General features: G+C 43.1%; 3 protein-coding genes, 8 non-coding genes and 1 pseudogene across 11 annotated transcripts; 7 read left to right on the top strand and 5 right to left on the bottom strand.

Annotated features, from left to right (window-relative positions):
* Positions 1 to 12,973: 12,973 nt before the first annotated feature.
* Positions 12,974 to 44,340, top strand: Osbp (oxysterol binding protein). Its single transcript, XM_057778856.1, has 14 exons — positions 12,974 to 13,520; positions 18,166 to 18,374; positions 21,535 to 21,785; positions 25,704 to 25,902; positions 26,147 to 26,249; positions 26,512 to 26,566; positions 26,754 to 26,885; positions 32,729 to 32,974; positions 33,202 to 33,322; positions 38,510 to 38,613; positions 39,482 to 39,577; positions 40,745 to 40,926; positions 41,769 to 41,989; positions 42,073 to 44,340. Exons 1-14 carry the CDS (start codon positions 13,165 to 13,167, stop codon positions 42,213 to 42,215), a joined length of 2,418 nt encoding a protein of 805 aa, XP_057634839.1. The 5' UTR covers positions 12,974 to 13,164; the 3' UTR covers positions 42,216 to 44,340.
* A 10,208-nt stretch (positions 44,341 to 54,548) lies between these two features.
* Trnaf-gaa (transfer RNA phenylalanine (anticodon GAA)) lies at positions 54,549 to 54,621 on the top strand. Its single transcript has one exon. It is a non-coding gene; the product is annotated as a tRNA-Phe (tRNA).
* A 4,152-nt stretch (positions 54,622 to 58,773) lies between these two features.
* On the top strand, positions 58,774 to 58,846 carry Trnak-uuu (transfer RNA lysine (anticodon UUU)). The gene has a single exon. It is a non-coding gene; the product is annotated as a tRNA-Lys (tRNA).
* A 3,031-nt stretch (positions 58,847 to 61,877) lies between these two features.
* Positions 61,878 to 61,950, top strand: Trnaf-gaa (transfer RNA phenylalanine (anticodon GAA)). The gene has a single exon. It is a non-coding gene; the product is annotated as a tRNA-Phe (tRNA).
* Positions 61,951 to 63,132: 1,182 nt separating this feature from the next.
* On the bottom strand, positions 63,133 to 63,205 carry Trnak-uuu (transfer RNA lysine (anticodon UUU)). Its single transcript has one exon. It is a non-coding gene; the product is annotated as a tRNA-Lys (tRNA).
* Positions 63,206 to 64,657: 1,452 nt separating this feature from the next.
* Positions 64,658 to 64,740, bottom strand: Trnal-uaa (transfer RNA leucine (anticodon UAA)). The gene has a single exon. It is a non-coding gene; the product is annotated as a tRNA-Leu (tRNA).
* A 394-nt stretch (positions 64,741 to 65,134) lies between these two features.
* On the bottom strand, positions 65,135 to 65,221 carry Trnar-ucu (transfer RNA arginine (anticodon UCU)). The gene is given in 2 exon segments: positions 65,135 to 65,170; positions 65,185 to 65,221. It is a non-coding gene; the product is annotated as a tRNA-Arg (tRNA).
* A 228-nt stretch (positions 65,222 to 65,449) lies between these two features.
* Positions 65,450 to 65,522, top strand: Trnav-uac (transfer RNA valine (anticodon UAC)). Its single transcript has one exon. It is a non-coding gene; the product is annotated as a tRNA-Val (tRNA).
* Positions 65,523 to 65,794: 272 nt separating this feature from the next.
* On the top strand, positions 65,795 to 65,867 carry Trnav-uac (transfer RNA valine (anticodon UAC)). The gene has a single exon. It is a non-coding gene; the product is annotated as a tRNA-Val (tRNA).
* A 14,933-nt stretch (positions 65,868 to 80,800) lies between these two features.
* LOC130880148 (olfactory receptor 4D9) lies at positions 80,801 to 81,718 on the bottom strand. The gene has a single exon (XM_057779030.1). The coding sequence runs from the start codon at positions 81,716 to 81,718 to the stop codon at positions 80,801 to 80,803; it is 918 nt and encodes a 305-aa protein (XP_057635013.1).
* A 10,550-nt stretch (positions 81,719 to 92,268) lies between these two features.
* Positions 92,269 to 93,201, bottom strand: LOC130880161 (olfactory receptor 4D11). Its single transcript, XM_057779082.1, has one exon. It carries the CDS (start codon positions 93,199 to 93,201, stop codon positions 92,269 to 92,271), a length of 933 nt encoding a protein of 310 aa, XP_057635065.1.
* Positions 93,202 to 94,798: 1,597 nt separating this feature from the next.
* LOC130879844 (ubiquitin-conjugating enzyme E2 A-like) lies at positions 94,799 to 106,842 on the top strand (annotated as a pseudogene).
* Positions 106,843 to 114,269: the final 7,427 nt, after the last annotated feature.

Raw genomic sequence — 114,269 nt, 5'->3', positions numbered from 1 at the left:
ACTTGCTGTTCTTCCAGAGGAACCAACTTCCATTCTCATCATCCACATTGGCAGTTCACAGCCATCCATAACTTCAATTCCTGGGGATCTGCCCTCTTCTCATTTCTGTGGACACAAAGGCATGGTGTCAAGGTACATACACAGACAAAGCACCCATACAAACTTATTTTAAAGGAAGGACTGTGGGAAGGGAAGTCAGATCCAAGAGCAGAGTGTTACTGCTGCTAGGAGTAGAATGTGATTGGGAGAGATGTATTTTCTTGTGTTTATTCTTTAGACAGGGTTTCTCTGTGTATCCCTGGCTGTCCTGGAAGTCCCTCTGACAAGGCTGGCCTTGAACTCTCAGCAATCTGTCTGCCTCTGCCTCCTGAGTGCTGGGATTAAGGATATGTGCCACCACTTCTGGGAGATTTTTTTTCATTTTCATTTTATATCCAAACAGCTTCCCCTTCTTCCTCTCCTCTTAACCCCTCCCCCCACCTCTCTTTTGCCCCTCTTCCCCCGCCCCCATCTATTCCTCCACCATTTTTGTTCAGAAAAGAACAGGCCTCTTATGGATATTAACAAAACATGTTCTATCAAGTTGTAAGACTAAGCACCTTGCCTTGTATTAAGGCTGGGCAAGGCACCCAGTATGAGGAGTAGAGTCCCAAAAGCCAGCCAAAGAGTCAGAGACAACCCCCACTTCCACTGTTAGGAGGCCCACAAGAGGACAAAGCTACACAACTGTCACATATATGCAGAGGGCCTAGGTCAGTTTCATGCAGCCTCTCTGGTTGTTGGTTCAGTCTCTGAACGCCTATAAGCTCAGGTTAGTTGATTCTGTGGGTTTTCTTGTGATGTCTTGATCCTTCTGGCTTCTGTAACCCTTCCCCCGCCTGTCTTCAGCAGGATTCCCCAAGCTTAGTCCAATGTTTGGCTGTGGGTCTCTGCATCTGTATCCACCAGTTGCTGAATGAAGTAAGAGATGTGTTCTTAACTTCTTAAATCCTGTTGTTAGGTGGCTGCCCTTGGGGAAGATCCACAAGGCTAGATTCAAAGTGTCCAGCAGGACACTATGCAATACTTCACAACTTAAGAGACCTGAAAACTGAGGCTCTAGGAGAAGCCAGAACTCACCTGAGGCCTTGGGTTGACTAATGGTAAAAACCCAGAGACTGTTCTAGTTTCTTTAAAAGTATTTTTTAAGTGTAGGAATAATGAATGTAGTCAATAGTTATATATTAGATGATAATTTGTGGTGTAACAACTGGCATCGAACTATGAGTTTTGTCTGCAAATGTATGTGCAACTATATTTGGGCTGGTTCTTGGAGAAGTCAGAAAAGGGTGCTAAATACCCTAAAAGTAGTTAAAGATGATTGGGAGCCACCGTGTTGGATGCTGGGAACTGAACCCAAGTCCTCCGAAGAGCAAGTGCTGTTAGCCTCTGAGACATCTCTTCAGCCCCAGAAAAAATTGCTACAGGGGAAAATACAGTAAAAGGTTAGAGCATACCAGCTGAACAATCGAAGACCCATTTTTTTGTTTTGTTTTGGTTTTGTTCTATTGTTTTTGTTTTTTTGTTTTTCGAGACAAGGTTTTTTTGTAGCTTTGGAGCCTGTCCTGGAACTAGCTCTGTAGACCAGGCTGGTCTCGAACTCACAGAGATCCTCCTGCCTCTGCCTCCCGAGTGCTGGGATTAAAGGCATGCGCCACCACCGCCTGACTTAAAGACACATTTTAATAAGTCCAAGCTGGAGGTTCCTAGTAAGCTCCCTTATTTATCCTAAATTGCATTTTATCCAAAACTATAACTATTGAATCACTGAAGTAGCCTTCTTTAACATTAGGAAGACAAGACATAGCTTCTGAATTTTTATTTTGGGAGGACAGTGAGGTCTACTGTGTGTAAAGGCCAAAATGGTCTTATGCTTTCCCTCTTCTAGCTATGCTTGAGTAGCTTGGTTGGCGTTGTGATCTCTGAGAAGTGAGTATGTTGGATTTCTGCAAGCAAGGCTTTAGTCTGACAACTCAGCATCTTAAAATGATCCAATGGTGTTGTTTTGACTTCCCTTCCTCTTGCATTAGAGATACAGTTATGAATAGCTTGCAGGTCTCATGACAGCCTCTGCCTTACTTTTTAGTTTGCAAATGTTACATGGAAGGCTGTTCAGAGGAGCTTGCTCATTATTCAACGTGACTCTCCAAGCTCCCAGTTTAGCTGAACTCACTCTCCAAAGTGATACTAACCAAAATTGGACTTGAGCTCTCCAAACTATGTAGAAGAAAACTAAGTGATGAGCAATGTGTGTTGTTTGGGGTTTTTTGTTTGTTTGTTTGTTTGTTTTTGCCAGTTGTGAACTTAACATCCTTAAGATTACTTAGATTGTATCAGTTTGAAGAACAAGAAATGCAGGTGATACTGCTAACCTAGCATATACAAATCCCTGGGTTTGATCTCTAGTACTGCATGAAATTGGGTACTCCCAGCACTTGGGAAGATGGAGCAAGAAGATCAGGAGTTCAGTGTCATCCTCAGCGGCAGAATGAATTCATGGGCAGCCTGGGATACATGACAGTAGAGGGAAAATGTGATACTTGATTTAAAAAAAACAAAAAGGTTATAGGTTATTAAATGAAAATCCCAGTGCCATGGGTGGACTACCTCATGAGATGTTGGTGAGGGACTTCCTTGATGCCCCAGAACAATCGATCACCACCAGAACTAGGTATTAAGACCGTACTTCTGAAGGTGCTTCGGTCTCAGGACATAAATCAAGCTGGAAGTTTCCTACGTGTTAGCTAGATCTCATAGTGCTGGAAGATGCTATGCAAGCTGCTGAGAACTGTCGTCAGTAATGGATCGTCGCTACAACAGTACACAGCAGCTAGCCAAGCTGAGCCCACTGGTACAATAGTGGCAAGTGTGTTATGGGGGTAAACAACCACTTTCTGCATGGCACTGATGCTGGCACCACAGGAGAATATTTTCATCTGATACCCAGTCAAAAGCCCATGACCAAGGAGGTCATAAACCCAAGACAGGAAACAGCTGCTGTGTTGTCTTGCTAATTGTTATGATGTATCCATCAAGTTGCCTTCTAAATAGCTATGTGCATATGCCTGTAAATGAGTGCTGCTGTCAGTGTTGGTCAGAGAAACTTCTTTCTAGCAAGTCAAAGAACTGAGAGTAAATAACTGTTAAATGTTCAAAAATAGGGAATCTATATCACTCTCTAGAAATCTCAGGGCACTATGCGAAGGGGTGGAAAGAATGTAAAAAGACAGAGGCAGTAGGAGAAACAAGGTAGCATACTGACTTCCAGGTAGGATATGACTATCACAATCTTGAACTCACAGCGTCTGTGATCATCTGTGCAAGGTTAGACAGATAAACCCCCTGTTATGGAAGGGGAAAGGGCCCATGGGGTCCCACCCTCCCTGAGGTTTTATGTGTAGTTAATGGTTGATGGGGGATGGATGGAGAGACTTTTATTTCAGTGGTGTAGTTACTGGTGAAGTGTCCATGCCTCTGTAAACAAACCCCACGTACATTCCTATAAGGAACCCTAATGAGACAGTCACACACGCACATACATGAGAGCAAAAGGGGAACAGGTTGGGAAGAGGAGGGCATTAGTGAGAAGGAGAAGGAGGCAGAGAGTAATGGAGGGGTGAGTGTGATCCAAAGAGATAATGCGCATGTATAAAAATGCAACCAATTTTTGTGTGGAATATATGCCAATAAAAAACATCTTGAACCAAGTGCAGTGCACACCTTTAATCCCAGCACTCAGAAGTCAGAGGCAGGATGACCTCTGTAAGTTCAAGATCACCCTGGTCTACATAGTGTGTTTCAAAACATCCAGGGCTATGCAGAGGGCCTGTCCAAAAATGAAAAAGAAAGAAAGAGAGAGAGAGAGAGAGAGAGAGAGAGAGAGAGAGAGAGAGAGAGAGAGAGAGAGAGAGAGAGAAAGAAAGAAAAAAAGAAAAGAAAGAAAAAAACATGAAAACATTCTGGAAAAAAATCCAAAATTCTACTCTCCAGGAAAAAACAAGAGTTAGTATAGTGCCCTTGAAGTGATTTCAGCATAAATATGCACACAAAGATATAAATGAGAGACATTTTGCATCTACCTTTAATATACCATGGCCATCTTTTTTTAAAAAATATTTAATTATTTATTTATTATGTATACAATATTCTGTCTACATGTATGCCTGCAGGCCAGAAGAGGGCACCAGACCTCATTACAGATGGTTGTGAGCCACCATGTGGTTGCTGGGAATTGAACTCAGGACCTTTGGAAGGGCAGGCAATGCTCTTAACCACTGAGCCATCTCTCCAGCCCCCATGGCCATCTTTTTACATCAGTACAGAGAGCCACCCTGTTTATGGTTCTGTGCCCTACTGTGTAAAAATTTAACTGTTTCAGTTGATAGGTTTCAGTCTTCAAATATCTCACCATTTCTCATGAAGAATAAACAAAGATAAACCATGTTTCTATAGCTATTTTATAATCTAGAAAGAATACACCTTTTTGGGGGGAGTTTTCGAGATAGGGTTTCTCTTTATATTTTTGAAGCCTGTCCTGGAACTTGCTCTGTGGAGCGGGCTTGCCTTAAACTCACAGAGATCCACCTGCCTCTGCCTCCCCAAGTGCTGGGATTAAAGGTGTGTGCCACCACCACCCAACTATACTTTTAAAAAAAGATTTGTATACATATGATTGTTTTGCCTGTGTGTGTGCCGTGAGCCATATCTATGTCCCCAAACAAATCTTTTCTATTTTGATCCCCTAGCCTTTTGAAAGAGAATAGCCAACTCTGATTGTACTGCCAAAACGACTTTCTAGACCAGCTGTTCTCAATTTATGGGTCAACCCCTTTGGGGTTGAATATCAGATATCCTGCATATCAGACATTTACATTATGATTCAGAGCAGTAGTATTACAGTTACAAAGTAATATTCCGGTTGGGAGTCACAACATGAGGAACTGTGTTAAAGGGTCACAGTATTAGGAAGGTTGAGAACCACTGAATTCTAGATCATCCAGCTGGTAAGGGCTAAAACTGGGATTTGAGTCCTAGCTGGAAGATACTTCCTGATCCTAGATCTGAGCTTTGTGTAGAAGCAGCTGGGAAGCTGCACAGCTTGAAGGCAACATCTGCAGCCTTCCTGATTGGGTTTTAATGACTTCACTTTCAGCAGGCAGATTAAGCAGTTGCCTCTTGGGAATGTCCAAAAGGGGAATTGGGTTTGTGGTAAAGATTTGAATCACAGGGATGGGTGTAGTGATGTGGATCTGGATCCTGGGAAGGAAATGCAAATGGCGTTCCTTACTTCCATTCTGTCGGTGTTGTGGAAAACTCAGGTCATAAGTGGGTTGTTTCTTCTGGGATTTACTGCATTCACGTTTGAGCTGGGCAAATGCAGAACAAATGCAGAAACTGTCTTGTTCACCACAGAACCCAGCATAGGGCTGACACGTAGCAGGCAACCAAAAATCATCTGACTGTGAAATGACAAGACTATGATGAGACCGAGCTTAAAGGTGATATTCTAAGAACCCCTTTAAACAGACGTGAAAAGTGAAGTCTGTTTCCAGAGGCCTGTTTCTAAACACACTGTCACACATTTTATCAGCAAGTCGGGAACAATTTGATAGTATCAGCCAAACCCTATTGTTCTGGTACAGCTCCGCTCCTAGTGGGATAGTTGCAGCAGTGTGTTCTAGAAAGAAGCAGCTAGGGCGACAGCTTTGAGTAGGGCTTGTACATCACAGGATGGGGGTGGGGCTTTTTAAGTGGGTGCTTTTCAAGCAAACATGAATAAAAAGAGAACAGCTACCCAAAAGAAGCCTGTGAGAACTTCAGGAAGTGGTGGTGCAAGCCTGTAACCCCTGTGCCTGGGATGCCGAAACAAGAGGACCCCTGTCTGAATTCAAGACTAGCCTGGGCTGTTGTCAGAGATTTCTGTCCCGCCCAATCCTGCAGCTGTTCAGTCCCAAAGAAACACACAGAGGCCTACATTAATCATAAACTGGTTGGCCTATTAGTTCATGCTTCTTATTAACTCTTACATCGTACATTAACCCATAATTCTTGTGTCAGCCACATGGCTTGGTACCTTTTATCAGTGAGACATTCTTATCTTGCTACCTCTGTGTCTGGGTGACTGCACACTGACTCTTTCCTCTTCCCAGAATTCTCCTGTTCTGGTTGCCTCACCTATACTTCCTGCCTGGCTACTGGCCAATCAGCATTTTATTAAAGCAATACAAGTGACAAATCGTTACAGAGTAGAAGACCATTGTCCCACCGCACTGGGCTACCGAACGAGAGCCTGTATTTATTTTAAAAAGTTGAAGAAATGGGGCTGGAGAGATGGCTCAGCGGTTAAGAGCACTTGCTGTAGAAGGATGACTGGGTGGTTAAGAACACTGATTGCTCTTGAAGAGGCCCAGGGTTTAGTTCCTAGCACCCACATACAAGCTTAAAACCACCCATAACTCCAGTTCCTGGGGATCCAGTGACCTCTTCTGACCTCTGCAGACACCAGGCACACAAGTGGTGTACATACATAAGTGTGGGTTAAGCAATCATACACATAACATGAAATAAGTAAATCTAGAAGCAAGACAGGAAACCACTGAAAGTGAACAGAATAGACCACAAAAGCTGGAGAGGGATCTAGTCTCACTGCATTAGAAAGACAGCACTTCTTTTTTTTTTTTTTTTTTTTTTTTTTTTTTTTTTTTGGTTTTTCGAGACAGGGTTTCTCTGTGGTTTTGGAGCCTGTCCTGGAACTAGCTCTGTAGACCAGGCTGGTCTCGAACTCACAGAGATCCGCCTGCCTCTGCCTCCCAAGTGCTGGGATTAAAGGCGTGCGCCACCACCGCCCGGCTAAAGACAGCACTTCTAAGAGCAAAATGAAAATAAAAAGTGCCTGATATCTACCATTATTAATCACCATGGCACAGAAATAGAAATAGACCTAAGTGTTATTGCTATTGCTGTAACAATAGCTGAAGTAGTTAACAAAAAGAGATGTATTTTGGTCCATTTTGTTGAAAGTCCAAGCGCGTGGCTCCAAAATTTGCTCATCTTCTGCCAAGGGCCATGTGCTGCCCCATGAGTGATGGAAAGACTAGGGGAAGTGAGTGTGCAGAACTGAGGAACAGAGCAACTGACCCACTGCACAAGCCCTCCTGATAACTAACCCACTTTTATAGCACTTTATTAATTCTTTCATGCGAGTGGAGACCCTCTAACCTAGTTACGTCTTAAAGGTCCCATAACCTCTTAATCATCTCACATGGGCAACCGAACTTCAACATAAATTTTACTGGCAAGTCACACCCGCAACATAGCAGGTTCCCTAACAAAACCTTACACTGTTTTCCATCTTCTGCAAGATGCAGACTCTGCACCTTTAAAAGGCAAGGTGACTAGTAGTCAGTTGTGAAGATGCTTCCCTATAATCTCAGTACTTGAAAGGTAGAGGCAAGAGGCCAGGAGTTCAAGGCCAGCCTAACTACATGAGACCCTCTCTCAAAACAAAACTAAACAAACAAAAAACATGAAATCATTGAGGAAATAACTTTTTAAAAGTATTTACTGTGTGTGTGTGTACATATGTGCGTGTGTGCATGTGTACACGTGTCTATGTGAGTGCTGGTACCCATGGCAGCCAGAAGAACTGGAGTTATAGGTGGTTGTGAGCTGACCAAGTGGATGCTAAGAACTGAATGTGGGTCCTCCAGACGCACAACTGCAAATGCTTTTAACCACTGAGTTCCAAGGGAATAATTTTTATTTTCGAGATTACAATTTAATCACAACATCTCTTGCTTCCCTTTCCTCCCTCCAAACCCTCCTCTATGCACTTCCCCACTCTCCTTCAAATTCATGGCCTTTCCCTTTTTCACTAATTGGTATTGTGTCCATATATGTATTTTTATACAAGAATATATAACCTGTTGAGTCCATACAATGTTACTGGTATGTTTGCATTCAGGGCTGACCATTTACTGCTAGACAATTGATTGATGTACTCTTTCCTGGGGTGGACCACCTCTCCCACTACCAGCTTTCCTCAATAGCCTATAGCTCTTTTTTAAAAATATTTTTTATGGTTTATTTAACTTTATTTTATGTGCATTGGTGTGAAAGTGTCAGATCCCCTGGAACTACATCTTCAGTTGTGAGCTGCCATGTGGGTGCTGGGAATTGAACCCTGGTCCTCTGGAAGAGCAGTCAGTGCTCTTAACCACAGAGCCATCTATCCAGCCCTAGCCTATAGTTCTTTGTGTAGGATTGATTCCTCATAGATTTTTCCCCATCTAGTTTGGCATGTTCATTGGTGCCATTCTTGTTCAGCTCATGTTTGAGCATTCATGTGGGTGAGACTTTACAGGTATAGCGCCTGATGTTACTATAAGATGCAATCTCGCAGCAAACTCCCTAATCTTCTGGATTTTGTACTCTTTCTGCCCCCTCTTCAGCAATAATCGCTGAGCCTTAGGTTTGGGAGTGTTTTGTAAATGTTTCTGTTGGAACTGGTCTCCACAAGTCTGTACTTGGATTGGTTATGTCTTCCTGTAGTCGTCTCCATCTGTTGCAGAGAAGTTCCTTGATGAGTGGTGAAGACTACACTTACTTGTGAAGATATGAGCAAATGCTTTTCGATTGTTGTTAGGGATGATGCCAGGTTAGTAAATTAGTAGCTATAGGTTCTCCTCTAATAACCATGACTTCACTAGCACTGACTAGTCCGCTAGGTTTCCAGTACCAGGTATAGTATCCCTCTTGTTGAGCAGGTTTTAAGTCAGGTTAGAGAGCTGTTGGTTACCACTGAGGTGTGTGTGCCACTACTGCACCCATAAAGTTATAATGCCATGCTGGTTTTGATGTGGTTCCTAGACATCATAGCTGGGTAGGACTGTTGCTTGCCTCCCTCCTTTGGAAGCTTACATGGAGCCTATGGTACCATAAAAGTCCTCTGAGAAGGGGATTTCAGGTCAGTTCCAGCTCAGGTGCCTCTGGCCCTGTGTTTAAAGTGTATGATATCTTCAGAAACAGGGACTTATCTTCCACCTCTGGGGGATAACCAAGGGCAATGTCAATAGTTTGTAATGTTTTTGGAGTCTCTTGGACAGTCGTAGTCAACAACTCAAAAGAAGGCTTCTCATGTCTGGCACTGAAGTTTTTGTTAGGTGATCTTTGGTTCTTGGGAGAAGCACCATCAGCCCAAATGAGAAAAGTTTCTTAAAACTGTATATGAATATCCACACCCAGAATTACATGTATTGTAGGTACTTTTAAGGTAAATAGTATTATAATCCTTGTGGCCTTGTCAGATTACCATACTCTTATTTTACCCATCTCCCCACTGGTGTGCACCACCACAACCGGCAAGTCTTTTTCTTTTATGGTTTTTTTTGAGACAGTTTCTCTGCATATCTCTGGCTGTCCTGGAACTGGCTCAGTAGACCAGACTGGCTTCGAACTCAGAGATTGTCTTGCCTCTGCCTGCCAAGTGCTAAGAAAAAGCCATGTTTCAGCACATGCAGCTGTTTGAAAATCTTTTTGAACAAAAATAAAAACTGTAGCACAACGGACAGTGATATATTTCACATGTGAGAAAACCAACCAACGATGCAAGACCCACTCCATTTTTGCTATATTTGCTTTGTACGTAAGCACATAGATTTGTACATTGACATGTATGCAGATTTTAGAGTGCACTTCCCTGTGATGATTTACATACATGGAGTGCCTGCTGAATGGCTCCTTTCTTGAAGGCTTGGTTCCCCCATGTGGTGGATTCAAACACTGGGAGGTGATTGATTCATAAGGACTTTGAACTAATCAATAGACGAATTTATTTTTAAAATATTTATGAACACTTGTATGTGCCTGAGAATATGTATGTGCACTATACACATAGTGTGTACAGGGGCCTAAGGAGGTCAAAAGAAGCACCAACTCCCCTAGAACTGGAGTTACAGACAGGTGGAAATTATGGGTGCTGGACACTGAGCCTCAGTCCTTTATAGGTATAGTAAGGTGGGGCGGTGGTGGCACACGCCTTTAATCCCAGCGCTTGGGAAGCAGAGGCAGGAAGATCTCTGTGAGTTTCAGGCCAACCTGGACTACAAAGTGAGTTCCAAGACAGCCTGGACTGTTACATACAGAGATCTTGTCTCAATAAACTAGAGAGAAAGAGAGAGAAATGAGACAGAGAGAGCAACAAACACTCTTACTGCAGAATCATCTCTCTAAGATTTGGAGGAAGGTAGACCGCTGGGACCTGCCCTTGTTTGCTGTGGGCTAACAAGTAAGGTGCTTTGCTGTGCTGTACACTCGGTTGCGCTGCACACTCAGCTGCGCTACACGCTCCCCATGTTCTGTCTCATCACACAGGCCCAGAATCAATGGAGCAAAGAGATCCCAACCATAAGGCAAAACAAATTCTTCCTACTCTAAGTCATTTCTCAGATGCTCTGTCTCACTGATGACAATTAACCCTGAGTGACTGTCTTCCTTTTTCTGTATTTTGTGCTGAATCATTTCAAGGTAAATTACAGATAGTGTAACATTCACCTCTATATACTTGGGCATAGTTTTCCAAATCTTTTTTGTTTGTTTGTTTGTTTGGTTGGTTGGTTTTTCTAGATAAGGTTTCTCTGTGTAGCCCTAGCTGTCCTGGAGCTCACTTTGTAGAACAGGCTGGTCTCGAACTCAGAGATCTGCCTGCATCTGCTTCCTGAGCAAGAGAAGAAAACATCACAACCCCTGAGCCATCTCTCAGGACCCCACATCCTTGATTTGTCTGTCTCCCTAGACTATGACTGAACGGCTTTCTCTAGCCCCTAGAAACAGGAGTCCAGATCTAGAGGCTTTATTTGATTCCATTTCAATTATTTTGGCAAGAAATAATCAATGACATTTATACTTTGTGCTGCAAGATCACAGGGACCTGGTTTAAAATGCTATCCCTGGAATAGTGGCATTAGATTACTGGGTTGAAATGGAGACAGCCAGATCTCCTGGCTTTAAAGGTGCGTGTTTCCCTTTGGGACCCCACACTGACCGGAGGGATACGTGGCAGCACTGCTCACATTTTTTTTTTTTTACATCCGTTTGTGATTTGTCAAAATTCAAACAAACTTTATTACAACTGCACTATTGTAAGGTCCTTCCTTTCTGCTATCACCTGTAAATGTTTTAACCGAAGCAAGAAGTCAGGCTTTTCAAACAAAACAGGTTAGATTACTTTCTCTGTTTAGTTTTTTGTAGCCCTGGCCATCCTGCCAGCCACTGCTTCTTGAGTGCTGTTTTAAAGGCACTCCCTCCAGGTGAGAGCTATGTCAGTGTCCTTTTTTATTTTTTCCGAGACAAGGTTTCTCTGTGTAGCCCATACTGAAACCTACATTGTAGACCAGGATGGCCTTGAACTCGCGGATCTTCCTGCCTCTGGCTTTCAAGTGCTCAATTAAAGGCATGAACCACCACTGCCTGGCTTAGATTACTTTCTTGACATCGATGAGGAAAATAGTCTCCACAGGCTCTAAAAGCGACTCCTGGGGCTAGAGAGATGGTTAAAGAGGCAAGTTCTGTTCCCATTATCCCTACGGGTTGGCTACCCATCCACTTTAACTCCAGCTCCTGGGGACTGGGGATCATATGTCCTCTACCGGCATCCACAAGTACCTGCACACAAGTGTCAACACACACAGAGACACATACCCTCACACATAATTAGAAGCAATGAATAAAAAAAGTTAGATCCTATTCCTACTGCCAGTTCAAACTCTAACAGCTATTAGGTTCCCCGAATTACAGATTTTGCCTGTTTTTATAATGGTTTACAACAGCTTAATGGTGCACTAGTAACTGAATTTGTGACCCCCCCAACACAAGCTGTAATTAAAATCATTAAACCGAATGACTCAACACTCAGCACAAAACAAAACAACAACAAAACCAAACAACAAACAAGAGAATTATTTGTGTTTTTACCACACTAAACCTAGTAAGGGTCTTTAGATCTGGAAAAGAAATATAAGGACAGCTAGGTCCTTGCCCATCTATCCTTCCCGGAAACTAAGTCGGCAAATTGATGGTCAGAACCAGTAGAAGTTTATAATCGTCTAGAATGAAGAGACAGAGGGTAAATCAGGAAAGAGAATGAGGTGGGGGTGGGAGGAGGCGTCATGGGTCCAGGAGGAAGCTGAGGAAGCTCTTTCTGGGTTCTTCAGGAAACAGGGCCCGAGAAGAGAACCCCTAGGAGGACCCAGAACCCATCCATCTCTCTCTCCGAAGGCCACCTGCAAATCTTAATTTCAGAAGGAGGGAACTCCACATCACGCCCACACCAGAGAGCGCTTATACAAGTCCACCACTTCCTTAAAGCTGCGACCAGAAGGGCGCGGCCCACTCGCGCGTCCAGGAATTTATTTGACGTCTCGCCCCCCCCCCCCCCCCGCCCCGCAGCTTTCACTGACAATTTCCAAGGCCAATCATCTCCAGCCATAGCCCAGCCTCTCCATCGACGTGTGAAAGACAGAGGTGTCAGCCAATAAAAAATAAGAGTGAGGATGTGAAGGCCGGGCTCTGCCCCTTCTACCTCAACGCGCTCAGTAATTGGTAGGAAGGCTTGAGCAGCTGATACCAACCACCAATCCCTAAGGGCGGAAGAGGATGAAGGGCAGAGCGATGGGCGGGGGTGACGTGGCAGTGACAGAAGCATAAACTGAAATGACTGAGGGAAATACTAGCCAATCGGAGGCCAAACCGGCCGGGCACTCTGCATTCTCCCGTCCTCGGACTTCAGAAAAGCACCAATGGCTTTGTAGACCCGCTTGATTGGCTTCTCTTTGAACCAATCGAAAGCAGGCCTGGAGGACGCGTCGCGCCCCGGCTTCTCACTGGGCGGAGTAGCATGACAGGCCCGAGAGAAATGCCAATGTCCGCGGGGTCTTCCGCAAGTGACATTTGGCGGCACCAATCGCCGCCCTCCTTCCCGGCGGCCGAGCCCTCCTTCCCGCGGCGGGGCTGGCGGGGCGGGGACGCTGCGCGGCGGCGGCTGAAGCGCTAGCCGTGTTGGGCGCTCCGGGCGGCGGTGGCGGCGCTCGTAGGCGGTTCCGGTCGTGTCTCTCCGGGCGGCGGCGGCTTATGGCGGCGACCGAGCTGAGAGGAGTAGTGGGGCCAGGCCCGGCCGCCATCGCGGCTCCGGGTGGCGGCGGCGCGGGTCCACCCGCGGTGGGAGGCGGCGGCGGACGCGGGGACGCGGGGCCCGGCTCCGGGGTGGCGTCCGCGACGGCGACAGCGGCGGGCGGCCCGGGACCCACGGCCGGGGGAGTGGCGGCGGGCGGCCCGGGCTCTGCACCGCCAGCCGCGAGCTCGGGCGGTTCGGGCGCCGGGGGCTCGGGCTCTGCTAGAGAGGGTTGGCTCTTCAAATGGACCAATTACATCAAAGGCTACCAGCGGCGATGGTTCGTGTTGAGCAACGGGCTGCTGAGCTACTACAGGTAACTGCTTCCGGGGCGCCGCGCTCACCTGGCCTCCCCCCCAAGTGCAGCCCACGGACCCGCGCTGTCACTCTTGGCCGGCCGGCTTCGCTGCCAAGGTCGCCCTGGGTCCCTGGCTGTCACCTGTATAGGTTGACAGCTTGCAAAAGTCAGACCCTCCCGATTTGACACGCCGCTCCTGTCCCCGCCATCACCCGTCTCTGGTGCCTAGTCTGCCTCCATCCCCGGGTCTTTCCTGTCAGCAATTGTTTGGAGAGCATCTGCTCTGCCATTGTATTTCCGCTACCACGTGGGTGCAATCACCAATTCTGCAAGTGAGGCACTGTTATGAGGCTGGAGAGGCATAGACCCAGCCCGGGCACTGCCCCTCGGGAACTTACAGTGAAAGTTCTAACTCTTAACTTTTTGTGTCCAGTCTCTAAAATTAAAGGTTCCTGATACACTCTCTATAGAGCTGCCCTTGCTTATTCACTCCACACATTCAGACAGCAAAGCACCACGGACGGGGAGACTTAGGGATTCCGTCCACCATATGTCTTACCTCTCCAAGCTTGCGCTTGCTTTCTCGACCTTGCCCCACCTCCTCCCACAGGAATGATTGTCTTATCCAGCAGTTCCGTGCTCTTTATAGCTTTACTTAAGATTGAGTTTTATTAAAGAAAGAATGCATGTATTTGAGATGATTATTAAAGTTTTCCAGTGCTTATTTTGGTATGGTTAATGTATACTTACCGTGACTCATAACGTGGTCATAACATGTCACACTATGGGGCTTATATTACTAGACAGAGGAGACAGAAGTGTTGAGAGGTGATTTGGGGGTAAGTCGTAAGCATTCCCACTGGCTGGGCACTGTGGCTGGATGCCTTGCATGCTACATTTCATTCAGTATTCATAGCTCTAACTCCCTGGGAGTTAGGACATGTTCTCAGGTTCCTGACAAGGAAGCAGGCTTAGCATTGGTAGCTCTCCCAAGGTCTGGAAAAATCAGGTTCGAAACTACAGTTTATACCAATATAACCTAAAACCAAGGTCACTGCCACATGAACCAATTAGATACAGAGATAATTACCTAAAACAGTTTATGGATTATGGTTCTAATGTGTTTCATGCAAAAAGTACAGAAGTATACTGTAAGAGGAATTTGCTTAGTATGATTCCGTTTCTCATTGACATCCCTTCGTAAAGGCCATCCAGTTTGGGAACCCAAGCCTCTGATGTAGAGCAGGAGCTCAGCCTGTATTTCTTTGTAGTGTCACCAGTAGTCACTGCTACCAAAAGGCTCAGGGCCAAGTAACTTTCTCCTCAACAGCATTGTCTTTTAGAGACCTTTAAGGAGAGTTTGAATTGGAGGTTGTTGTGGGGCCATTTTTATCTCTTCTCTTTCTCTCTCTCTCTCTCTTTTTTTTTTTTTTTTTTTTTTTTTTTTTTTTTTTTGGATTTTCGAGACAGGGTTTCTCTGCTCTTCTCAGCCACAGAAGATGCCTTAAGATAGTTCCTCCTCTGTTTATGCAGCGTTAGTTGTGAGTAGGTGTATTTGCATTGCTGTATTCTGAATTAGTTTTAATACAGCCCTTTTCTTCTGCTCTTCTAGAACTCGGTTTAGGGTTATAAGATACATCTAAAGCTTTAGTTTGACCCACAGTTTTTTCCCATCTATTCAAACTCATATCTTGTTTTAATTGACTATTATCCTAATGTTCAGTTGATTCATATCCTAACTTGGTTCATAAATCACTGATCCCCCCATTTTCAAAAATTCTTCATTAAGGGTTGGGCATGGCGACAACAAGACTGTAATCCCAGCAGAAAGCAGAGGCGGTGGAGCTCTATGGGTTTGAGGTGTCCTGGTCTCCATAGCAAGTTCCAGGACAGCCAGAACAACATACTCAAAAAAATGTGCATTATCAAGGATTTGAATATTGTATGGTCTTGGCAGGAGAGAGAGCTCAATAGTTAAGAGCAATTAACTGCCTGTACATAAAAGCAGGCAAAAGACATAAAATAAGCCCGGTGGTGACAGTGAATGCCTATAATCCAGCACTTAGGAGGCAGAGTCAGGCAGATCTTTGTGAGTTCAAGGCCAGCCTGGTCTTCCAGGGCAGCCAAGGCTACACAGAGAAACCCTGTCTCTAAAAACCCACAACAAATAAAAACCAAACCCAAACAAGTAAACAAAAAGCTCCACATAAAATAATTCAAAGAAAAATTAAAAATATTTTATGACCTTTGTAATCCAGTCAAGTTTTCTGCTTTGCAAGCTACTTCATTGTTTAGACTCCATCTTGATCAGTGTTGACCTTGGACATTAATAACTTACCTGTTGCTGTCCCCTTCATATCTGTTGCTACTTTTACCTTCTTTCTCACAGTAGCTGACTCTGCGAAAACTCCTTCCAAAACATACTAAAGTATGCCATCACCCTGTCCTTGCTAACTAGGATGGTCCCCCTCACAAGCAACCAATCAGCAGTGTCCGGTTTATCCCCACACCTCCAGAGTTTCTATGAAGTACCGCCTTCCTACAGCATTGGCAGTTTATTCTTCCTAGTAGGATGCCTGTGATCCCATCTCTTTCCTGGAATGACTTAACTATGTTATTCTTCCTCTTGTCAGACGTCCAAAAGCTACAGTCTCTTAAGTATACCATTTTAAAATACCTTTCTCCTTCATAGACCCCATCCTCTGACAGGAGAACAGACATGAGCAAGCCTTCCTTTTCGTCTTTCTTTTGCTTCTTTACTAAGATGCCCCATTACTCTCTTACACAGGATCTCAGCTCTCCCCAAAACACCCCAGGCTACAGTATTAGTTTTCCTTTTAGCTTCTAGAGATTAAATTACTATTTCATCTGGCCTTTTCAGGCAAGGACCTTCTAGCCAGAAACTAACCATGTGATATTGTAATGATGGAAGAACTTTGACTGCAGGCTCAGAATCTTTCCTGCATCTGTTCTAAACATTAATAGCCATAGGTATGTTTGCCCAATCCTGAGCGCTGTGGTCAAGCCTGCCTCTCTCCCAGTGTTACTTAGTGTCTGTTAAACAGCTATGGACTTTATATTATCCAAGAATCTTTGGTGCATGAAGACAGTGGAGGCAGAAGAGATCCTAGGAGGCTGTTAGTGAAAGTGCCAATAAGGAGGAGTGTGATAAAAGGCCCAGGTAGTAAGTGTAAACTGGCCTTCAGCTGTGGCTCTCTAATTCAGCCTGCATTATTCATAGTGTAATTGAAGCTTGGGGCTGGGAGGTAAGAATAGAAAAAGCAGGGATTCACGTTACAGTGGCAGGTGCAGGGCATGGAAAATGGCCAGTCCTTTGAGACCCCCACCCCCACCCCGTGATCCCTTATTGCTCATTAGTACATTTGAAGAAGAAAGGTTAGACGAGATGAAATGAACAACAGCGGATCTGTATTCAAGGGCAGTAAACAGACCACTCAAACATCCTAAATCTTGGTGTCTGGGGAAGGGTGTGTGCCCTTCTGGCATGTAGGAATTCTGGATGTGCCAGGTGTGTTTCACTGTTTGGCTCTACTGCTTTGTACTGTGGCAGAGGACTTTGACCTCTTTATGTTCTGAGTTGGACAAGGAGAAGTGCAGTTTGAACCTGAAGGTCCCTGGGCATAGCCAGCGGTAGTGAAGACATGAGCAGTTTTTTCTGCATGCATGTCGTGCTGAGATTTTGATGTTTAAGGCGAATCTTGATATTTATATGTCAAGTGCTTTGTAATTTGTTGTCACCAAGTAATGTTGTAAAGTTCAAAAGTTAGACTATTAATAGAACTGTCAGTAGAGATCGGGGGAAAGTTTTACACCCAGTCCTCTTGAGTGCAGACCTGCTGAGTCTTTCCTGGCTATTAATAGGATGGCTTAGGAGTTCCCACCAATAAAAGTCTGGAACTTAGGAAACTGCATTTTCCAGAAAGAGTGAAATGCCTGGTGATTCTTTTATGCTTATTCTTTTTTTATTGTCTCAGACTGGTAGTTATTCTTATTTCTTATCATTTGAGTCATGACCAATATTTAAGTCTAATCACTTAAGATTTGCCTTTTATACACTTCTGCAATATAATCCTAAGTGTTGCATGACAGTTCTCATTTGGGCTGATTTACAGTGTGGGGGTGGCTCAGTGTATAAAAATGGAGCTATTCTTAGAGAATGAGAGTGTCAAAAATTTTTGTTGCACAAGGTTATAAAGTGTTTTATAACTTGCTAAGTAAAAAGTAGTTTCTGTCTGCAGTGGGCACGAGGGAACTTTGTCAGGTGAGGGAAATATTCTTCACTAGATTGTGGTTGTGGTTTCACAATTGTACCCACTTGTCAAAACTCATTCGTTTGTACTTATTAACTGCTGAATTAATATTTCATGCAATTCTAGCTCAGTAAAGACTGTGTTTTTCAAACTAACGGGAGGAGGAATAGTGGGGCAATAAAATCCAACTCACATAATGCTTATAAGCTTGGGAAGCTTTCCCACTACCTCCTACTGTTTAAATTTCCAAGGTTGAGAGAACTATAACAGACTTCGTTAATTCCTAACACTACTTAATTTTCAAACTGCCCAGAGTTATGAAAGAAACTAGAAGAGGAGCAGGACGAATGTCTGTTACCTTTCTGTTTAGCCTTTTTGTCTTGCTATGGCAGGTCCAAGGCAGAAATGAGACACACCTGCCGTGGTACCATCAACCTCGCCACAGCCAACATCACTGTGGAAGACTCTTGCAACTTTATCATTTCCAATGGCGGTGCTCAGACCTACCACTTGAAGGCCAGCTCAGAAGTAGAGCGGCAGCGCTGGGTGACAGCCCTGGAACTGGCCAAGGCCAAGGCTGTGAAGATGCTGGCAGAGTCAGGTATGGAGCAAAGGAACACTGGACCTGAGTAGCACAGGTTTTTAACCTTGACTGCAGTGTATCTTTTGATTGTGTCTCATACCTTAGATATCCCAAGCTTCTCATTGATTGTTATTTCTCTTGAGTAGTGGTTCTAAACTGAGTTCAGTCCTGCTTATATACACACATGCCATTTGGTAATGTCTGGAGACATTTTTGGTTGAAATAATGCAAGCTGGGGGGCTGGAGAGATGGCTCAGCGGTTAAGAGCATTGCCTGCTCTTCCAAAGGTCCTGAGTTCAATTCCCAGCAACCACATGGTGGCTCACAACCATCTGTAATGAGACCTGGTGCCCTCTTCCGGCCTTCAGGCATACAAACAGAAAGAATATTGTATACATAATAAATAAATAAATAAATAAATAAATAAATATTTAAAAAAAAATAATGCAAGCTGGGGGTGTGACTAGCACACAGAGACTAGAAGCCAAAGAAACTGCTCAGTGCCGTATGAGGCACAGAACAGCATACCTGCTCTCCAAGAAAGAATCAAATACCCAAAGTTGAAAAACTTTGGTACTAAAGTGCTTATGCTTAATTTTTTTTAAAAAAAAAATTGATTCAGGGTCTTACTAGTCGCCTTGGATGACCCGGAACCCCATCCTCCAGCCTCTGCCTCCTGAGTGCTAGGACTAAAGACATGCTTCACTATGCCTGGCCTGTGTTTTGTTTTTCATGTTAGTTGAGACATAATTATTTTATTACTAGCTCAGTACTAGGAATCCACCCCCCCCCCCCCAACGAGACAGGGTTTCTTTGTGTAACGGTCCTAGCTGTTCTGGAAATCACTCTTGTAAACCAGGCTGGCCTCAAACTTAGAGAGCTCCACTTGCTCTGCCTCCCGAGTGCTGGGGTTAAAGGTGTGCAGCCACCACTGCCTGGCTTCAGTATTAGTAGTCTTACAGCTCATAATTTGGACCTTTGTATATTTTTCTTCTCTAGGTTGTTTTTTGTTATTGTTTTGTTTGTTTGTTTTCTTTTTTTTTCTGGCAGTCTCACGTCCTAGGCTGACCCGAAACTCACTTGTAGTTTAAGATGACCTTGAACTCCTGCTCCCTCTGTCTCTACCTCTCAAGTGCTGGAATTTTAGGCCAGTTTCTGATAGCTTCTCATTTGTTAAAGTTGTAACAGAATCGACAGATACCTAATAAACAATCTTTTCTGGGCTGGAGAGATTGCTCAGTAGTTAGGGTACATCCTGTTCTTACAAAGGATGGGATTTCAGTTCTCAGCACTCATGACAGGAAGCTCACAGCCATTTGTGGCTCCAGCTCCAGGAGGATCTGCCACACACAAGCACAGTTTATAGTAGTAAAAATCGTTTAAAAATTAGCTTTGTTTTTCTAAAGAAAATGATAGATTTGCCCTCAAGATATTGATAGTCATGCTGAGCTTGCTCAGTGGCAGAGAACTGAGACGTTTACCAGTTCCCATACTGTGCCTAATGTCTATTAAATCATGAGAGGAAACTCCGTTGCTTTATCAGTTTTGTAGGTATGGGTTACATTTTGACCTTGAGCCCTGCCTCAGTTTAGCAGGAAGGACAGGTCCTTTCTTGTCCCTTTTGTTTAATCTGAAGGCTGACGTCAGCTCCACAAAGGAGTGACACTGCTGGAGAAACAGTTTGCAGTGACAAACTGATAAGTGCACAGCTGATGGAGAGAGGTGCGGTACAGTTCCTACTTGATTTTGATCTGAGAGCTCTCTTGTTTTGCTTTTGGAGTGGCTTTGGGTCAGATAAGTTCATCATGAAGTTCAGCCCTCCCTTGGAGAAAAATAATAAATAGAGCTTTTAGCGGCATAAACTATCTCAAGAAGCTGCTCTGCAAAACAAACACACAAACAGAAAAAGAAGCTGCTCTGTGGCTCTCAACCCATTTTGCAGAAGGCCTGCATGCCTCCCTAAAGACAGTGGTGGCTTTGTGGTAATAATTATTTTGGATTACATTGAACTCTTCAAGCTGATGTTTAAAAGTTTGTTGTTGGGGGAGATGGCTCAGAGGTTAAGAGCATTGCCTGCTCTTCCAAAGGTCCTGAGTTCAATTCCCAGCAACCACATGGTGGCTCACAACCATCTGTAATGGGGTCTAGTGCCCTCTTCTGGCCTGCATGTATTACACACAGACAGAATATTGTATACATAATAAATAAATATTTAAAAAAAAAAAAGTTTGTTGTTGGGCTGGGCGGTGGTGGCGCACGCCTTTAATCCCAGCACTCGGGAGGCAGAGGCAGGCGGATCTCTGGGAGTTCGAGGCCAGCCTGGTCTACAAGAGCTAGTTCCAAGACAGGCACCAAAGCTACAGAGAAACCCTGTCTCAAAAAAACAAAAAATAAAAAATAAAAGTTTGTGTTGGGTATGTAGTTCAGTTGGTAAGAGTGCTTACCTACTATGCCTGAAGCCTTTGATTCACTAGAATAGCTGAAGCTAGATGTGGTCACACCTTTCAGGAGTTGGGAGCAAGGTCATCTTGGCTGCACAGGGAGTTCAAAGCTAACCTGAGCTACATGAGATGCTGTCTCAACAAAGAGTTGGAAGGTTTAGTTATATGTTCCTAATTCGAAGAGCTATCCAGTTTTCCATACTATCCTTCCTGTCAGTGGATCTTAAACTTCAGTATACATTAGGACTACTTTGGTCACAGTTAGAAACACAGATTCTGGGCCAGTGAGATGGATTAGCCAGCGAGGGCACTTGCTAACAAGCCTGACGACTGAATTCCGCTTCTGAGCCCTGCATAGTGAGGGAGAGAACTGACCCCCCCCCCATGTTGTTCTCTGACCTCTCCATATATGCATATAACACATGTACCCTACCCTGGTACATTATTAGAAATGCGTGTAATTTTAAAAGAGAAATGCAGGTCCAGGCCTTGCCTCTTACCATCTGAATCTAAGTATCTAGGATTGCAACCTGAGACTGTGCACCTTTATAAAGTGCCTCGAGTCTGTATGCTGTAGGCGAGGGGCCACACTGTAGAGGAATCCTCTGGAATTGCCAGCCCTCAGTTGCTGAGAATGCACGTAGTGAAGCATGGTGGTTTACTTGGAGCAGAGTAGGTAGGGCTCCGACTCTCGGTCCTGATCCTAGAGGCAGAACTTAACCTTGGCATCCCTGCAGATGAATCTGGGGATGAAGAGTCTGTCTCACAAACTGACAAGACTGAGCTTCAGAACACGCTCCGAACACTCTCCAGCAAAGTGGAGGACCTGAGCACGTGCAACGACTTGATAGCTAAGCATGGCACTGCCCTGCAGCGTTCCCTCAGTGAGCTGGAGTCCCTGAAGCTGCCTGCTGAGAGCAACGAGAAAATCAAACAAGTCAATGAACGAGCCACACTCTTTAGGATAACATCCAATGCCATGATCAATGTGAGTAAAGACGGTGTACCTCTAATTTTTTGACACTTCCCCTCTGAAATGTCATGTTTTCACAATGCTTGGAACTGGTAGAGCAGTGGCTGCTTCGAAGTCTTGCTTCGAAGATCAGGTGCTTTAGGTTTCCTTATCTGTTGCATGAAACAGGATTGACTGCCCAGGTGAAGATGCCTCTTGAATGCTTTACTCTGTTGTTTTGCTTCCTTCTTCCTTGGAGTCTGCATGGTAAGGCATCCTGCATGTGGAATGCCGAGCAGGGCCTGGCTCAAGCACTCTGAGAACTTGTAATACTAGTTAGTTCAGTGTTAGCCTTTGACTCCAGAAAACTCCACTTAGGCATTAGAAGACTGTGGGTAAATACAAAGCATCTTTGGCCTTACTGATGTATTGCTAGGTATGAAAGAATACCAGGTTTTACGATGCTATTTTCCTCTCCTGGTAACTGATTCTCACCTGACAGGTTGTTTTAGCTCCTGTGCACATAAAAACGCTCAAGGACATTTCATAAGTGAGACGAGTATTCTGTGAGAAACAGTTTTGCAGAGCTTCTCTCCCCATCTACTTAAATGGGTAAAGTTACCTCACGAGTGCCAGATTTCCCTTGTTTAGGGAATGATCGTGAGAAGACCTAGTTTAATTCCTGTGGTGCCTGAAGATCAAAGACCTTTTCCTGTGAGGAAGGGGAAATTCCATTCTCTCTCTCTCTCTCTCTCTCTCTCTCTCTCTCTCTCTCTCTCTCTTTTGTTACTTTATGACAGTTGTGTTAGCTTTTATTTTAAATGTTGAACACCTTCATGGCTCTGATTTACCCCAGCCAGAAAGAAGACAAGTTAGGTTTTCCTTTTAGGAATTTCAGGAAGGTTAGCCACCTCCTAGGAACATTCAGCAGGTCAGTGTTGATGCAGGTGTTGAGTGACCAGGAAGCCTGGTAATCGCACAAGCAGATCCATGGTAAATCTGTAGACTTAAATTTTGTGTTTATGGGTGTTTGCCCTGCATGTATGTCTGTATACCTCTTGTGTGCCTGTGGGGCTAGAAGAGGGCATTAGACTCCTGGGATTGGAGTTACTGGTGACCACAAGCCACCATGTGCTGCGAAACTAACCCAGGCCCTCTGCTTCCCAGTCCCAAATATGTATCCTTTAAAAAAAAAAAGCTGCTCCAAACATCACAGTCACCTAAGAAGGATGGCTAATTGTTATCAACGTCAGGTAAATACTCAACTATTTGACAGTCTTCTCTTTTTTTTCTTATTCTAATATGATTTTTTTCCCCTAAATAAAGCACCCCTGCTTTATAAAACCAAAACCTTGCCTTAGCCTTTTCTCTTATAAATTGTTCTTATGTATTCTTTGGGGACTTATTCATCCTCAAGTTCTAGGTTATGTTGGGAATGATCTTAGAAATCAGAACTAAGCTTTCAGGAGGGGAATGTAGCTTTGTGGGAGAATACTTGCTCGCATGCTCCAGGCCATGGGTTCAGTTCTCAGGACAACACTGAGTCAGCCAACAGCTTGGTGGAAGAAAGCTGTTCTTTCCCTGTTTGCTTTCCTGTCCACTGCCTGTGTCCCTGTTATCATCTAGTGGTTATCTAAAATTCACTTTTTATCCTGTGCTGTTATCTGTTTATCTTTCAGATGATAATAGCAAGGCTCTAAATACAATACAGTGCGTGTGGTGACACGTGCCTGTTAATCTCAGTACTCTGGAGGCTTAGGCAGGAGGAACAGAGTGCAAAGGCAGTCTGAGCAGCTATGTGCTGTGACAGAGCAGACATCATAGGCAGCACATTGGAGGTGTTCCGCCTGTACTTGGAAAGTTAAGAAGCTAGCACAGCATCCAAATGCTGAGGGAGAATGAAATCTTCCTAAAAAGAAGGCAATTTTATTTTAATTTTTGAGACAGGGTCTCTCTGTGTAGCTCTAGCTGTCCTGGAACTTATGATGTAGACCAGGCTGGCCTCAAAATCACAGAAATCTGTTTGCCTCTGCCTCCCTAGTGCTGAAATTAAAGGCAGGTACCACCATGCCTGGTGGTTCTTGCTAAATTTTAGTTATTATCCGTAAGTATTATAAGAAGAGAATGGGGGAAGAATCGGTGGAGGCAGTGATGTGGTGTGTGTGGACCCGTTCTCCTCAGTCTGGGAACTGCTGGTGACTATCAGGTGAGGAAGTAGCTAGAGGTGAAGCTTGAGTGGAGGTTAGGACAGTGCAGGTGCGGATGAGCGGGCTGCGGGTAGCCCACTAGAAGAGGCTGAGGCCAGTCTTGAGGCAGGCAAGTTGGTTACTGCCTTACTGATGCTTCCTGTGAGCCCACTGTGGTCCTAAGTGCTATATGTGAACAGTGACAACTCTGAGGTGGTCTTTGTGTTAGTCTGTTTATAGACAATGGCTATGAGGCACAGAGGACTTCTGTAACTAATCAGATGACAGGAAAGACCTGTGACTCGAGGCTAGCCAGCCCAATTCTAGATCTGTGCTCCACTACTTCTGCTGTGGAGTGCTGGAAAGAGATTACAGACTCCAGAATATTAAAGGAGAGTCACTAGGACTTAGTATTTGGATGTAAAGAAGGAAGCAACTCTGAAAGAGAGACACCCATAGGCTTGGACAGCTTGAAGGCTTTGGAACTGCTTTGTGGTGGAGAAATTCAAAGGAGGAAACAGGCAGCAAGAGAATGTGGTGAATCGAGCGTGAGAGCCACTGATTTTGAAGTACTTTGAACCGCTGAATAGGCACTTGGATATTCTGGTCTGAATCTCAGAGAGTCCAATTTGGAATCACTGATTTAGTAGCCATTGGTGGACCTGTAGGCAATTGTTGAAACCATGGGAGCAGACATTCTAATAGAACCTTTTAGTTTCTCTGTAACAGGGAATACACTTCCAAGCTTACATTGGTTCCTTCCTTCATTTATTAAGCAAACTTTATATGGCTCCTGCTGTGAGTTAGGAGCTGAAGACCTGTAGATGAATAAGCTGTAAAATGTACTCTAAAGTTGCTGGTGATCCCTCTGGAGAGATAGAAACCCAGTCATGATACAGCTGTGTGTGTGATAGGCAGAAGTATGCTGAAACTGGTAAGGATATAGAAGAAGCAACTGGCTGCTTAGGAGTGGGGGTGTCACAGGAATTCCATTTCTCTTATAGGTCCTCTCCTTTCTTAAAGAAGGTGGCAAGGAAAGAGAGATGCAGGCACAGTGTGTAGCATATACCTAAGTAGTTAGGACTGGAAGGAGCTGTGTGTCCAAGAAATGGTGAGTTCAGTGTGGCTGTGTTGTAGAGTACAAGGGTAACAGCGGCTGGGAGAGTAGTGTGAGGGCTGTTTGTAGTGTAACCGTAATTAGGAGTCAGTAAAGGTATGGAGATAATCAGATTGAGGAGGGGGTTTGTTTTTTTTTTCTCTACCTCCCATCTTTGATTCACCAAGTAGTATTCTAATTTTTAAGTTCAGTTGTTTCTGAAGTGACTGAAATAAAAGCAAGGCCAAGTTACCCTATCTCTAGTGTGAGTCAGTGCGGATCTGTTCTCTGTTTCAGTCCTCAGCTTTGGGTTTTGTGAGTGTAACTGATTTATTGAAAGCAGTTTTCATACACTTATCTTTTATGTAGTAGATCTTGAGTGCAGTTCACATGCCCGCCCTTTATGCTGCTGCCACTAATGCTTTGTCTGGCTTTGCTGCTCACTTGGTATTTGCTTGGTCCTCGTGACCAGGAAAATAGGAGAACTATGACAATGGTGTTCGCTCTTTCCCCAGTCTGACCTTGATTGCAGCACAGAGCTGGCTGTCCCCGATACTGTGAAATAGCAGGAAGTATTTAATTGTCATATGCCTTCTCATGTTCCCAGAATAAGGTTACTTGGTGGAGACTCTGTCTAGTTGAGGTGACATAACCAGCACTTTCTCTGTACAGGCTTGCAGAGATTTCCTCATGCTAGCCCAGACTCATAGTAAAAAGTGGCAGAAGTCTCTACAGTATGAAAGAGACCAGCGTATCCGACTGGAAGAGACTCTTGAGCAGCTGGCAAAGCAGCACAATCACCTGGAGAGAGCCTTCCGGGGAGCCACGGTGCTGCCGGCAAACACTCCGGGCAGTGCTGGCTCTGGTAAAGGTGAGAAACCGAGCTCTTACATAGCTGGTCTGATACAATCTGGGCGGTTTCTGCACTTGACGGAAGAAATTCTCCACAATTGGTGGCTCATGTGAGATGCATTTAGAGCTATTGATTTCTTTTGGCTTTCCCACTGCTTTCAACCATTGTTGCCATGTTTGTTATTAGTATTTAAAAGAACCCACTGTGCCAGGCATTGGTAAATGTAACCACAGAAAACAAATGAGGCTTTTTTTCTTTGCAGACCAGTGCTGTTCTGGCAAAGGGGACATGAGTGATGAGGATGATGAGAATGAATTTTTTGATGCACCAGAGATTATCACCATGCCTGAAAATTTGGGCCACAAGTAAGTTGTCCTTGACTGTTTAAGAAAATGAATGTGTATTTTTATGATAAGACTGTTTCCCGTGAGAATCTGAGCTGGTGACAGTTGCTAAGATGTGGGAAAACTGTCAGCAATTACACACTGAATTCTCCAGAGACCCCCAAATTCATACCCATTCTAAGTGTGTGCAGTATATTTGGCATTGTGCTTCATAAAGAACTGATGAGGACCAAACTTAAATTCTGGCCTTTGTTCTAACTCTCCTCTGTTTTCGCCCATGAAGACGTACTGGTAGCAATATCAGTGGAGCCAGCAGTGACATCAGCCTCGATGAACAGGTAACTCTTATTTGGAAGTTGTCAGTGCTGAGGGACTTTACTTTTGATTCCCAAGAACTTGTCTGTGAAGTGCTAAGATAAATAGAAACTTCTGTTATTGCTTGTTAAGCATGGGGGAAGGGAAGGTTATAGATAGCAGATTTTTTGTTCTTTGTGGCTGATTGAATGGCTTTGTTTTTGCTTCTAGTACAAGCATCAGCTGGAGGAGACCAAGAAGGAAAAGAGAACCAGAATACCATATAAGCCAAACTACAGCCTCAACCTGTGGAGCATCATGAAGAACTGCATTGGAAAAGAGCTCTCTAAGATCCCAATGCCGGTGAGGTCCTCGAATACTCAGACTGGTGTCTTTTCTCCTCAGTGGCACTCTGGTTACACTGTAGCAGCTCTAAGCATGGTCTTTATTTCCTTGCTGGTCATAAACCATCCTTTTAAGTCAGATTGTATAGTACTGGCTAAGGATCTAGTATCTTTCCAGATCATCTAGAATTAGTTGCTTATTTTTGATAACATTTATGAGCAATTCCATGGTAGGCAGGCAGGCAGGTGTGAGGCATGCACAGATAACACAGCACTGATACTGTCTTCAAGAAGCAGATAGTGAGGCCGGGCAGTGGTGGCGCACGCCTTTAATCCCAGCACTTGGGAGGCAGAGGCAGGCGGATCTCTGTGAGTTCGAGACCAGCCTGGTCTACAAGAGCTAGTTCCAGGACAGGCTCCAAAGCCACAGAGAAACCCTGTCTCGAAAAACAAAAAAAAAAAAAAAAAAAAAAAAAACAAAAAAAAAAAAACCAAAAAGAACATAAAAAGTCGGGCATGGTGATATTGGTGTCTGTCTTGGTATGCACATGCACTCATTACATACATACACACACAACTGTCCTGTTCCCCCCCCCCCCCCCCGGGTTAAAATAACAGAATAGTGGCTGGGTGTGGCAATTCATGCCTGTTAATACCAGCACTGGGAGGAATGACAAGAGTTTGAGACTAGCTTAGGCTACATAGTTCCCTGCCAACCTGGGTTAAAGAGTGAGACCTTATCTCACTCCTATAGACATGCACAGAGAAACAAAATACACATAGATTAAAAGAGATAGTCAAGGAAATAGGTGGATGGTATTTTTCCTCTTTTAGTGCTATGGGAAGCCCTATACAAAGGAAACAAAGAAATAAAAGTAGTTAATTAAACCTAGAAGATAAGGACCATCTCCATGATGAAGATAGATATTGGGACTGGGCATAGTAGTACTCTCCTATGATCCCAACACTTGGGACATAGAGGCAGGAAGATCAGGAGTTGAGGGTCAGCTTTCACTACAGATGGAGTTCAGTGCCAGCCTGAGCTACTTGAGACCTTGTCTCAAAAATAAGCAAAGAGCCGGGCGATGGTGGCGCACGCCTTTAATCCCAGCACTCGGGAGGCAGAGGCAGGCGGATCGCTGTGAGTTCGAGACCAGCCTGGTCTACAGAGCTAGTTCCAGGACAGGCTCCAAAACCACAGAGAAACCCTGTCTCGAAAAACCAAAAAAAAAAAAAAAAAAAAAAAAAAAAAAAAAAAAAAAAAAAAAAAAAATAAGCAAAGAGATGGGATTTGAACTGACCTCCCTTCCTCTAATTACACTTCTCCTGTCTATCCATGTCTTGTCAAAGGGAAAACTGGAAGTGTGGTCATGTCAGTTCTCAACTTACTGTCCTTTAGCGGGTCATCGCTGCCTTGACTATAATCTGGTTCCTTAGTGGGCTGTGTGCTTCTCCTGATGGACAGATCTCTGTCATGAAGATTAGAGTCAGGGTAAACCTCTTCCCTTCAGGCATTTACACACGCTGCTCTTTATGCTTATGTTTATTTGTCCACCAGCCTATGGCACTTTGCTGTGACTACAGCTCTTTGTTGAAGATTTTGCTGTAGTGTCTCTTTAATAAACCTCTAGAGTATCTATCAGGGTAAAATATTGATCCCCTGTGCTCCAGGAAGCTCCATAGTTTGTGTTTGGCAGTGTTCTGCTTGCTTATTCATTCTACAAGTATTTTCTGAGTATCTCTAATTTGCCCTATGCAGTGTGAATGTGTGTCTTAGGCAGATGTTTGGCTTATAGAAAGAAATCCCAAGCTACGTTAATTTAAATCAGGAGTCAGCAAACTAAGGCCCTGGGGCCAAATTTGGCTGCCATCTAAACAGCCATAAACCAAGAATTATTTTTATTTTTTTATTAAGTGGTTGGGGAAGAAATCTAAAAGAATGTAATAATTCATGAGGTTACTGTCCACAAATCAAGCTTTGTGGGACAGAGATTCTCATTCATTCCTTTCTGTTGTAGCTGCTGTCTTGCTGTAGCAGCAGTGTTGAGTGATGTGACAGTGACCACGTGGTCCTGAAGACTTAAATGTTTCCTGCGTAGCTCTTTACAGAGGAAACAAAAACAAAGCAAACAGAAAACAGGCACCTGCCTTAAACAAATGTTAGCTTAACATTCTTATTTTAATAGAAACCCAAAAGTAGGTTGTCCAGAGCTGATACCGCCAGTGTCAGTACCAAGTTTCTTTCTGTTTTGTGGCTCTCTACTTACGATCAAGTGCTGTAATTCATAGATCTGTAATGGCTCCTTGAGCCATCGGAGGATACTTTGCAGTCAGCTAGAGGATGGAAAAGTAAGAGCAGGCTGTGCCTTTTAAAGGTACTTCCTGGAAATTGCACAATCCATTAATCTCTTGAATCTCTGTGGCCACAACTTACTTATCTGACCATAGCTACCTAGAGAAAAGTCTAGAAATAAAGACTTAGGGTGTGGGAGCTGCATGTTCTATCCATAACCTGGTATTCGGAAGCAGAAATAAAATACTTCCTCAGCCTCTTGGTACATAGGCACCATGTCTTCATAGATTGTTTGTTTCTCATAACTAGGAACTGTGTTGTTGCTATGTATGTCCTTGATGCTCAGCATACTGCCTGACATTGACATTCAGCAAATACTAAAGTAATTAATTAATTGAGCCTCAAAAAACAAATAGGTTTTTATACACGTGTGTAAGGTTTAGTCTTTAAAAGACTAAATCTGAGGGTGAGAATGTAGCTCAGTGATAAGATTGCTTGCCTAGGATGTTTAAGGCCCTACATTCCATCTCTAGTACTAAAATAATAATATTGATGATGATGGGATAGTGATAGTGGTAGTAATAGTCAAGCAGTGGTGGCGCAGCCTTTAATCCCAGCATTCAGGAGGCAGAGGCAGGCAGATCTCTGTGAGTTTGAGGGCAGCCTGGTCTACAAAGGAAGTTCCAAGATAGCCAGAGCTGTTACACAGAGAAACTCTGTCTCAAAAAAAAAAAAAAAAAAAAGAAGGAAAAAAAAGAAAAAAGAAAGAAAGAGGAAAGGAAAGGAAAAAAATAGTGGTAGTAAAATAAAATGAAGATTGACTTACAAGAAAAGGATTTTATTTGTTTATTTTTTCTGAGACAGGGTTTCCCTGCAGCTTTGGAGCCTATCCTGGAACTAGCTCTTGTAGACCAGGCTGGCCTCGAACTCACAGAGATCCACCTACCTCTGCCTCCCGAGTGCTGGGATTAAAGGCGTGCATCACCGCCACCACCACCCAGCTAAGAAAAGGATCTTAATGAGCTTATAGTAGAGAAACCTCCAAAACACTGGTGTTTGTGAAACCTAAATAAAGGAGGACCACTTGCTTGAGCATTGAGCACCTTATAGGAATTAGTAGGCAGGTGGACTGGAAAGGCAGGCCATCATTCTCAGGATGTAGATTCTATTTATAAAGAGCTTCTGGGCTAGGTGACCTGTATCTTCTTTCCTTATTGATATCGCCATTAGGAATGTGCAATCCTGTACCCTCCAGACAAGTCATCTTTTCAGACAGCATTCTGTCACAGGAGAGCTGGGGCCAACCGGTTCTGTTCCTATTGGCATCTGGCTGGGCACTGCCAGTATAAGTCAGCAGTAGGAGGTCATGGCTCCCTCTTAGGCATTTTTCTGACAACATCTATGTGACTCTAGGTTTCACTAAACAGTCTTCCCTGAGCTCCTCAAGGTGCTAAGCTTCTGCCATATCCCCTCACCCTCTGAGGTACAGTGATGTCCCTTCTTCATGTACCCAGCTCATGGCTGACTGGTGTTGCTAATCTCTGGTTGTCTTTTGTGGCTAACTCTCATTAGCAGTGAGTAATGTCCTTGCTTCCTTCTCCTTAAAATACTCAAACTTATTTGTTTGCGTTTGGCCTCTGAGTGTGACCAGGGTTCTTGGAACATTTATTAGAAGGTGGGTTATATGTAGATGAAAAGTAGTGACAGAGTAGTGATGTGTGGACTCTCTCTGGTCCAGGTTCACTTCTATGTCTGGTAGCCCAGGACACAGCTTTTCATGATTTTCCTCTGAATATGTGAAAAATTTTCTCCATTCTGCCTGAATTGTTGTCACTAAGAGATTCTGCTGCATTAAGGATTCGGGCCTTACTGTTACCAGTTGGACACTGTGCCACATTCAAGCATTTTCTGTAGTGTGGGCTTATTACATATGTGTGTGGGTATGTGTATGTCAGTTCAAGTGGCTGGAGGACAGAGTCATCTGATTGCCTGGAGCGGGGTTAAAGGTGCTTGTGAGCCAGCTGATATGAATGCTACTAATGGAAGTCCAGTCCTCTGGAGGAGCCGCAAGTGCTGTTAATCACTGAGCCTTTGCTGGGTGGTGGTCATGCACTCGGGAGGCAGAGGCAGGTGGATCCCTGAGTTGGAGGCCAGCCTGGTCTACAGAGTTCCAGGACAGGCTCCATAGCTACTGGGAAACCCTGTCTCGAAAAACCAAAAAAGAAAAAAAAAAAGAAAGAAATCACTGAGCCATCTTTCTATTCCCTTCTCTCTCTCTCTCTCTCTAAATTATTTATATTTTGTGTGGGCTGTGCATGGGGAGCAGAAGAGAACCTCACCTTGCAATATCATACTGAGATGGTCTCTAACTGGGCTTGAAGCTCCCCATTTCAGCTAGACTGAACAGCCACTGAACTCTTGGGAAGTACCAGTCTCTACATGTGGGCTTCCCCTACCCCCAGTGCTGGGGTTACAAGTTCATGCAGCCATGATGCCTGGCTTTTTTTTTTTTTTTAATGTAGTTAGTAGAGATTTGAACTCAGGTCCTCATGCTGGCAGAGTAAGAGCTCCTACCCGCTAAGCTCAGCCCCTAAAGCAAATTATACTTGTTTGTTTTTGTTTTTTGATACATGGGTCTGTGTTATGTAGTTCTGGCTGTTCTGGAACTCTTTATGTAGGCCAGGCTGGCCTCAGGCTCACAGAGATCCACCTGCTGTCTTTTCTTTCATGCACATGGCTGCGTAAAAGGCATGTGCCATTATGCCCGGTCTTTCAACAAATTTTAAATTAGCAAAATTATTTAAAATTTCAAAGTTACCTTAGAAATTAACTTATTTTCTTGAGGGAGAAGCAGTGTGAGCAGTGTGTGTTGTTCACTTTTTCACCATGCGGGAAGCACAGGCTTTGGCACACATGGCACTTGGATAATATTGTCCAATGGATAGGCGCACATTTCCCCTAGCTGAAATCATCATCTAGCGACTGACTGCTATAAGTTGGCTGTCAGATTTGAAGAGAGAGCATGTCCTACTTCCTCTCCACTCCAGCAGCAACAGTCCATGTCTAGAGCACTGTCCAGCCTTAGAAGTTAGTTCCTGACCAAGCCTCAGTCAGCGTCTAGTCCAGGGGAGAAGCTGATTTTGGCAGTGCAATCATTTCTGTGGTCAGGGCACTCCTGTACTTTTATAATCTTATCTCCCCTTTGCTTCTCCCCGAGATTGTTCCATATCTAACTTACTCTCTGGGTACACTTCTGAAATTTTTGTTCCTTTAATCACCCAATTCCCTCATTTACTGTCTGATGGGGTCTCCTGTGGTTAGTAATTTATGGCTGTTGTCAAGTCTGCAGTGCTGCCTAGAAGCAGCATGGTTTCCATCTCAGAGGGCAGTGACTCCTGCCACTCCCTGACATAGATGTTAACAGAGGAGAGTGGGTCACCTGGAGTCTAATCGGAGAGCTACAACTTCTTTTGTCTTCCTGTTGCTTTATCACCACAGCATCTCAGCATCTCTAGCTGTCTCCTGTGAATGGCAGGGAAAAGGCTTTAAATCTGTTCTCTTCCTTACAGGTAAACTTTAATGAGCCCTTGTCCATGCTTCAGCGCCTTACTGAAGATCTGGAATACCATGAACTATTAGACCGAGCTGCAAAATGTGAGAACTCTCTAGAACAACTCTGCTATGTTGCAGCCTTCACCGTTTCCTCCTATTCCACTACTGTCTTCCGAACCAGCAAGCCATTCAACCCTCTCCTTGGGGAGACCTTCGAACTGGACCGACTAGAGGAGAATGGTTATCGATCCCTCTGTGAGCAGGTACAGAGCCCAGATCTGTAACACTTTTCCTTTCTTATGACTGGGTAGGTTTTGGGAAGCCAGTCTCAGTCAGCCCATTCTGTCTTCTTTTTCATTAGGATTCAACACACTAGGCCTGTCATGAATGTAAAAATATAAAGGGAGACTCTTGAGTGTTTATTGCCAATTAATGAGCCATGTCTTTCTCTTCTCCAGTCTTTTCTTAATTCAAACCTGATTTCTTCAAGGTGAGTCATCATCCCCCTGCTGCTGCACACCATGCTGAATCCAAAAATGGCTGGACATTGCGTCAGGAAATCAAAATCACCAGCAAGTTTCGAGGCAAATACCTCTCCATTATGCCCCTCGGTAAGGCCACCATATTTGTTCCGTTGAAAGGTGTTCTGGCATGATGGAGGAGGCTATTGTTTCAGGCATCAAGAGATGGGAACTCTGATTCAGGCACCAGAATCACTAGCTAGTTACCATTTAACTTCCCAGCTTTCAAATGAGTAAGGAGGCCAGGTACTCTTTTAAGACCCATCCTGCCATATCTTTGCCTCTTTAGTTTATTTACTTTTTGTCTCTAAGTACTACTTTAGAATATGGATTCTAGCATGCCTTTAAGACATCATTTCAATGGTGTTTTCCCATTACTCTAGTTCTGTCTATACATAGAACAGTTAGGATTATGAGATTAGGTTTCTTGGCTACTCTCTCTCTCATAGTCTTTACTCCTCTGCTTGATAGATTAGGTGTCATTTATGTAATGATTGAATCCTGGATAAAATGAAATTTTATTTTATTGGATTACAAGCTGTTTTTTGTGTTGGGATCAAAAAGATGAAGCCTGGGAGTAGGAGTCCTGACCTGTAGAGTTGGAAGTGCACCAGAACTTTACAGCTGCTGCCATTCCTCATTCCACACTGATTCTCTTGCGTGTGTGTGTGTGTGTGTGTGTGTGTGAGAGAGAGAGAGAGAGAGAGAGAGAGAGAGGAGAGAGAGAGAGAGAGAGAGAGAGAGAGAGAGAGAGAGAGAGAGAGTCTTTTAAGGTTTATTTTTTTTCTGGGCAGGTGGTATGTGCTTTTAATCCCAAAAGGAGGCAGAACCAGTTGAATCTCTCTGAGTTCAAGGCCAGTTTGGTCTACAAAGCAAGTTCTAGGTAAACCAGGGCTATTACACAGAGAAACCCTGTTAAGATTTATTTTTGCTAGTTTTAATGTGTGTGTGTGTATGTGAATGTGAGTTTGCATGTGAGTGTGTACATCTGTGTTCAGTGTAGTTCCTACAGAAGCCAGAGTCATCAGATGTCCTGGAACCGGTGTTACAGTTGTGTACCTACCACCAGATGTTTGTACCTTGGCTCCTCTGCAAGAACATTTAACCACAGAGCCATTTCTCCACCCCCTGCAAAGTGTACTTTTATACTTCATAATCTCATCACATTTTATTTTATTTACTTATACAGATATTTTATAAGGAAAAGATATATACTATCTTTAATATATAGCTGGATTTACTGGTCTTAGTTTTTTTTTTTGTTTGTTTTGCTTTTTTTTTTTTTCGAGACAGGGTTTCTCCGTATCTTTTTTTTTGGTTCCCGCCCTGGAACTAGCTCTTGTAGACCAGGGTGGCCTCAAACTCACAGAGATCCGCCTGCCTCTGCCTCCCAAGTGCTGGGATTAAAGGCATGCGCCACCACCGCCCGGCCTTGCTTTCTATTCTTTTGAGTATATAGCAGTAGTGGAATTGCTGGATCACATGGTAATTCTTTTTAATGTTTTGAGAAATTCCACAGTTTCCACCATTTTATGTGACTCTACCCTTGTACATCCCTCCAGACAGTGTACCAAGGCTGTAGTTACCTCGCGTCCTTGTTGTTGATTCATTCATTCCTCACGTGCTTTTTAATGATTTGTGTGTTTACTTTAGAGTAGTTATGTAAGTCCTTTCCCAGTTGTTTTTAGGATTTTTGTTGTTGATTGAGATTTTGTAGCTGTGGCTGTCTGAATCTCAAAATGTCAGCTGGGCTGGCCTTGAACTTACTGAGATGCACTGCCTCTGGAGTGCTGGGATCAGTGGTGTGCACCACCCTACCTGGGCCTTTTTGGCAGTTTTTGTTATTTTGTTTTTTGAGACAAGGTCTTATTGGTATGGAACTCAGAGACCTCCCTGCCTCTGTCTTCTAAGTGCTGGAATTAAAATTGTGTGCCACCACACTCCTTGCCAGATTTTAAATTGAGTTTTGTTGAGTGTTAGAAGTTTTATATGTAGTCTGGATATCATTCCCTTATCAAAAGAAAAAAAAATTGGATTTACAAACCAGGCAGTGGTGGCACATACTTTTAATCCCAGCACTCAGAAGGTGCATGCAGATTTCTGAATTCAAGACCATCCTGTTCTACACAAAGAAACCCTGTATCAAAAAAAGAAAAAACAAACAAACAAACAAAAAAATACGATCTACAAATGTTTTCTTCCATTTGTAAGTTGCCTTTTTACTCCTTTGTATTGCCCTTTGATGTACAAAATTTTTAATTTTCAAAAAAAGACCATTTTCTCTATTTTCTTTTTGTGTTTGTTTTTGTTGTTGCTTCTACTCTTGGTGCCACATCCCAAATGTCATTACTGCTGGGTGACGGTGGCACTTACCTTTGGTTCCAGCACGAGGGAGGCAGAGGCGGAAGTTCTGAGTTCCAAGACAGCCAGGTCTACACAGAGAAACTCCGTCTTGAAAAACCAAAGAAGAAGAAAAAAAAATCATTACTAAACTAACGTCTTTAAACTTTTGCCTTCGATTTCTAGTGTCCCTATTTCCCCACTCCAGCCTACCCCACTCACCACCCAAGACAGGTTTTTTTTTTTCTGTGTAGTCCCGACTGTCTTGGAATTTACTCTATAGACCAGGCTGGCCTTTAACTCAGAGATTTACCTGCCTCTGCCTCCTGACTGCTGGGATTAAAGGCTTGGGCCACCACTGCTTGACCTCTTTTGAGTTTTATATAGTTTGAGGTGTAATATTTGACATTTGGAAAAAAAAAATTGATGTTTGGGATTAATGTTTGTGTATACTATTTTGCAAAGGTCCAGCTTCATTTTGCATGTAAATAAAAGACTGTCCTTTTCCTATTTAATGATCTTGGCACCCTTGTCAGAAATTATTTGAGAGCGTATGTAAGGTCTTATCTGTGGGCTTTTTTTTTTTTTTTTTTAAAGACTTTATTTATTTATTGTGTATACATACATGCCAGAAGAGGGCACCAAATCTCATTATAGATGGTTGTGAGCCACCATGTGGTTGCTGGGAATTGAACTCAGGACCTTTGGAAGAGCAGGCAATGCTCTTAACCTCTGAGCCATCTCTCCAGCCCCATCTGTGGGCTTTTTGATCATAACTCGTTTGTCTTTATGCCAGTACTACATTGTTTTGGTTAGTATGCATTTGATTGTTTGTGATTTTTTTTTTGTTTTGTTTTGTTTTTTATTTTGGTTTGGTTTGGTTTTTTGAGACAGGGAGTCTCTATGTAACAGTCCTGGCTGTCCTGGAACTCACTCTGTAGACCAGGCCGGTCTTGAACTCTGAGATCCACCTGCCTCTGCCTCCTGAGTGCTGTGATTAAAGGCATGCGCCACCGCTGCCCGGTTTACTATAGTTTTGTAATAAGCTTGAAATCAGAAAGTGTGAATCTTCCAGTTTTGTTCATTTTCAAAATTGTTTTAGCTGATTAAATTCCCTTGTAATTCAATGTAAAATCTTGTTTCTTTAAAATATCTTTTTATTTTGTGTATATATGTATATCTGTGTATGTGTATGCCTCGAGTGTTCAGATGCCTCTGGAGACCAGAAGGCAGTTGTGAGAACCTGACCTGAGTGCTGGGAACAGACTCAGATCCTTTGCAAGAACAGCAAGTGCTTTTAACTACACACAAACACACACACATACACACACACACATTTTGAGTTCTCAGATACCTCTGCTCCTGCTACGGATTTTAATTTAGTATCATTTGGGAAGCTATACCTGCTAAGTACTTGTTACATTACAAGCACCTTGGTGAGCAAATAAAATGTTTACTGCTGACCAGATGTGGTTTCCCAAGTCTGTAGATGATAAAACCGGCCAAAAGAAGTTAAAATATGTATTATAAGTGCAGTTCTGACATTTAACTACCCACAGTATTTACAGACTCGGTACATTAAGAACACAGTCCCCAAGATGTACTTGCTTCTGATATAAGCCACAAATTTTGGTGTGCAAAGTTTTCCATACTTTGGACCAACAGGCTATAAATTTATGGCATACCCAAGTTCCCTCAGGTTTGACAACTGAAAAAAAAATTTCTAGATTTATTTATTTTGTGTGTGTGTGTGTTGCCTGCATATGTGTTTGTGTACTATGTCTGTGCCTGGTGCCCTCATGTCAGTCAGATCCTCTAGAATTAGAGTTATGGATGGTTGTAAGTCATTATGTAGCTTGTGGGAACCAAACTGTGTCCTCTGCAAAGGCAGAAGTGCTCTTAACCACTGAGCCATCTCTCCAGCGTCATTAGTTTTGAAAACTTACTGGAATGACTTGTGGAACTCAGGAAAGTGGTGTACATATAGTGATGTCATTCTGTCTACAAATCAGGGTTAGTTGAATGAAAGAGACTTGGAAGCTGAAGCAAGGAGGGTTCTGCATACAGCACTTCCATGAACTTCCCCAAAGGAATCAGGATGTGTTATTCTTGAATTTTGGACTCCAGAGGGTGTTTTGGTTTTGGGCGGGGTTCATAATGTGAACTTAACTAATTGAAATCTGTAAGATTTAATTCAACATCTGTCTTTCCTTCTTGAAGGTTAGTAAGTATGATGATAATGGGCTACTCAAAACCCCAACTTGGGCCACCACACGGTTGACTTTCTGACCTGTCTTGCTCTCATCCTGAATTATTTCATTAACATTAGCTGTCAGTGATCCACCGAGTTACCTCAGCAGCATAAAGTATCAAACCCACCTAAGATAATCTCTCTTGGAAATTACAGCAGTCAAAAGATTCTCCGAGTACCAGAGCAAACCTAGACAAATTATTATGTACCATAGGGTTGCATAGCTAGTGAGTGAAAAATCAGGACCAAGTCCGGTTCCAATTCTGAAGCTCTCTATTTCTCCACTCTTAATATTAAGACCCATAGATAAGTGGTTTGCTTAAGGTCCCCCAACTGATTACTAATCATGACTGCCCATACTTGTTCCTTTCACAGTGTTTGTTTTTTCCCCCATGATGGGACACATTTGCCTTTTTTCTGTAAATTTTGAAATTTGTATTAAACAACTCCCTAGCTAAAGTGCATCAATTGTTATCTGACATCACCTAATCATTTTATTCCTATACTTAAAATCAAATAAACAAAAGTAAACCAGTACAACATTTAAGAAAGTTATACTTTTCTTTCTTTATTTATTTACTTGCTGTTTTCTTTTTAAAGTAAGAAATGTTAAAAGGAAATTAATCTTATTTCTAGTGTGCATGGTGCTGTTTTTCTGATACTTGGCTGTACACTTTTGCTTCTAGGTACCATCCATTGTATTTTCCATGCAACTGGGCACCATTACACCTGGAAAAAAGTTACCACAACAGTACACAACATTATTGTGGGCAAGTTGTGGATAGATCAGGTGAGCAAAGGTACCCAAAGTGTCTCAGAACTTCAGAGTACCTCTTCAGGTAATCTTTGTTATATTTAGGATCCAGTAGCTAGTCCCAGACTGTTTTTACTGGATCTCCTAAAGGATATTCTCTCAGGCAGTAGTCCTACCTCTGCAAAATTCTATCTACAAATTATTATTTATGAATGACCAAATTATACGTTCCATCAGTGACTCCTAGGACTCCGTTGGGCAATATAAAGGAATGCAAGACAGAGTTACATAGCCCCGGCTCTTAATGCATTTGCAGTGTCCTAGGCACTAGAGTTACAAAGTCAGAGAAGGTCCTGCAGGAATTAGTGTGTCGTTGAAGAAATACGGTGTGTATAGGCTGCAAGTAGAATAGAATTGCCTGATACAGGAGACATGCTAAGAGTCTGTCTAGTTAAGTGTTAGCTTTGGGGTAAGACTGTTCTAGCTTGGCCAGAAAAGAGGCTATATTGTCTTCTGAGGAGGGGTTTATGGTTGATGTGGAATTAAGCTGAGTATCTGAGGGCTAGAAAGGAGTGAAAAAATCAAATAAATTGAGTCTATAGGAAGATCTGTAGAATTTTGGAAATTGTAATTTATGTTAAGCAAAGGAATTCTAGAAGAGTCCTAGTGAGGGACTTATTAAGAAGGGTAGATTACTACTTGTGCATTTCAAAATGTGTACTGAAGGCCAAGTCATGTTACCAACATGTGACACACATAAACAGTTTGACCTTAATTTCAACCTGAAATACAATGATTACAGAGGGTTTCCACAGTGCCCCAGGTCTTTAAACAAGGAAGCGCTCACATGTAAAATTTACGTCAGTCTTCATAAAACTAACCCATGATTCTTTTCTCTTTATAGTCTGGTGAGATTGACATTGTAAATCACAAGACAGGAGACAAGTGTAATCTTAAATTTGTTCCTTATAGCTACTTCTCTCGGGATGTAGCAAGAAAGGTAAGAGAGGTTGAAATGTAAATATTTTTCATTTAGTGTGTATCCCTTAGAAGGGCTGGTGAGTGTGCATTTGTAGTGAGGTAGGTAGGTAGAAAGACATGTATCCTATATATGGATGTCAGAAAAGTAGACATAAAGAAGATGTAAAGAAGTTAGGTGGTGGCGCACACCTTTAATCCCAGCACTCGGAATGCAGAGACAGGCGGGTCTCTGTGAGTTCAAGGCCAGCCTGATCTACAAGCGCTAGTTCCAGGATGGGCTCCGAAAACTACAGAGAAACCATGTCTTGAATCCCCCCTCCCCCAAAGATCAAAAGGGACAAATGCATTATTGAACCACTTTTTTTCTGAACAACAAAGATAAAGTAAAAAAAACAAGTTCAGGGTCTGGAGAGAGAGGTGCTCAGTAGTTAGGAGCACTTACTGTTTTTCCAGAGGACTTGAGTTGAATTCCCAGCACCCGTATCAGGTAGTTCACAAATGCGTATAATTTCAGCTCCAGGGGATCTGACACCTTTGGATCTCAAAATGCACCTATATACATGTGGCTTTCTCTCTCTCTCTCTCTCTCTCTCTCTCTCTCTCTCTCTCTCTCTCTCTCTCTCTCCCTCTCCCTCTCTCTCTCTCTCACACACACACACACACACACACACACACACACATACACACCTAAATAAAAATAAGCTTATTTTAAAAATAAAGACAAGCAAAAACAAAAGACAAGACAGCACAGTCATAGAGTGGTTGTGGAGCGTGGAGGAAAGTAAGATGGTGCAGTGCAGACAGAACCACTGTGACTCGCAGAGGAGAGGTGTCTGTTACTACCGCAGGAGGGTCCTGCCACAGATCCAGGGTGTCATGTGGGAATGAAGACTAACCAGGAGGTGGTGCATGCCTTTAATCCCAGCACTTGGGAAGCAGAAGACAGCCTGGTCTACAGAGTGAGTTCCAGGACAGCCACGATTACACAAAGAAACTTTAAAAAATGGGGGAAAATGAAGACTAGTTGAGGATTCAGGTTTGTGGATCTGTTAATTTCTAGAGTAACTTTGTCGGGTACTTTTCCTTCTTACATCCTTACATCAGAAACTCCTGTGTGATAAGAATTCGTGATTGTGTTATAATAATTGGATCTAGCTAGGACTTACCCTAAGACTTTTTCTTGTAGGTGACAGGAGAAGTGACAGACCCGTCAGGAAAAGTTCACTTTGCCCTCCTGGGGACATGGGATGAGAAAATGGATTGTTTCAAAGTTCAGCCAGCCTCTGGGGAAAATGGGGGTGATGGTCGACAGAGAGGCCATGAAGCAGAAGAAAGTAGGGTTATGCTGTGGAAAAGGAATCCTTTACCGTGAGTATCGCATGCAAGCCTCCTGGGGGCTTTGCCTATAACTCTGGGGCAGTATAAAGGTGCTCTGCCTGCTTTCTTTGTGGTTGTCTGTGGAACTGTCCAGGGAGATCAGAACCTGTGCAGAGATTACTAGAGATTGTACACATATAGGAGTTGAAGCATGATTTCTTCCAAGAATCTACCTCACCAAACATATACCAAATTGTAGTTCTTCTTTCTTAAGGTTCACTCAAAACAATCTCTTTATAATTTAGTGTTCTGTTTTTGAGACAATGTCTCATGTAGTCCAGGCTGGTCTCACTGTATAGCTCAGGCTCTTTGAAGTCCTGATCTGGTCCTCTACCTCCCAAGAGCTGGGTTACAGGCTTTCGCCACCATGCCCTGCATTCTCACAGCAATTCAGAGCAGCCAGGGAAGAAGGGTGCTTTCCGCCTGCTAACAGTTTCCCCACGGACCCCAAGAGCTAACACACAGAGCTTTGGAGACAAATGCAGGCCATTTGTCTCTTGTTACCATCATATATTATGTCTACAGAAATAGCCAGGTCATCCCAGAAAGAGGTCTGAAGGGAAGCAAAGGAAATAGAAATGAGGCAATTTTGAAGATTTTATTCTTCCTGATAAATATAGATAATTCTGAGTGCAGATGCTGCTATTGGATGAAGTAATGCTTGGGAAGGGTGGTAGCGGTATAGTTTGGATCTCTTATTTGGAGTTACCTGATAAGAGTTTGGAGTTTTTCCGTGTGTGGTACACTTAGATACAGGCAGTGTTCCAAGCTGTTGATCCTTGGATTGAATTGAGGCTCTAGAGCTGCCTTTCCTTTTTCTTGTTTGTTCTTAGGAAGAATGCAGAAAACATGTACTACTTCTCAGAGCTCGCCCTCACTCTGAATGCCTGGGAAGGTGGCACTGCGCCCACAGACAGCCGGTTGAGGCCTGACCAGAGACTGATGGAAAATGGGCGCTGGGATGAAGCAAATGCTGAGAAACAGCGCCTAGAGGAAAAACAGAGACTCTCCAGGAAAAAGAGAGAAGCAGAAGCTGTGAAAGCCACGGAAGATGGTAACAACCCTGTCCCCTGCTCTGATTTCTTGTGCATGGCAAGTGCCAGCTCTAAACTTGCTTTTCATTTTCTTCCCTTTTAGGCACACCATATGACCCCTATAAGGCACTGTGGTTTGAGCGGAAGAAGGACCCTGTCACCAAGGAGCTAACTCATATTTATAGGGGTGAATACTGGGAATGTAAGGAAAAGCAGGACTGGGGTTCTTGCCCAGACATTTTCTGAAGTGGCTGTAACTGAAAGGAAGAGGGTCGATCGGAGAAGACGGAGGAGGATGTGCAGGAGGGCTGGCCGTTGGGACTCTTACCAAGTGCTTTCCTCAAATTTGTCTGTCTTAACCAATCACTTTTTCCAAATCAATCACCAGAAGCAGACACCCATGGTGGTGATTGGCTGGTTGCCTTAGCTGATTGACGCTGAAATCGACGTAGTAGATACTCATGTTTGTAGGGAGCGGTTTGGTGGCTGAAAGGTAGTGCTATTCTACATCTGTAAAGGCAAGTGAGTGTCCGTGGTCTTCTCCCTCTGACCCAATGTAAGATGACGTCATGTACCCTTCCCTTGTAGTGTCCTGCTCAGCCAAGATCTGCAGAAGATTGTGATTCATGAGCATTTTGGTGCTGTTCAGAGCAAGAACTGATTTTAAAGTTCTGTAAAAAGAAACACATTAAGACTTAATTAGTAGAGGCATCTTGCACAGGTCTCATGTTAGGAAGTGTGTTCACACATGGGCTTGGTTTAATGTAGCGGCGTGTGTAAATAACTAAGGTTTGGGAGCATCTGCAGGAGAGATTGTTCTCCAGGGCTGGAATATTGAGTTACGTTCTTGGAGATTTTGTCTTCACTTGCATATACAACACCCCTCTGCTGTTTTCTTCTACTTTGACAACAACCAGAGGCCTCTTTTGGTAGTTGATAAGAGGGCCACACTATTTTTATGAAGGGGTTTTATGGTCTTCCTCAGGTGGAGAACCTCTGAGAACACAGGCAGGGTGGAAGAAGACTTGTAGCCATTTGTACCTTCCCAGCCCTCCTCATCCCGTCTTTCATTGCCTTTCTGGCTTTTCTCCTGGCACAGTACCAGTTTGGGTTTGTGCCACACTCTGGAGCTAAACATTGCCTGACCCATTCTGTACACTTCAGAATTTGAGAGAAGTTTCTCTGCAACAAACGTTTTCATCATCTTGAAAGTCCCATGGAATGGAACCACCTCTGGAATAATGTGTTAAATCATCTGTATATTATATATATATGTGTGTGTGTGTGTGTGTGTGTAGAGAAAAATCTAATTTTTTTGTTTGTTTTCCTCTTTCCCATGAAGAATCTTGTTTTTTGTTTTTTGTTTATATATATATATATATACCACCTGTCTCCCTGGGACTCTCTTGGACTTGTATTAATATGGGCTGATGCTCCTCTGCTTTCCACCTTTGAGGGGCACTGCAACCCCAAACATGTGGCGCTTACTGAACAGGGATGAGGAGGAGGGTTCGTGCCATGATGATCCACTGCTGCCTCAGCTCTGCTTCCCTGACCACCTGGCTCTTGGAAAGGAAGTCCTAGTCTTTTTCCTGCCTCAGTTTCCTTCCTTAGGAGTATGGGTAGAAAGTCAGGAAGGTGATTTCCACCTTCCTTATGTCCCAGCCAGCTCAGGCTAAATCCCAAAAGAGTTTTCTTCCAAGAATGTGAGCTAAGAGCCCTTGTGCCCTTTGGGAACTGCCTGCCGGGCCCTGGCTTGCTTCCTTTAATTTTTTCTCTATTAATTTTAGTTTCCTGTTCAGAAACATAACCCTTGTGCAACCCACCCTTGGTTGAGGGTCATAAATTGAGGTGCCTTCCTTATGTACTTTTTGTTAATATTTTTGTTTTTGTTCCTTAACTATTGAGCCTCAGCCATTGTGGGTCCGTGGGGAAAATACCATTCCAGAGGAAGCTATCCCTTCAGGAAATTGGATTTTACTGGGTAAATTAGTATTTTTTAGTCATCCCCTGCATCCATGCTCTCCCTCCCTAGGTCAAATATGATCAAAGATTGAGCACTGGGGAATTTCCTCCTAAAAAGGCTTTTCCCAGCACAAGGGGTTGGAGGTCCATAAAATGGACACTATCTCTGGAGCCTTCGAATAAAATGGAAATTTCCCAAGGAACCTTGTTGCTTTAGCCCCCTTCCCTCTATATCTGCACTACATTTCTAGCTTGATTCCCAGATCCCTGCTAACGGAAGAAGCCTAGAAGTCCTGAAGATGGAATAAAGTCACATGAAAGCAAAACAAGAAAATATATTTTCAGTTTTTTTGCCTTATTGCTTTTTTTCAAAAAAAAAAACCTACTAAATTAAATAATTTTTAAAAAGCTATATTGTCTGATTTGCTTCTACTCCTACTAGGTAGGAAATAGTGGTGAAGAGAGGGAGACCTGGCCAGTGGTGACGTGTTCTGCTTGGAAATGGTATGTGGATGAGTGAGTGTGTGTGTGTGTGTGTGTGTGTGTGTGTGTGTTTGTGATATGTGCATTTCTGGTGACCACAGAAGCCAGAAGAATGTGTGGAAAGGTTGTGGACCACCATGTCGGGTGTGGCAACCAAACTGAGGGCCTCTTGCAAGGAGCCATCTCTCAAGTTCCTAGATTTCAATTCTTCAGTATCAGTCTAGGCTCATGAGCAGAATAGCCTTAACACCTTGCAGTGTGACCTTTGCTACTGTCTTAGCATAGGGAAACATAACTAATATTTTTGATTATGGGTCTTCTCCCCTCAGAAATGTAGGGATGAGCTATAGCTTAGTGGGAGAGGGCTTACCTAGCATGGTCCTGCCTGGCCTGAATGTAATCCCAGCCCTGTCTGGGGGCAGGAGGATCTAGTAAAAGTTGAATTCTCAAAATTCTTAGCTTTTTGCTGTATGGGTTCAAATCCAGCCTTTGGGACCATAAGCAGTTGTACTATGTTTTAAAGACCTTCAAAATGAAGGGGCACACCTGTCTTCCAGCAGTCAGGAGGCTGGGGCTGATTTCCTGAGCCCAGGAACTCAAGTTTCAAACAAAAGGCCAGGAATGCTGGTGTAGGCAATCACATGGGAGACAGGAAGATTGCAAACTCCAGACCAACCAGAGACATAGGTCCTGCCTCAAAAGCAAAAAGACCTTTTACAAGCAATGACAACATTTTACTTTTTCCTTGGCAAAATCCAGGCTCTGGAAGAGGACAGGCATAGTAGGATATGGGCCTAGAAAGCCATGTCAGAGAATGCAGCAAAGCATCCGGGCCATGAGGAACCCCGAGTCTAGAGTACTGAGAGCTGAGAGGAACTCATTCCTTGGTCAGTTAGGATTGTTCTGACGGTGGGAAAAAAAAAAAAAAGACACCCCCCCCCCAGTACTAAATTTGTCCAGGCACACAGAGCTGATTGGTTAGTTAGGGTTGGAATTCAAAGCTGGGTGTGGCTATGACCTCTTAACTACCCTTTGCCAAGGGGGATAACTGGCTTGGAAATGGTTCGACTCTCCTTGCGACCTCTTCTGCCTGTGTCACAGGCTGCTGCTGAAGTGCTCCGCTGTCTGTGCAGGCTCATAGGGCTACTGCCATTTCTTTTAAGGCCCTGCCCCAAGGAACATCTTAGAAATTCAGCCTCCAGGATTCTGGATTTTTCAGATTCATGTCAACAAAACTAGCTGTGTTGTCAGCAATTGTTTTTGTAACAGGTTCTTAGAGAAACCACTTAACCTGTTCAATTTGCCTGATTATTATTACAAGACTGAAGGTTAAATTGCTGTAAAGTTTTGTTATTTTGTTTTCTGGCAAGGTGAAAACCGCTGCAGTAGTTACGAAGTATAACAATCCTGTGCTGAGATCAAGAGCACCGTTACATAATTTAATTCCAACATTAGGGGCAATCAAACAGCCACAGCGTGTAACGATCCCTCTTTGATCTACTAATGTGATGGGATAAGGATCTGAGGGTCATAGTCTATCCAACATGATTCAACATTATGGCTCAGCAAAAATTAAAACCATTGCACTCACGGACCTTTAAAGTCCCCTAAATTTAGGGGAATACAGACTTTCATTACAGAGATGGTTCACCATGCTGTTTTAGGTAAGTAAGAATGACTTCGGCGTTTATCATATTCGTCTTCCCCAGCCTTCATTTCTACACAGTTAAAAAGCAGCAGAAGAAATCCATCGTGTGGGAAGAGAAGAGATGACACTGAGGAGAAAGACAACCACTGTTCCCCACATTAAAGGAATTAGGAGCGAGTGCTGGAGGACTCTCAAGCTCTGGAACTGCTGTGTAGCGATAATGAGAGGACCAGAGAACAACTTACACCAGAACACTGCTGAACTTTACTCCAGTATCCTGGAGTTCTCCCACGAGGACCAAGTACTGTGCCAAGGTCAAGGTCCTCACTCCCTTATTAACCAGATCTCAAAAGGAGGCTCATTCCTACAGCCAGTAGTAAACAGCCTTAACATGATGACCTAGGCGCTTCTCTTCCCTTGTTTATAAAAAGTCATTGCATTCACATACTCACACAAAGTCCCACAAACTTGTTCAACCCATACGCATCAAGAATTTCCTCTACAGAGTCAGTAAAATAAATTCTTTTTTTTTGGGGGGGGGGAGGTTTTCGAGACAGGGTTTCTCTGTGGTTTTGGAGCCTGTCCTGGAACTAGCTCTTGTAGACCAGGCTGGCCTCGAACTCACAGAGATCCGCCTGCCTCTGCCTCCCGAGTGCTGGGATCAAAGGCGTGCGCCACCACCGCCCGGCAGTAAAATAAATTCTTAAGAAGAGATACAGAAAATCTTTGGATTTTGTTAATTAAAGATGTATACTTCAACCAGTTGGTGGTGGTGCACGCTTTTAATCCCAGTACTCGGGAGGCAGAGGCAGGCGGATCTCTGTGAGTTTGTGACCAGCCTGGTCTACAAGAGCTAGTTCCAGGACAGGCTCCAAAGCTATAGAGAAACCCTGTCTCGAAAAACCAAAAGAAAAAGTACATTTTATGAACATCTAAATTCCTAAATTCAGAACTTTCAGGTATGGTGGTGCACACCTGTGAATCCTAGCCCTTGGACATGGAGGGAGGAGGATAGCTCAACAACATGAGAGCCCGTCAAATAAGTAAATAATGAAGCACACAACTCATCCTCACTCTTCTTCACCCAATGGAACCGTATGGAGCTTTGTGTGGTTTCGGGTGCACTTATCATAACCGTAGTCCCACTACCCTTTCAAACTGCTCTGGTTCCTTGTTCCTTCAGGAAAGGAGCTGAGTGGCCAAACAAGGGGCCTTTAAAGCAGAGAACCTAAAGAGCTCGAGGGCTACGGGTGTCATTCTAGAGTGCAACTGAGTCTATCAAGATCTGGGGTTTGATCCCCGCGCCATGGTCAATTACTCAGAATCTCCCATAGATAACCTGTAGAGGTCATGGCCTCTGAGCTTGACCAGGTGATTTTAGAGGTTACTAAAAAACAAGTTCATTTTAGGAGATTGGCTAGGAATGTTCTCAGCCATTCATTCACTCACCCTCATTCTCTGTATGTTTACCCCAGTCTGTTATCTAACCGATTGGGAATACAAATAGCAAAAAAGAGATTAGGTAAACAGCCAATTGCAATCAAGTTTGGCCAGTGGTACGAGGCACTGTAGCCTGTAGGGAGTTGGGAGAAAGTGAATCGAGGCCTGTCAGAGAAGGCTTCTAGAACTAGAAGAACTTGAGCCGTGAGTTGCAAAGTTAAGTAGGCATTAGGGAAAGGGTTGTGTAAATGTGTTGCATAGACAAAGAGGAAGAGCAAGAGCAAGGTCCAAACAAGCATGCTGGCATTGACTATATGCCTTGTTAGTTTACGGTCAAGAAATATATTAGCCTTGGGGGCTACTTTGCTCAGCTCACTAGTTTCCATTCCCGGGAATTTTTTTTTTTCCTTTTCTAATAAGCTGTCTCTATTTCTATACTTTATCTGGCTTTTGTTTTGCTTTTGTTTGTTTTTTCCAGACAAAGTTTCATTGTTTAACAGCCCTAGCTGTCCCGGAACTCCACTTGGTAGACCGGGCTGGCCTCAAACTCATTGTGATCTACCTGCCTCTGCCTTCTGAGTGCTGGAATTAAAGACGTGCTATCATCTCCTGTTTGTTTGCTTTTTGAGAAAGGGTTTCCTTGGGTAGCCCTGGCTATCCTGGAGCTCTCTATGTGACTTCAAACTCACAGATATCCTTCTGCTTCTGCCTCCTGAGTGCTGGGACTAAATGCGTGTGCTACCATACCCTGCCTTCCAGGACTAATTTTTCCCTTTACCTCACCTAAATTGTACTGTTTTTCTCTTAAACTCTAGTGAAATTGTCCTCAAGTTTTTTTTTTTTTTTTTGTTTTTTTTTTTTTTTTTGAGACAGGGTTTCTCTGTGGCTTTGGAGCCCGTCCTGGAACTAGCTCTGTAGACCAGGCTGGTCTCGAACTCACAGAGATCCGCCTGCCTCTGCCTCCCGAGTGCTGGGATTAAAGGCGTGCGTCATCATCGCCCGGCTGTCCTCAAGTTTAAAAAAAGAAAAGAAAAAAAAAGAAAAAAGAATAAAGAAGGCGCTGGAGAAGGTTATGCTCTCCTGGCCCACTGGCCCAAAATGCTTCATGTGCTGTTAGAAGAAGCCTTGGCTTTTTTTTTTTTTTTTTTTTTTTTTGGTTGTTTTCAAGACAGGGTTTCTCTGTACCTTTGGAATCTGTCCTCTCTTGTAGACCAGACTGGTCTCGAACTCACAGAGTTCTGCCTGCCTCCCGAGTGCTGGGATTAAAGGCGTGCGCCACCACCGCCCGGCATCAAGGTCATTCTTGACTACACAGCGAGTTTAAAGCCAGCGTGGTCTATATGGAATGAGTTCCAGGCCAGTTTGAACTCCAAAATAAAATAAAAGAAAGAAAGTGGGACTGAAGAGGTGGCTTAGCAGTTAAGAACACTTGCTGCTCTTCCATGGAACCTGGGTTCCGTTCCCAACACCTACGTGGCAGCTCATGGCTGCCTGTAACTCCAGTTCCGGCAGATCTGGCACCCTCATACAGACATACATAGAGGCAAAGCACCAATACACAGAAGAGAAAAATTTGAAAAAAGGAAAGGACTTTGAAAGAGAAACAATTCATTTTGGGGTATGCTTTGTTGGAGGTACCTGTGGAGATATCAAAAAACATTTTTTTTGAGATAAGGTCTACTGCGGCCTAGACTAGCCTCCGATTTTCTACATAGTCCCAGTTATCTTCACTATATAGCTAAGGATAACCTTGAGTTCCTGATCTTTCTTCCTCTACCTTCCAAATGCTAGGATTACAAACAGGCATGTACCCTGGTGACCTGGTTGGAGAAATAATTTTAAATATGGTTCTTCTTTTTTTTTAACTTTTATTTTATGTGCATTGGTGTGAAGGTGTGAAGTGTCAGATCCTCTGGAACTGGATCTTCAGACAGTTGTGAGCTGCCAGGTGGGTGCTGGGAGTTGAACTTGGGTCCTCTGGAAGAGCAGTCAGTACCCTTAACCACTGAGCCATCTCTCCAGCCCCCAATATGGTTCTTCTATGTAATCTAAGAACTGAGAAAGGGAGACTAAGAAAAACCAAACCACAGATTAAATCATTTGGCCAATTCTAAAAACAAACAAGTGATACACACACACACACATATATTCTGCAGAGATTTGGATTCAACTGAGAAATTGGGTTAGGCTAATATATATGTAATGATTGTACTATATAATTAGTGTCATTATATCTAAAATATGACTATGAAGGAATTAGGTTTACTCTAAATGCCAGATAATCACTTGGCCAGTGATTTATGTCACCTTTGGTCTTGCATACATCAAGTCTATACAGCTAATAATGACTCTCCATTGCCACACACCTAACTACGATAAGCCAGGCCTGTTTATGTACACAGTCCTGGAGGTGAGGAGTCACACCATAGAGCTGGATTCTTTGTTTAGGGTCTCATGAGACGGAAAGAAGCCGTGTCATGGAAGATCCTTCCAGACTTATCCTTGCTGGCATCCTTGAGTTTCTTTTTTTTTTTTAGTTTTTTGAGACAGGGTTTCTCTGTAGCTTTGGAGCCTGTCTTGGCACTAGCTCTTGTAGACCAGGCTGGCCTCGAACTCCCAGAGATCCGCCTGCCTCTGCCTCCCGAGTGCTGGGATTAAAGGCGTGCGCCACCATCGCCCGGCATCCTTGAGTTTCTTGTTGCAGCAAAGAACCATCCTCCTTGTTGACTGTCAGCTAGGAGCCAGTCTCATCCCAGGGCCTATCTGCATTCCTTACCAGGTGAACTCCAGCTTCAAGCCAGGGAACTTTACATTCTTCTTGCTTGTTTAACTTGAGTCTCTTCTGTGTGTGGCTGAACGACCCTGTGTTGGGCAGACACCCTGTTGCTATGGCAGACACCCTGTTGCTACAGCAAACACCAGAGAGAAACAGTAAGGCAGAGAAGAGTTCTTTTACTCCATGATTTCAGTCCATGGATCGCTGGTTCCTTGGCTTTGGGCCAGATGCAAGCCAGACCATCATTGCTAAAGGAATACGATGGAACTAGGTAACCAGGAAAACAGGAAGGACCAGGGCTAAGAAGTGTCCCTTATCCCCTATCCCAAGAGATCCATTTCTTCCACCTAGGCACAACTTCCGTAACTTCCCTCTACCTAACGACCCATTTCAATATTGAAGCTTTCAATTGCTTAAACCAGTGATTAGGTCAAAGTCCCCACGATCTCATCCCTTCTAGAAACAGCCTCATGGACTTCCTCAGAAGGGTGCTTACTAACCCTGTAGGCATCTTTCAATGGAAGCAATCTGACCGTCAAGATAAGCATCACAGAACCCTCTATGACTAATAGGTAATTGCATATTTTACAGTCAGATGTGCTGTGTAGGCTAACGTAACCATAACAGGCAAACCCTATCGAATTAACGGTCCCATTGATTATGTAGTTTGCTTTGCTGGTGGTGTGGTATTTGGAGGGTTGGTTAGGTGGGCATTATTTCAGGATTTTCCCGTCACAACTACCTAGAAAAATCAAAATAGAGATGTTTAAACGAGACTGCTGGGTCTGTAAAATCCTTGACAACATCTAGTTGAGACATGGCAGCCCCAGACCTCAGATGTGCTCTCCTCTCACCCTTTTTTTCTCTCATAAGGGAGGCAAACTTCTTTTTAGTGTATATATAGAAGGTCTTTTTTTGTTTTGTTTTGTTTTCTTATTGACATTTATTGAGCTCTACATTTTTCTCTGCTCCCCTCCCTTTTTTCTCCCCCTCCCCTCTTCAATCCTCCCTCAAGGTCCCCATGCTTCCAATTTACTCAGAAGATTTTTTTCTACTTCCCATGTATTAGATCTATATAAGTCTCTCTTAGTGTCCACATTGCTGTCTAAATTCTCTGGGATTGTGATTTGTAGGCTGGCGTTCTTTGCTTTATGTTTAAAAACCACCTATGAGTGAGTACATGTGATAATTGTCTTTCTGTGTCTGGGTTACCTCACTCAAAATAATGTTTTCTAGCTCCATCCATTTTCCTGCAAAATTCAAGCTGTTGTTATTTTTTTCTGCTTGTAGTACTCCATTGTGTAAATGTACCACATTTTTCTTATCCATTCTTCGATCGAGGGACATTTAGGTTCTTTCCAGGTTCTGGCTATGACAAACAAAGCTGCTATGAACATAGTTGAGCACATGTCCTTGTGGCACGATTGAACATCCTTTGGATATATACCCAAAAGTGGTATTATTGGGTCTTGAGGAAGGTTGTTTCCTAATTTTCTGAGAAATCACCACACTGACATCCAAAGGGGTTGTACCAGCTTGCATTCCCACCAGCAATGCAGAAGTGTTCCCTTTTCCCCACAATCTCTCTAGCATAAGTTGCCAACAGTGTTTTTGATCTTGGTCATTCTTACAGGTATAAGATCGAATCTCAGAGTTGTTTTGATTTACATTTCTCTGATGACTAAGGATGTTGAACATTTCCTTAAGTGTCTTTCAGTCATTTTAAATTCCTCTGTTGAGAGTTCTCTGTTTAGGTCTGTACTCCATTTTTTTTTATTGGATTATGTGATCTTTTGGTGTCCAATTTCTTGAGTTCTTTGTATATTTTGGAGATCAGACTTCTGTCTGATGTGGGGTTGGTGAAGAGCTTTTTCCATTCTGTAGGCTGTTGTTTTGTCTTATTGATCGTGTTCTTTGCTTTACAGAAGCTTTTCAATTTCGGGAGGTCCCATTTATTAATTGTTTCTCTCTGTCTGTGCTGCTGGGGTTCTATTTAGGAAGTTGTTCCCTGTGCCAATGCGTTCAAGTGGACTCCCCACTTTCTCTTCTATAAGGTTCAGTGTGGCTGGCTTTATGTTGAGGTCTTTGATCCATTTGGACTTGAGTTTTGTGCATGGTGATAGATATGGGTGTATTTTCATTCTTCTACATGTTGATATCCAGTTATGCCAGCACCATTTGTTAAATATGCTTTCTTTTTTCCATTTGATATTTTTTGCTTCTTTATCAAAGATCAGGTGTTCGAAGATATAGGGATTGATATCCGGGTCTTCTGTTCGGTTCCATTGGTCCTCCTGTCTGTTCTTATGCCAATACCAGGCTGTTTTCAGTACTGTAGCTCTGTAGTAGAGTTTGAAGTCAGGGATTGTGATGCCTCCAGAAGTTCTTTTGTTGTACAGGATTGTTTTGGCTATCCTGGGTTTTTCATATGAAGTTGAGTACCATTCTTTCTAGGTCTGTGAAGAATTTTGCTGGGATTTTGCTGGGTATTGTGTTGAATCTGTTTCTCTCACTCTCTTGAAAAAGACAATCTAGGTGGGTGGTGGTGGCGAATGCCCTTAATCCTAGCACTCAGGAGGCAGAGGCAGGTGGATCTCTGTGAGTTCAAAGCCATCCTGGTCTACAGCGAAAGTTTCAGGGCAGGTTCCAAAGCTACACAGAGAAACCCTATCTCGGAATAAAGAAAAAAGGCAATCTGGAATCATTCTCTAATTTGTCTTTGCAAACCCTAAACCAAGGTAATCTTTTCTTTTGAAGTTACAATAAATCCATGTTCCCCTTCTTATGATGAATTTAGTATGAAACACTGGATTATTTAACTAGCATGCAAGGAAAGTACAGCTATGAAATGTGTGTCAGGTGGGATAGAACCAGCCTATCAGGAATATTTAATCCATAGCTGATTCTTAGAGTTTGAAAGGGGCCAGAGCCAAGTCAATTTCTCGAGTATCTATAACTACTATTGAGGTAACATGGAATGTCTTATATCATGTGAAGAGTTTGCAAATGTCAAGGGTGTGTGTGTGATCACTAGGAATCACACTCAGGGTAACTGACATTCTCGGCCTTGCCATCTTTTCCCAGTATTTTGTAAGTATTTCTGACATTCAAATTGATGGCATCTGTAAAAACAAAGCAAAAACTCTACAAGAGAAATTGTTAATCCCCCTGATCGGGAATAAGACCACCACCACAACTTAAAGCCAAATTTGAAGCAAGTTTTAATTAAATACTGGCCAAGTGGGTGGACTCTGGTCAGGTTCATACACAGGTTCCTGGGAAATGGCTCAGAATCACAGTTGACAGCAGTTTAAGAAGGAAAATCCATAATTCACCGCATTTTTCATCAGGGGTAAGCATACATTCTGATGTACCTGTAGCCTACATCCAATCAATGGCAAGCGTACCTCTGATGTATAATCTGCCTGTGAACTTCCTGCCCACATGTGTTCAAGCACATCCGGAGCAGGTGGATCCAACAAGCTTGTTTAGGGGAGTTCGTTGTCTCCCATAAACAACAGCCTCCAGCATTTCAGGAATTCTCCGTCCTAGGACCAGGGGCTTGCAGACCAGAGGCATTTTTGTTTCATGGCTCTCTTAGGCATAGTAATTAAAACTTAAAGTAAACTAAATTAAAATAAAATAAGGTCACATCTTGACCTTATAAAGTTTGCTTCCTTCAAAATACCAGTATATGTGTATATAATCATTGCAACCTTGTTCTACATCATCACATCTGGGGCATGGGTGATCTACTGAGCTGGAGTTGTGCCCATCCGGTCAATGCTGTGCCTTGATAAAGCACACAATTGTAGCTACCATGAATTTCAATCTAAAAAAATCATGAGCTGAATTGGGGCTGTAGCTCAGTGTTAGAGCACCACCTAGCATGCATGAAGCTCTAGTTCAAGCCTCATTAAAGTATTCTTTGAATTTAACTAAAAAAAAAAATAATAATTAAGCAGGCGGATCTCTGAGTTTGAGGTGAGCCTGGTACCAAGAGTGAGCTTGAGGACAGCCAGGGCTCCACAGAGAAATCCTGTCTCAAAACAAGAACAATCACAAGTATTTTTAATACAGAGAAGCAGATTGCAGGATAATTAAAAAAAAAAAAATCACTTGAGCTGCAATCGTTCCCAGGTAGTCCTTGCGTCATCGCCTTTGTGAGGCTTATGAATGCCCAGCCTTTAGCTAAACTTACCTGCTTTATGACTATGAAACAGTATTTTCTCATTATAATTATACAGGTTAAAAGCTCCTCTCAGTGGCCGAAATAGCTCAGTTGGGAGAGCGTTAGACTGAAGATCTAAAGGTCCCTGGTTCGATCCCGGGTTTCGGCAGTGATTTTATACGGCTTAGCCTGGACTAGCACTCACGTTTAGGAGAATTTAATCCCTCTCTGAGCTGTCTATCATGTGTTTCTGTGTTCGTTTTTGTAGAGTCAGTGTGCCCTGACTTGTACTCAACTAAGCCCCTTCTCGGAAGAGTGTGGCACACGGCGTTTGTCCAGCTGGAATAACAATAACCAAAACCCGCAGACAGATGGTGGATCGAGTACGGAGGAATGAAGGGATCCTTTTCCGGCTCAGATTTCACTAGCGTTATCAGGCCAAATACAGCACACCTAAATAAATGTGAATTTCAGAGACATAACCCTTAAGAATAATCGTTTTCCCAAATTTTGCACGGAAAATACAGATGTCGTTTCCGTGGAATTCCTGTGTAAACTGAATGCACTATATTTTCTTCTGCTACATTGAAAACCTCTATTATACAGCCTCCTGCCCTCCGACTTCACCTTGTACCCAGACCTCAAGCACTCAAGATGAACTGAGTTTAAGAGGGAGAGCTAGCTGAGCCTCACTGCGTCACAGCTTTTACAAGTATATCTGCATCTTTGACCTGATTGGGTCACACCGCCACCCCCACTCCCGCTTCATTTCCCTCCCCACAGACTCCATACCTGCCCAGGCCTCTAGAGGCTGGCACAGTTCTTCTGAATTGCGGGTGGGAAACAAGAGTTTCTGAAGGCTTTGGAATGGATTTTAATACCAAACCCATGAGTCAGCCGCTGGAGAAGGCAATGGAGCAAAGCTCAGAGGAGTCAATAGTGCTTTCTATGTGGACAGGTGCCAGGCTGAGCCAGGCGCAGAAACCACTGAGTTCGAAGCCTCACATTCTAAGGAGATACTCTACGGTAACACCAACAACGACAACAACAAAACCAGCAACTTTTTGCAAACCGACTCTTGCTCTTTTGTCAATCGCCAAGAGGCTAGATGATGTGGGGCTTCCTCCAGCACGTCAATATATTCTTGAGAGGAAGGGTGTGCTTTGGTCAGAGACTTGAAACTCCAGTGACGACCAAACACTAGAACAAACCAAAATGATCGTCTAATAAACTGTGCAGTTCAAACTTGGAAGGACGGGTGTCACGTGGGCTATGAGTAGTTTTAGGTGCTGAATTGGACAACAGTGCTTGGTTATTGGTTTATTTGGTTAAACACCAATCTAGATGATGTTATTGTGGTGTGCGTGCATATGTGTGTGCGTGTGTACGTGTGCAGGTAAAGGTGCTTGTGTGTGCGCGCGCGCGCGCGCGCGTGTGTGTGTGTGTGCAGGTAAAGGTGCTTGTGGTCAAACCTCAGGATCTGAATTCATTCCCCAGGATCCCCTTGATGGAAGGAGAAAACTGATCCCTGAAAACAGTCCTCTGGCTTTCCCACAAGCACTGTGGGATGTGGGTTTGCCTCCCCCCCATACATAAATAAATGTAATTTTAAAAGATGCTGTAAGTAATGTGCAAATCAGCAGACTTTGAGCAAGGCCAACTAGTCTACATATTGTAGTTTGCTCCGTGCAGTCATTTGAAACCCTTAAGAGCAAAAGTGAACTTCTAGTGAGAAAGGAATTCTAAAAACTCGGACACAAAATGCCTGCCTCGCTGCCTGCCTGAATCTCTGGCTGGCTGCCCGTTGTGTTCGTTTGGAATCAAGACTGCTTCATCACATCAAAGCTCTCACAGATATTAAGTCTGTCACACTGCCCTATAGATTTTCTTTTTCTTTTTCATTTTTTTGTTTTTCGAGTCAGGGTTTACTCTGTAGCTTCGGAACCTGCCCTGGAACTAGCTCTTGTAGACCAGGCTGGCCTCGAACTCACAGAGATCTGCCTACCTCTGCCTCCCAAGTGCGCCGCCACTGCCCAGCATTTTTTTTTTTTTAATTTTTGGGAATAGAGTATATACATGCAATGAAATATAATCGTATCTATCCCCCCTCCCAACTTCTCACTTCTTTCTTTTTTTCTTTGTGTCTTTTTCTTTTCCCCTTAGTCTGGTGGGTTATGTGGATGAATGTGGGAAACCTTCCAGTGGTCACCTTCTCAGGGAAGTTCGATTCTCTCTTCTCCAGCAGCTATCCACTGCCAATAACTCCAGTACTGGGGCCTGGAGATCATCTATCTGTGAAGGGATTTGGGCTGGCTTGATTTTGTGCAGGCCTTGAGTAGGTAGCCACAGCTGCAACGCATTCCTGAATTTGATAGCCAGGTCAGGTTTAAAGATAGCCACAGCACGCCTCCTTGTCCTGTGGCGCTTACATTCTTTCTGGCTCCTGTTTTGCAAGGTTCCCTAAGCGTTTGTGGTGGTGGGGTTGATGTAGACGTCCTGTTTAGCTGAGCAATTGCAATCTCTTATTCTCAGCTCTGTGACCACATCTCGCCATCGACCGTTGTCCACTGCAAAACATGCCTCCCTGCCCAAGGTTGAGCAGACCCCAGGTCTGTCAGCACCAGGAGTTAGGGCGACCGAGGAAGTTTGGGCCCCCGACAGGTTTTGAACTTAAAGCTCCCACAAATATTTGTATTACATTCTTAAAAATATCTGTCTCTTTTATTTTCATCTCTGATTCTAACTGTAGCCATTCAGTTTTGTTTCTCCGGAGCAATCTGACAGCTTGCTTCAGCATCTCTTATACACAGGTAAGGGGGAGGCTGGGCTCCGTAGTAAAAATGGGAATCACACACTTTTGCCCTCTCCAGGTTTCAGTCGTCCCCCGCCCCCGGGGAGGGAGGACACCTGTGAGAAGCACTTGGGACCCAAGCAAGAAGGGTAGAGAGGACAGCTGAGTCACCTCACTCAACTCGCAAGGCATAGTTCAGATGCCTTTATCCACCCACTCTGCCGGATGATGCTTTGCCAGCTGGGTACAGGGGGCACCCCAGAGAAGATGGCACTCCAGTGTGTGCTAGGGAGGAGACCACACCATGCCTAAGCTTGCCACTTTGGCGCAAAGTTTGAGTCCTAGAAAGTTAAGAAGACAATACAATGGAAAACTCTCTACCTTTTCTCTAATCGCATGTTAGCAGGACACCCGTGCACAAATGGTTTCCCTCCTCCCCTCTATCTTGAAGGACAAAGATTAGTCAACTAAAGATGATTTTAAATTCTTATCAGCTTGCAGATGGCACCAGAGGAATCTACACAACAGACTTTCTTAACTACCTTTATCTACTGTTAATTTCCTATGCATTTGCTTTCTCACAATGTGTTGCTCTGGTCCTTTCCCTTTATCTTGTCACTCATCAGAAAATATTTCATTATTATTTTTTCTTGTTGAAGGTGCTATACAAACTGGAACTTTGAGCCACTTGAAGAATCACCCATCCCCTGAGTCTGTATATCTCTCGTGTCTCTGAGATGCACGTATTTATACACTTGCTTATTTTTCTCTTGCTTTTTCCTTTTGTTCAAAGAACGTCATCTGAGAACGCAGCAAAACGGGGATTATTCTTCCTCCTTTCCAGGTGCTTGGGGATAAGGAACGAACCGAAAGGGAGGTGCAAGGGAAGAGCACCCACCAGCAAAGGCCCAGAGGGCCGAAAGGTTGTGGCAGGGTCTGTTATAAAAATAAAATATTGTGGTATCAGAGAAGATGGGGGTGGGCGCAGCGTACAGAGGGTTGGAGTTGCGCGTGCGCAAGGCTGGCCCTGGGCGGGGGGTAGATTGGGAGGGTTTACTCCGACTCCTGGCAGCCAGGGAGGCTTTCTTCGGCTATCGTGTTTGTATTTTTTGAGTTGGGGCACTCGGGATGGGGAACTGAAAGTCGTGTGTTGGATGAAAGGGCAGTCTGACAGCAGTAACCATTGGTTTCAGCCTGTTTTTTTCTGGGTTTAGGGGAACAAACACGTAGTGTGGCAATTGTTAGCGGGCGGCTTTTGTTCCCGCCACATACTTTTGCAGCACTCGGGGTTCACGGCTAAAGGAACAAGGCTCTAAATGAAAGGGGGCGTGTTTAAGAAACCTGTATTCAGATGGTAAGCAACTGCGTCATTACATTTTATAATCCATTTTGCTTTCTTCTCACTCTCACGCGATCTGTGCCCGGCTATTGTGTTAAACACAAAAGAAGAGTCAAATAATTCTACGTAAGAGTACATTCCAGAGAAGCGGTAAGAGTCTTCAAATACCGAACCAAAGCGACACCTCGCGAGCCCGGATAGCTCAGTCGGTAGAGCATCAGACTTTTAATCTGAGGGTCCAGGGTTCAAGTCCCTGTTCGGGCGCTGCTATTTTCTTTTAAAAAATTATTCGGATTACTCATTTTAGGGTATTAGACATCATGTCATTAAAAGAAAAAAGAATGCAAAAAATCCTGGCGAGCACACCACAAGCCTCGTGACTACTTGGGAAGGAACTCGAAAGTTTCGGAGACACAGCCTCTGTCCCTCGGCCCCACGGGTGGCTGTCTCGGGTTTGCCTGCACCGTCCCAGCCTGCTTTCAGGAAAAGACGCTTCTCTGGGAACTGAAACCCCACATAGAGCAACTTTTCTCTTCACACCAGCTCAAATGTCCCCTGCCCCGAAGCGTGCCCATGCATACCGCGAAATGTTGAAATCAAGGTAGAGTTGTTTGTTAGTGGAAGAAAGGGGTCATCGTAATGGAGACTGCATTCCTGGGCTGAGGCAGATCCGAAAAGCCAGTGCACACCTACGATAAATTCATACACTCTCATTCACATTCTTGCAGGGTTTTTAAGAAATTGACTGGTAAGCACAAAAAGTTTGGGTGCAAGTTCCCCGAGGTGAAGCAATTTTCCCTGGGAGGAGAAACCACCCTTTGCTTAACAAATATTGAGTCTTCCTTGGTTCAGGTAGTACACGGAATGAAGTCGACCTCCTCCTCTCTGGATGGGGAGTTAAGTAAGCCGCCCCGAAAAGCCTAGAATGTCCTGGTGAGCTAGGAAGTGCAAAGATGGAGGTGGGAATGCACCACATTTTCCTTATCCATTCTTCCGTCGAGGGCCTTTTGGGTTGTTTCCAGGTTCTGGCTATGACAAACAAAGCTGCTATGAACATAGTTGAGCACATGTCCTTGTGGCACGATTGAGCATCCTTTGGATATATACCCAAAAGTGGTATTACTGGGTCTTGAGGAAGGTTGTTTCCTAATTTGCTGAGAAATCGCCACACTGACCTCCAAAAGAGCTGTACCAGCTTACATTCCCACCAGCAAAGCAGGCGTGGTCCCTTTTCCCTACAACCTCTCCAGCATAAGTTGTCATCAGTGTTTTTGATCTTGGTCATTCTTACAGGTGGAAGATGGAATCTCAGAGTTGTTTTGATTTGCATTTCTCTGATGACTAAGGATGTTGAGCATTTCCTTGAGTGTCTTTCAGCCATTTTAGATTCCTCTGTTACACAATGGAGTACTACACAGCAGAAAAAAAATAACAACAGCTTGAATTTTGCAGGAAAATGGATGGAGCTAGAAAACATTATTTTGAGTGAGGTAACCCAGACACAGAAAGACAATTATCACATGTACTCACTCATAGGTGGTTTTTAAACATAAAGCAAAGAAAACCAGCCTACAAATCACAATCCCAGAGAATTTAGACAACAATGAGGACTCTAAGAGAGATTTATATAGATATAATCTACATGGGAAGTAGAAAAAGACAAGATCTCCTGAGTATTGGGAGCATGGGGACTTTGGGGAAGGGCTGAAGGGGAGAGAGGAGAGGCAGGGAGGGGAGCAGAGAAAAATGTAGAGCTCAATAAAAAAATAATTAAAAAAAAGATGGAGGTGGAGCTCAAGTGAGAGGCAAGGTCTTCACCCTCCTTAAAGGGATGCTTCCCGCAGGGTCCACACCGACCTCACAACGACGACCTCCTCTTCCTCACTCAAAGAAGCCTTCTCAGAAGTAAAGGAGTAATTATCCCAGCTTCCATCTCATAAGCCCGTGATCAAACGAGATTGGAATGCACTCAAGGCTTAGAGTATAAAGGCAAGGATCAAACGAGATCGGAATGCACTCACAGGCTCAGAGTCTAAAGGCAAGCAGGCGTACGTGGTAATTACTAAGAGCTTTTAATCTAGTGATGAAATAATAATAATAATAATAAACATATGCTGAAACGGGTAAGGGATCGTTTCAAAGAGACATGTACACAGCATACCTAAAATCATAGGCCCATAGAAGCGAGGGTATTTGTTAAATGAACAGCAATGGCCGCTCATTCAAAGAAGAATGGCCAGCAGGTGAGATTCGTATTTGTTAAACGAACAGCAGTGGCCGCTCATTCAAAGAAGAGGGGCCAGCAGGGTGGATTCTGGGGAAGGAAAGGGCATTCATGGTCTTCAGTTGTGCATCCACCCAAGCGCCCAATAAGCTATGAAGGATTCTTAAACATCACACAGATGGCTTTGGTTAAAGTCAGTAGGTCTCAAAAACCGAAACCCAACCAAAACACGAACAACAGACATGAATGTGGGCGCGAGCCTCATTAATAGTAGGGCTGCCAGGGAGGCTAGATAGGCTAAGGAGTTACAGTAACCAGAACGCAGTTCATATATGTATGAAGTTGTATAAGTTGCACATACGTATAAGTTGCAATATCCAACAAAAGCTATACAAGGTCATCATCGCCGAACGTGGATCTCGTGGCTGAGAAGGCACCCCGAGAAACAGCAGGTGCCTGCAGCAAATACCCAGACTCCTTTGCCTCAGGGACACCCTAGGAAAGCGCAAACTAGTCCACGCTGGGCAACTGGAACTCTTTGCTCTTCGTTCCCATCATTTTCAGGCCGGGCTGGTGCAGAGCACTGCTTCCTTCTTACCCCTTCTGCTGTCCGCTTTCAGCTATGGTTTGCAGGCGCCCTTCTCCAAAAGGCGACAGACTAAACACTGAAGTTGCTTCGACCCTGACCTTTCAGAACTCGGGCGGATCTGGATGATTGAGGACAAATTGGTTACTCCGTTAAGAATTATGATCGCATAGACTTGCCGGTAGATGTGAGAGTTGAATGGGACCTTCAGGCCTTGCCATACACACCAGGTACTCCCTATCTCTTTGGGACCCTGACTGGGACTAGAGAAACCTTGTGAACTAAATGAGACGGTAACCGGGGACGCGGCAGAACAAGCCTTGGTAGGAATTAATTTTCTCGTTGTTCGCAAAACGGAAAGACTAGAAACCATACACCTCTAAAAATGAAGGTAAAGATTCAATACTTAGAGGTAAGGTCAACCTAAATTTTTTGCTTTTTCCTCTAAATTTCTCTTGGACTGGGTAAAAAGCCCTCACACCTCTGCTGAAATAGCTCAGTTGGGAGAGCGTTAGACTGAAGATCTAAAGGTCCCTGGTTCGATCCCGGGTTTCAGCAAGGGTACCTTTTGTTGGAGTCTCTGAAGTTTCTTTCCAATTCCAGTACAAATAGTCAGTATTAGTGTTGTGAAGACAATGATCATCTCTGGTAATGTTAGACACAAACAAGCAAAGAGACTGTGGTTTCTTTTTAGTCGTTAGAAGATGAGGTTCTGGCAGTAATAGCGGAAGTAATGGTGGCAGTCAATGGACTGTTTGCCCTGGGGAAGCGGCCTTGTCAAGGTCTACCTCCCCTCCTCAGATCCCAATGACAAACCAAAAATCGATTACATCAAAGTTCATCCCGGGAAACCCATGAGTTTATTAGGGTTATTTACAGATCATGGAGAGGGGTTATGGGCAGGAGCGTGGGTGACCCCAAAGAAGCCACCAGTTTGAATCCCACCTGGATGACGGCTTCCCCATGGCTGGGTATGTGGCGTCCCCTTCACCAATCCCCTCCAGCTGTATACTCTAGTTCCTCTCTGAGGCCACGCTTAAAATTGCATATGACCGGTGGGGAGGAGTGACTGGGAACTCAGGTGTAGATGCCACGACCCCTCCCCGGGCCCCTCTTCTAGGAGAACATCAGCAGTCAACAAACTCAGCTGTCATAGTCTTTCGCAAGTAGGTAAAGCTGAATTCACGGAGATGGCGGTTTGGCTCCGAAAATAGCTTGAACATGTGTCTGCCGTACCAACTGTCGTTCGTCTTGGTCTGTCCCCCAACCGCCACCCCATATTGTCCCTTTGCTAAGCCTGCAAGTTTCAGTGACCGACTTGACAGTCCTGAAAGCATTTGCCTCCACAGCCAAGTCTCCTAAGTCAGGGCCCATCAGAGAGCACTGGGAATCTGGCTAAGAAAGTGTTCCTAGCTGGAAATTATACATTATGTTTCTCCATCAGAAATGCAGTTTTAGTACCTCGCTTTCCAAGTTTCGCCTTTCATAAGAGGTATCAGAACTCATTCTTCGTGATGACAGGGTAGATGTGCGATGTTTCTGGTTATATACTTATGGATATCTTGAACACAAAAATCGTACACAATGTTATCTAACAGTCACTTTTCAAGCAAAACCCAACCTAATGAGGTCTGATCTCAATTTTTTAAACCATTCTTCGGAATTGTAGGTATAGCTAGTAGTAGCAGTTGGAGGACTCTTGTTTAGCTATACTGGAACATGAGTGACTAAAACAACTTCCGCCCGAACAGGGACTTGAACCCTGGACCCTCAGATTAAAAGTCTGATGCTCTACCGACTGAGCTATCCGGGCTCTTGGCAGGGATATTCTTTCTAGAATATCCACAGTCAAAATTAGGCCAAGAGTCCAAATTCTTTGCAAATAGTTGAAAATCCTTAGTCTTTTGCGGCGAGCAAGCTTGTGATGAAATCAAGTCTTTCTTCCTTTCTCTCATCACATGTACAGTTTGAAGACTAAAATTACTAGGAAACCCTCGTGCGCGCGTCCTCCGAAAAGCACTTCCCGGGAGTTTTGGACCCACTGGTCTGGCCTCCGGAGCTGGTGGAGACATTTCTAATTCCAGTCTTGTTTTTTGAGGAGTCCTAGAGTGCCTTGTGGGAGCAGCAGGGATGCATAATTTGATGTTCTGTTTGTATTTAATATTTATTGAGCACATGCTGAGTTCCAGGATCTCTGCTAATTCGGGTCTGCTAAGACCCAGGCTCGGTCGGTGCATTGTGGGGTTGGACTGACCGCAACTCGAAGCCCCCAGACCCGCTTTGAGGGACTTTTGCTCGTATTGGATAAATCACAATAGAATTTGGTAGTTCTCTCATACAAACGTATGGGATCCTAAGATCAGTTGAGAAGGCTAACACGTTGCACCCTGGACTGGGGGGGGGGGGGGCGCTGCCTGGTTGGGGGTCAGCCTCAGCGGAATTACGAAGCTCGGACGTGTTGCGGTCTAACCTCTGGACCGACCTCCACGTCTGGCTGGAGAGCCTGCTTCACGAAGGCGGTGGAGTAGAGCTGAGTGAACCAGAGCAGGCAGATCGGTTCCGGTTCTCTCCAGCACAGACCAGAACACCGAGGCCATGTGACTCTCTTGGTGACATCAAGGGTTACTGTGTGGCACAGACTTGCTACGGTAACCCGAACTGCAACCCACCAAACTCTCCCCATCAAACTCTTGAATCTCCTGTGGTTTGTGAAAGTCTGGCTGAGCTAGCAGACATCCCGCAGGGCTGGTTGGTTAGCTCCGGAAGGGCTAGGGAAGACCCTGTCGCTGTGCCCACCGCAGCCTTCCCGGGTCTGGCTTCCGTCCCAGCCAGGAACTGTTCTGAGGACCTGAGGACGGAAACTACCCGAGTGACTAACTGCCGAGCTGTCCTTGAGTGAATGGAGCAAGGGAAGACTTCAGTGGGGAAGCGGCGGAGTTGGCCTCGGAAACTCAACGTACAAGAAATTCTATTTCTCTCTTACAGGGCTCACCACACACCAAACCCTCCTGTTTATTTTTCTGCTGTATCTCTCTTCTGTCAGACCTTGCTTTTAATTTTTTCCTTTTAAAATATTTTACTTATAAGTTTTATTTTTAAACTCTCTTGATCCGTGCATCTAGCCATTAGAAAAGAATCCGTTGTGTAGCTGGTTCTGGAGAGTTGGCTGTTGAATAAAGTGACTGTTTTTCTGGGGCAATTTGTGCTTTCGTTCTACGTCTCAGTCCCAAAGTCTTAGTTGTTGGAGAAAAAGGAAAAGCACATCTACCAGAAGTGGGGTTCGAACCCACGCGGATATAAATCCATTGGATCTTAAGTCCAACGCCTTAACCACTCGGCCATTCTGGTATCTGAAAGCCCGGGGTTTTCTTTATAAGCAACTGGGACAATATTGCGAGCCTTAAACCTTTCTAAAAAGCCCTAAAGTTATTTTTTTACATTGAAAAACAAAGTCCCCAGGGAGGGAGATTGGCGACTGTGATTATACCTCGCTCATTTCTTTATCTCCTCAGACTTTGGGAGTGTGATTGACCGTGGAAGGTGATGAGAGAACGCTTTGGTAGCAGTAGCAGCAAGATTCCTGACGATCCCCAGTGAGTGGACACAGGAAACGACTGCGCTAAATTCTTTTTTTTTTATTTCAATGGGTGCGGGCGCCAGGCAGGACATTTTAAAGATCAAGGATTACTGTTTCACTTTGTTCTTCCTTACTCTGTTTTACTCTTCCTTACTAAAATAAAAGCGACTCTGGTGGGACTCGAACCCACAACCTTTGAATGCCTCCATTTAGTCTAGAAGTCCAATGCGCTATCCATTGCGCCACAGAGCCAGGTGTGTCTACATCTTGGTACTGCCTACATCAGATCCGGACGGGGGCTCGGAGTGGCACTCTCCTCCAACAGTAGGGTGTGCGGCCGGGAGAGAGCAGAGCGTAAGCGCTAGAAAATCCGACGCTCTGAAGCTTCCCGGCTGGGGATACACAAACATTGTGATTTATAGTTCCGTTTCCAGTGTCTCTTTGTCTAGTTAGTCTGTCTGGCTCCTTATTTAGTCGCGCGGTTCCATAGTGTAGTGGTTATCACGTCTGCTTTACACGCAGAAGGTCCTGGGTTCGAGCCCCAGTGGAACCATGTGGATTGTTATATGTGCTTTTTTTTTTTCCCCCGCAGGAATGATTTTTTTCAGTCAGCTTGGCTTGTTGAATTTTGCTTGTGACACATCTGAACGGTGTTTGTGGGGCTCCTGCTTAACGCTTCCCCTTTTTCTACCCGTGCTGAAAACTCTGGGTTCAGTTTGAAACTTTTTTCTTCAAGAGTTATTTGAATATTTTAGTTTTTAACCCACGCTGATTTAAAGTACAATGTTTTCATTATCCAATCTCTGAACGGCTTTACCAGCACGTGGTTCCATAGTGTAGCGGTTATCACGTCTGCTTTACACGCAGAAGGTCCTGGGTTCGAGCCCCAGTGGAACCAGTGGCTCTTTTTTTTTTTTTTTTTTTTTTCCTTTTCTTTTTATGCTTTCTTATTAATGTTGGGGTTTTAATCTCATTCTCTTCCGTGAATTCTGCTCGGGAGCCATCGTGCTGGGTCCGCTGCCGTTCCCAGTAGGTTTCCTCCACCACCCGGAGCCTGTGACACTGTCCCCTCGTGTTCTCTTCTGGGAACTGCAAGTGCTGGATTGCTTCTCCAGTGCCACTGCGCCTGAGCGGCTCCCCCACCCCCCACCCCTCCCACCCCAATAGTGGGTTCTGCGTGTCTGACTCTCCTTGGGCCACTTTTAAAAGTTGCTTCTAGTGCAACACGCCCAGCCGCTTGGCGTGTTGAGGCGATGTTCCTGCAATCCTCTCGCGGGCCGACTCACGGTGTCACACTACAGCTTCCACGACGAGATTTTTCCGTTTTTTCCTCTTAAAACATTTTTTTTTTCGGAGGCGGTGTTGGTGGTTGCAAAGGCAGAGGGCAGATACAAGGAAACGGGGAAACGAATGGGCTCGAGATGCATAATGTGAAAAACACAAAGAATAAATAAAAAGAAAGTTTAAAAAAAGTTGCTTTCATTGCGTGGTGGAGCACGCCTACAATCCTTGCTCTAAGGACGTTTAAAAGTTGCTACCATCAGTGCTGACTAACTGCAGGTCCGCTGGCTTCAAACTGAGCGTACTGATGTAAAAGTTCTTATTGAGAAGTCAACGTCAGGCACAAGGGAAGCAATTCAAAATTCTTCCTCTCATTCTTAATTGTTTGAAGTTTCTTTTGTTATCTCCTAGAAGTATCCAATTACAGTTCTGCACAAGTGCATCTCTTCTCACTTGGTAGCAGACATTCCACGTGGACCAGACATTTAAACAGTGTTTTGTTACATGCTGATCAGCAGCAAACAGCAGAGTTTTTAGTGCACAATCTTAAAACAGAGCAGCATTTTCCAAGTAGGAAAATTTAAAAGCCTTTAAACGACGACTTTGACGTTGTAAAACCCTTTCATTTCTGTATCGGCAGAGACTATCAGAAGTATAGTGCAAAGGCAAACGGCAGTTCTGGGAAACGTGTTCGCAAAGCTTGTCCTAGCCTGGGACTGGGGTTGGCGTGGGCAGGGTCTTGGTGGTGCAGCGGCAGGCAGGGTGTCGCCAGCCTCTAACGCTGTCACGTGCTGAAGGCAATCCAATTCTTGGGTTCTTCCTGCTCCCTCTTTGGAGTTGTTCCCTGAACCTGGGGGTTGCGGGGCGAGGTTTGTGATCCTTAAAGAAGGCTCAGAGTCACTCATCTCAGTCCTTGGCTGGTCAGCGTCCCTTGGACTAGGGCCTTGGGCAGAGCTCATAACCATTGTGTCGGCCTACCTGTTGTGTGCCTGTTTGTCGACAAAACAAGAGGATTTGGTTAAGCGACAATCTCCACATAGTCAGCACGGGGTTAAAATTGTTGTATTTTGTCGGGCACACTTGGCACAGTTTGAGGACAGCACTGGGTCTTTCCCTCATAGTCATTTTTGGGAGCTCCTAACTGGGGAACATCTTGGCTTGGTGGGCTGATTTCTTTGGCTTTTCTTTTCTCTGGGTCTGGGTCCTTCCTTTTTTTTTTTTTTTTTTTTTTTTTTTGAGACAGGGTTTCTCTGTGGTGTGAAGCCTGTCCTGGAACTAGCTCTTGTAGACCAGACTGGTCTCGAACTCACAGAGATCCGCCTGCCTCTGCCTCCCAAGTGCTGGGATTAAAGGCGTGTGCCAGCACCGCCCTGCTCTTTCTTTCCTTTTTGTGGAAATTTAGTTAAGATATAACATCACTTCCCCTCTTCTGTTTTCTTCCTCCACCCTCTCTGGAATTGATGGCTTCTTTTTCTGCAACTGTTATTGTTAACACACACACAGAGATAAATTTACCACATAAATACATAGATATAACCTGCTGAGTGTGTTTAGTGTTGCTTAAATGTATATCATTTCAGGGGTGGCCACTTGGTATTGAATAAACAAATGGGGGTGATTATTTCTCCCTTTCTCGCCGGTTTTTAGTTACCTGTAGTTTTTTGTCTAGGGATGGGTGGGACCTTGTAGTTGTTTGAATGTAATTGGCCCCCATAATCTCATAGAGAGTGGCACATTAATGACTTTGTTGGGAGTAGATATGGCCTTGTTGGGGAAAGTGTGTCACTGTGGGGATAGGTTTTGAGATGCTACATATGCTCAACCATATGTCCACTGTCTCAGACTACTTCCTGTTATCTGTGTATCACGATGGCTCCTTCTTTAGCACCACGTCTGGCTGTATGCCACCATGTTTCCATGATGATAACGAACTAAGCCTCTGAAGCTGTAAGTCACCCAACTGAATGGTTTTCTTTAGAAGAGTTGCCGTGGTCGTGGTGTCTCTTCGCAGCAGTAGAAACCCTAACTCAGAACAGACCCCAAGAGATTTCTGCTACCTGGGGCTAGCTAGGTCATGAAACTCAGAGGAGAATCCACTGCTACCACTTTACCAGACCTGACTGCACATTTCCTAAACCACACTCATCCTTACAGCCTCAGATACGCGCAGTTCCTAACCCTCATCCAAGAAGCTTGGCTCTAAAGCAAACCAAGACCTTCACTGAAAACCACAACTGGTCAAAATGCAGTGATTAATGGAGGGAGTCCAGTCACGTGGCTTTATCTACAACACAACTCCTGCACCTGAAGGTCAAAGAACTTCGAAGAAAAGAAGACAGAAAACTGGTAAGAGCAAAAGAGCCAGTAAGTCTGCTGTGAGATTGCGTTTCCTAGAAATAGTAGGAAAGTTGTGATATCTCAACATATGGCTGCCTGCACAATAACTCAACAATGGCAATATCAGTCAACACTATATCTTAAGTGTGTCTTGATACCTCTGTTACCCTTTTTTTAAATAAGGGTCCCAATTATAACCAATCAAAGTCCATTCTAGTGGCCACATTGTAACTTGGACACCTTTCTAAAGACCCTCTTTTCTAACAAATTCATAATTTGGGGACCAGGGGCTGAGATTTCAACATAAGATTTTGGAGTGGACATAATTCTAATTATAGCATAAACTGTCCAAAATGAACCACTGTTGCTTTTACCTTCTTGAAAAATTCTGTAGCTTGGATACAAAAACACTGATCCCTTTCTCTTCATTCCCATCACCCAGACCGTGGCCAGAGCTGGACACTCTTCTGTAAGCAGCAGATTCATTGCATTTACGTCTCTATCCTTGAAGACTTCTGATGCCTTGTCCTGGGACTCCAGCAGGGCCCCCATCACTGGTCTTGCCCTACTTGATGAACAACCATAGCAACTTCTCAAAATGTAGACATCACACAGCCCTTCATCTCCCAACCCCGGAAAGCACTCTGACACTTGGTCCCTATGGCCGCCAGGTTCCTTGCTTTGTTTCTTTTTTTTCCTGGCTGGAGTTTGAATATGGCCCTAAAGTCTGTGTGTTGAAAAATTGGTTGCCAAGGTATATACACTGGGACTATGGAGCTTACTGGGGAGTGTCAGGAGCCGTGTCCCCCCAAAATTTACAGGAAGCACCGCCGTGAGGAGTTTTTACAGAGGGCTTCACTTTCCAATTGTATTGAGAATAGTCTTATTGACCAAGCCTATCTCACACCCAAATTAACTGTTAATAGAGAGTTATCTGTTAACGGAACCTGCCTCACATTCCAAACTATCTAGAGAACTAGGTGGGTCACCTTGTGACTTCCCGACCAAGGAATCTTGACCTGACCCATCATAACCTCTTGGACGTGAGGGGCGTGGACCACGTGGCAAGACCCCGTGCCCCAGCCCCCTAAGCTACTCATCCAGGGGCTATATAAGCTGTAACCATGACTCTAATAAACGGAGGCTTTGACAAATACGCTTAGTCTCCTTCCTGCTTATCAGCCTATGTCTTTCAGGTGGTGCCTCTCCGTGACCCTGGAATAACTGGCCAGCCAGGCGGGTTACAAACCCTAGACAGAGTAACCCGTCGAGGCGGCAACAGGGGAGGTTTAAGCCATGAGCAACTGACCTGTATGGATGGAGTAAAGTTGATTATGAAGCGGTTTGAAGCAGAAGTTCAATGCCTTGCTCTGACTGACCACATCATGCTGTCAGCCCTGAACCAGATGGGTGGGACTCCTGGATCTTGGACATCACAGCCTGACAGTCATAAACCCAATACATTTCTGTTCACTATAAATACCCAAGGCTGAGGTATTCCATCACAATAGCATAGAATGGACTGTGATGACTGATGCAGCTTGTTGGGATTTAGAATCACCATGGAAACAATTGTACTAGGGAATTTCTAGAGGAGGATAATTCAGGGAGATGACACACCCAAAATGTGGGAGGCATCGTTCCATGGCTGGGGTCCTGAACTGAACGAAAGGAGAAAGTGAGCTAAGTGCCATCACCTACGATTCTTGGCACCCTCACTGAAGATGTGATGTGGCTGCTTTCCCCAAACTCCTGCCCCCAAACCTTCCTGCCACATGGACTATCCTCTTGAACTGTGAGTCAAAATAAACGGTTCCTTCCTTAAGTTGTGTTTGTCAAATATTTTGTCCCAGCAAAAAGTAGTGAATACCCAGACTAAGGTCCCTGGTGCTATAGTCTTCAGTAAGTTAGTTGGTTCTCCTCTTCTTTTTTAAAAAAATATCTTCTCCAACTTCATTTTAAAAAAAGATTTATTTTCATTTTAAGCTTTTCGTGTGTGTGTGTGTTAGAGTAAATATTTTTTTTAACTGCTGAGCCATCTCTATACACCTCCCCCACCCCTCATCATTAAAAAAAAATTTTATTGCACTAGGCAAGGTGGCATACGCCTTTAATCCCAGCATTCAGGTACTAGAGATAGGAGGATCATTGTGAGTTCAAGGCCAGTCTGGACCTAAAGCAAGTTTCAGGACAGCCAGTACTGTCACACAGAGAAGCCCTGTCTTGAGAAACCAAAACCAAAACCAAAAAATTTAATTTATGCTTATTTCATGTGTATGAATGTTTGACTGCATCTGTGTATGATATGTATGTGTATTGCATGCATTCCTGGTGCCTGTGGAGGTCAGCAGAGGTCACTGGATCATCTGAAACTGGAAATATGGATGGTTGCTGGCCACCATGTGGGTTCTGGGAGCTGCCTTTGGCAGTGCCTCACCACTAATCCATCTCTTTAGTGCTTCCTCTATCCCCATTGTCACTCTTTTTTAAAATACATAATTTATTTTTATTTTACATTTGTTGTTGGTGACTGTGCCACGTTGGGCTGCTGTATGCTGGGGATCATCCTCTACCAGGGTGAGGGCACGGGGATTTAGACATATGACGAAGAGTGTGAAGATGTGCATGAAATAATCAAACAGAAGCCATATAAGAGTGCGGGGGGGGGGGGGCGTTCCAGTGAATACTGAAAATGCCCTTGTTTATTTTTCCATACGCTTTTATACCCAATTCAAAAGGGGGAAGAAGGTAACAAAAGATTTCTTTAACTTGATACAAAGGACAACTCAGTTAATCGCTTTAACACTTTGAGACATCAAGTCATTAGCATTCTGTTGTTTAGGCAATGAAGTCACCCTAGACCAAGTATCCTGAAGGCAGCCCCTCCCCAGGTCACCTCATATTACAAAAGAAGGAGCAGAAATATGTTTGCATATCCTGGCCATCTGTCAGGATAGGATGAATTTACTTGTATGAGCCATCTTAATGTCAAAAGAACCAAGTAATCACATCCTGAGAGCATGGATGTGCAGCAACACTTGTCAACCATTTTGAGCAACCTCAAAACTCTCTGACCATCAGGCAAGGTGGCAATAGGCTCACATTTTTGGGCCTCCACAGTTCGTTGGTATTTTGCCTGGAGTTACAGACAGGTGTGAGCAGCCATGTTATTCTTTTTTTTTTTGAATATTTATTAGTTTATTCATTATGGATACAATATTCTGTCTGTGTGTATGTTTGCAGGCCAGAAGAGGGTACCAGAACTCATGGTTGCCGGGAATTGAACTCAGGACCTTTGGAAGAGCAGGCAATGCTCTTAACCACTGAGCCATCTCTCCAGCCCAGCCATGTTATTCTTAAAGGTCTCCTATCACCCACTCAGGACAGGGTAGCTTTGACTTCTCTTGAATGTTTTCCTGACTTCCATCCCTGGGTCATTAAGCTGGTCACACCTTCCTTCCAGCTCTCATTCAGTTTTGTGTTGTTAAGTCTCGAAGGCCTATTGGAGCAGTGGCTTAGACAAACCTGACTGAAGTTCAGACAAAGACACAGCCTAACAGTTTCCGGGCCCCAGTCTGTACGAGGCCCACCACTCGCATACTTCAATCAAATGTGTTTCTTAGGCAAATACTTTTAAGTAGTGTTATTTTAAAAGTTTGATATTCTTATGAAGTAACTTTAATTCAAGTTCCTTTGTAATTCAATTGTATTCATCAAACAAAGAAAGAGTTTTGAATCTTGTCTTTGAAGGTTTTCCAACAAAGCACAAATTTATTCATGTGAAAATTTCTTACCAGAGACTTCTATGTTTAAACTTCAACAAAGCAAGAGAGAAAGATATAAATGTTGGGTCCAGGGGGGTCATGCAAAGATGGGGACAGACCACCAAAGTCTAATAGACCAGAAGCAAACTTTATTCCACAAACCAGAATCCAGAAAAAATAAAATAAAATAAAAAATCTCTATGAGGCATGAAAAACTTATCAGCTAGCTGAGACTACAGCCAAAGATGGATTTGTAAGACTGTGGTAAAGGGTGGTTTCTGAACCCACCTTTTTATAGTAGGGGCACCAAGAATTAGGTCTGAACAAAGAAATTTTTATAATCTTGAGGTAAAACTCAGATACAGATTGCCTTACTTTAACAGAGTTTTTTTCCATTAACAGAGTTTTTCAGTTAAACTAGTGTTTGTACTTAGTCTGTTGTCTTCCCTGGTCCTTCCAGGCGGTGTTTACTGAAGCTGTGCTCTCCCCTTTGGTGCTGCCGGTTTCACAGAGCAGGGATAATGCATAGCCCAGAGGTCATGTATCTGTTTCCTAAAAGTTGACTCAGCTCATATCTGTAGGCTAGCCTCAGTTTGCAGGGAAATGCTTTGGCCTTGTAAATAGAGCTATGGGTTGTAAAGCGAAATAACCCGCTGTTAATATTAATCCTCAAACTGTTAATAAAGCTGCTGAGAGTCTGTTCTCATTCTCCTAGGCGTACAACTTTGTATTTCTTTATTTCTATATTCCTATTTCTGGAATCTACATTTTTATTTTCTTAATCTTCGACCCTTCAGTAAAACTGGAAGCTACCAGGTATTAGGACAATCTTGGATATTGGTCAGGCAAAAAGTTGTTAAATAGTACACAAAAAGCCGGGCAGTGGTGGCGCACGCCTTTAATCGCAGCACTCTGGAGGCAGAGGCAGGCGGATCTCTGTGAGTTCGAGGCCAGCCTGGTCTACAAGAGCTAGTTCCAGGACAGGAACCAAAAAGCTACGGAGAAACCCTATCTCGAAAAAAAAAAAAGTACACAAAAATATGATCTATATATTAAAAAAAACTTTATTTTGTGTACATGAAAAATGTTAAGTCTCTTGTCCCTTTGAGGACTCCAAGAAAAGAAAGGAAAGGGAAGGAAAACAAAGATTCAACAACAACCTAAAGGGTAGCCAGGGCCCTCAGGGACTGGAGTTGGGAAAGACCCTCTCGTCCCTTAGACCCTTCAGGGTGAGCATAAAGTGGTAGTTTGAATGAGAATGGGCTGTGGGGAGTTTTCTTTGAGTTGCCATCTCAGAAACAATGGCATGAAGACTTATTATTAGTTATAAAAGCTTGTCCTGCACTTCAGCTTGTCTCACTAGCTCTATAACTTAAATTAACCAATTTATATTAATCTACATTTTGCTTTGTGCTTTTTACCACTTTTCTATCTTGCACCTCCTATTTCCTCTCTCTGTCCTCTGACATCTTTCCTGAGCCTAGATTTTGAAGGACTGTCCTATGTTGTCTTGGCAAAGTTCAACAATTGTCTTCTTTTGTGTCCCGCTTGTCCAGTTCAGACAGCATTCTGCCAGTAGTTGAGACAAAGGTAGTTTCTATGTCCAGTGGTTAACCTTGTCACAAATGAAATCAAACTCCATATGGAAGTTCTTTGATGCCCATCATCCTTCTATGAAGCAGAGTGGTGCTGCCAGGAGCAGATGTATCTCATTGTCATAAAAAGTCTTATGTTATTAAAACTTTTTAAATAATCTGTAGGTTTCTGAAGTGTTTGAAGACAACCTGTCTATCTAAAATATATCTCTGTTTGACTTTGAAAATATACCTAATGTGACTGTAAGTTTGATTGTTATAGATGACTATTAACCATATTTCTTTATTATCCTTTAATAGCTTTCAAGGATTAAAACTTTTTTCGCAACTTTCTTCTGTTTTTATTTATTTGTTTCTTAAAACATTTTTCCTCATTTTACATACCAATCCCAGTTCCCTCTCCCTCACCTCCTCTGACTCTCCCCATCTTCTCCTCACCAAACCCTATCCACTTCTAAGAGAGGGTAAGGCTTCCCACAGAGAGTCAGCAAAGTCTGACATATCACTTTGAGGCAGTACCTAGGCCCTCCCCACTATATCTAGGCTGAGCAAGGTGTCCCTCCAAAAGGAATGGGCTCCAAAAAGCCAGTTCAAGCACTAGGGATAAATCCTGGTCCCACTGCCAGTGGTCCCACAGACTGTACCAGCCACACAACTGTCCCCTACATTCAGAGAGTCTGGTTTGGTCCTATGCAGGTTCTCCTGCTATCAGCCTGGAGTCAGTGAGCTCCCACTAGCTCAGGTCAGGTGTTTCTGTGGGTGTCCCCATCATGGTCTTGACCATTTTGCTCATATTATCACTCATCCCTCTGTTTGACTGAACTCTTGGAGCTTGGCCCAATGCTTAGCTGTGGATCTCTGTATCTGCTGAATGAAATTTCTATGATGACAATTAAAGTCATCAATCTGATTACAGCAGAAGGCAAGTTCAGGCACCTTCTCCACTATTGTTTAGAGCCTTAGCTGGGGTCATCTTTGTGGATTCCTGGAAAGTTCTCTAGTGCCATATTTTTATTAGCCCCCACAATGGTTTCCTCAATCGAGATATCTCTTTCCTTGCTCTCCTTCTCAAGGATTAAAACTTTACATCACATTTTAAATGAGCTGTGATAGGCACAGTACCTTAAACAAGAATGGAAACATATAAAGTATAACAAAAAATAACCTTAACTTTGTATCAGTATACAAAAATCCAAACCAATGTAAAATATTTGACACTAATGCTTGTTCAAAAACAAACTCAACAATCCACTCTTTTACTTCATCATTTCCATACATTATCTCCTTTTTCCCTTCAGAAAGAGACCCTTGAATCTAATCTCCCTTGTTTAGCTTTCTCCATGACCACGACCAGTAACAATTTGTAACCAATCCCCTAAATGATGACAAACATTAATAACCCACCAATTGACCAAAATCACCCATCTCTCCTCTTGGAAATGTGGGCATTGTGTTCTCTAGACTTCTTCCTTTTGCCTGTGGTGACAGCGTCTTTATGGAACCTGAGAACACTGAGATAATGGTCAAGTCATGGGAAAACTAGCCATAACATTTGTTGCCCACATTTTATATCTGAGCATCCTGGCTTGCCGTCGGCAACAATCCTGTAAAGTCACTTCATTAGTTACTTATTTTGTTGCTTTAGCAAACACCTGACGAAAGTAGTTTATGGAAGGAAATGTTTGTCTTGGCTCACAGTTTAAGGGTCTGTCATGGTAGGGCATTAGGGTGGCAGTAGTGTCAAGCTGTTGGCTCCGTTGCACCCCGGGTCAAGAAGAAGAGCAGAATGAATGTTGGTGCTTAGCGCTCTTTCTCCATTTATTCATTCTGGGATCCCAGTTCATGGAATGCTGACATCCACAGTTAGGGTGATTCTTTCCATGCATCTAGAAACTCCTTCACAGACATCCCAGAGGTTTGCCCACTAGGTGACTCCACTGACTCCTCTCAGTCATCTCAGTCAGAATGCCCTGACCGTTAATGTCCCCTCCTAGTAACTGTGCCCATGAATATCCTCCCTCAATTCTGCTCCTTGGCTACAGTCTCCTATCTGTGTTTACTTGGTTCCGAGTTTCCCTGTCTGCTCCGCTGTGGCTATGATCACATTTGTCTTCATAGTTGTTAGTAAAGTTTTCTAGCATCTGGTCTCTGTGAAGAGGGTGGTGAGGGAGAAAGTGTTCACTGCAGGGATGGCATGGGGAAAGTTGTTGAAGTGATGGGACCAGTCTATGTTTTGATGATATATCTTTTAGAATTTGTTGAGTTTTATACATATCAAAGGGTAAATTTTATTGTATATAAATTGTACCTCTGTAGACATCAAAGGCATCATTTACCCCTGCTAAAGAAACTGTAACCTTGAGCGTTATCTATTTTTACTTTTTTTTTTTTGAGACAGGGTTTCTCTGTGTAGCTTTGGAGCTTGTCCTGGAACTCACTCTGTAGACCAAGCTGGCTCAAACTCACAGAGATCTGCCTGCTTCTACCTCCCCAGTGCTGGGTTTAAAGGCAAGCACCACTGCCCAGCATAATTTTGTATTCCTTTTGATATACAATTTATCAAGAGAAGTCATACCTGAGCCAAAGGCTCAGAGGTAGGGTGGTGAGCAGGACAAGCATCAAAACTGTGCTAGTGAATGAAGTCATAATTGTCGATGGCTCACTTCACATGTGGCGCCTTCTTTCTCCTCTCTACCCCTTCCACGTCCCATTATGAGTGGGTGCATTAACTGCTTTCTGTTGCTGCCACAGACACCATGGCCGAAGCGATGTATAAAAGAAAGGCTTGAATTTGAGTGCATGATGGTGGAGCAAGGGCATGATGGCAGGAACAGTTGAGAACTCACATCTTGATCCTCAAGCAGGAGGGAGGGAGGAAGAGAGGGAGAGGGAGAGAAAGAGAGAGAGAGAGAGAGAGAGAGAGAGAGAGAGAGAGAGAGAGAGAGAGAATACAGTACCACAGCTCCTCCAGGGCCACATCTCCTAATCCATCCCAAAGAATTCCACTAACTGGGAACCAAGTATTGAAACATATGAACGTATAGGGACCATTCTCATTTAAGCCATAGCAATAGGGGAGGGGCTTGAGAGACTCCCACCTCTCCCTGAGAACCCTTTGGCAGTTAATAGCTACCTAGAGAGGGCGTGTAATTTTCTTCAGGGGTGTAGCCAATGGTTATTTACCCATGCACCAGTATATAAATAACCCCCTACCCATGTTCATGCAAACGACACTAATTGAATTGAGGGGGAGAGAGAAGAAGAGAGAGAGGGGGGAGGAGATATCAAAGTAAGAAGAGAATGTGCTGTGAAGAAGTGGTTAGTGGGATGGGGTAAGAGATAATACTGGGTGCATTTATGATAAAGATATGTTATATTCATGTATAAAATTGCCAAAGAATGGTTTGAATGAGATGTCTTCCCAAATTCTTGGGCCTTTAGCTACCTGGTCCCCAGAGGTGACAGTGTTTGGGGAGGTTTAGGAGGTATGGCCTTGGTGGAGAAAGACATCAGTAGAAGTAAATTTTGGAGTCTTACCATCCCCAGCTTTCTCTGCCTGTTTCCTGGTTGTGGCCTGAGATGTGAGCTCTTGGCTGTTCCAGCCAAGATGCCTGGTGGCTGCCTTGCTTCTCAACTCTTATTCCTCAGGGACCGTAAGACTAAAATAAACTCTTTCTTCTTTAAATTGTCTTGGCTGTGGTATTTTTGTCACAGTGGTTGAAAAGCAACTAATTTAATAATTGAAAAACAACCCAAAACTCATGTTCTTAAATGTCTCTCAAAAGGACTTGGAGGGGTTGGAGAGATGGCTCAGTGGTTAAGTATACTTTTTTTTTTTTTTCCTGAGATAGGGTCTCTCTCTGAATAGCCCTGGCTGTCCTGGAACCAGCTCTGTAGACCTTGAACTCACAGAGATCTGCCTCCCTCTGTCTCTTGATTGCTGAGAGCAAAGGCTACCATACCTGCTGCACCTGCTGCTCTTGTAGAGTCTGAGTTCAACACCCAGTACCCACAGGGTGACTCACAGCTATAGTATGAATAATAAAAACCCAGAGACAGGTATTGGGGTTCAAGCTGAAGATCAGAAAAGCAAAGCAGACAAGTCTTACTTCTATGGAATCTTCAGACTGAAAGAGAGCGAGTTCCTGTTTCATCTCACCTTACATTCCTCTCTCCTATTAATTCTACTGGTATTAAACGTGTGCACCACCACTGCCTGGCCTCTATAGCTAACTAGTGTGGCTGCTGGGTTTAAAGGTATGTGCCACCACTGCCAGTCCTGCATGGCTTATTAGTGTGGCTAGCTTTGCACTCTGATCTTCAACTTGAATTCCAGTATCTGTCTCTGGGGTTTTATTATTTGTGCTACACATAACCATCTCCAGTTCCAGGGGATCTGATGCCCTGACCTCCAAAGGCACCAAGAACAACAACATGCTACACATATACATGTGGTCAGAATACTCATATAAACAAAATTAATCCATCTAAAAACAAAACCAATTAACTACATAGCTGACAGATAATGTTGCTAGAATCAATTTTGTGTGTGTGTATTTTGAAACAAGGTCTCACTATGTAGTCTTGGCGAGCCTCAAATTCACTATGTAGACTAGGCTGGCCTGGAATTCATTAGAGATCCAGTTGCCTCTGCCCTTTGAGTGCGGAGATTGAAGGCAAGAACCAGCATGCCTGGCATTAGAATTAAATCTTGTTCTCTCTCTCTCTTTACTTGAAGGAGAAGGAGCTAAAGACACAGAGAGCAACACCGACAATGGGCGGAGTTGGCGATGTGGACAGTGGATCAAGAGTTAGCCAGGGTTCTGTGCTGCCATGTAAGTGTTGGGACTTGAACCCAAGCCCCACGGCAGAGCAGCAGGGCCTCCAGACAGGAGGGTTTTTAAAGCTGGTTTTCTCTCTTGTGCACAGGTACCTCAGGCACACTCAGAGATGTGGGCAGGGTGGGATTCTTTTCTTCCTGGAAGACTGGTCAGAATCGAATGGCTGTAAAGTGATGATGAACCTTATAAACACAAGACACCTCACAGTGTGTGCTGTCTGGTCAGGGGAGGGCAACCAAGTGCCTTTCATGGACGGCACTGCAACAGAGAAGAGTTCGTTTTCTTCTTTCCTTCTCTTTTCTTTTTCTCTTCACTTCTCTTACCTGGCCTCCCCCCTTTTTATGAGTTTATTTTAGATTCCACACCTGTGTCTGAGGTAGCAGGGATAATAAAATCTGTACTATCTCGGAGTCAGTTATCTCAGTTCTAGCTATGCCTCTGATGAAATCTGAATTCTTATTTGTCTTTTGAAGAGGAAGTTTGGAAGCTTTCTTAGGAAAACGGAGAGGAATCTTCCAAAGGAAAACTAGTTCCACATGAGAAGTTGCTTAATTTTACTCTGGGACCATGAAAGGTCATTTTACTCATTGTTGCCTGGACAATACATTGTGTAACCACAATTCTGAGTCAAGAGATGGGCTGCAGATAACCTCTGTGGCGGAGTACTTGTCTAGCATGTGTGAGGCCATGGGTCTGCTGGAAAAGAGTATTCTTGATCACACACACACACACGCATGAAGTAACAGTAACCCAGCAAGGCGATTTCTTTTTTGTAAAATGCATGCACCATAACCCTTAGCTGCAGTGATCCACCTCTCCAGTCCTAAGCTTGCCACAAGCAAACAGAGCAAGCATTCACACTGGGGTGGAGAATTCAGTTGGTTTTTATGCTAATGGTGGTGGCTGTGTCTCATCTCATTGGTGGAAATGTGACTTTGTAATCTGATGTGATTGGCTAATTCATGATCAGTTTAAGGGGAAGGATGTGATAGGAAAGTCTCAGGGATGGTGTGAGAATAGAAAGATACATAAGGGTTTCACAGATGGGGAGGTTTACAGAATATTGGCCCTTGGTGGGTTAGCCACTTTTGATATGGAAAAAAAAATCTCACAAGTTCAATTCTTAGCATTACAAAATAAATAAATAAATAAACCGATCAAAAAACAGTAACCCTGAAACAACCTCCCCATCCCCCAATAAGACCTAAGGTGTCTGAGTCTTATAAACATTTGAGTTCCTAAGAGTTGACATCTAATTTTCTTGTTAATTATGTGCATGTGTATGTCTGGTTCTGTCAGATGCCAGAAATGCCAGGTTCTCTAGAATCGGAATTGTGGGTGTTGTGAGCTACCCGATATGAGAACCAGGACTTAAACTCAGATCCTCTGCAGGAACAGCAAGGCTTTCAACTGCTGAGCCAGCTCTCCAGCTCAAGAATGACAAGAATTATGTCTAAGGTTCTATGTTGCCATCCACCTCACCCAGAGAGACAATTGTCTCTATCTAGCATTTGAGGATTCCACTGTTGTTGGAGGCTGCTTGTTTGTTCCTGGCTGCTCAGCCCCGAAATAACCACACAGAAACTATATTATTTGCAATACTGTTTGCCCAATAGCTTAAGCGTATTTCTGGATAACTCTTATATCTCAACCCATTTCTATTATTTTATATTTTACCATGAGGTTTGTGGCCTACCAGCAAGGTTCTGGCTGGCAGCTAGCCTCTTTCTCCTCTGGGGGCTCTATGGCTTCTCTGACTCCACCTACTCTCTGTCTCTACATCTTTTCTAGCCTTGCTATATTCTGTTAAGCCATTGGCTGAAAGCAGCTTTTTTTTTTTTTTAACTCATTAACCAATAAAAGCAGCACATATACAGGAGGACTTCCCACACCACTGCACTGTACAATAAAGATAAACACTAATCTCACCACGGTCTATTGATTAGGGTCTTCTGTCTTTAAGTTCTGATTTTTTAAATTGGAGACTTACAGCATCTATTCCTTTTCAGAACATTAGAGTCTTTTCCTGAGTCTTCTCATGGCTGACTTCATTTCCTGGTTCCTCAGGGTGTAGATCATTGGGTTTAGGACAGGGATGATGACAGTGAAGGTGATGGACACAGCTCTGTCCATGGGGAGGGCAGTGAATGGTCGGGCATAGACATAGATGCAGGGCACAAAATGCAGGGTGACCACAGTGATGTGGGAAGTGCAGGTGGAGATGGCTTTCCTCCTGCCCTCTCCTGTGTGTGACCTCAGCATTGCCAAGATGACTGTGTAGGACACCAGCAGAAAGACAAACCAGAGGGTAGAGATCAAACCATTGTTAGAAATCATTAAGACCTCAAGGGTGAAGGTATTGGTGCAGGCGAGCTTGAGAACCTGGGGGACATCACAGTAGAAACCATCAACAACATTGGGTCCACAGAAGGGGAGTGGGAGCAAGAGAGAAATCTGCACAACGGAGTGGACAAAGCCCCCTACCCAGGAAGCCACGATGAGGGCTGTGCACCGCCCCTTACTCATGATGGTCACATAGTGCAGGGGCTTGGAGATGGCCATGTAACGATCAAATGCCATCACAGAGAGAGAGAAAATGTCTGCCCCACCAAGCAGGTGGAAGAAGAACATCTGAGTGAAGCAGCCATTGAAGGAGATGGTCTTTCTTCTTGAGAGAAGGTCCACCAGGACCTTTGGAGCAGTGATGGAGGAGAAACAGATGTCTAAGACGGAGAGGTTGCGGAGCAGGAAGTACATAGGGGTGTGGAGGTGGGACTCCCAGGTCACAGAGACCATGATGAGGAGGTTGCCCAGCACAGTTGCTGTGTACACCAAGAACAAGAAAAGAAACAAGACCAAACTCAGATCTTGGGACTGGGTTAGTCCTTCAAAAACAAATTCTTTCACCCTGCTGTAATTTCTCTGTTCCATTGGCTCATGTTTCCTCTACTTCTTCTGTTACCTGGGGAGAAAATAATTTTGTTACGGAAAAGCACATCATCAGAAAACAAAAGAAATGTGGACTGTGCTTTGAGTGTTATTTTGTTATAAAAAATTATTACATTTACTGAGTGTGTGTATGTGTGTGTCATGGCACGCCACAGACCACTCCTGGAGGTCAGAGGACCACCTATGTGAGTCAATTCTCTTCTTCCACTGTGTAGGTCCTGGGTATTACATTATCAAGTTTAGTGGTAAGTGCTGTACCTACTGAGCCACCTTGCCGGCCCTGGGTTTGGTTCCCTTCATTGTTCATGTGCTTTTATATTCCCTCCACTCCATAGTCTGTCCTTCCTGAGGCTGCTCTCTGACCCTGTTCTAACCACTGAACACTCTGGATTTTACTGGACTGCTTCTCATCAGCACTGAACTATTTTGCTAGTTTTCCTGCTTTAGTCTCCTTTAAAGCTGAGACCATGCAAATTTCACTCCCTAGTTTCACCCCTAATTATTTGCTAATCTATCAACAACTCAGAAACTTTCATTGCTTGCAGACATTTTTAGTTTATAATATGGTCAGGTATTTTTTTCAGCATAAACGCTTTACAAAGACCTATTGACACTGGGCTACACGCACCATTTAGATAGTGCATAAGAAGGTCTTTTTTTTCCATGTGAGTTTAAAGTGTGATAGAGAATAATATAGTAGAGATCAAAGATGACAGCTTGGGACACACGAGCTTTGATGCACACCTGGAAGACTGAAGGAGTAACGTGGAGCAATGGCCCAGTCTTTAAAGGTGCATGGACCCTGGAGTCTTAGTGTCTCATCAGTGGAGTTTGTGCACTAGTGACCACAGGGCGGTAAGGTGTTTATAGCCCATAAGCAACATTAAAAGAACTTGCCCTAGCCCTTCTAGTCTTGGGGCTTTACTATTGAATTGTTTTCAATGCGTTGTCCTCAGTTTCCCAGTGAGAAGGCAAGACAGTATTCTGCCCACGACTTACCAGCTCTTAGCCTTTAATTGGTCATAAACTCAACCGGCCAGGGTTTGTTCCTGACAGTGAACTTGAGGCTGATTGGTATTAGTTAAAAAAAAAAAAAAATGCCGGGCGGTGGTGGCGCACGCCTTTAATCCCAGCACTCGGGAGGCAGAGGCAGGCGGATCTCTGTGAGTTCGAGACCAGCCTGGTCTACAAGAGCTAGTTCCAGGACAGACTCCAAAACCACAGAGAAACCCTGTCTCGAAAAACCAAAAAAACAAACAAACAAACAAAAAAAACCCTGCTGAGATCAAGAATTTCATTACAGTTCATGAATGAAACTTATGAAATGGTGTGCTGATTTCTAGCTGTTTAATCATTTCTAAATCATGCAGTGTTTCTAGATTTCTCTATCTGAAAACAGGAAATAAAAATAAAGGTTAAGTGCAGCCAAGTGTGATGATTCATTATATTGAACGTTTTTCAGTGACTGCTGTCTCCGATCACTACTGTAGGCTGAATTCAAGCATAAAGACATCCTACCATCTCTTCAGTACCGTCTAGACATATCAATAGGACAATTATCATGACACACTGCAGATATTACAGAAATGTTGGTATGAGGAGAGGCACCCGACATTCATGACTAAATAAACAAAGAGAATGGTTTACTAGAGATGGGCCAGGTGAAGAATTCATGAAAATGTGTCTCTAGTCAAGGGGTCCTTGCTCTGGGATCACACTTTTACTTCAGGTCTTTGTACGGTAAGGCGCTGTTAGCATTGAAATAAGAGCCTTGTTTCTGACTGGCTTTGACTGGGTCTCAGCAGCAACCATATTCACTGAGGAGAATTTCTGAGACTCTGAAATCCCTCCTGGGAATATTCCTCAGGCCCAGAGGTTTCTGGCCCACTGATTTTTTCTCATAAGAATTAACTTCCTGCATCTGGCCTTAAGTATTCCAATTCTTGGTGCCCAGAGACAGACATTGAGAACAAGTAAAATGTTTTAAAACACAAGGGTGTTTTTCTCATTCTCATCTATGATATGATAACTGCGATAGAAAATATCTAGCTATGGGGTACTGCTTAAACATCCTTGGAAAAGTCTATTCAACCAGGTATCACGAGGCTGTTGAAAAGATCCAGGCTGGTCTACAAATGAGGGCAGAGGAAGGCTTCATGACACACTAGTTGAAAGAAACAGGTTGCAAAAAACTATATATAATAGAATTTATTTATAGAATGAGTTAGTTGTTTATAAAAATCCTCAAGGCTGAGGGGTCTCCGGGGGCCTCTTGTGTGGGCCCCAGGCTGTCCTCTTGGACCTCATTCCTTTCCTCCTGCTTTCTATCACTAACCAAGCCTCTGGGGCCAGGCCTTCCTGGGGAGGGCCTCCATCCCTCTGGGACACTCTCCCAGCCACAGGCCCTTCTTGAGATGTAGAGGGCGGAGTGGGCCCTGGGGCCCCACATCACTGTCTTTCTGTGTAAGTGAATGGGATTTTAATGATGCCTACTCCACGCCATTACTGTGTGATGGTGTCAGAGACCAGCTTCGACATGAACACCTCTTACCAGGGTGGGGGATGGGGATTAGAAGAGTAGTAAAGGCACAAAGATGCGAATGAAAATGATAAAACAGAAAACAGGATAGCACCGGGAGGGAGTTCCAGTGAGTTATGAAATTGCCTGGTTTAATTTCTGTTTGCTTAAAATACTCCTGACCCCAAAAGATAGGAGTAAGATAAAAAACAAGTGCATTAACATGATACAAGGAAATGAACATACCAATTGAAGGTTGCAGGCTACATTTTTAGGTAAACATTTTGTTGTTAGAACAAGAAAAGTAGCATTTACACAATAGATCAAAACATTCTGTAGGCAAACTGCTCCCTGGGTGAAATCCATTCTTATCTCCATAGGAGAGTAGGAACTTTGTTGAATCCTTAGACTTTTGTTTGAGGTAGAAACAGATCTACTACTCTATTCCTGAAATACAAGATGCTGTGTTGTGGTCATAAGCAATTTAGTTGAAGAAAAAAAAATCTTCAAAGTTGATGACAAATGAATCTTTGCTAAATTAGCAATGAAGGCGGTTTCCATATTGTTTATCCATGGACTTATCCCCTTTGCTTGATTATCTAACAATTGCCTATGCAACAGTATTGTTCGAATATATATGCGTAGATACATAAACACTACCAGAAAAGAAGCAAAAGAAAAACTAAAAGAATATTTTCCACTGTCCTTTCAAGAAAAAGTTGTTGGTTAAGGATTAAGTCTGACACAAGCATGTGTGTTTATTCGGGGCCAGAGAGATGGCTCAGGGGTGAAGAGCACACATGGTGGCTCACAACCATCTGTAATGAGCTCTGGTGCCCTCTTCAGGCTAGCAGGTGTACAGTGACATTGTCTACATAAATAAATAAATAAATCTTTAAAAAACGTGTGTTTATCAAGAGAGCTCTACTCCAGTATTACAGAGTGATCTCAGGGCTTCAGCATGGTAGGCAAGAACTCTACCACTGAGCTAAGCTCCCAGGGCCTCTCTAGCTCTCTCCCTTTATTTATTTATTTTTATTTTATTTTTTGTTTTTTCGAGACCGGATTTCTCTGTAGCTTTGGAGTCTGTCCTGGAACTAGCTCTTGTAGACCAGGCTGGTCTCGAACTCACAAAGATCCGCCTGCCTCTGCCTCCCAAGTGCTGGGATTAAAGGCGTGCGCCACCATCCCCCCAGCTTCTCCCTATATTTATTATTATGCAGTATCTAAAACACCATAGAGTTATACATAAAAACAACAACAGCAAAACAAAACAAAACAAATCCCCAGCTATGTCTGATGCACTTGTTACCATTCAAGGCAACACAGATACCTGAGTTCTCTGGCAATGTTGGTGTCTCAGGGCTATAATGACTGCCTTTGGGGCAGTGGTGACATCCAGACCCAGATGTTGCCGAGGACTATGTTGTCGGGGTCCGCGCCCCTACATAGAGGCCTAGTGTTAGGGTTACAACCTGAGGCCCTTGGTGGTGTCTAGTGAACCATTCCCTCCTGAGTGGCCATTCGTTCTATCTGGAGTCAGGATGTCGTCTGGGCTCACGGTGCTGCCGAGGGCCACGTCTGAGTCTGTGGTCCAGCTACATCTAGGGTCTGTGTGGATGTCTGTGGCCTGCGTCACCTCAGGAGGCCTTAGGAACCATGCGAGATAAAATCGGAGGGCCATGCTGAGCCGGCCCCACCCTTCGCTGGTCCTGGGAAAGCTGACCTTGCCTCTTGCTGATCCCCACCCCTCATCACAGGCTAGGGGGAACCGACCCTAGGGACCTGACTCCACCGCTTCTCCTGAGGTGGGTGGCCCCAGGGGCTCTGGACTGACCAGCTTGGCTGCCATCCAGGCCCACAGCTGGGCCTTGGATTGACCCATCCTAGCACCTACCCCATCTAGGACCTCCTGGAGCTGTTGAAGGGACTGGTCCTGTAGACTGATACTTGAAAGATTCCAAGACACATGGTAGTCCCAGGATATCCCAGAGGAGTTCCGGTGAGGACCCAGTGATGATGGTGTGCCAGAAACCAGAGACTCGAGCCAGACCAGTGACTCATTGCAATGAACGTTCACTAGTAAAACTGATGGGACAAAGTGAAGCCCCCCAATGCCACCAGGGCGAATGAAGGGATGGTGGAGAGGCAGGAAAAAAGGAGAAGCAAAGAGATTTTCCTTTTTCTTTTCTTTTTTTTGGCTTTTGCTTGCTTGCTTACTTTGATTTATTTCCTTTTGTGTGTGTGTGGCGCGGCAGGATGAGGGAAGGATATCGGGGGACCAGAAGGTGAGTAGAATTGTGGTGCATGTTGAGAAACTCTCAAAGAGTCAATAAAAGTTAAATATTAAAAAAAAAACTAGCTTATTTTTATGATTTCTATTATGTCTCTTATTCTTCACTTGGCCAGATTTCTAAGCTGGTACTGAAGAGATCAATACAGAAATAGTATGACAGGAATATAAGGTCTTACGAAAGGCAATTCTGAGACTATAATCAAAGTCACAGTGAGAGCATCTTACAGGGCAGAGGGACCTGTGAGTTCCCATTGACAGCCAGAGCCACCCAAAGGCAAGAGAGGGAGCACAGAACAAGGAGGTTAGGAGGGGGGAAGTGCTTGGTTCCTCCTCCCCACAACAAAGTTAACCATCCTGTGGATTTGTATTATTCGGAATTCCATTAGAGTTTGATGGGAAGCCTTTGGAATGGAACCCTCCCTGTGACCTCTGTGCTGGGTGTTTGGGGGCAGTTCAGGTGGCTGAATCGAACCAGGGAAGGATTGCAAATAAGAAACCTGAGTTGCGAACTGGGCTCTACCTGTGGAAGGTCAGTGGTTTGGGAAGCAGATAAAACGTGGACGGAGGGGCGAGTGTTGCCGTGTGTGTGAAAGAGAACTAGAGGAGAAATTTTAAAAAATGCCGGACAGTGATGGCGCACGCCTTCAATCCCAGCACTTGGGAGACAGAGGCAGGTGGATCTCTGAATTTGAGGTCTGCCTGGTCTATGGAGCTAGTTCCAGGACAACCAGGGCTATGCAGAGAAACCCTGTCAAGAAACCGCCCCCCCCAACCAAACCACTCTCTTTGCTTTGTTTTCTGTCTTCAAAAATGTAACAGGACCAACAGCTGGATGTTCTGTAAAGAAAGTAGTCTTGAAAGTGATCAAATCACCAGCCCACTGACAAGTACCAAGCTGATAGCCTTCCATGTTCAATGACAGGAACAAGAAATGGAAACCAGTAGAGTCAATCAGAACTTCCGGAGATGTATGTACCACACTGGGGCAGAATAAACAAACTGGGTATAAGAAGTTTTCCTTTTTTTTTTGGCAAGATAAACTTGAAATACTAAGTACTTTGTTACCAATATGCCTGAGAAAATGCACTCTAATGAAGTAGGCTTTTGAGTGTTACAGTTCCTAACTCGAGGAAAACCCCCAACTCCATCATCCACATCTTCTAACACCTTGAGCTTGCCTGTGTCCGAGCGAACAATAGATTATTCCTCTCTGCACTGTCCTGACGTTTAGAATTAACAACTACCACCCTGCACCTACTGACATGCATCACCAACATGCAAACCCTTTCTAGGTAATCCACAGCAATATTTTAAAGTTGGTTGTGTATGGACGCATGTCCCCAGATACATGATCAGACACACAAACATACTCCTTAAGGTCTTGGCTTCATACTGACACCCCATTAAAGACCCTCAAACTCTGATTCCCACCTGAGAAGTAGAGGTGGCTGTTTGATTGCATAAACTGACCTTAGACCTTGGTAATTTGTCACGGGTTTCTTCTCCTCAAGGAAGATATGCACCTAAGGGTTAGTATCTTCTCTCTTTAAAGTGCCCAGAATCTCTTCTGCATGACTCTACCATGCTTCTCTGTAGCATGCCTGCCATGCATGCCACTCCCTCAGCCCCAGGACCAATAGAAGAATCACCAAAGACAGTATTGTTGGGCACGATTATTGAAGTTCAGCGGCCAGACTTTTTCTTTTGGGAGAAAATTCTGTTGGGAGTTATTAGAAAGAGCTACACCAGAAGATGTGTACAAACAAGCAGTTTGGCTTGGAGACTCACCTCATGTAGGCAGGGGAGGGCACGAATCCTCATAGATCCTGTACCCAGAGCCCGGGTATCTTTGCTTAATAGGCTCAGAGGGAGTCGAACTTAGAAAAAATGAACACAATTTCTTATTTGGATATTTCATCATGTCTATTTTTTCTTCTTGATCTATTACATATTCAGAGATCCCATACAGACTGGAAAACACATTTCCCTTTTGTTCTTAAAGTTTCCATGTTAACTATTATTTATTTATATTTTTCCGGTGTGTGTGTGAGAGAGAGAGGCATGTGTTATGTTCCAATGTATATGCATGTGTGTTTTGGTGCATGTGCCCATGCTAATGGGTGTGGAGGCCGGAGGTTGCAACTGGGTGCCTTCTCTTCCCTTGATTGCTCTCCACCTTACTTTTTGAGACAGTGTTCCTCACTTGATAGATGCTCATGTCCAAGTTGAGACTCCTGAGGTTGACACGATCTTCAAGTCCAGGAACTAAACACTTCCCTGTGCGATGCAGACACTCTCCATCACCTCCACTCCTTTTCCTTTGTAAATATTCCTGATTAAACTGCTTTCAGAGTGCTTTCTTATTTTGCAAGGATTTATCACATTTTCTTTTAGAACTTGTGAGCTCTTTGATATCAGGAGTGAAGATCAAAGAATACATAACCAAATAAGCCAGAGGACAACTGAAGAGAGGTGGGCCAGGAGACTGGTTCATGAAAGTACATCTCTAGTTGAGGGTTCTTTTGAAGAAGCCAGAAGAAACCGGAAGAGTATCTGGGCGACAGTCATTTTAGGAGATGGTTTTCTCCCTGACACACTGATGAGGAAGTGTGATGACAGAAAGCAGATGTCATAAACAGACTGTGGAGCAGGAAGTTCATGGGGATGTGAGAGCTTCATGGTGACGGTGCTGAGGTTTCCTGTGATAGTTGTCTCTTACACCAGAAGCAAGACCGATAAGATCTAGCTCAGCTCTTGGGATTGAGCAATTTCCAGGAAGTTAAATTCTTTCACTGTGATGTAATTTCCCAGATCCATTGGGCCGCATATTCCTTTCCAAGTGCATCTCTGGAAGACAAATAGTACAATGACTATATACCATTGTCTAAATTCTATTTCCTTTCAGTGGCATGTTGGAATTAAGGAAGGAAAATAATTCTTCTTCTCCTCCGCCTTCTCCTTCGCAGGATTTCTTTTCTCTGTGTAGCTCTGGCTATCCTCAAATGTGCTGGCCTTGAATTTAGAGATCTGCCTTGCCTCTGTCTACCAAGCGCTGGTGTTAAAGGTGTGCGCCACTATACCTGGCAAACATTCTTTTTGAAATGTGTCCTCTGTGATTGCATGCATTTTGGATGCAGCTTTTACCTGAAAGATTACCAGAATTTTGACTCAGTCATTAAGCAGGTAGATTCTGTCACTAATGCAATGCAACGTAAGAGACATGAACTCTTTACAAGAGGGGGTATCCAAACACCAGTTCAATTTCATATTAGCTTGGAATCATAGATTAAGATTACAACAGAGGATTGTTACACACACACCCCAGAAAGACTAGAATGAAAAAGAGGAAAGGAAATGATGAAAAAATTTTAACAATAGTAAGGCAAATGAAAAATATCAAGAGAAGGTAGAGGTTTGGGATTGCTGGAACCCTTATACAATATAAGTGGCGTGTGAGATTGGTATAGCCACTTTCCTGCTTAATTATTTCATTTTCCTGTGGCGTATCTTTCATCAGCTTCAGGGCATCTCTTTTAAAAGATATATTTATTTTACTTTTCGTGTGTACATAAAGATATAAATGTATATTTAATTCACTTTTCATTTGTTTACATATATACATATGTATCACATGCATGTTCGGTGCCCATGGAGGTCAGAAGAAGACATCAAATCTCTTGGGTCTAGAATTGCTAATGGTTGTAAACCACCATGTGATTTCTGGGAACTGAACTTGGGTCTTTGGCAAGAGCAACGAGAATAGCTAGTCACTCAGCTATCTCTGCAACCCATTAGGATGTCTCTTTGAGCTTCATAAATGGCAAGAAAGCCTATTACCGTGTTTTAATGATAGAGATCTGGGAATATTCAGATGATACAGATTTTTTAATTCATTATAATTTCCAACTCTTTCTATTCTGTGTTTTTCTTCAGTAAGGTGGAAGAATAATAAAGGAGAGCGACAGATCAGTGTGTATGTTTGTGTCGGGGGGAAAGCTTGTTAGGTAGATAAATATAGATGTTATAACGGTGACATTTGCTTATTAGTAAGGATTAATCATGTAGCAACCATTCTGCTTCATACATACAATCTCATTTGAACCTTCAGACTCTATGAGATGGGTATTATAATTTCTTTCATGTAGATATGCAGTGAATGGCCTTTGGAGAGAAGACATAGCTTGCTCAATATCTCAGAACTGGCAGGTGGCAGATCAATGACTGGTGTCTATAGCAACGCTTCCAGCTGCCTGACTTTAGTATGTTCTCAGACAGTAACACCAGTCTATATGGCCTTTCCATAAATACCAACAGATTCGAAACCAGACAGGCATGGGTTTTGTCTTCTCTTTCTCTCTCCCTCCTGACCTCCTTCTCTCTCCTATCCTTATTCCTTTCCACCCAGCAAGTAGCAGGAAATGTGAGTAGAGACACCAACCCGAGATTGACCTAGTGAGTCCACAACTGTAGAGTCACTTGGATGTTGGGGATGGGTTGGTCCCTGTATCGGGTTCTCAAGGGCCTGGTTTTGTTTAAACTCATCACAGGAATGTCAACCTGGCAAGTCTTATTCTGGATTATCATAAACACCTTTAGGTCACGATGAAAACCCTTGTAAAGCTTCGTTCATGACAGGAATCCAGGAGGGTCATCATTGGGATCTGGGATGTTCTCACAAGCCCAAGTCCACAAAGACTTTAAGCAGAAGCAAATTTCCCAATCTGTATTAAGTCAACCACACCCATAGATGTGAACCTCAGAGGCACTAAGCATGAGAGCCTTCTAGAACAGGAATAAGCTTTGTATAGCACACCCAACAATATAAGAACTTATAATCATGTGAGCACAGCAATGAGTTGACTCTCAAAGGTATTTCTGTGCCTAGCTTGATTTAAGACCTTGAAAAAATAACCTTTTGTCTCTGGATTGTCTCCACCTCCTTCTTTTTATTGCTTAATGTTTTGAGATAGGTTCTCATAGAGCTCAGGTTGACTTCAAACCTGGCCTTGAGTTCCACCTTCCAAGAACTGGGGTTACAGGCAAATCTAACTCCTTGTCTTTTACAAGAAAAATTTGAGCTTAATGGCATAATTGTTTTGGTTGATATAATGTAACTTTGGTGTGTGATTAAAAACATATTCATCAGGGGATGGAGAGATGGCTCAGCGCTGAAGAACACTTGCTTGTTCTTGCAGGGAACCCTGGTTTGGTTTCTCATACTCATATAGCAGCTCATGACAATCGTAAGTCTAGTTCTAGGGGATCCGATACCCTCTTCTAGACTCCACAGCCATCATGCATGCACACAGTGCACATATATACATCCTGACAAACCATCCATATACATAATAATAAAACAAATAATTCTTAAAAAAAGAAGAAGAAAATTGGCCAAGCCTGGTAGCTTATACCTTTAATCCCAGCAGTTAGGGGCAGAAACATGTGCATCTCTATGAGTTCAAGGCCAGCCAAGGGTACAGGGATCTTGTCTCAAAACCAATCAGCTAAACAACAGACAAATTAATCAACCCAATTCTGTAAAAGTATTTACAGAATTTACTTTATGTCATATAGAAATTTGGGTCATAAGTTACTATTAGTATAAGCAGAAAATCAAATGGTTTCCTAGAAAGTATAGTTGGTTAATTGACAGATATTTGAGTATATAAAAATAATGAAAAGAGCTCTGGGTGACAAGAGTTGGGGTTTCTTTTTCCATTACTTTTCAAGAGGAATGAGCTTTCTTTTTAGTCTCCTCATGGCTGACTTCATTTCCTGATTCCTCAGAGTGTAGATCAAGGGGTTGAGCAGAGGGGAGATGACTGTGAAGGTGACAGAGATGGCTTTGTCTGTGGGGAGGGCAGTGAATGGCCGGGCATAGACATAGATGCAGGGCACAAAATGTAGGGTAACCACAGTGATGTGGGAAGTGCAGGTGGAGATGGCTTTCCTCCTGTCTTCCCCTGCCTGAGATCTCAACATCGTCAGAATGACCATGTAGGACACCAGCAGGAAGATAAACCATAGGGTAGTGACCAGGCCATTGTTGGAAATCATCAGGAGCTCAAGGACAAAAGTGTCAGTGCAGGCAAGTTTGAGAACCTGTGGGACATCACAGTAAAATGTATCAAGAACATTGGGTCCACAGAAGGGGAGTGGGAGCAAGAGAGAAATCTGCACAATGGAGTGGATAAAGCCCCCCACCCAGGAGGCCGCGATGAGGGCTGTGCAGCGCCTACTGCTCATGATGGTCACATAGTGCAGGGGCTTGGAGATGGCCATGTAACGATCAAATGCCATCACAGAGAGAGAGAAGATGTCTGCCCCACCAAGCAGGTGGAAGAAAAACATCTGTGTCATGCACTTTGCATAGGAAATAGTCTTTCTCTTTGAGAGAAGGTCCACCAAGACCTTAGGAGCTGTGATGGAGGAGAAGCAAATGTCCAGGATGGCAAGGTTGCGGAGCAGGAAGTACATGGGTGTGTGGAGACGGGGCTCACAGGTCACGGTGATCATGATGAGGAGGTTCCCCAGCAGAGTTGTCACGTACACAAAACACAAAACAAGGAATAAGACCAGGCTCAGGTGTGGGGACTGAGTAAGACCCAGAAATATAAATTCTTTTACTCTGGTGTCATTTCTCAACTCCATTGAATAACGATTTTCCTTTTTTGTACATCTTGGAAAAAATGAGAATATTATTTTAGCAAGTGTTACTTTTTCCCTACTAAATTAGATTCTTAGAGGCAAATATCAGAATCGAAAGATCACAAGGTGTTGTCCCATGAATTGCCACTTCAGGGTTATTGTAATTTTCACTTTAATATGTCTTGAATGAATGATATTTTATTACCCAAGCATGCATTTAATTATTTTCATCTGTAAATCACAAATGATTTTAGAATGTGTATGAAAGCAAGGTTCTCATTAAATAAGCGGTAAGTATTCCAGGCCAATAGAGGTGGATGATGAGCAATCAGATATAGATTATTGGTAGTATAAGTGATACAGAGTAAATTTGTGTGTGTGTAATAAAGCAGTGACTGTTTTGTACAATTAGAACATCCTGCATTTCGTAAGGATTTTTCTAGATTGGATACTACAATTAAATAAAAGCTCTAAGGACCTCTATTTGCCAAACAATGCCCCTTGAGTTGAATTAGTCACAAATATTATTCCATAACAAATTAGAGAAACATTAAGGTCATCATTCTCTTCTATTGCCTTTTCCTTAGAAACAACTCATTTACATCTATACTTTCAATTAGCATAGAGGGCAGAGGAGCTCCTCAGCTATTATGGAATGACAACGTTATTCTGAGTTCCCTTTTATTCATTATTTTAGCTTCTTCCTTATAATCAGTTCTTTTCTTGATCTGTCATTGCTGCACAGTGACTGCACGTATTTGAGATGTATGTCTTGTTAAGCTTTTGATCTATGTGTATCGCTATGTCATGATCACAAGAGTTAAGACAGTGAACATACCTAGCATGCCAAAAGAGATTTTGGTGATCTGACTATAGCTAGTCACTGTCTCGTCTGTTGTATAGCCAAGCACTGGACTCTGCTGTTATACAATAGTTTGTATTGTCTAGAATTTTCTGTAAATTGAATGTAATATTTATTCTCAATTTCTTCTGGCTTCTTTCACTCATGAAACTCACCCATGGTTTATGCATGCTGCTGCTTTTTTTTTTTTCATTTTTACCATGTGGAGACAACACAATGTATTTAAGAATTTACTTGATGAACATTTCTGGCTAGTTTTTATTGACTGTTAGACATCAGCTGCTATGAGCTATGTAGCCTTAGGCAAATATACTTCTAGTTCTCTTAGGAAAGTAACTAGAAATAGAATGGCTGTAATTCTTAAAGTCCGTGAATAGGAAATCAAGCAACCTAATTTAAAAAGTAGGACAAATGTGGCAAGAGTGGCGGTGCACGCCTTTAATCCTAGCACTTGGAAAGAAGTGGCAGAGGCAGGCGTATCCCAGTGAGTTTGAGATGTAGGATGTTACAAGCTTCCTGGAGCTACACAGTCAGAACCTGTTTAAAGAAAAGAGTGAGTTAAAACTGCAGTGTAAATGAAGTCATGGTGCAAATAAAAACAGCACACATCCATGAGAGTAGCTAAGGTGGAGACAGACAGCACACATCCATGAGAGTAGCTAAGGTGGACAGACAGCTCACATCCATGAGAGTATCTAAGATGGAGACAGACAGCTCACATCCGTGAGAGCAGCTAAGATGGACAGACAGCTCACATCCGTGAGAGTAGCTAAGGTGGAGAAGGCTGATGTCACACATCCGTGAGAGCAGCTAAGGTGGAGAGACTGACATGTTAAGAGGGACTGTAACAGTGGTGGGGATGTGAAGTGGTCAAACTTCTTTTGAAAACAGTTGGGTAGTTTCTTGAAATATAAAATATATGCTCACCTTATAGTTGTGTTGTTTTTTTTTAAAGTTCCTTCCTTTTTCATTTGAAGAAATCTTGAAATGGTCCTTAATTTCTTTCTTCTGAATTTACCTCCATTTTCCTCTTATTAGAAAGAAAGAGAGAAAAGAAGGAAGGAAGGAAGGAAGGAAGGAAGGAAGGAAGGAAGGAAGGAAGGAAGGAAGGGAGAAAGGCAAAGGTCACTTTTTCCTTCCATTTTGGAAGTTTTTTTCATTTTGCAGTATGTTTTTTCAGTTCCAATGAAGATTTTTGTCTCCATATAACTCACTTTTCCTTCAAGCTTTTTTTTTCTTTATGCAATATTCTCTAGAGACAATTTAATTTGGAAGACCGAAAGCAAACTACCCAAAGGGTCCTGACCGAGGGTGGTGCACTCTCACAGCGCCCTGACTGTCTGTCACAGTGGGGACACCTGCTGTCACAACACAGCCAAGTTACTTTACTCATTGGCCTCAGTCTCTGCATTTGTGACTTGCCAACAACGATACCCTCTTTGTATCATTTTCATGAGGATAAAATGAATTAATTCACTTAAGACATCAGTCTTTAAAACATACCTATAAATAGGAAATGTGACTATGTCTGTGTTAAAGAAAAACTGTGTTAACCACTCACACGTGAACAATTTCTTTAAACACACGAACATCTTAGAGGAACTGTGTATTTCTCAGAATATATACCCTAGAACAACTTTATCAGAGCACACACTCTTAGGGAAGTGAAGACATACACTTCTTTCAGAGGCAGTGAATATTGAATGGGTGGCATCGCATGTGAAAAGAGCACATGCTCAGTTTGGCTTCTTGTCTTCTACACAGACTGGAGGTGGTTTATCAGGGCATCTGGAGCAAGAGCCGCTAAGGTGTAAGACCTGGTTTTGTCTGTGAGAGACAGGCAAGTGTGTGGCCTCACGGAGTCTCCACTTCTGTGGAATGCAGATGGTGAAGGGAAGTTGTGGGGATTGGAGTAATATGTAAAGGTCTTCATGCACAGGCTGGTTATCTAGTTTAAGCCATGTCAGTTAACTTAGATCAGCTAAGTGGTAACTGACTGGCTTCTGAGAGATGGTCACTAGAAAATACCAACTCGGAACAGTTAATAGAGATGTTAATGAGATCAATTTAGTCATCAAAAGCTTCCATTCTGGCCTCCATTTACACAACACACCATGGTTTGTGGGAAGCAAGAAGGCAGACCATAACTCAGATTAAGGAGTTACATTTTATGTTCAGAAAACTTCTCCAGCTTCTGCTCCATCCAGTGATTTTTAATCCACTTAATAATCTGGCGTATACGGAGCCTTGGCAGAGTTCTAGGTTATTTGAGAAAAGGAATAGAATCTAAACACAGTGGGGAAAATAATTAAGGCCTAACAGTTATTTGGGAGTGAAGGGGCCACCTTAAAACAGATGAGACACTGTGAATGAGAAAAGGAGGGTTTTTCACTAGTGGGCTCAGAAAAGCTGCACAGAGGAGGTGATGACTATAGTGGGGTCCATGGGAATGGGGAAAAGGTGGGCAAGGGGACAATTTGGGTACTGAAAGCTGCTTGGGGACTGGAGTTTTGTCTGGAAAGAAATGGTTTGAACACAAAGGTATTGGAAGATACATATAGAAATCACTGTTATAACAATTTTTCTTTTTACAAATTTTGAGAACGAGTAGTAGGTGTTACTTTTATTAGTTTTTTAAAATTTATTTCTTTTAATTATTCATTTACTTACTGTTGTTGTAGTGTGTGTGTGTGAGTAGGTGGAGGCCAAGGGACAACTTTGTAGAGATGGTTCTCTCCCTCACTTTTATGCAGGCTCTGGGGATTGAATTTAAGTCATCGGTCTTGCACTGCAAGCGTCTTTACCTGCTGAGTCATCTTTCTGGCTCCTTGTATTAGTCTTGCAAGTTGTTCAAAGGTTTGAAATAAATTATTTTTAGTTTTTAGGTTAAAATTTAGTATAAAAATTACTTCTGGAGCTTTCAGTCAGGGGAGATCCACCTACAGAGACAAAAAATGCCTCAGGAGGGAAAACATCTTAATATAGTTTGAGAAGTTTCTTGTAACAAAGAATACCTTTTCCCATGTTTGGAACTGATTTCCTCTCCGTGTGTCTCACTTCACAGTCTGTAAATGTTTCTAATCTGTGTTATTTGCTAGTGCATGTTCCCTGATTACACTCAGATTTCAACATCTCTCACTCTTCCCTTCTCACCCCTGTTTGTACACACAGGACGCCACAGGCTCACAGATTCCATTGCTTACCTAAGATCTTCGACCTTTTTTCAAGAACTCCAGTACTTTAGCAAAGTTTACGTAAACCTTGGAGACTGTTTGGCTCAGAACGTCTGGAAGGCCACTGAGTTCAGTAGCCTCTCCTTTTATTAATGTGACGAAGGGCAGACTCGAAGAATGACATTTTCTTGGCTCTTCCTCACTAATTTACTGTGTTCCATCATATTTGCTGACTTCTAAATCCCAGAACAGAAGTGAGGGTTATCAGAGGGATTATAGTGGATGTGACCTTGGAAAACTTCTGCTGATGGTGAGGTTGTTTCAGTGGGAGTAATTAAGATGCTACTCAGCAATGGATGCTTTGGCATCTAAAAGTGTGAGTTCCCTGTTCTAACTCAGATAGAAAAGGGGTTTAATTAGGCACATAAAGTTTGGGAGAAGGCCTTTTAAACTTCATATTTCAGCAGCTTTTGTTCACAAGGCATTCATGTTGGGAAGAGGTTGAAGCAGGCTGAAGTAGTATGAGGACTTGTAGCAAGCTTTCTTGTTGGATTACCTTTGGACCATCAACCCACAAATAATGACCCAGAGACTTATCATTAATTGTGAAAGCTTGACCTTTAGTGCTGTGGAAAAAACTTTTGTACACTGAAGACTGGTCATTGTGATTTGTTTAATGAATGTAAATAGAGACTACTTATTTGTTTCCCGGCTGCCCAGATCTGAATAATCACACAGAAACTATATTAATTACAACACTGCTTGGCCAATAGCTTAGGTGTATTCCTACCTAGCTCTTATATCTTAAATTAACCCATTTCTATTAATCTGTGTATCACCACGAGGCTATGGTTTACTGGAAAGTTTCTGGCAATGATGTCTGTCTCCTTCAGCAGCTACATGGTATCTCTTTGACTCTGCCTACTCTCTCTTTATTTCTGATCTGATTTCCTGCTTGACTTTACTCTGCTGATCCATTGGCTGATACAGCTTCTTTATTAATCAATGGTAATAAAACATATTCACAGCATACAGAGGGAAATCCCATATCAAATAAAGAAGTTGACTGGCCAATAGCTGAACAGGATAAGGTTAGGTGGGAGAGCTAAACTGAGAATGATGGGAAAAAGAAGGGTAGTCAGAGGAGGCTTGAGTAGATGCAGGGAGAAGCGAGATGAGCATGTTGTACTGAGAAAAGGTAACAAGTTACGTGGAAGAGTGTAGATAAGAAATACGGGTTAACTTAAGTTGTAAGAACTAGTTAGTAATAGATCTGAGCTATTGGTTGAGCATTTATAATTAATACTGAACCTCTGTGTGTTTATCTTGGAGCCAGTAGTCCTGACAAAAACTCTGCCTGTACTGTAGCTTAAGCTTGTCTCGATAACTTAATATCTTAAATTAACCCATATTTTTAATTCTATGTTCTGCCGTGTGGCATTACCTCTCTTCCATCTTGCACTTCCTGTCTCCTCTCAATGTCTGGCTAGTGACTCTGCCTTTCTTCTTCCCAGAGTCTTCTCTGTTTCCAGAAGACCCACCTAACTTCTTCCTGCCTAGCTATTGGCCATATAGCTCTTTATTAAACCAATCAGAAGGTGCCTTGATGAAGATACATCTTCACAGTATAAACAAATATTCTACAACAGGGACTACTTAGACTAAGAAAAATTAATAAAGCCTGGTAACAAGATGGCTGTATAGCAACAAACATGAATTCATTTGATAACTATCTTGACTGTTTGGTCACCTAAATTTTTTAGATGGTGGCCCTGCATCTGTCCTGAAACTCACTATGTAGACCAGGCTGGCCTGGAACTCACAGAGATCTGCCTGCCTCTTCCTTCTGAGTGCTGGGATTAAAGGTGTGCACCACCATGCTTGGCAGAATCTATAGTTCTAAGGCCCTTTACCGTAATTACTGGCAATAATTGCTTTCCTTGCAGGTCAAGCTCAGAGCTGCCTGTGGCTTCTCCTTCCTTTGACTCCAGCCAGCCTCGAGGCAGCATGGCTCAGTTTCCTTCATTGGCTGGAGATCTTCCTGAATTTGGCTCAGCTTCCAAAACCAGCTGTCACTTCTCAGTTGCAACCAGAATTGAATCCAGTGATGCAGCAGTGTTCCAGGTCACCAGATGGAGTCCTTACCTTCACGGGAACAGTTGTTGAAAAAGGGTTTAGGTTTAGGACTAACACAAGAACACAGGGATTTACTTTACACCTGCATGGCTTATTAAAGGTATCTCTTTCAAGATGACAAATCTTTCAATCCAACTTAAATTGAATAAACAAATATAAGAGGTTCCTACTAATGGTAGTTGGCAAGATATTGATTTTCAGTATTGTGCAAGTCTCCAGCACCACCTTCTTCCCATCGTTGAAAGCCTTAGGGATAGAAATGAAATGCTTTGAGAAACATCGCCATGCAAAAATAAGACCTGTATTTGTTGAGCTTTCCAGTGTGCCAGGTACTTTGAAGAGAAAAACTTAAATTTTGGAGTAGATTTACTGCAGAGTTGCAAGAACATTCTTGTACATTTCACCATTAATGTCACCATGATTTTTTCATCAGGACCTATGGATAACATACTGAAAAATTACTATTAAGTAAGGTCCATCCATTATTTAGTTTTCTTAAGTTTTTTTTCCCCTCAGGATTATATCCAGGATACTGGATTACATTTAGTGTCCATGTCTTTTTAGCTCTATGGGGCTCAGACAGTTTCGCAGACTTCTTTTGGTAAGACAGCATCAAAGAGTGCTAGTCAGGAATTCTGTAGAATGTCTCTAAGTCTGAGTTAGTGCTGTGATTATTTTCTCATAGTTAGATGGAAGTGATGAGTCTTGGGAGAAGGAATATAGCATCACTCTTATCCAATCATATCAAAGGGCACACCCAGTGACCGTAGACTGCCGATGATGCTTGCAACTTTTAACTCCAGATCAAGGTAATGTTTTTCAGACTTCTCCAGGTCTTTTCTTTCAGTGAATATCTTTTTTTAATTTTTAAATTTTTTCCAGCAGACTATTTTTTATTACTCTATAAATAATACCAATCAAAATTTCCACTTCCTTCCCTCCTCCCACCTCCCTCTTGCTCCCCCACTCATCCTCCCCCGCCTCCAGGCCCAAGAGAGGGCAGGGTATCCTGCCCTGTGGGAAGTCCAAGGCCCTCCCCCTTCCATCCAGGCTTAGGAAGGTATGCATCCAAATAGAATAGGATTCCTAAAATGCAGTACAGGTAGTAGAGACAAATCCCAGTGCCATTGTCATTGACTTCTCAGTCAGCCCCAATTGTCAGCCACATTCAGAGGGTCCAGTTTGATCCCATGCTCATTCAGTCCCAGTCCAGCTGGATTTGGTGAGCTCCCATTAGATCAGGCACACTGTCTCAGTGGATGGATCAACCCCACGCTGTCCTGACTTCCTTGCTCATATTCTCCCTCCTTCTGCTCTTCAATTGGACCTTGGGAGCTCAGTCCAGTGCTCCGATGTGGGTTTCTGTCTCTGTCTTCATCCGTCGCCGGACGAAGTTTCTATGGTGATGTTTAAGATAGTCATCAGTCTGACTACGGGACAAGGGCAGTTCAGGCACCCTCTCTCCTCCACTGCCCAGGGTCCTAGCTGGGGACATCCCCGTTGACACCTGGGAACCCCTATAGAGACAAGCCTCTTGCCAACCCCAAAATGACTCCCTTAATGTAGATATCATCTTCCCTGCTCCCATATCCACCTTTCCTCCATCTCAACCATCCCACTCCCCCAAACTCTCCCCTCCCCTTCTCCCTTCTCTCTCGCCCTCTTCCCTTCCCCCCACCCTGCCCCCACCCCCATGCTCCCAACTTTTGCCTGGTGATCTTGTCTGCTTCCAATTTCCAGGAGGATCTATATGTTTTTCTTTGGGTTCACCTTATTACTTAGGTTCTTTAGAATCGCTAACTACAGGCTCAATGTCCTTTGTTTATGGCTAGAATCCACTAATGAGTGAGTACATATGATATTCATATTTTTGGGTCTGGGTTATCTCACTCAGGATAGTGTTTTCTATTTCAGTGCATATCTTTTTGTCTACAATATCCTTTTGTCTACATCAGGAGGAGATTATCCCTACCAACTCTCACCTCTGGAATTGGGAGTTAGACCACACATCTTTGAGGGTAAAAAATCTTTGCAAACTATTTGAAATTCTGCACATGAGCACCCTGAATTTGCTTATATATTCATATGCCTATATCTGCATGAACTTAAAGATATTTGTTTTCTGCTTTGAGTAATAATTCATCAATGTCATATATATTTTGTTGCTTGGGTTGTTTCTACTTTGGCCATTGGGAACCCTTTAAAGAGGTTACTTGGTTCCTTTGACACAACTCAGGTTTTGTTTTTGAGAACTTTCTTGAATTTTGGCAAGATGCTCCAGATATTTATTGTATATATCTGCTTTAGTACTACTGTTAGGTATTCTTCAAGGAAAATTTCTCCCTTCTTTCATTTGTTTGTTCGTTCCTTCCTTCGTCCTTCCTTTGTTCATTCGTTCTTCCCTCCTTCCCTTCCTCCTTCCCTCCCTCCCTCCTTTCCTTCCTTCATTCCTTCCTTTCTTCCTTTTTTCCTTCCTTTTCTTTCTCTTTCTCCGCTCGCTGCAATGGTGCTGTAGGGAACAGAGAGAGTCAATGGGCCATTTATGTTCTGGTAACATGATGCTGATATCAATATCAATATCTGTTAGGGGTCAAGATGGCTAACACTGGATATTGGGAGCTATGAGTTAGCACAAATGGCTGACACCACATGGCTGGGAAGCCTCAAAACTAAACAGTGATGTCTATAAGTATTTCTGGCAGAATGCCACTTTTGTGAGATTTTATATAAAGATGCTCTTGAAGCCAGAGGCGAGTTCGTCTACCTTGGCCTTTGTAAGCCTGCCTGTGTGTTTGTGGGTCTGTTTGCCTATCTCCTCTGGGCCTATGTGCTGCTCTTTAGGATCCCAAGTGTCCTGGAATGTGCCTTCTGGAGGTTGCCTGTCACCTCCCCTGTGTGCTGGCCTTGCCTGTATTGAGTAAGTTGTGACTCCTCGAATTCTCTTCAATCTCCCAGCTTTCTGTGATCTGCCTCCTTTATTTGGAATGTGGCCTCACATATACTTTTTTGGCAATTCAGAAATATAAATAACAGTAGTGGCAACATATCCATAGCAAAATCATAACAGAAAACAACACTGTATGATTGTGGCTTCTAGGCATACCACTTAATAATAAATGTAAAATTTAAATTTTATTATTGTATCTTTTTCCCCCATGTGAACCTAGGAAGCTCCAGGAAGCTCAAGCAATGGTAATGTCCACTTCCTGTAGGGAAATGCCTTTCTAATGCCCTAAGGCAATTTCATCTACTCAGGGGACTCCTGATGGGTGCTGCAGAGCACTGGAAGGAACTGTCAGATCTGGAGGAAACATGTAAGGGAAAATGCAGAAGCTCTCGGTGGGCTGATGACTGGACAACTATGTTCATAGGGTTCGCCCATACTGTGTGCATCAACAAACCCAACTAACTTGACCTTTAATTGTTTTTCAAATATCTTGCCTTGTCCACCATTACTATCTTACATTGGATCTTCATTATTTATTTCATGGGTTGATTGAAGAAACATCTTAGTTGATCTCTTTGGTTTTTTTCCCTCTTCAATCTGTTCATAGAGAGGTAGCACCTTTTTTTTTTATTATTATTTTGTTTTATTATTACTTAAAAAAATACCAATCCTCATGAGGTAGTGCCTTCTATTCTTTCAAAATATGCACCATTATTTTGGTTTTTGAAACTTTTCAAATACTTTCCATTTTATTCAATGTGAATGTCAAGAGCTTTTCAGTGGTCTATCCTGTAGGTTGTAAGCACTTGGTCACATTCTCCCATTATCTTTCTGACCTCAACTAGCACACATCTCCTCTTGTTCCTCTAAGCTGGATCAGTGGCCTCTTTGCCATTCCTGTATCCTCTCGAGGCTTGTCATCACATCAGAGTCTTGGCTTGACTGATTTGTGTACTGCAATTTGTACCTTACATAAAACTTTCCTAGACCCAACAATTTTAAGAATTAGTATCTATCTTCAGAAAAATGAGAAGATTCACAGCATACTAAATATATAATATGTAAATATCATAAGTAAATAAAACTAAGATTGATACATTGAATACAGCTGACCACTTTCCCTTATATTTCTTTTTTCTTTTTTTTTTTTTAATATTTATTTATTTATTACAATATTCTGTGTGTATGCCTGAAGGCCAGAAGAGGGCACCAGACCCCATTACAGATGGTTGTGAGCCACCATGTGGTTGCTGGGAATTGAACTCAGGACCTTTGGAAGAGCAGGCAATGCTCCCAACCTCTGAGCCATCTCTCCAGCCCCTCCCTTATATTTCTTAACCCATAAAGTCTGAACTACTTTCATAGATATCTGCTAATTTGTGGAAATCATGCAGTCAGAAAATAAAATAAAAGTAAATAGTTTATATTTATTTTTAAAGTCAGTATCTCATGCCACCCAAGTTGGACTTGGATTCTTTAAATAGCTGAGGTTGGTTTTGGACTTCTGGTCTTCTTCTCTGGAGGGTTGGGTCAGAGTCTCTCTCTGTAGCCTTATTTGGCCTGGGACTTTCTATGAGGACAAGGCTGGCCTTGAACTCAAAGATCTATTTGCCTTTGCCTCCCAAGTGTTGGTACTAAGGCTTGTGCCTTCCACTTGTTTCCTCACTGAATATTAAAAGTTCAGTGGGGAAGCAAGTAGAAGGCACAAACAGTAGTAGCCGACTTATTGTAGTTTTGATGATGTTGTTTCAATGGGATTCATTAAAGTGTTATCAAAACAGTCATGTGTGCACATTGATATATTTTTTTTCTTGTGTTTGGAATTCTTTAGAGGCAACAGAAGAATCTATTTGACTTGTACCTTCTACACACTGGACCCCTGTGTAGTATTCTGCTCCCTTAGTCCCAGCTTTATAATGAGAGTTAGACAGAAGATTACTGTTGAGCAGGAAAGTGGTAATCAACTGGCTACTTCCCCTGGTGGTAATGGAGTTTCAGTGGGAATTATTAAATTGTTGCTAAAGTATACATCTACATGTAAACACACAGAAAATTTATAACTATTAATTATTTCTCTCAATGTCCTTGATACTGGGGTTATATTTAGGAAGCGGTCTCCTGTGCCAATGCGTTCAAGTGGACTCCCCACTTTCTCTTCTGTAAGGTTTAGTGTGGCTGGCTTTATGTTGAGGTCTTTGATCCATTTGGATTTGAGTTTTGTGCCTGGTGATGGTTATGGATCTATTTTCATTCTTCTACATTTGATATCTGGTTATGCCAGCACCATTTGTTAAATATGCTTTCTTTTTTCCATTTGATATTTTTTGTTTCTCCTTCAAAAATCAGGTGTTCAAAGGTGTATGGATTAGTATCTGGGTCTTCTGTTCAGTTCCATTGGTCCTCCTATCTATTTTTATACCAATACCAGGCTGTTTTCAGTACTGTAGAAGAGTTTGAAGTTAGGGATTGTGATGTCTCCAGAAGTTCTTTTATTGTACAGGATTGTTTTGACTATCCTGGATTTTTTGCTTTTCTATATGAAGCTGAGTACCATTCTTTTGAGGTCTGTGAAGAATTTTGCTGGGATTTTGATATAACCCATGATTCTTATCTATGTTTAGCCAAGTGACTTGGTACCTTTTCTCAGTAAGGCATTTTCATCTTTCTTCCTCTGCATCTGCCTGGTGACTGCATCTCGGCCTTTCCTCTTTCCAGAATTTTCCTAGGCTGATTGCCCTACCTATATCTCCTACCTGGCTACTGGCTAATCAGTGTTGTATTAAACCAATATGAATGACAAATCTTTGCAGTGTACAAGAGCGTTATCCCACAGCAAGAATTAGATAAATTACTAAACTCTGCATTTCTAAACCTTTACACTGCCCAACATAAACCTACTGGGTACTAGGTGTGCAGTCACAGTTGTTATGGTTTTTTATAATCTGTAATATACATTGGGATCATTGTATTATATGAAGGATAGTAAGTTTTTCTTCTGAATGCTTTTCTTCTCACAGAGAATAAAATGTCAACAGCGCCAGTTCAGCAGCCTTCAGTATGGTTACTCCATTGATGGCCTCTGGTGGTTACAATTTAGCACATTGTATCTAGTACACAGTGTTTTAGTACACTGGCCCTTAGCTGTATTTGCAATCTGTAGAGTTTGTAAATATCCTCTCTGCTTCTAACCCCAAATTAAGAAATGTGCAGAAATCAGCAACAAGCAATATAGTCATTGCTATGGTAATGAAGGAAGTCAAGTGATTACCACTTGATTACAAGTGAAATTTACACACAATTATCATGAAACAGAATGGAGACTCCTAGCCAGATTACCAACTGCTACACTGCCATTACTACTTCTTCTTTCCAAAAGGGCCTTACACATTCTTCTAATTCTGCCTCATCTTTGGGTCACAAACTTCCCCAACAAAATCTCCACACCTTGGACCGAAATGTTCTTTGTGATTGGTTGGCGAAATGATGACAGAATTCCTGTAACACTTTGTGGAGTTGATAGACATCTCATCTAGCTTTCAAGGTAGAGAAAGTATGTGTTGTATACCTCTTTAAAATTATATTTAGGAGCTGGTCATAGTGGTGCAAACCTTCAATCCCATCACTTGGAGGTAGAGGAAGATTGATCTCTGTGAATTCAAGGCCAACCTACCTGGTCTACAAGGTGAGTTAGTTATAGGACAGCAGAGCTACATAGAGAGACCCTGTTACAAACAAACAAACAAACAAACAAACAAACAAACAAACAAACATATTTAGCGGTGGAGGAAATGGCTCAGCCTTTAAGAGCATTTACTACTCTTCTAGTGGAGCCATATTTGATTCCCAGTACCCACATCAGGTAGTTTTCCATGGCCTGGAACTCTAGTCCAATGCCTCTGGCCTTCAGGCACCCATTGTCACATACATACAATTAAAAATGAATATGAAAATTATATTTACTTCCTGTATGTGTAAATGTATGCATGCGCATATGTTGGGAGCAGTGAGACCCCAGATCCTGAATTTCTTGTAATCCCCTGATCTGAGTGCCTACAGCTGCTCTGAGCATGAGACCTTCAGGAGTTCCTGATGGCAGGAGAGTAGTTTCTGGTGGGTTCGGCTGGGGCGTGGCTATCTCTATATAATCTGCCCCTGAACACAATAAAGGGGTTTGGAACGTGGTCATTTTTGGGCTCGAAGGGACTTCATTTGAGGATGGAACATTTAAACTTACAATTGAATTTACTGAAGAATATCCAAATAAGCCACCTACTGTTAGATTTGTCTCTAAGATGTTCCATCCTAATGTCTACGCAGATGGTAGTATATGTCTGGATATACTTCAGAACTGTTGGAGTCCAACTTATGATGTGTCTTCCAGTTTAACATCCATACAGTCTCTGTTGGATGAACCTAATCCCAATAGTCCAGCCAACAGCCAGGCTGCCCGGCTGTACCAGGAGAACAAGCGGGAATATGAAAAGTGTGTTTCTGCAATAGTAGAACAAAGCTGACGTGACTGTTGACTCAGGGTAGAACAAACAAAGAGGCTGGCCATAAGAAAAATGTATATTGATGAATTAATCTACTTCCTATTCCTAATTCATTACATTTACTTTATTAAAAACAAAATAGCTGTTGTGCTGTTTCTGTCTTCCCTTGCCAAGTTTTTCTTCCCCTTTCTGTCCTCCTGTGGAGCATCAGAGATTCCATTTGAAGTCCAATGTACTGTACCTGGGTTACTTGCAAACATTACTACTGCATATGTCCCTTTGTTGTATCTCATTTCTAACCTCCAGTCCCCTTGCCTGAAGCTCGCAAACTGGGTGCCAGCGCACAGAGTGCAGACATGGGGGCGCTGTGCGCGGCAATTGGAGGTTCCACCGAGATATCGGGAATTAGGGAACACTGAGAGGTCGCTCTCAGAAGGTGAGGGTGGATTGGGGTATATGTGTTAATCCTGACATCCTTTGTTCAGTTTGGCAGCAAGTGGAAGTCAACCGAGAAAGAAGGGTAAATGAACAGGGTTGTCCCTGGCCGAAGGGGACGTATGTATTGGGAAAAGATAGAATATATATAGCTTAAAAAGATAAATGTGTACAGATGTATGATATGTTGCTTGTGTTGTCTTTTGTGTTCTGGACTGGAGAAAGACATTTGATTCTAAAAACTGCTAAGAAAGGTATTTTGACTTTAAAATATGGGCTTAAGAATTTGATGCTTTGGAAAAGAGGTTCTGTTTTTGTCTCCACAGACAATGAGAGCCTAAGGATTTATTCGAGATTCATGTGGTTTGAATCACCGAGACCTCCTGAAATGTTGCAGTGGTGTGTGAGCTGCAGCAGCGAGTGCAGGCTGCCTGGTGGTGGTAGAGGCACCAGGAACCGGCAGTGCAGCTCTTCCAGCTTCCAGCTGACTATGCGGAATCGTTCGTGGTTCTTGTTGAAGATGGATGCCAGGAACTTCAGCTCGGCCTTGAGCCCTGACATGGACATCGTTCCCTCGTCTCCGGCAGGAGGGGTGAGGAAAGGGAACTGGGGCCGGGAGCAGCCAACACGGCTGCTCCGCAGGGCCACCGGACCGTGCTCTCGCAACCACGTCTGAGCGCAGGTGGAAAATGGCAGTAAATTGTAGTAAATACACCTAAGAATGCAGCGTCCCCGCTCAGCAGGAAGTAGCCAGACAGATTGACAACGCCCAAATTCCCTAAGGAGAAGGCCGTAGCAGTTCTAGGCTCTGCCTGCCGACTGCCCTATTGTAGGAGCAGGTGGACTTACAACAAATGTCTTGTTCATTATTTCATTTGTATGACATCTGTTAATATTGCTAATGCCTCTTATATGGTGAAACAACTTAATGGTTACTTGAATAACCCTTGAAATGTTACAATTAGCACACCAGGTTGTAACTGTCTAGCCAAAGGGATGGTTGAATACCATAGCCCAAATGGGAGGCTGGGTCCAGTGGTAATTGGGACCCTATTGCTGGCAATCTTAACGCCTGTTGCCATAGGCATTCATTTCTGAATTCTGTGTAAGATCAGACAACCCATGAGAATGCAGCATATGGTCACTTAGCAGAATCAGGATCAGCTGGGCTGCTAGGGAAGCCAAAGAGGTGCATGAGCGAGAAGGTGTCTTCCATGCACTCAGCTGACATGAATGAATGTGCCACGAGGGTATGGCAGCTGGGGTGTGTTATTTAGGGGACTGCTGAAGGAGCAGTGGTTTCTGACTGTTCCTGGGGTCATGGCAAAGCCACTCCTAAAAGTCCCGAGTCTGAAATGGTCACACACCTCTGTTCACTTGAGGGGAAGAGGGTGTGTGGGAAATAGTATGAGGAACCAACAGTCTCTGGGATACTTGAATCTACCTTTCTTATAGGCTTAAGTTGCTCTCTTGTGTTCCCTAAAAGCCAATATTCTCCTGAGGAGATGCTGTCACTCTCTCCTGAGTACAGGTTCAATCAAAGTGACCAAAAGGCTGTGTGGTAAGGAGGGTCTTCTGTTTTATAAAAAATTTAGGGGGGAGATGTTGGGAGCAGTGAATTTCTTGTAATCCCCTGATCTGAGTGCCTACAGCTGCTCTGAGCACGAGACCTTCAGGAGTTCCTGATGGCGGGAGAGTGGTTTCTGGTGGGTTTGGCTGGGGCGTGGCTATCTCTATATAATCTGCCCCTGAACACAATAAAGGGGGCGCTGTCTCTCTGTCTGTGTGTGTCTGTGTATTTTAATCTCCAGCCCCCTTGCCTGAAGCTCGCGAACTGGTTAATAGCGCACAGAGCGCAGACAAGGGGGCGTGGTGCACGGCAATTGGAGGTCCCCACTGAGATATCAGCACACATACGCATATATGTGTGTATATGGACATGCAAGTGTCTTGTCATCTGTGTGGACGTCAGAAAAACTCACAGACGTGTGTGCACCTCTTCTTCATGTGAGTCCCAGCGATGAAGCACAGGTTGTCAGGATAGGTGGTAAGTGCCTTTTCTTGCTGAGATGTCTTACCAGTCCCTTGTATATCTTTTAAAAAACAAACTTTAGCTTTAGGATAATTTGTCTTGTGTGTATTTTTATTCCTCACAGATATATAATCTTTTTCAATAGAAAAAGAAAAATTCTCTTTGTCATGTCTGGCATGATGATTAAAGAAATGTTTTTCAAATAAATGAATAAGCCATTTTAATCATCAGGCAAGGATTTAACTTAGGAACCGGTACTTAAGAGTTCATGTGAAGAAGTATTTATTTTATAGGTGTAGTGCAGCTTAACTCCTTTGTGTGAAAATAGCTTTGCAATCAAGTGTTTGCCCAACATGCGCAAGATTCTGGGGTCATCCTCAGCTCAATATTCACATAAATGAATGGAAATTTAATATTTTACTAATTTTTATTTTATATGTATGGGTTTTTGACTGCATGTATGTCAGTGCACCACATGTATGCAGTGCCCAAATGAGATAGATTCTCCTGAAACTGGAACTACAGATGGTCGTGATCTGCTGTTTGGGTGCGGGAATCAAACTGGGTCTTCTGCAAGGGCAGCAAGTGCTCTTAACTGCTGAGACAGCTTCCCAGCCCCTGGTTGAGTGTTGGTATTTAATTTCTTCTCAGTTTTCCATATAGTCTATAAATTAGCACACCATATGAAGTATGCCTTGAACTCAGAGAGACCCACGTGCCTCTGCCCCATGAGTGTTGAGTTTAAAGGCGTGAACCCCTACATCCAGCTCTGTAGTATAATTCTTGAGGTCAGACATTGTTATATTCTTCCGGCATTGTTCTTCCTCGTTATTATTGTATTAGCTCTTTAGAGTCCTTTGTGCATTCATATGAAGAATAGTTAATAGAGAATAAACTTTCAGACAAAGGAAAATAGTCTTAAAACATGGACGCAAAACCAGAAAGGAAGCAGTAATTTTGAATGTTTACATCGGGCTAAGAGATTTGTCATGAGACCCATGTCAAAACACAATAATTATCTACTTTTCTGATCTGTTAACATGAGTCTTATATGAAGCAATGATATTTAGGGATGCATATAAAAGCTTGAGATATTAATCTTCACATTAAAGTTTGTAGCATTTAGTCATATTTCTGACTAAAGAGAGTTGAATTTGTTTTAAATTAACTTTAATAAGAAGAATTCAACTAATAACTGGAGACAAGAAATGCATTCATGTAAATAAAGGATAACAGTTTTCAAATATTGATGTAATGGCCTAAAAGATATTATTTTGAATACAGGTATAATACCTTTGATCTTTGAACACATTTTCTGTCCAATTATTTCTAATATGAAAAGCTTTTTATATTTTGGTAAGAATGATTGACTTAAGATTCATCCACTCATCAGATTTGTAGGTGCACACTACAACTACAGGAAGAATTTGGCTGAGATTTCTTGAACTTACTTGCACACCTGAAGCCTTTATGCCTGTTGCATTGATTTTCATTGCTTCTCCTCTGCTGTGATAAAATCCATGGCCAAGAGGGTTTGTTTTGGTTGGTGGTTCCAGAGAGATAAGAGTCCATCATGGCGGGGAGGCACAGCAGCAAGCAGCAGGAAGCAGAGAGATGATATTTTCAACAGAGACAGGACGCAGAGAAAGTGAACTGGAAGTGGGATGAGGCTAGCAACTCTCAAACCTTATGCCCAGTGGTGTATTTCCTCCACTAAAGTCTTACCACCTCTCCAGCTACCACCACCAACTGGGGACCAGGTGCTCAGATATATAAGCCTATGGGGGACATTTCTCCTTTAAATCACCACACCTATTAATTAGCAGTTTCTCAACTTATGTTTCCACCTTGTCTTGCTATCCAAGCTTCTAACTTTTATTTGTATGAGTTTAAATCTCATATAAATAGAATTATGAAGCAGTTGTCATTTTGTGATTGGCTCATTTTGTATAGTGCATCACCCTCACAATTAAACCATATTGCTGCCCATTTTTTTTCTTTTAAAGAATAAGTGATATTTCATTATATGTATTTTTCACATTTTTGTCATGTAGTCATTTTGATGGGCATCAGGAGTGCTGTCAAGAAGCCTGGGTACCAATGTCTCTTCCTGAACATGATTTCAATGATTCCTTTTCGTTTGTTTTTTTGAGACAGGGTTTCTCTGTGTAACAGCCTTAGCTGTCCTGCAGCTCGCTTGGTAGACTAGCCTGGTGTCAAACCTACAGAGACCCACCTGCGTCTGTCTCCCAAGGGTTAGAATTAAAGGTATGTGTCAACACACCTGGCTAATTCCAGTTATTTATAATAAATACTAATAAGTGGGGTATCTATGTCATATGGTAATGTTGGGAACAGACAAAAAGCATTTTGTCCTAAGTGCTGTCATTTTGACTTCAGACTCCATTTTACCTGCAGGGTGAAACTAAGTTCAGGTTCCCAAGCCCTAGGGGACCTGGGAACTGTTCAGCAGTTGACACACCCCTCCCTAAACCATGGAAATAGTTGTTATACACCTGTAGTTCTCGAGAAACATTATGGCTGTTTCTAATAACAGCAGGATCAGAAGAATCTGATTGGTTGGAATGAAAGGCTTGTATTGTATGTTGGTTGACAATGATGGAACACTTAAGGAAAAGCCCCATTTTTAAAAATTCTGATGGGTGCCGGGCGGTGGTGACGCACAACTTTAATCCTAGCACTCGGGAGGCAGAAGCAGGCGGATCTCTGTGAGTTCGAGACCAGCCTGGTCTACAAGAGCTAGTTCCAGGACAGGCTCCAAAAAACCCCAGAGAAACCCTGTCTCGAAAAACAAAAAAACAAAAACAAAAACAAAATTCTGATGGGTGAAAATTGTAACTATATCTTGACAACAAATGTTTGTGATTTTTGTGCTTAAATACTTGCTTAAACTGACATTCGGTTTGAAGTTCAGCTCCCGAGTCTGTTCAGTTTTCTCCCCTTGTCCCCTTCTTTTGTGCCATCTGTATTAAATCTTGCTTTGTGGTAACCTCTTGTGTTTCCTTGGGTTGATTTGGAGCCTTTGGACCACAACAGTAATTTTATTTTTAGTTTTTTGAATAGATTTTTATACTTTTTTTTCTTCTTTGAGACAAGTTTTCTCTGTGTAATAGCTCTGGCTGTCCTGATACTCACTTGGTAGTTCAGGTTGGCCCCAAACTCACAGAGATCTGCCTGCCTCTGCCTCCCGAGTGCTGGGATTAAAGGTGTGCACCACCACTTCCTGGGTATATACTGTGTTTCAATAGTGGCTGCATCATTTTACTTTTTCCAACATTGTGTTAGGTGTTTATACCTCTTTGCATCTTTGACAAGAGTATTGTCTTTAGTTTTTAAAAATATAAATGCATTTATTTATTTTATATACTTGGTATTTTGTCTTCATGTATTTATATATGTGTACCATGTATGTGCTATGCCTGAAGCAGTCAGAAGAGAGTGTTGGATCCCCTGGAACTGAAGTTAACAGAAGGTTGAATCACCAAGCGGATGCTAGGAACTGAACCAGTGTCCTCTGAAGAGCAGCTAATGTTTTTAACTGCCAAGTTATCTCTCCAGTACTATCTTTTGTTTTGTTTATTTATGATTATTATTATTTTAGTGTCTTTGTTTTTGATAGTAGCTATCTTAACATGGTTGAGGCCCTGTATTGTGGTTTTGATTTACAAAATCCTTAATGATTTATGGCACTGAGCATCTTCTTATATACCTGTTGGCTATTTGTATGTCTTCTGAAAGAAATGTTCATTCATATTCTTAGGTCATTTTTAGATTAAATATTTAGTTTTTAAGATGTTCAGTATTGAGTTGTGTGAATTCTATGCATGTTTTAGAGATTAACCTTTTTTCTGATGTATAATTTTCAAACATAGTATGTTATTTTGTGCCATTTTTCACTCTGTTGTTTCATTTGTTATGCATAAGCCTTTTGGCTTGATGCTGCCTTTTAACCTATTTTTGCTTTGTGGCTCATGTATTTGGTGTCATCCCTTGATTCAATTGCCTAGAGCAAGATCCAGAATATTTCCTTTTATGTTTCTTGTAGGTATTTTATAATTTGGATCTAATGTTTAAGTCTTAAATCAATTTTAAGGATTTTTAAAAAAATTGTTTTACCTATGTGCATGTATGTGTGTGTGTGTGGACATGTATGTCTGTACACATATATGTAGAGGTACCCACAGATACCAGAAGAAAACCTTGGATCCCTTTCAACTGGAGCTAAAGGCTGTTGTAAGTCACTGAACATGGGTGCTGGGAACTGAACTGTGGTCCTCTTGAAAAACTAATGCTCTTAACCTTTGAGAGCCCTCAGTCTTTAATCCATTTTGAATTAAATCCCCCACCCCCCACCAAGTTTGTGTATGTGTACATGTGTACAGGCTTATGAACATGTGTATACATGGAGAGGCCAGAAGTAAACTATTATTCCTCTGGAGTCTTTCATCTCGATTTTTGAGATCAAAGTCTCTTATTGGGATCTGAGACTAACAATTAGCTAGGCTGGTTTGCCAGAGAGCCTTTGGGATCCTCCTGTCTTTGTTGGCCAAGTGATGGAATCCCAAAGGCACAACACTCTGCCAGGTATTGGTACTGGAAATCTAATTTAGGTTCTGCATTTTACTAATTGAAATATATCGCCAGCTCCAAGTTGCTCTTTTAAAAATTAGTATCCACTGTTGATAGTCCTAGGTGTCTTAAACATATTTTCATATAAGTATATAATATACTTTGACCATGGTCCTCTCTCATACTCCCTACCCTCCTCTTCCTCATGTTTTCATTCTTTTCTGGGGGTGTTGAGGCAGGATTTGACCCAGGTTAAGTTTTGACCTCTCTTTGTAACAGAGGATGAGCTTGCTCTCCTGATTCTCCTGTCTCCACCTCTCAAGAACTAGGATTATAGGCATGAACCATATAGTTGTGTAGTGCTGGGGATCAAACTTCCTATTTGTCAGACAGGGATTCTTCC

This window comes from Chionomys nivalis, chromosome 8 (assembly GCF_950005125.1).
Source record: "Chionomys nivalis chromosome 8, mChiNiv1.1, whole genome shotgun sequence".
Taxonomy (NCBI): Eukaryota; Metazoa; Chordata; class Mammalia; order Rodentia; family Cricetidae; genus Chionomys; species Chionomys nivalis.
Note: the sequence above shows the minus strand (reverse complement) of the source record. Positions and strands in the feature narration are given on the sequence as shown.

Bases quoted from the DNA above. Each gene is read 5' to 3' on its own strand.
- Osbp (XM_057778856.1), top strand. From the start codon at position 13,165: ATGGCGGCGACCGAGCTGAGAGGAGTAGTGGGGCCAGGCCCGGCCGCC. The intron at 33,323-38,509 runs GTAAGGCCACCA...TTTTGCTTCTAG, and splicing joins CCTCTCCATTATGCCCCTCG to GTACCATCCATTGTATTTTC. The intron at 40,927-41,768 runs GTGAGTATCGCA...GTTTGTTCTTAG, and splicing joins TGGAAAAGGAATCCTTTACC to GAAGAATGCAGAAAACATGT.
- LOC130880148 (XM_057779030.1), bottom strand. From the start codon at position 81,718: ATGGAACAGAGAAATTACAGCAGGGTGAAAGAATTTGTTTTTGAAGGA.
- LOC130880161 (XM_057779082.1), bottom strand. From the start codon at position 93,201: ATGGAGTTGAGAAATGACACCAGAGTAAAAGAATTTATATTTCTGGGT.